Here is a 143,313-nt window from a genome sequence, read left to right as displayed (position 1 = left end):
TAATGCTGAAGATTCAGTTGAGACATCTCTCCTGGTGGCTCCAGTCACCTGTCCTGTGCCAAGGCAAGTCCTTCCTGCTGGTATTTTGGATGGTGGTCACCACAGACGCCAGCCTGTCAGTCTGGGGAAGCTCTGTGCCCAGGGGACTTGGGCGTCGGAAGAGTCTTCCTTGCCGATCAATATTCTGGAGCTGAGAGCGATCAAGCTCTGCTTGCTTCACTGGATGAGTCGGCTACACGACTCTCCCTGGTTTCGGGTCCAGTCGCACAATGCCACGGCCGTGGCTTACTTCAATCATCAAGGGGGCACCAGGAGTGCGCTGGCGGCCAAGGAGGTGGCCGAGATTCTGGTATGGGCAGAACACAATGATCCGGCTCATTCCGCATTCCACATCCCGGGTGTGGAGAATTGGCAAGCGGATTACCTGAGTTGTCAGGTGTTGGATCAGGGGGAGTGGTCCCTGCATCCGGAGGTGTTTTATCTCCTGTGTGCCCGGTGGGAGACTCCGGAGGTGGATCTGTTTGCGTCTCACCTCAACAGAAAAGTTCAGATGTTTGTGGCCAGGTCTCGTGACCCTCTAACCGACGTCACAGACGCTCTGGTGGCTCCTTGGAGTCAGTATTGCCTGATATATGCCTTCCCTCCGCTCATTCTCCTGCCAAGGTTCCTTCACAGGGTGACAATGAAAGGCGTTCTGGTCATTCTGGTGGCTCTGGTAAAAATGTCCTTGGATCCTCCATAGTGTCTTCCTCTGCGGGAAGATCTTCTGTCTCAAGGATCGATCTTCCATCCTGCTTTACTGTTGAAAGCAAGGTGTTGTAGGATAGTGGTCTCTCTGATTCGGTAAATCCTACCCTTTTGAAGGCCAGGAAATCTACCTCTAGGAAGATCTATCATCATACGTGGAAATCGTACATTTCATGGTGTGAATCACTGCAGCTGCATCCTCGGTTGTTCTCTATTGCAAGGGTTCTGGCCTTTTCTCAAAAAGGGGTTGAGCAGTGCTTAGCATTGGGGACTATCAAGGGCCAGGTGTCAGCCTTGGCTATTTACTTTCAACGTCCGTTGGCTACTGCTAGTTTGATTCACACATTCATTCCGAGGAGATCCCTGTTACCTCCGTGGGATCTTAATCAGGTTTTGTCTGTTCTTCAAAAGCCTCCTTTTGAGACTACTAGAGCACTGAGTGCCTCTTGGGTTTTCACCATTAGGCTTCTGTTGTACAAGTTTGTAAGGCAGCGACTTGGTCTTCTGTGCACACCTTTACCAAATTTTACAAGGTGGATTTGTTGGCATCTTCGGATGCCTCTTTTGGCTGCAAGGTTTTGCAGGCTGCTGTTTCATATAAGAATGTTTGTACTTCTCTTCGGGGTCTTTTACCTGGGTGAGCTCCTGTTGTTTAGTTGAGCTCCATGTTGCCCGGTTGGCTAAGTTTAGCCTTTTGGATTTTAATGTTACTGTCTGGTTGCGTTTTTCCCACCCCTCGTGCCTATACTGCTTTGGGACGTCCCACTCAGCTCATGGAGATGAGATTGTGTCTGTCGATGGACGATAGAGAAAATAAGATTTTTCTAAGATCTTACTGTAAAATCTTTTTCTCTGATGTCCATCGACAGATGCAGCACCGCCCCTGTGTTAGTTCTGTTGTCTTCACTGCTTTTAAACTAAACTGATGTGCTGGGTTGTTCAGTGGGGGTTTATGCTTGGAGGCACAGCCCCCTGGGCATGTATATTCAAATTTTCCTGCCTAGACTACTCCTGGTAGGAGGAAGCATAAACCCACTCAGCTCATGGAGATGAGGCTGAGTCTGTCGATGGACATTAGAGAAAAAGATTTCACGGTAAGATCTTACAAAAATCGTATTTTTTCACTTTCTGCTATATAACATTTCCAATTAAAAAAAAAATTAAAAATCAATTTTTTTGTATTCTGCTACATATTTTTGTTAAAACAAATGCCAATAAACGTATTTTGAATGGTTTGCGCAAAAGTTATCGCGTCTACAAACTAGGGAAAAGATTTACGTAATTTTTATTATTTTTACTAGTAATGGCGACGATCTGCGATTTTCAGCGGGGTTGCGACATTGCGGCGGACAGATCGGACCCCTAACTGACACTTTTAGGGGGACCAGTGACATTACTACAGTATTCAGTGCTAAAAATATGTACTGTTACTGTAATAATGACATTGGCAGGGAAGAGGTTAACCCAGGGGCGATCAAAGGGTTAAGTGTGAGCTTAGGGGGTGTTTTCTAACTGTATGGGGGAGGGACCTGTGAAATGATCATAGAGACCTGTGATCCTATATAGAAGGATCACCGGCGCTCTGTGATCATTTCAGAGAGAAGAATGGTCAGCTGTGTTTACAACAGCAGACCGTCGTTCTCTCTCAGCAGGGAGCGATCGCGGGAGCCCGGCGGCAATTGCGGCTGCCGGCCCAGTGGATCGACATCCCCGCTGCCTGGGGGGGATGGAAGCACGCTCACCCCCCTGGACCGCTCCCGCGAAACGCCGTACAGTATATCTGCGGCGGGCGGTTGGCAAGTGGTTAAAAAGCTGTAAATGATATGATCTTTTAGCTATGAGGTTCAGGTAAACTCAGGGCCGGCCCTACCATGGGTCCCATTTGTGTCCTTTGGACCCAGGCAGCATTTTGAGAGGGGCAGCAAATTGATGCCCAAGATTTTTTTTTTCCAGCAGTTTTTTGTGCCATCAGTTTGCAGCGCATTATGGGCGGCATTTCCCCATCTCATACTGCCACCCGTAGTGCAAATTGATGAGTATGAGGAGGCGGAGGGTGTGCGCAATGAAGTCAGCCATTCAGAAAAACTAAATAATACTGGAGCTTGTGGTTTGGAATTGAATATAATGGTATGTCATATATGTACCACTGCCCCCTAGAGGACTGCTGAAAATTACACTTTCTGGATTCCCCTGGGTTACCCTTAGCAACAGGTAGCAAAAAATTAGCATTGACAGTCCTTGACTCAGTCAATAATCAATCCAGGGGATGTTTGTTTTTGTGTTTTTATTTGGAACTGGGATAGGAGAAGGGATGAGTGGGATACTCCAACTATGAACTATGTACAATCTTGAGGACAACTAGCTGTAGTGTGCGGCAAGGCCGCTGCTTCACCTTGCCACTGAAGTGAAGATAGATAATGTGTTCCTGCTTGAATTACTATTCAGGGTTCTAACTTGGCACCCCCTTTTTCACTTGCTGTGTGTGCTGACACCTGTCCACTGACACTCCACTGGAGTGGTCCCCTTCCTGGGCCGACCCCCGGCAAGCTTCCCTGTACTCACAGACACTGTTTTCCCCAAGGTTGCTCTGCCTCCAACTCCACCAGTCAGCTTTCCTGGACCTCCTGGCTCAGCTCCACACTCTTGGCTCACTAGGCTGACCGCCTGTGACCACCATCCACAGCAGCAGGAGAGACAAATGTCACCCTCCTTCTGGGACCTGGCTTCCCGCCCAAAGACACCCTGTCACATGTGCCCTTGGCTTTTATAACATATCCCAGGATGCACCACTGTTTGTGCCAACCCACTGGGACAGTTACAAAAGCCTGTGTGTCACTGGCTGGGTTTCCTCCACTGTCCAACAGGCTCTCCTTTTGGATACAGTGGGGACACTCCCTCAGCCCAGATGAATCACACCCTGGACACATGCAACAGGCATAACTATTAATTAGGCTCCCCTGATAAGCAGATGGAGACACTAGGCTTTACCTGCCTAGCACCTACCTAGGAGGGTGCTACATATAATTGGGCATGTAGTTATATGCAAAGTGCTGTTGCATATAAATCTGACTTCCTGATAAATTTATTTTTAGTTTTAATTATCAAGATATAAAATTAAATTTTGTGGGCCTTTTGGTGGGCGTGATTTTTTTTTTGGGGGGGGGCAGCATTTCATTTTTGGACCCAAGCAGCACAATGTCTTAGGGTAGCCCTGGGTAAACTTTTGCCATTTTTGCACTTTTTCTTCTTTGCAATTTTCCTTTTATAAAAAAATAGAAACTTTGGGCATTATAAAGTTGTTTTACCGTAGAAGTCATTTTTATACTGGCTCATATGCCATGGAACCAGCATGTATACAGTAGCCAACATTTTATACATGGGGTGGTCTCGGTTCTGAGTCTGAGCTGTGTCGGGTAGCTCGGTGTTCATGTGCAGGGTCCACTTTAGTAAAATGAGATGCCATCACTACCTGAACACGGTCCTGTCCGCCGAGTCTTCCCAGTGATTTAAGCCCGCTGCACCATATGTAGATGAGTATTAAATCATACACAGAGTTACTGCATTTCTAACGGTGATTTCCCCTGAGTAGATGGGCTCTCCATCAGGGACCAATATGCTTTATTAAATGAATAGGAGGAGACGGGGCGTGGGGAGAACAGACTATGACATTCCAGCAGGACAATCCATATACAAATACAGCAGTTGGGTGTTCAGAGCCCTCTGACCGTCCTACAGATGGAGGGAACTGGAGATGTTTGTCCACCTACATAACAGAATGTGAAACTTCACTACTGTGCCATTTAAGTTAGTCATATTGAACCCAAAAGCAAGCATTTTTTTATATTGGAGGTTACCAATCATTAGATGTGATGGCTCCATTATTTTTATTTTTTTAGGCTTTCTTTCTTCTTTTCTATTTTCATCTGGTGATCCTGTCAGTATGTCTGTTGTTTTTCAAAAGAACAAGCTCACTTTCAGATGTACTGTATCAGTTTACAGGGATGAGAGAACCCATTTAACACTGACAGGGGTGCAAAAGACATTAGCCAAAAGTCTCAGTGTACTGTCACAATAATAAACTCAAGCGCAGCTCAGCCATCAGTGGCGGCTGGTGCTCCATGGGCCGGGGGGGGGGGGGGTGCGGCAGACGGACCACACCATACAACCCCTCCCCCCCGAGCGTCATGGAGGGCACATGTGGAGGGCAGGCAGCAGTGGCGGCTGCTTCCCCCTCAGTCTCCTTCGTGGGTCGGGCTTCCCCTGCGTCTCCTCCCTTCTCCTTGGGCAATGGCATGGCTTCTACTTTCGGCCAATCGGGAAAGGGGTCTCAGGTTTCCTGATTGGCCAGGAGGAGAATCCGTGTGACAATAGCGAATATTCATTCCTTATTGTCACACAACTGTGTGGGCTCAGGGCGCAGTGTTCTGCGCCCGAGCCCACCCTTTTTTGAAGCCTATTAGAGCCTCTGGCTCTAATCACGTGTTTCAAAAAAAAAAAAAAAACCCCATTGAAATCCATGCGTCCGGCGCCCTGCATGTAGATTAGGGGGGCGGACGCATTGATGGGGGGGGGGCGGCGCCCCTGCACTGCCAATGGACGGGCCGCCACTGTCAGCCATAGTTGAGGTAATACAGTGCCTTGAAAAAGTATTTGTACCCCTTAAAATTTTACACATTTTGTCATGTTACAACCAAAAACCTAAATGTATTTTATTGGGCTTTTATGTGATAGACCGACACAAAGTGGCAAATAATTGTGAAGTGGAAGGAAAATTATAAATGGTTTTCAACATTTATTACAAATAAATATGTGAAAAGTGTGGTGTGCATTTGTATTCACCCCCCTGAGTCAATACTTTGTAGAACCGCCTTTCCCTGCAATTACAGCTGGAAATCCTTTTGGGGATGTCTCTACCAGCTTTGCCAAAAATAAATCCAATATCCCTGTATGTTGACCATTCTTCTCTCTGCAATGATCACAGAGAGCCTGTGATCCTTCTATATAGGAACAGAGGTCTCTTTGATTATTTCACAAGCCACGCCCCCCCACAGTTAGAAACACGCCCCTAGGCACACATTTAACCCCTTGATCACCCACACTGTTAACCCCTTCCCTGCCAGTGTCATTATTATAGTAACAGTGCATATTTTTAGCAGTGATTACTGTAGTAATGTCACTGCCCCCCCCCCCCCCAAAAGTGGCAAAAATGTCAGTCAGGGGTCCGATCTGTCCGCCGCAATGTCGCAGTCCCGCAAAAAATTGTAGATTGCCGCCAATACTAGTAAAAAAACAAAAAACAATAAAAATGACATAAATCTTTCCCGTAGTTTGTAGGCACAATAACTTTTGCGCAAACCAATCAAAATACGCTTATTGCAATTTTTTTTACCAAAAATATGTAGCAGAAAACAAATTGGCCTAAAATGTTAAGAAATTTTAATTTTAGATTTTCAAAATTTTTTTGGGGAATGTTCTAAAGCAGAATGTGAAAAAACGATATATATATATTTTTTTTCAGAATTGTCTCTCTTTTTTTGCTTATAGCGCAAAAAATAAAAATCGCACAGGTGATCAAATACCACCAAAATAAAGCTCTATTTGTGGGAAAAAAAGGACATCAATTTTATTAAGGTACATCGTTGCACGACCGCGCAATTGTCCGTTAAATTAACGCAGTGCCGAATCGCAAAATAAATGGCCTGGTCATTAAGGGGGCAAATCCTTCTGGTCCAGAAGTGGTTAAAAAAAAAAACAATATTTTTTACTTTCTGCTGTAAAACATATCCAATAAAAGAATTTTAAGGATCACAGGGGACAATCTAACTGACACTTTGTGGGAACTGGCTAACTGCCACTGACATCTCCAGTGACACTAATACAGTGATGAGTGCTAATAATATACACTAACACTGTACTAATGACACTGGTTGAGAAGGGGATAACATCTGGGGCAATTAAAGGGTTTACTGTGTGCCTAACAAGTATAAAGCGTGAAGTGAGGTGCTTTTACTAAGGGATGTGCTAGTTTTATCCCCTGCTTTGCAGAGAAACAGAAACCAGCACATCGCCGCTGTCAGTAGAGAGCTCTGTGTTGTTTACCTACACAGAGCTCTACCTTGTCACTCACTCCGCCGATTGGCAGGTCGGCATGTGCTGGAGCCAGTTACAGAAAAGCCAGGTGGGCGGGCGCAAATCCCCTACCCAGAAATGCATGCAAAATCATGTATACACACGTGATTCTGCGCAGCCGGCCCACACTGTATCAGTAAAACTACAGTGTGCGATTTGCAAGTGGTTAACCTCCCTGGCCGTATGATTCTTTTGGATTTTAGGTGCTAAAAGCGGTACCATTATTTTGCACGTAATTCTTGTGAATGAGCAGCCCAAACCAACTGTATACATTTATTATTTATAATATATATATATATATATATATATATATATATATATATATATATATATATATGTATACATATATTATGTATACATATATTATATATATATATATATATACATATACATATGCATATATATATATATATATATATATATATATATATATAATGTATACAGTTGGTTTGGGCTACTCATTCACAAGAATTACATATATATATATACATACATATATATATATATATATATATATATATATATGTATATGTATATATATATATATACATATATTTACATAAAAAGTACAGTAAAACTGCAGGAAAGGGCACTGGGGGGCAATGTAATGTGATTTTATTTTATTTTGAATGGTATCAGTGTGTTTGGTGTGTTTTACATTTGAAATTGCCGCCGGTTCCACCCCCCGGCGGACGTCACGTCGCCGGAGACGGAAGCCGGGGCTCGCAGACGATCGGGAGGAAGCTCCGCCGCAGCATACCGCCCGCATTCTTCGCTGGATCCCGGAGAAAAGGTAAGTAAAACCTCTTCCAGGATCCAGCGATCTTCCTAGCGGTACCCCGAGTGTGGCTCGGGGTTACCGCTTTTGGCTCTAAAATCTAACCCCGAGTCACGCTCGGGAATACCGCTAGGAAGGTTAAAGGGTAAATTTACCTTTACACAAAAAATAAACGTTTTGGGGCATTTTGGGGAGTTTTTCTGCTCTAGGATCAGCTCTCAAAACGCCCAACAAGACAAATCCTATTCATTTCAATGGCCCCTGTTCACATCTGAGCGTTTTGACGCTGTGAGCAAAACGCCCAACGCTCAAAAAAGTACTTGAGCTTCTTTTTGGGCAGATTACAGGCGTTTTCCATTGGTCTCTATTCAATCTAAAAACGGCTGCACAAAAAACGCCTGTAAAAACGCCTGTAAATCGCGGTAAAAAAACGCGCGAAAACGCTACGCTCAGGTGTGAATGTAGCCAAATATAACAAGTGAGAATCAAAACATATTCTCTGTGAAAATAAACAAGTCCAAAGTAAAGTCCAGAAATTGGTGCAAATGAATTCTTGATATACAGGTCCTTCTCAAAAAATTAGCATATTGTGATAAAGTTCATTATTTTCTGTAATGTACTGATAAACATTAGACTTTCATATATTTTAGATTCATTACACACAACTGAAGTAGTGCAAGCCTTTTATTGTTTTAATATTGATGATTTTGGCATACAGCTCATGAAAACCAAAATTCCTATCTCAAAAAATTAGCATATTTCATCCGACCAATAAAAAAAAGTGTTTTTAATCCAAAAAAAGTTAACCTGCAAATAATTATGTTCAGTTAGGCACTCAATACTTGGTCGGGAATCCTTTTGCAGAAATGACTGCTTCAATGCGGCGTGGCATGGAGGCAATCAGCCTGTGGCACTGCTGAGGTGTTATGGAAGCCCAGGATGCTTCGATAGCGGCCTTGAGCTCATCCAGAGTGTTGGGTCTTGCGTCTCTCAACTTTCTCTTCACAACATCCCACAGATTCTCTATGGGGTTCAGGTCAGGAGAGTTGGCAGGCCAATCGAGCACAGTAATACCATGGTCAGTAAACCATTTACCAGTGGTTTTGGCACTGTGAGCGGGTGCCAGGTCATGCTGAAAAATGAAATCTTCATCTCCATAAAGCTTTTCAGCAGATGGAAGCATGAAGTGCTCCAAAATCTCCTGATAGCTAGCTGCATTGACCCTGCCCTTGATAAAACACAGTGGACCAACCCCAGCAGCTGACATGGCACCCCAGACCATCACTGACACTGGACTTCAGGCATTTTGGCATTTCCCTCTCCCCAGTCTTCCTCCAGACTCTGGCACCTTGATTTCCGAATGACATGCAAAATTTGCTTTCATCCGAAAAAAGTACTTTGGACCACTGAGCAACAGTCCAGTGCTGCTTCTCTGTAGCCCAGGTCAGGCGCTTCTGCCGCTGTTTCTGGTTCAAAAGTGGCTTAACCTGGGGAATGCGGCACCTGTAGCCCATTTCCTGCACACGCCTGTACACGGTGGCTCTAGATGTTTCTACTCCAGACTCAGTCCACTGCTTCCGCAGGTCCCCCAAGGTCTGGAATCGGTCCTTCTCCACAATCTTCCTCAGGGTCCGGTCACCTCTTCTCGTTGTGCAGCGTTTTCTGCCACACTTTTTCCTTCTCACAGACTTCCCACTGAGGTGCCTTGATACAGCACTCTGGGAACAGCCTATTCGTTCAGAAGTTTCTTTCTGTGTCTTACCCTCTTGCTTGAGGGTGTCAATGATGGCCTTCTGGACAGCAGTCAGGTCGGCAGTCTTACCCATGATTGCGGTTTTGAGTAATGAACCAGGCTGGGAGTTTTTAAAAGCCTCAGGAATCTTTTGCAGGTGTTTAGAGTTAATTAGTTGATTCAGATGATTAGGTTAATAGCTCGTTTAGAGAACCTTTTCAGGATATGCTAATTTTTTGAGATAGGAATTTTGGTTTTTCATGAGCTGTATGCCAAAATCATCAATATTAAAACAATAAAAGGCTTGCACTACTTCAGTTGTGTGTAATGAATCTAAAATATATGAAAGTCTAATGTTTATCAGTACATTACAGAAAATAATGAACTTTATCACAATATGCTAATTTTTTGAGAAGGACCTGTATATAGTGCTGATTAACCAAGGTGCAGAATGGAGAACACTGATCCACCACAGAACCACTTGTGGAAGAGGAAAAGGTACCCTTACCGGTAAATAGACATGCACTTGAAATGGAATAACTCGTTGAACACAAGAAAAGATCTTCCAACTAAACCATCCTTCACCACGTGGAAAAGTAAGTATAGACACTTACCAGATGACAAATGATAAATGATCAAAGAAAGGATTTAGAAGTGGATATCTGGCTTCCCTGCTGTTCAACATGGATGTTCCTTAAATAATCTTGCCCTTGCTCCTTATCAATAGGAAAGCTCAATTTTTTCGGAATGGTCACCTCCAAAGATAGCCACAACATGGCTCTCCATGAAACAAAAGTAAAGGCGGGCAATAGTGCATTATCCTTTAAATGGAATATTTATTTAACCACTTAAGCCCCGGAAGATTTTACCCCCTTCCTGACTAGGGCCTATTTTGCGATTCGGCACTGCGTGACTTTAACGGACAATTGCACGATCGTGCGACGCTGTACCCAAATGAAATTGATGTCCTTTTTTTCCCACAAACAGAGCTTTCTTTTGGTGGTATTTGATCACCTGTGCGATTTTTTGATCATGCGCTATAAACAAAAAAATAGAGACAATTTTGCAAAAATAACAATATTTTTCAAATTTTTTTATATGAAATTCCCCACAAAAAAAATGTAAAAATCAAAATTTTTTAACATTTTAGGCCAATTTGTTTTCTGCTACATATGCTTGGTAAAAAAAATTGCAAAAAGCGTATTTTGATTGGTTTGCGCAAAAGTTATTGCGTTTACTAACTAAGGGAAAGATGTTTGTAATTTTTATTGTTTTTTTTTTTAACGAGTAATGGCGGCGATCTGCGATTTTTTTTTGCGGGACTGCGACATTGCGGCGGACAGATCGGACCCTTGACTGACATTTTTGACACTTTTGGGGGTACCAGTGACGTTACTACAGTAATCAGTGCTATACATATGCACTGTTACTGTAAAAATGACACTGGGAGGGAAAGGGTTATCTTTATTGGAGAGGGAGGGGTTAAGTGTGTCCCTAGGGGCGCGCTTCTAACTGTGATTGGATGTGGCTGTGTGTGTAATAGCACAGATCAACGGTCCTACATAGCAGAACCGTATGATCTGTGCTTTTACACAGGGGAGAGTGACAGGCGGCTGTGTTTACATTAGCCGCCTGCCTTTCTCCCTCTCCACCCAACGATCGCGAGTGACCGGCGGACATCGGGTCGGGGGGTGCTTAGGGAATGAGCAGGGGCGGGAGCGCTCGCCCCCTATTGGCTCCCAGGCTAGTGACGTACCGGTACGTCACTTTGCCTGGGAGGGGCTGACCGCCGTCGTATATAGTCGGGCGGCGGTCGGCAAGTGGTTAAAGAAACACACTTACATTTAGTAGAACAAAAACGAACAAGTTGCATCAGATGTTCGCGGCCGTTCTGCAGCACGGACCGCGAGGAGTGACTACGAGGCGTCCTCTGGGAATGGTCTCGGGATACATTCAGGGAATATAGCGGCTCTATGGTGTCAGCTGACAGCGGATTTTAGTCTGCTGTTGGCTAATTTTGGGTCACAGGGGTGCAAAAGTAAGTACATTCCTGTGACCCATATGAAAAGTATGATCACACAAGCTTTGACCATACTTCTCTTTTAGTTGGGTGGTGTGCTGGCAATAAGGAAGAAAGGAGTGGGTAGGAGCACAGATGTTTTCTCGGGAATAGAGAATAGATATTTATTTATTTCATTTGTATGTCATAAGCGACATTCCTACTGTACTGTGTCAATATTTATCACGTTAAGTCACTTTCCCAGGAATCTTAGTATGATTTTCAATCTGTTTATAGAGCTCACTCCTTAAGTTTACAATGTCTGTTCCAGCTACTATAAACCCATTACTGAAAAATGAATAAATAAAGGCGTACTAACAATGTCTACATACATGAGTCTTCTGCTCAGGGATATCACAAAGGCTTGCATAGCACAGATGACATGGATGGAAGATAAATACCTGTATTTCACACAAGTTCCAATAATTCTTAAAAAAGAGTTTGATTTAAAGTGGAACTCTGGCAAAATTTAAAATGAGATATATGATGCAGTCTGTCACTAGCATTAAAGCAGAACTAAAGGCTCATATACTTAAAGTGGTGGAAAACTTGGGCATGTTTAACCACTTCAATACCGGGCACTTTCACCCCCTTCCTGCCCAGGCCAATTTTCCCCTTTTAGCGCTGTTGCATTTTGAATGACAATTGCGCGGTCATGCAACACTGTATCTACACCAAATTTATGTCATTTTTTCCCCACAAATAGAGCTTTCTTTTGGTGGTATTTGATCACCTCTGGGTTTTTTCCTTTTTGCTAAACAAATAAAAAAAGACCGAAAAGTTTGAAAAAAAGTTTTTTTTGTTTATGTTATACAATTTTGTAAATAAATAAGTTTTTTCCTGCACTGATGAGACTGCACTGACAGGCACTGATGAGGAGGCACTGATAGGCGGCACTGATAGGCACTGATTTGTGGCACTGATAGTTAGCACTGATATGCAGCATTGGTGGGCACTGATAGGCGGCACTGCTGGGCACTGATAGGCGGCATTTATGAGCACTGATAGGTGGCACTGATAGGTGGAGCTGATGGGCACTAATGGGCACTGATAGGAGACACTGGTGGGCACTGATAGGCGGCACTGACGGGCAGCACTGGTGGGCACTAATGGGCACTGATAGGGGGCACTGGTGGGCAATAATGGGCACTGGTGGGCGACACTGATAGATGGCAATGATGGGCACTGGTGGGCAGCACTGATAGGTAGGGCACTGGCAGGCAGCACTGATGGGGAGGGCAATGAAGGGCTCCCTGAGCCCTCATTGCCATCCCTGGTGGCCATAGTGGGCATCCCTGGGGTCATGGTGGGCATCCCTGGGGTCATGGGTGGTCATCCCTGGTGGTTCTAGTGGCACCCCCGCCACCCCGAGGGTCTGCACTGGTAATCAATGATCTGATTACCAGTGCCGATCCCCCCCCCCTGTCAGGGGAGCCGCCGATCAGCGCTCCTTTACTCGTGCCTGTCAGGCACTTCCTGTTTACTATGTGACCAGCCGTGATTGGACACGGCTGGTCACATGGTAAAGAGCCTACGTCAGTAGGCTCTTTACCGAGATCGGAGATGCAGGGTGTCAGGCTGACACCTCGCATCACCGATTGCCGCTCTGTGCGCCCCCGGGGGGCGCACAGAGCTGTATTGTCCTGCCGCCGTCATATGACGTCCGGTCAGGATAATACAACCACAATCCCGCCGTCAATTTGCTATAGGGCGGGTGGGATGTGGTTAACCACTTCTGGACTGGAAGGATTTGCCCCCTTTGAGACCAGGCCATTTTTTGAGACTCGGCACTGCGTTCTGCTGCAAAGACCCTTGTTCTGTCACTTCCTGTTATAGGGTGACTACTGCCTCCTAAGTGAACTTTTATGTTGTCACTCTGTCACTTGTGCCTCTGGTGCGCAGCTCAGTGTCCCAGATGGACAGGCAAATAGGAAACTTTATTGCAGAAGAGACATGGTAAGTCCCTTCTGCATTAAACTCCTGCAAGTTCACCATGTTTTGGCAAAATGTTCCACTTTAACCACTTCTGGACCGGAAGGATTTGTCCCCTTATTGACCAGGTCATTTTTTACGATTAGGAAGCGGGGAAGCCGATCCACGGGACTGGCGGCCGCGTTTGCCGCTGGGCACCCGTGATCGCTCCCTGCTGAGAGAGAACGATGGTCTGCTGTTGTAAACACAGCTGACCGTTCTTCTCTCTGGAATGAACACAGAGCGCCTGTGATCCTTCTATTTAGGATCACAGGTCTCTGTGTTGTTTCCACAAGCCCATCCCCCATACAGTTAGAAAACACCCCCTAGGCTCACATTTAACCCTTTGATCACCCCTGGGTTAACCCCTTCCCTGCCAGTGTCATTATTACAGTAGTAGTGCACATTTTTAGCACTGATTACTGTAGTAATGTCACTGGTCCCCCCAAAAGTGTCAAAAATGTCAGTTAGGGGTCTGATCTGTCCACCGCAATGTCGCAATCCCGCTAAAAATAAATAAATAAAGATGACATAAATCTTTCCCCTAATTTGTAGACGCAATAACTTTTGCGCAAACCAATAAAAATACGCTTATTGGGATTTTTTTAACCAAAAATATGTAGCAGAATACAAATTGACCTAAACTGTCCTAAAAGGATGAAAACATTTTTTTTTTTGGGAATGTTATATAGCAGAATGTGAAAAATATGTTTTTTTTTTTTTTTTTCAAAATTGTCGCTCTTTTTTTGTTTATAGCACAAAAAATAAAAATTGCACAGGTGATCAAATACCACCAAAATAAAGCTCTATTTGTGGGAAAAAAAGGACATCAATGTTATTTTGGTACAGTGTCGCACGACCGCACAATTTTCAGTTAAAGTAACGCAGTGCCGAATTGCAAAAAATGGCCTGGTGCAAATCCTTCCGGTCCAGAAGTGGTTAAAAAAAGAGTAATTACATAGCAATCCACCAAAATGTTTCCACCAAGTTCTGTCATTTTTTGTTTTTTAGTCTAACAGCTGTTCTGTAAAATAGCACTGAACCTGGAGGAGGGAAACCCTTTTGCAACAAATTGCCTTCATTTGTAAGACAAAAGGAATAAAAAAATAAATAAATTCAGAAGGACAACATTGCGGTTGCTACAGGAGGCGGACTTTTGTTTGAAGGAGGCATGTTTTGTGATGTTTTGTGGACATTTTTTCATGACCGACAATAGACCCGTCTGCAGATGTATGGGCAAAATTAGGTAAAGAAACAACAGGGCTTTGTGTCTTTCCATGAGGATGTGTAATGTTCTCCTGCAGTAGTGAATATTAACTGACAGCAAATGTTGGGTGACAAATAGCGGTGTGCACGTTGTATTAAATAATTCTGTTAACGATTAACATTTAAAAATATTTAACCTGGCTAAGCTTGAGAAGAAAATAATTTCATGGTAATACATTGTGCATTACTATTGTTGTATTTTATATTAATTTTATTTTGATATAATTTTATTTGTATATTGCATCATTGTGTCACATGCCTAATTCCATTTGCTATTCTATTTATTTATATTCATTTATTAAAGCGGAGTTCCGGGCACAAAATCGATATTTTTTTTGTTGTGCCCGTCCGCTAGTTCTGCATCACCTGAAAAGGAATTGGATAGTTAGGTTCTTTTTTTTTTTTTACTCACCTTGTAATTGAAGATCGAAAATACTCACCTCAGGGTACTTCCTCCCTCAGCGCCGCGGCTCCGCCGTCACTTCCTGTCTCGCGATGATTCCTGGGAGCTGAACGTCATCGATCCCAGGAATCAATGCGACGGCACCGGCCCCGCTCGTCACTTCCGGGCGACGCCGCATTCCCCTGCTAAACAGCTTCTGGGTATGCCCAGAAGCTGTGGAGGAATGCACCGGAAGTGACGAGAGGGGCCGGTGCAGGCGCATTCTGGGAGAAGAGGACGCGGAAGAAGACGCAGCAGAGGACCGCGCCGGCTTCAGCTGCACACAAGAGAGATGGCAACGCTGTGGAAGAAATTTTATAAGTAAGTATTTCATCTTGCAGGTAAGTGCGAACCGGGACAGATCAGAGGCTAGCCATTGTGGAATGTACTAGTCCTGACTGTCCCGGGGGTATGTTTATTGAAAAATGGTTTCTGTGCCCGGAACTCCGCTTTAAGACCCCGTTCACATTAGGTCGCTCCGACTTAGGGGGCGACCTGTGAAGTCACGTGCTGCGCGACTTCGGCGCAACTTGCACGGACTTCACATAATGGAAGTCTATGCAGGTCGCCTCCAGGTCGCCCCCCAAGTAGTACAGGAACTATTTTCTAAGTCGGAGCGACTTGTGTCACTCCGAATTAGAACGGCTACTGTACTGCACAGTGGGAGCGACGGTGCGCGACTTGTCAGGCTGACCAAGTCGCCTGACAAGTTGTACCAGTGTGAATGGACACTAAAGGTGCTTATAAAGTGCTGTCAATTTACGCAGCACTTTACACTCATTCCCTGCCCTCAAGGAGCTTACAATCTAAGGTCCCTAACTCACATTCATATATACACATACCAGGGCCAATTCAAAAAGGAGCCAAAAAACCTCCCAGCATGTCTTTGGAGTGTCGGAGGAAACGAGAGTGCCCGGAAGAAACCCACCCAGGCACAGGGAGAACATGCAAACTCCAGGCAGGTAATACCATGTTTGGAATTCTGGTGGATTTCATACTATTGCTGAGGAAGATGTCAGTAATATATTAGTATTTCTATTATAATTTCTTTACAATGATGAATAACACAACAAGTATTGTAAAAACAAATAAAATAAAATAAATAAATAATAAAAATAAACAAATAAAACCATAATATATATATATATATATATATATATCATATATATATACATATATATATATATATATATATATATATATATATATATATATCATAAATATATATATCATATATATATATATATATATATATATATATATATATATATATATATATATATATATATATATATATATATATATATATCATATATATATATATATATATATATTTTTTTTTTTTTTTCATGTTTTTATCTTTATTTATTTATTATTATTTGTTTTTACAATGCTTGTTGTGTTATTCATCATTGTGAATATATATATATATATATATATATATATATATATATATATATATATATATATATAGTACCATGGCTGGGATTCTGGTGGATTTCATACCAACCATTGCTGAGGAAGATGTCAGTAATATATTATTATTTCTATTATATTTTCTTTACAATGATGAATAACACAACAAGCATTGTAAAAAACAAATAAAATAAATAAATAAATAATAATAATAATAATAATAAAAAATAAATAAAGACAAAATCATTAATATAAAAAAACATGTGTGTGTATATATATATATATATATATACATATATATATATATATATATATATATATATATATATATATATTTTACATGAAAAAAATAAACAATTAAAAAGAAATACAATTTAAAAATAAACAAATACAAATAAATACATAAATTAAAAAAATTATATATATATATATATATATATATATATATATATATATATATATATAAAAAATACCAGGGTATGGTGCCTGTACAAAGGGGTCAAACATCTCTGGTGAGTGCACATTCACACTTTGGGCACAAGCGGTGAAGATTTCAGGAATTTGATGCTGAAAGCAACATTGGTGTAGGGATTTGTCACATTGGACTTTATAATTTATTTACTCATTTTTTTTTATATGTTTTTAATTGACATATGTTTATTTGTTTATCCACTTATGAGAGCACCACTCTTTCGTTATATTTGTTCAAATAAAAAGACAGACTGTACCCGAATATTTGGATTTTTTGATCGCATATGATTGGGATGACTGAAATAATTGAATGTTCACTTAGCTTAGTAAATGAGGCCAACCATCTACAAATTTAAGAAAAAAAAAAAAAACTATGCCTAAACAGTCACAACACATAGAAAGAAAAATACTCAGAGCCAATTTAAAGCCATCAAAAGCCCAAAACAACTTTAGACCAACACCATGTTGTCCTCCCCATTACCAGGAGTAAAAAATGTTCACTTTGTGAATTTTTACTTATCTTAGTGAAACTAATTAGAAATTCATAATATATAAGATTGTACAACGAATTTTTTTTAAAAAAAATAGGATTTTTGCTTGCATATGATTGAATGAATGAAGCCATCCCAAACGTCATCTCATTTAAGAACTTGCATGAAGCCCACGTTCACATGGGTCCCATTTGACATGTCAAACTGCATGTCAAATCTGAGGCAATTGCCGGCAATGGCAATGTCCGAATCGGTGCAATGCTGACTTTGAGGCGCCGCACCGATTCCTAAAAATTGTTTCTGTACTACTTTTGCCAATTTAGGGGGACATTTCCATAGACATTTGTGCAGGAACCCACCCCGAAGTCGAACTGAAATGCCGGCCTGAAATCGTGCGAGAAAACTGCCCCAGTGTGAACCCGGGTGAATTTTCTCTTTGTAAAATAAATATTCACTTAAGGCAAAGCTAAGCCTTCTTCAATCACCCAATAATATGCTACCAAAAATCCTTTTTTTTTTTTTTTTTAATTTTCTTTACACATGGCTGGTTGTTCATTTAGCTAATCATTTTTTTGTATGCCTCTGTACTCATTGCTGCTTTAATGATCTTTACAGTGTGCAAGAGGTCATAGACAACAATGTATATTATTAGAGATCAGTAAAAAAATGTATTGTTTTTTACTCCCATGTGCAAGGGGTCTAACTTTGTTTGCACATGATTGAAAATTCTTTGCAAACTGAATTTTTAAGTTGTATCACTTCATTCTCTAATATAAGAGAACATTCACTTTGAAAGTGCTCTTAGCCTAGGTTCACACTAAATGCGGGTTTGAAATTGTGCGAGTTCAGCTGAACTTGCACGATTTCAAACCTGCATGTCAGTCCGACATCAGGGGCGATTTCACAGACATCTGTGTGGGGTCCTGCACAGATGTCTATTAAAATCGCCCCCCCCCCCCTCCCCGAAGTCGCCAAAAGTAGTGCAGAAACTACTTTTGGGAATCGGTGCGGCGCCGCAAAGTCAGCATCGCACTGATTCAGACACAGCCATTGCCAGCAAAAAGCTCTTATTTGACAAGTCAAATCGCATGTCAAATTGTCCCAATGTGAACGGGGTCTTAACCTCCCTGGCGGTATGATTCTGTCAGGAATTCTGTTCCAAAAGCGGTACAATTCTTTTCATGGAAATTTGGCGTTATGTATTATAGGCCTACAATTCTTAGTAATTACTGACTTAAACCTGACCAAAACAAGTCTCTAGTAGACATCCCAGATGTGATAAATTTGAAACACAAACAAGTGAATTATAATCGAATCAATAATATTATTTTATTATTTAATATATAATATATATAATAAAATTATATTATTGATTAGATTATAATTCATGCGTTATATATTATATATATATGTGTGTATATAGATATATATATATATATATATATATATATATATATATATATGTGTGTGTGTGTATATATATATATATATATATATATAACGCATGAATTATAATCTAATCAATAATATAATTTTATATATATATATATATATATATATATATATATATATATATATATATGTGTGTGTGTGTATATAGGTATATATATATATATATATATATATATATATATATATACATATATATATATATATATATATATACATATATACATATATATATATGCATATATATATATATATATATATATATATATATATATATATATATATATATATATATATATATATATATATATATATATGCATATATATATATATATATATATATATGCATATATATATATATATGCATATATATATGCATATATATATATGCATATATATAATATAAAATGTGTTATGTGTTTTGTGCAACGTTTTTTTTTTTTTTTTTTGAATTTCCCTCCCTAGTTCCGCTCCCATGCAGCATTGCTGCTGCAGGGAACGGAACTAGGAAGTCCTCCTTCCGACAGACGAGCGGCGGAGATCTCGGCTGGCGGTCACAGCAATGAGAGCTCATCGCTGGATCGCCAGGATAAGGTAAGAGAAGCTCCGCTGCGCTGTCTGCACGCTCTGCCCATTGACCCCGAGCGTGACTCGGGGATACCGCTAATAGCAGAAAATTCCTACCCCGAGTCACGCTCGGGAATACCGCTAAGGCGGTTAAAGAGGAAGTAAACCCTCCTCTGCAAGTTGTACCTATAGGTAAGCCTATGATAAGGCTTACCTATAGGTACTGTAAATATCTCCTAAACTTGTACCGTTTAGGAGATATTTACCTTCGATGCATCCAGTGACGTCACTGGCGCATGCGCTATGAAGGAACGGCCGCTGGTGCCGTTCCTTCAGAGCCCCGTGCCGTGACTGTCGGCTCCCGCGCGCATGCGCGGGAGTGACGTCACCGCGGCTCCGGCCAATCAGATGGCCGGATGCCGCGATCCCGGAAGACGGGCGACTAGACATGTCGCCCGTCATAGAGGTGAGCGGACGGCACGGCGGGGGCTCGTTCTAAGGTAAGTATTTCATAATGAGCTAGTATGCGATGCATACTAGCTCATTATGTATTTCTCTTTCAGGTTGTAAAAAAAAATAACATTTTTTTACCGAGTTTAAAACCTCTTTAAAGCTGGTCATAGACGAATCTATTTTTTTTTTGGTTCAGCAGGGACTAGCTGAATTTCAATTCATGTGTGGCTGTGCCTGTTCAGCAGAAGACTTTGGGAATTTTTTTTCCCCAATCAGCCTGCTGCAGCCAATCAATGTATTCTGAGTTTTTTTAGACATTAGGAAAAAAACAGTTTAGGCCCCTTTCACACGGGCTTTCTGATCCGTCAGTATTTCAGGCAGACCGGATCGGATGCTCCATGCACCCCCATAGAGCAGCGAATGTCAGTGAAGACATCTCCGCTGACACCCACTGCTCTCCGATCCGATCCTGTCCGTGAAATTTGTATGGATGGAAACCCTATTTTCCATCCGTCTGGAGGATTGGATCAGATAAGATTGGATGAAAAAGGACAGGCGGTCCGTTCTCATCCGATCTCCCATAGAGGACAGCGGGGATCTGACAGCTTCGTCTCTGCACACAGAGTGGAGACAGAGCTGTCATCTGCCTGCTCAGCTAGGATTGGCGGATCGATCCCCGCTGAGCAAAGTGGAGTTCGCAGGACGCACCGCCCCGGTGAAAGGGGCCTTAAACGGCAGCTTGCATCATTTTTAGACAATGTAGAACATTTTTTTTTCTTTCTTTTTTACATTTTCTTTGTTTGGCTACTTTTCAATTTAAAAAAAAAAAAAATAACAATTAAATATAACATAAATATAAAATAAAAAGGGGTATTGCCTACTTGTTTTAATTATGTTACTTTTCAAAAAGTACTTTTTGAAGTACTTTTTATTGGTACTTATGTACGCAGCGCTTTACACACACACACATATATATATATATCTATATATATAGATATATATAGAACATTCTAGTGATCGACCGATTATCGGCAAAGCCGATATATCGAGAGCCGATCTGCACTTACCCAGATATATCGGAATTAGCCACCAAAGTGACCCATATTGCCGATATTTCGGAAAGTGCTGTACCGGAGTGATGTCTGCAGCTAGAGGCATCACCCCGGTACCGGCGTCCATAGCCGATGGTCAGCTGTCTTGTAATGACAACAGATGCGGCTGAGAAGCTGCTCGAGTGTCATTACAAGGAACGGGAGGGGACGTCTCCCCCCCAACCCCCCCCCGCGCCCTTCCTCGTCTCGCCCGGTTCTCCCGTCCCACCGGGAGACCCGGGCAACCATCCTGCACGGCCGCCGAAGACCCGATCAAAGCTCTTGTTCGGGTCTCCATGTAAAAACCTGGAAGTGATGTCATAACATTACTTCCGGGGTACTCGGCGCCAGATTAAAAAATTTGACAGCATTCAAAACAGTCAAACTTGGCGTTTTGAATGCTTTTAAGTGCAGAGGAGGGGTTTGGGGTCTTTTAGACCCCCCAGATCCCTCCACAAGAGTACCTGTCATGTTCTAAAAATAAAAAAATACGGAAATATCGGCCAATATCGGCCGCTACCGATATGCATTGGCCAAAATATCGGCATCGGTATCGGCAACGAAAAACCGATATCAGTCAATCGCTATTACATTCACATCCCTGCCCTCAAGGAGCTTACAATCTAAGGTCCCTAACTCACATTCATATATATACATACTATGGCCAATTTGAGCTCCATGCACACTGGGCTTAAAAAATCTTTAGTTCCTTTGTCAGAAAAGAACGCTTATATAGAGTGTATTTGTACACAGTTTAAGTGAGTTTAGAAGAGTTTAGCATTTTTTTTTGCAAGAAAGCTCCAATCAGAAATGCAAACCAGAAGGTTTTTTTTTCCTGCCTCTAAACATTGAGCTCAAAATATGCCTCTAATCGTCCTAATGTGCATGGACACATGGGATAACATTGAGCTGCTTCTACAGGCAAAACACAATACTCCTGTAGAAGCTTTGTTTTTTAAGCCCAGTGTTCATGGACCCTTAGACAGGAGCCAATTAATCTACCAGCATGTCTTTACCAGGAACCTGGAGTACCCAGAGGAAACCCACGCCATCAAAGGGAGAACATGCAAACTTCAGGCAGGTAGTGCCATGGTTGGGATTTGCCCTAGTACTACTAGGTGAAAGTGCTAACCACTTAGCCACTGTGCTGGCTGCCCTACAGGGGAGGAGTGGGCCAGGGGGCAGGGGTCAATTGCCCCCTGGGCTGCTCTTATACCTCGTAAAAAGGCTGCACCACTTCTACCACAGACATGCCTAAAGGATTCCTGGTGAAGAGAAGTAAAAAGTCCCCACCACTGACCGACTGTGTGCGGGATAAAGACAAGGACAGAGTGAAGACCCCCCCAGCATGGATGGTGTAAACTGTGTCTGAGCAGAGGCCGGTTCCATGCCCCACTGGAGACTCTTCTGCTATGGCCATCCCCAACTGAGCTGTCCCAGCTCCCCCCATCCTCCTCCTGATGGCCAGGTCAGGAACCCAGATTTAGCCAGTAAGTAGAGAGTACCTGGAGCAGAGCTTCAGCTTGGAAGGGGGGCCGAGTCGCTGCACCATGAGCCTCTGGTTTGTACTTGCCCCCTGGGCCACAAGTTGCCAGTCTGCCCCTGCTGCCCTATATAAATAAATAAAAATATGTGAATGCCGATACTGATGTGAATGTACAATATATGTAAAGCACTGTATAATCTGTCAGTACTATATAAATACCTGTTAAAATAATAAAAAAAATGATATACTGCATCCGCATTCCCTCTGTGTATGACGATGAATCACGAGGAAAATAGAGTCAGACTGTGCCCTTCCCAGCCATTGGGATGAATGATCGGGCGGTCTATTATATATATTGAATAGAATTTTACCCTTCTGTCTTTCTACTGTTCTCAGTGTTATCAGATACTAACTGTATCAGTAGAGCCATCTTCTTCAAGGCTGGGTTGCTATAAACAGGAATTGATCTGTAATCGGTGGTAAATTGTAATGACAGCTAATTAGTTTTGGAGAGGTGTTTAATCTGCCTGGATGAACTGCTTACATTTCCAGGGTTGTAAAGAAACCGTTTAATGACAGCGGTCTGATAAGAGGGTTGAGGGTGGCGGCTCTATGAAGTCATATCAGGATATGACAAGTCACCTGCACACCAACAATATATTCTTTGTGTCATAAATGGGGAGATTAATTGTCACATCTCCAATCAGAGATTTCACTGACACAGGTCCTGGGCTCACCAGCTGCGGGCCTTATCCACAGCACCATAAAACTATTAAAAGAACATTTACTAAAGGTTGCAATTTCCCAGTAACCGGTGTCACATCGGACGGAGAGAGGAACAGAGAGAAGACTTATTAAACAGAGATCGATATGTTCATTTCTGCTCTGATAATGCTACAAAAGAAGAATAGCAGTTGGTTAATTGTGGGCTATAAAGTGAGGATTATAATAAAACAACAGCAGCACAAGTAACACATAAACAACACTATAAATCATAAGGGGACACAATATAACAAATATGTACTAACCGTTCATACTATAATAAACATCTTGTGGCTTCTGGTTCTGTATTGTGTAACTACATCTATAGGTACATAGAATGATGACATTTAAATGAAAAAGGAGAGATAGATAGATAGATAGATAGATAGATAGATAGATAGATAGATAGATAGATAGATAGATAGATAGATAGATAGATAGATAGATAGATAGATAGATAGATAGATAGATAGATAGATAGATAGATAGATAGATAACATAAATATAATTCATAAAATAGATGTAGATAGATATTGTGAGATATTGTGCATACAATATCAAATATCCTATTGATTCTGGTTTGCTATTGTATATATCTGCAACCTTGTTATATAAAAGATATAAGAAAATTAATCCTTAATTAGAAAGATAGAACAAATGTATAAGATAGATAGATAGATAGATAGATAGATAGATAGATAGATAGATAGATAGATAGATAGATAGATAGATAGATAGATAGATAGATAGATAGATAGATAGATAGATAGATAGATAGATAGAATTCATAAATAGATGTGGATTGAGAAATAGTTAGGTGGATGGATTGATCGATAGATCAATAGATAGATACAATTAGAAAGATAGATAGATAGATAGATAGATAGATAGATAGATAGATAGATAGATAGATAGATAGATAGATAGATAGATAGATAGATAGATAGATAGATAGATAGATAGATAGATAGAAAAAAATTAAAGATAGATAGATAGATAGATAGATAGATAGATAGATAGATAGATAGATAGATAGATAGATAGATAGATAGATAGATAGATAGATAGATAGATAGATAGATAGATAGATAGATAGATAGATAGATAGATAGAAAAAAAATTAAAGATATATAGATAGATAGATAGATAGATAGATAGATAGATAGATAGATAGATAGATAGATAGATAGATAGATAGAATAAATACAATACATAAAATAGATGTCGATTGAGAAATAGTTAAGTGGATGAATAGATAGATAAAATTAGAAAGATAGAATGATAGATAGATAGATAGATAGATAGATAGATAGATAGATAGATAGATAGATAGATAGATAGATAGATAGATAGATAGATAGATAGATAGATAGATAGATATTAATAGATATATTGATAACTAAAAATAGATAAATAAGAGAGATACATATATTATATTAGATAACACTAGAAAAGAAAAGCAGACAATTTTGTTTGAATGCATTCCAAATTACATTTGTTTTTTCATAAAATTCAGCGTAAAATAAACATTTTACTGTTCATAAATGTATATTTCCTTCATAAACAGAACACATCCGCATAATACATGGATACGCTTGTGACATCATTCATCATTATTTGTCAGAATAACACAAAGCCCATTCAAGTATGTCCTATCTATTGTCACATAACATTTCATTGTGAGATCAGGTATGTATGTTACTACAGCAACACCCCAAAAACCTCTGGCGAAAATATTTATATTATAAAAAAAAAAACACATTTTTATATATTTTACATATGTGCACTTATTATTGTGAGGTATAAAAAAGAGGGAGAGAAAGAGAGAGTGAAAAAGGAAAGAAAGAGGAAAAATAAAAAATGAGAATAAAAAAAGGGAGAAAAAAAAGGGAGAAGGGGAGAGTGATTGAGAGAAATGGAGGGAGAGAGGGTGGGATGGAGAGAAAGAGAGATTGAAGGTAGACAGATATATAAAAAGAGAGTGAGTGAGAGAGAGGGAGAGGGAAAGGAAGAAAGAAAGAAAGAAAGAAAGAAAGAAAGAAAGAAAGAAAGAAAGAAAGAAAGAAAGAAAGAAAGAAAGAAAGAAAGAAAGAAAGAAAGAAAGAAAGAAAGAAAGAAAGAAAGAGAAAGAAAGAAAGAAAGAAAAAAAAAAGGAAGGTAGGAAGGAAGGAAGAATAAGAGAGAGAAAGGGAGAGAGAGAAAGAAAGAAAGAAAGAAAGAAAGAAAGAAAGAAAGAAAGAAAGAAAGAAAGAAAGAAAGAAAGAAAGAAAGAAAGAAAGAAAGAGAAAAAAAGGAAGGAAGGAAGAATAAGAGAGAGAAAGGGAGAGAGAGAGAAAAAAAGAAAGAAAGAAAGAAAGAAAGAAAGAAAGAAAGAAAGAAAGAAAGAAAGAAAGAAAAAGACAGAGAGAGAGAGAGAAAGAAAGAAAGAAAGAAAGAAAGAAAGAAAGAAAGAAAGAAAGAAAGAAAGAAAGAAAGAAAGAAAGAAAGAAAGAAAGAAAGAAAGAAAGAAAGAGAAAGAAAGAAAGAAAGAAAGAAGGAAAAAAAAGGAAGGAAGAAAGAATAAGAGAGAGAAAGGGGAGAGAGAAAGAAAGAAAGAAAGAAAGAAAGAAAGAAAGAAAAGACAGAGAGAGAAAGAAAGAAAGAAAGACAGAAAGGGAGAGAGAGAGAGAAGGAAAGAAAGAAAGAAAAGACAGAGAGAAAGAGAAAGAAAGAAAGAAAGAAAGAAAGAAAGAAAGAAAGAAAGAAAGAAAGAAAGAAAGAAAGAGAAAGAAAGAAAGAAAGAGAAAGGGAGAGAGAGAAAGAAAGAAAGAAAGAAAGAAAGAAAGAAAGAAAGAAAGAAAGAAAGAAAGAAAGAAAGAAAGAAAGAAAGAAAGAGAAAAAAAGGAAGGAAGGAAGAATAAGAGAGAGAAAGGGAGAGAGAGAAAGAAAGAAAGAAAGAAAGAAAGAAAGAAAGAAAGAAAGAAAGAAAGAAAGAAAGAAAGAAAGAAAGAAAGAAAGAAAGAAAGAAAGAAAGAAAAGACAGAGAGAGAAAGAAAGAAAGACAGAAAGGGAGAGAGAGAGAGAAGGAAAGAAAGAAAGAAAAGACAGAGAGAAAGAGAAAGAAAGAAAGAAAGAAAGAAAGAAAGAAAGAAAGAAAGAAAGAAAGAAAGAAAGAAAGAAAGAAAGAAAGAAAGAAAGAAAGAAAGAAAGAAAGAGAAAGGGAAAGAAAGAAAGAAAGAAAGAAAGAAAGAAAGAAAGAAAGAAAGAAAGAAAGAAAGAAAGAAAGAAAGAAAGAAAGAAAGAAAGAAGGAAGGAAAAAAAAAAGAAAGGAAGGAAGAAAGAATAAGAGAGAGGAAGGGAGAGAGATAATGAAAGAAAGAAAGAAAAAAGAAAGAAAGAAAGAAAGGGAGAGAGAGAAGTAAAGAAAGAAAGAAAGAAAAGACAGAGAGAGAGAAAGAAAGAAAGAAAGAAAGAAAGAAAGAAAGAAAGAAAGAAAGAAAGAAAGAAAGAAAGAAGGAAGGAAAAAAAAGAAAGGAAGGAAGAAAGAATAAGAGAGAGGAAGGGAGAGAGATAATGAAAGAAAGAAAGAAAAAAGAAAGAAAGAAAGAAAGAAAGAAAGAAAGAAAGAAAGAAAGAAAGAAAGAAAGAAAGAAAGAAAAGACAGAGAGAGAGAAAGAAAGAAAGAAAGAAAGAAAGAAAGAAAGAAAGAAAGAAAGAAAGAAAGAAAGAAAGAAAGAAGGAAGGAAAAAAAAGAAAGGAAGGAAGAAAGAATAAGAGAGAGGAAGGGAGAGAGATAATGAAAGAAAGAAAGAAAAAAGAAAGAAAGGGAGAGAGAGAAGTAAAGAAAGAAAGAAAGAAAGAAAGAAAGAAAGAAAGAAAGAAAAGACAGAGAGAGAGAAAGAAAGAAAGAAAGAAAGGAAGGAAGAAAGAAAGAAAGAAAGAAAGAAAGAAAGAAAGAAAGAAAGAAAGAAAGAAAGAAAGAAAGAAAGAAAGAAAGAAAGAAAGAAAGAAAGAAGGAAGGAAAAAAAAAGAAAGGAAGGAAGAAAGAATAAGAGAGAGGAAGGGAGAGAGATAATGAAAGAAAGAAAGAAAAAAGAAAGAAAGAAAGAAAGGGAGAGAGAGAAGTAAAGAAAGAAAGAAAGAAAAGACAGAGAGAGAGAAAGGAAGGAAGGAAGAAAGAAAGAAAGAAAGAAAGAAAGAAAGAAAGAAAGAAAGAAAGAAAGAAAGGACAGAGAGTTGAAGAAAGAAAGAAAGAAGGAAAGAGAGTGAGATAGAGTGATAATAAGAATGGGAGTGAAAGAGAGGGAAAGAAATGGGGAAGAAAGAAAGAAATAAAAAAGAGAGAGAGAGATTTGTTCAGTTTATTTGAGAACATAGAGTATCTGGTTTTTACAATAAGTTTTTCCTAGCCAGTTCCTGTGGAACTACAGATGCCAGCCAGCCTGGCAGAGTGGTGCCCATTGGGACATCTGTCCGGTTACAGGTTGCCTGGCCTTGCCTCCTGGCACATTCCCCCAGAGGGAAGAGGTGACAAGTTCAATGCAATCCATTTCCATGAAAGAAGGGTTTTGTGTTGCAGGCTCCCTGCTGCTGTGACCTCCCTCCCTCCCTCATTCATGGTGCAATGCTCAGTACACACAGAAGGAAAGAAATATTTAAATGACTTTGTGGAGGGCGGGGCTTCAAATGAGTGGCTAATTAGATCATTAGTGAACTGTCACACTTCCACTTAACTTTAGTAGGGAAGGAGGGGGAGGGGGGGGGGGGGTTAGACAACTGTCTGAGCACCAATCAGAAACTGGGAGTCAGGAGCTGGGTCCAGGACTTGGGAAGTAGATGAAAGAACTGACACAGAGGCTGAACAAGCAGAGGAGGTGACAACAAGGATCAGACGCTGACACAACTGACTACAGCAAAGGAAGGAACTTTTCCTCAATTGGGGGAATTTGGGATAAAGCTGAAGGACTGCATACAAGGAGACACTTACCACCGCACTTACCTTCTGCAGAAATGTATTATTAACTGAAATACTTCCCACAACTCAGCAGTGAGCCAAAGAGCTTGCAATCTTTCTGTAAAGTTGATTGACACCTGCCAGAAGCTGACATCAGGACTTCCAGCCTCCTTCTCCCAGCGATGCAGAAAGGAATGGACAATTCCCAGAAGTTCAGAATTGATGCCCTTCTGGCAGAAGAGCGCCCCCGGCTGGTACCTCACCACCAGGGCAGAGAGACTGCAGTGACCCCATCCACCCCTTTATCTCAAATGTACTCCAAGACAAGTTACCTGCCCTTGCATGGGCTGTACCCAGCACCACTCTACCACCTGCCCACCCTGGGCACGGGGCACCCCCACTTCCCCTATGGTGGCTTCACGGGGATCCCTGCCCCAGAGCACATCAAGGCCGCCTCATTGCCCCTGGAGCACTGGCTGAGAGCCGGACTGCTGCTACACCGGGGACCAGAACTGCACTGTGAGTACCAAAAGGTGGGGAGGGTGTGCCTGCAATGGCATTAGTTGGATTTTCAACCAGTAGTATGCCTGAGGCTGCACATCTGACAGATTCAAGGATAATCCTGACCATACACTATACAATCTGATTTGTATTGCAAGGGCATGCCTGATTTGATATGGATTATTTAGGTGTGCCCTCTTACTAAAAAGATTTGGTAAAACTAAAGGAGATTGTACAATCAGATTGTATAGTGTATAGCTGGCCATAGATGGATTTTTTTGTCTTGAACAAAAAAAAAATCGAGCCGGTCTCTCCATCCACACAATTGAGAAATCCTCCCTGCTGAGATACTGGGGTTGATTTACTAAAGGTAAGTAGGCTGTGCACTTTGCAAGTAAACGAGGTAAAGCTTCACTTTGCAAAGAATATCCAATCGCGTGCAAGGAAAATAAATTTAAAAAACAGCATTGTTGCATGCACATGATTGGATGATAGAAGTCAGCAGAGCTTCTGTTCATTTACTAAGCTCTGGAGCAATTGCGCTTTGCAAAGTGCACAGTCTATTTGCCTTTAGTAAATCAACCCTGATTGTATTCTGTCAGCGGGGACCCTGCAAGAATAAACTGCCAACGTTCCTGTTCAATCGCTCCTGTGGAGCAGACACATATGGATCAAAATTTGGCTGGTCCTTGCTGAACCAGCTGAATTATGATCCATCTATGGCCAACTTTAAGTTGACTGTGTTTGTTGGCACCCTGAACATGAAAGGCAGTGAAATCTTGGCTGGTCATACACTGTAGAATCTAATTGTACAATCTCTGTCCAATCCCCTTTAAGCTCACCACACATTACCATATGATTGTACTTTATCCTTTGGCTCTACCAACAACTAGATAGTGCAAGAACCTGCTGACTGGATACAGATTGATTAGATTGTTTAGGTAGGTTCTCATATGTCCATATGACAGTTTTGATAAATCTAAAGTTGATTGTACAAAGATTGTATAGTCAGATTGTAATGTGTACAGCGACCCTAAAGTTGGCCATACACTATACCAGGGGTCCTCAAACTCTATGAACAGAAGGCCACTTTACTGTCCTTTGAGGGGGCCGGGCTGCGGTCAGTGAGAGTAGAAAACGCCTAGCATCAATGGGAGTAAATAATGCCCCATCATTGGTGTCAGTGGGAGGAATAGTGCCCAATCATTGGTGTCAGTGGGAGGAATAGTGCCCAATCATTGGTGTCAGTGGAGGGAACAGTGCCCAATCATTGGTGTCAGTGGAGGGAACAGTGCCCCATCATTGGTGTCAGTGGGAGGAATTGTGCCCAATCAGTAGTTTAGGGGAAAGAATAGTGCCCAATCATTGGTGTCAGTGGGAGGAATAGTGCCCCATCATTGGTGTCAGTGGAGGGAATAGTGCCCCATCATTGGTATCAGTGGGAGGAATAGTGCCCCATCATTGGTGTCAGTGGAAGGAGTAGTGCCCCATCATTGGTATCAGTGGAAGGAATAGTGCCCAATCATTGGTGTCAGTGGGAGAAATAGTGCCCAATCATTGATGTCAGTGGGTGGAATAGTGCCCCATCATTGGTATCAGTGGGAGAAATAGTGCCCAATCATTGGTGTCAGTGGGAGAAATAGTGCCCAATCATTGGTGTCAGTGGGAGGAATAGTGCCCCATTATTGGTGTCAGTGGGAGGAATAGTGCCCCATCATTGGTGTCAGTGGGAGGAATAGTGCCCCATCATTGGTGTCAGTGGGAAGCATAGTGCCCCATCATTGGTATCAGTGGGAGGAATTGTGCCCCATCATTGGTATCAGTGGGAGAAATAGTGCCCAATCATTGGTGTCAGTGGGAGAGATAGTGCCCAATCATTGGTGTCAGTGGGAGGAATAGTGCCCCATTATTGGTGTCAGTGGGAGGAATAGTGCCCCATCATTGGTGTCAGTGGGAAGCATAGTGCCCCATCATTGGTATCAGTGGGAAGCATAGTGCCCCATCATTGGTATCAGTGGGAGGAATAGTGCCCCATCATTGGTGTCAGTGGGAGGAATAGTGCCCCATTATTGGTATTAGTGGGAAAAAAAAGTGCCCAATTATTGGTGTCAGTGGGAGGAATAGTGCCCCGTCATTGGTATCAGTGGGAAGCATAATGCATAGGTCTAAACATAGCACCAGTAAACTGGTCCTTTATTTAGAAAGTTTGGAGACCCCTAGTATAGAGCAGTGGTTGTGAATTTATGAGCTAAAAGGAGACCCCTGACATCACCAAAGGGCCACACATAATGTTCAGTATATGTAATGGTTGAGAGAACTGTCAGAGACTGCAGACCTAATAGAGGAAATGAGGGTCAGAGAGTGAGGACAGGATACATGGTTGGGTGGGAATATGCTGCGGAAGACAATAGGAAACTGGGAAGATGTTACATGAGGATAGTAGAGATCAATACTATCACCCTAATTAATGTTTCCCCTAAAGGCTGCTGAGGGCCGAGGGCCGCATATCATTTACCAAAGGGACTCATGCAACCCTGGGGCGGCAGATTGGGCACTAGGGGTATAGTGTAAAGTCAACCCTACAATCATTTTCAAATAAAATTCAAGTTTCTGCAAAGAAAAAAAGCTTAAACACATCACACACGTTACTCTCTGCCTGTACAATCTCCTTTTAGGTCTACCTGTACTGCAAGTATGTAGTACAAGGGCTTTCTTAAAGATCTATAAATCGATCAGAAGGCCAGGTTAACACTTTGTCTCAAGGGCGCCTCTTATATAGGTGGTTAGTGGGAAGAATGCTCCTTACATTGGTGATCAGTGGAAAGAATGTCCCTTACATTGGTGATCAGTGGGTGGAATGTCCCTTACACTGGTGGTCAGTGGGAAGAATGACCCTTACATTGGTGGTCAGTGGGAAGAATGCTTCTTACATTGGTGGTCAGTGGGAAGAATGTCCCTTACATTGGTGGTCAGTGGGAAGAATGCTTCTTACATTGGTGGTCAATGGGAAGAATGTCCCTTACATTGGTGGTCAGTGGGAAGAATGTCCCTTACATTGGTGGTCAGTGGGAAGAATGCTTCTTACATTGGTGGTCAATGGGAAGAATGTCCCTTACATTGGTGGTCAGTGGGAAGAATGTCCCTTACATTGGTGGTCAGTGGGAAAAGTACTCCTTACTTTAGTGGTCAGTAGCATAAATTTCCCATGCATTGATTGTTAATTGGAAGAATGCTTCTTACTATGGTGGTCATTGGGAATGATTTCCCCTGATAGATAACTAAAAAAATAATGGGCTTACCTGACAGTCACAAAGTGCTTATTACTCAAGGAACCCCAGGCAACCTCTAGAGCGGGGGTCTCCAGACTTTAGTCCAGGTTACTGCCCTTAAGACCTTACGAGGGCTGGACTTTGGCCAGTGGAAGAAAATGCCCTGAAGTAAGTGGGAGTAAACAATGCCTCAGGTTTCATTGTCAGTGGAAGTAAATAAATTATATAGTGACTTTGGTCAGTAGGAGATGAAATAGTGTCCCATCATTGGTATTGTTGGGAAAAATCGTACCAGTTGTAGGTATTAGTGGGAGGAATAATGCCCCATCATTGGTGTCAGTGGGAGGAATAGTGCCCCATCATTGGTGTCAGTGGGAGGAATAGTGCCCCATCATTGGTATCAGTGGGAGGAATAGTGCCCCATCGTTGGTGTCAGTGAGAGGAATAGTGCCCCATCATTGGTGTCAGTGGGAGGAATAGTGCCCCATCGTTGGTGTCAGTGGGAGGAATAGTGCCCCATCATTGGTGTCAGTGGGAGGAATAGTGCCCCATCGTTGGTGTCAGTGGGAGGAATAGTGCCCCATCATTGGTGTCAGTGGGAGGAACAGTGCCCCATTGTTGGTGTCAGTGGGCGGAATAGTGCCCCATCATTGGTATCAGTGGGAGGAATAGTGCCCCATCGTTGGTGTCAGTGGGAGGAATAGTGCCCCATCATTGGTGTCAGTGGGAGGAACAGTGCCCCATTGTTGGTGTCAGTGGGCGGAATAGTGCCCCATCATTGGTGTCAGTGGGAGGAACAGTGCCCCATTGTTGGTGTCAGTGGGAGGAACAGTGCCCCATCATTGGTGTCAATCCGAGAAATTGTCGGATAAAGGCAAGCAAAGGGCTACATTCAGCCCGCGGGCCACAGTTTGGAGACCACTGCTCTAGTGAAATCCTGGAGAACCCTGGTTGAGAAAGACTGAGACAGACTTTAAAATATGAATGTGGGGCTAAAAATAACTTAAGGTATCTCAGCAATATTTAAACAAAACTTCAAAAACTCTTTATTTCTCCTATTAAAAATCCTTATTCTAATAGGTGAAGTTGAGCACTTTAACCGTTTGCCGACCAGCCGCTGTAGTTTTACGGCTACCTGTATGTCGCTTTGTGGGACCGCTAACGGGGGGCGCACGCGCGCCCATTCACCACAGGGGGAGCTAATTTGCGGGTCCGGAGACCGCAATTGCCACCGGGCACCCGCGCTCGCTCCCCGTGGAGACAGAACGGCGGTCTGCCGTTTTAAATGCGGCAGACCGCTGTTCTGTCAGTTATGAAAACAGGGATCCTGTGTTCCTCTTATTTAGGAACACAGGTCTCTGTGTTCATGCAGAAAGCCCATCACCCACACAGTCAGAAAGCACCCCCTAGGGACACATTTAACCCTTTGATCGCCCCTGGTTTCAACCCCTTCCCTTCCAGTGTCATTATTACAGTAACAGTGCATATTTTTAGCACTGATTACTATAGTAATGTCGCTGGTCCCCCCAAAAGTGTAAAAAATGTCAGCTAGGGGTCCGATCTGTCCCCCGCAATGTTGCAGTCCCGCAAAAATCGCTGATCTCTGCCATTACTAGTAAAAGAATAAATAAAAATGACATAAATCTTTCCTCTAGTTTGTAGACGCGATAACTTTTGTGCAAACCAATTAAAATATGCCTTTTTTTTTTTTTACCAAAAATATGTAGCAGAATACAAATTTGCCTAAAATGATGAAAAAAATCTGATTTTTAATTTTTTTTTATTGGGAATGTTTTATAGCAGAAAGTAAAAAATATAGTTTTTTTTTTTTTTCAGAATTATCGATATTTTTGTTCATAGCACAAAAAAAAAAAAAAAAAAAAAAAAATCACACAGGTGATCAAATACCACCAAAAGAGAAAGCTATATTTGTGGGGAAAAAAGGACATCAATTTTTTTTAGGTACAGCATCGCACGACCGCGCAATTGTCAGTTAAAATAACGCAGTGCCAAATCGCAAAAAATGGCCTGGTCATTAAGGGGGTAAATCCTTCTGGTCCAGAAGTTGTTAAATAAAAAAAAAATAACAAAAAAAAAAATGATAGCCATTAGTATATTCAGGGTAGTTCACGTTTGGAGGATAGCACCCAAAATATCTCTATTATCTATCTATTATATATCAGGAAGATGTTCCCAAGCAAACAAAGGTAAGTTCAAATAAGTGTAAGGTTCTTCTCTTCGGAATTTCCAAAGAATTTGAATTATTGCCAATTGTGTTATCAGAAAGTAAATATATAATGGCGGTATCTGATGGAACAGAGCCAAGATTTAACATATGTGACCTATAGCAGAATCCATTATATGTAATATCAGTGTGTATCGCAGCGATTCATAATTGGACATAAAGTTGGAAACATTGTATAAGTGAATCCTCAGTTTTATATATCTAATAAAAGGTGATGTTTAATTAAATGCTCCAGGCGTGTTTATAGCCATGCTCAAGATAGCAGTCACAGTATAAGGCTACGTTTGCTGTCACTGTCACTAGTGGCTGTCACTGCTCTGCCTCTGAAAAGTGATCCACAGTTGGAATTCTTTTAAGAGGCAATTGACAGCTGGTGAGGAAGCAATAGGTCAACGTCTTCACCCCCTGTTTTATCGCTGTAAATGCTGCACCACTACGCCACAACCGCATTACACAAGGTGGGTACGGCGCAGCCCTATTCACTTGAATGGGTCATGTTCGGTCGCAGTACTGCCTACCAAACATAACAGGGAGGATCATTTTTCTTTTGTCTGTGAAGCATCGAGGCGCGACATGTGTTCACCCTCAGCTATTGCCTGTGAAGTTTAAAGTAGAGAAATGTATGTTTCACAATACAAATACCCCTAGAATACTCATGCCTCGTGCAGTGCAATAAAGTTATGCTGTAATTTACACCCAGTATTGTATTTGTGCAGCATGTTTTTCTTACTGTGAGTAGTTCTTCCACACAGCGGCCATCTCCAGTGTGGGCATCTGAAGCCGCTGTGTCCCTCTTCCTGTATTCCGTGCAAGCTGGCTACCCAGAATGCACCTGGCAATCTCGCGCATGCGCGGTGTATTGTGATCGGCGCGATAGCTTGTTTGATAATAACGCGATGCTATGAGCCAGTGATGCCCATTGCCTCCTGCGATTGACGACACATCTTCCAGGAGCCAATGCAAAACCGGAAATCACGTACGGCGCCGCGGCCTCTGAAGGAGGAAGTCTTCTTAAATAGATGTCTAAATAAGGTTGGTGAACAGAAAAAAAAAAAAATTGCCAATTCATTGTAAGGAGATAAAGTAGTGCTTCAATCTGAAGAGTGAAAAATGTGGGTGGAACTCCGCTTTAAATTGGAGTGCTAGTACCCTGAGTCAAATTTTTTTTTTTTAAGGGTCCTTTCACACGGTTCGTTCAGTTTTTTCCTCCGCTCAGTGATTTTTTTTTTTTTTTTAAAAGGACATCGATGCACTTTTAGAGGGTCCGTTCCGTTTGTCTGTTTATCATCCCATCCGTTTGCGGATGATAAACGGACATAATGTATGTCTATGGGATTGCGGATGTCACCGCTGACATCCGTTTTTGCGTCTGTTCCGTTTTTAAACGGAAGAAAAATAGGGTTCTCTTCCGTTCCAAAAAAACGGAACTGAACGGAAAGGACGCAAATCGGATGTCAGCAGATGGTCATCCTCTGACATCCACAATCCCATTGACATGCATTATGTCCGTTTATCATCTGCAAACGGATAGGAGGAAAAATGGACATAGCACCACCCGTGTGAAAGGACCCTAATACTTCGCTGTAATTTTGTCCACTTTATCTGCAACATTTAGATAGTATCTATTATGTAGTCCTTTTAATATATGTATAAATAAAATAAAACTACCTGGATCTCAAAAGCTGGCAGGGTCCATGTCCACTGTGGGCATCTGAAGCTCTCTTGTATCTATTTCTGGGATTCGGTGCAGCTGGCTACCCAGCATGCACCTCCCGATCTCGGGCCTGCGCAGTAATGCCACCGCGCAGCGCTCCTTCTTCCTGACACACTGCCACAGCAACAGTCTGGAAATAACGCGAGATTTCGTCACTAGGCGATTCACAAGGACTCCTGGGATACATGACGCTGCTATCCAGGGAGCCCTTGCAATTCGCCTAGTGACGTAATCGCCTAGGTAGCTGCAGCCCGCAGTGCTGCCGAAAAAAGGAAAAAACAGGTACTGTATCTACTTGCAAAAAAAAAAAAAGTTGCCATTTGTAAAAGCATTTGCAATGCTTTTACCATACGTTGCAACAATAAAAGTGGGTGGGACTCCGCTTTAAGGGGGGGGGGGTGATATAAAAACAGCTTAACCACATGTTTTTACCTCCCCAACCAAGTAGCACAGATATCTGGCCAAGAATTCTCTCTTTCGGTTTAAAATATAAATGAAAGGAAAAACATTTTTATATAGATATAAAAATACATTATAAATACTTTTTTTCCCCTTTTTTAAAAGTGATCACATTCCCTCTGTTCTCAGCAGCATAAAAGATGGGGGGAGGAGAAGCAGCAACATATCGTCCCAGTAAATGGCAGTGCACTGGGGGGTGTGTCAGGATAAGTCTGATCATTGGAGGAGAGCACACTGAGTTCCCAGCATAGCTAGAGAACTGGCCATGCTGTGCTCTCCTGCTTAGTGTTGTCAGTTTTTATTAGGAAAGCAAAGAAACTGGCAGGAACACCAGGGATTTTACACAAAGGAAGCAATACAAAGAGAACAGGAGACTTTCTCATACAAGCACATGGTACAGCAGATACATATCAGGATTCAGGAATGTGGAGTGTTGGCGGTAACAAATAGTTTAAGTATATCAGATGTAAAACAACAGGTACCCTAAACACTGTAAAATGTCACACAGCAGATTGAAGCCTCAGAGTCAGACTCATCAGGTTTATTTAAAGAGAATATACAGGTGCATCTCATAAAATGAGAATATCATCAAAAAGTTCGTTTATTTCAGTAATTCAATTCAAAAAATGAAACTCATATTTTATATAGATGTGTTACACACAGAGTGATATATTTCCAGCATTTCTTTCTTTTAGTTTTGATGATTATGGCTCACAGCGAGTGAGACCCCAAAATTCAGTATCTCAGAAAATTAGAATATTACATAAGACAGAGAGGAAAAGGATTTTTAATACAGAAATGTTGGCTTAGTGAAAAGTCTGTCCATGTACAGTATAGGATGCACTCAATACTTGGTCAGGGCTCCTTTTGCATGAATTACTGCATCAATGCGGCGTGGCATGGAGGCGATCAGCCTGTGGCACTGCTGAGGTGTTATGGAAGCCCAGGTTGCTTTGATAGCGGCCTTCAGCTCGTCTGTATTTTTGGGACTGGTGTCTCTCATCTTCCTCTTGACTAAGGTGACCAGATTTTTAAAATGAAATCCAGGGACCTTTTTTCAAATGATATATGCAGTGTATGTGGTATGTGATTATGGAATGATCGTATGATATATACGTTATTTCTCACATCCGTCCATGAGATAAAAAAAAAAAATACTTCTTAGAATTTTTTGAGATATGACTAGCAAATGTTATGAAGATAAGATAGAGAAAAAACAGAGTGCAGAGTTCAGGAGTGTGTTACATAAAGAATGCAGTGCTAAGGGGCATGCTACATAAGGAATGCAGGGCTAAGTAGTGCTCAGGAGAGTGCTATGTAAATGATGCAGGGCTCAGGAGTGCACTACATAAAGAATGCAGGGCTCAGGAGTGCGCTTCATAAAGAATGCAGGGCTCAGGAGTGTGCTTCATAAAGAATGCAGGGCTCAGGAGTGCGCTTCATAAAGAATGCAGGGCTCAGGAGTGTGCTTCATAAAGAATGCAGGGCTCAGGAGTGCACTACATAGAGAATGCAGGGCTCAGGAGTGCGCTTCATAAAGAATGCAGGGCTCAGGAGTGAGCTTCATAAAGAATGCAGGGCTCAGGAGTGCGCTTCATAAAGAATGCAGGGCTCAGGAGTGCGCTTCATAAAGAATGCAGGGCTCAGGAGTGCGCTTCATAAAGAATTTAGGGCTCAGGAGTGCGCTTCATAAAGAATGCAGGGCTCAGGAGTGCGCTTCATAAAGCATGCAGGGCTCAGGAGTGCGCTTCATAAAGAATGCAGGGCTCAGGAGTGCACTACATAAATAATGCAGGGCTCAGGAGTGCGCTTCATAAAGAATGCAGGGGTCAGGAGTGCGTTACATAAAGAATTCAGGGCTCAGGAGTGCGCTTCATAAAGAATGCACTGCTCAGGAGTGCGCTTCATAAAGAATGCAGGGCTCAGAAGTGTGCTACATAAAGAATGCAGGGCTCAGGAGTGCGCTTCATAAAGAATGCAGGGCTCAGGAGTCCGCTTCATAAAGAATGCAGTGCTCAGGAGTGCGCTTCATAAAGAATGCAGGCCTCAGGAGTGTGCTTCATAAAGAATGGAGGGCTCAGGAGTGTGCTTCATAAAGAATGAAGGGCTCAGGAGTGCGCTACATAACGAATGCAGGGCTCAGGAGAGTGCTTCATAAAGAATGGAGGGTTTAGGAGTGCGGTACATAAAGAATGCAGGGCTTAGGAGTGCGCTTCATAAAAAATGCAGGGCTCAGGAGTGCGCTTCATAAAGAATGCAGGGCTCAGGAGTGCGCTACATAAAGAAAGCAGGGCTTATGGGTTGCGCTTCATAAAGAATGCAGGGCTCAGGAGTGCGCTACATAAAGAATGCAGGGCTCAGGAGTGGGTTTCATAAAGAATGCAGGGCTCAGGAGTACGCCTCATAAAGAATGCAGGGCTCAGGAGTGCACTACATAAAGAATGCAGGGCTCAGGAGTGGGTTTCATAAAGAATGCAGGGCTCAGGAGTGCACTACATAAAGAATGCAGGGCTCAGGAGTGCGCTTCATAAAGAATGCAGGGCTCAGGAGTGCGCTACATAAAGAATGCAGGGCTCAGGAGTGCGCTACATAAAGAATGCAGGGCTCAGGAGTGGGTTTCATAAAGAATGCAGGGCTCAGGAGTACGCTTCATAAAGAATGCAGGGCTCAGGAGTGCACTACATAAAGAATGCAGGGCTCAGGAGTGCGCTTCATAAAGAATGCAGGGCTCAGGAGTGCGCTTCATAAAGAATGGAGAATTAATTAAAAACGAATTTTATCAGATGCACCTGTATTGTATTATTTTTTTTTCTAATTATTACACTTTGTAGAAGATATTATTTACATTCCATGATAAGATTGTCAGAAAGGGAAGTGAGCTGAAATATTCTCCCTGGGAGGGTTTTGTTTGCCTTCCTCTGGATCAAAACAGCAGTTGTGTTGGTTATTTTTCATAGCTATGGTTTATTATTTATTTTATTTATTTCAGTTACTCATATTGCGCCATCAATTTACGCTACATTTTTCGTATATATTGTACATTCACATCAGTCCCTGCCCTCAAGGAGCTTATATGGTTCTTTTTTAAACCCATTAAGTGACCTAACTATACGACCAATCAGAAATCCGCTTTCTGTGATCTGACCTCAAGAAACCAAAAACTGATTGGTTGCTGCAGGCTAGCACTGGCTGCATGTAAAGTGGACCTTCACTCAGAAGAGAAAGTACTGTTTATCCTCTTCCTCCTCTCCACTTTTTTTTTTTTTTTTTATTTATGACTTTTGTAACAGAACAAACAAAACAAACATAGAAAAAGAGTCAAAGCACCTTCCACCCACCCTCTTGGTAGTGCAGTGATTCTTGGCATGTAACACGTTTACCGAAAGAAGAATAAAGGAATACCCCCTCTGAGTGCGTACTAGTAATCAGGAGTGGCGTAGGAACCAGTCAGTTCGTCAAACCATCAAATGGACAGGGTCTAGGCCAGACTCCTCAAGTCTCAAGTGCGGTAATCACTCAAAAATACATCAATTAAAATAAAAAAATAAAATAATAAAAAATAATAATAAATAAATAATAAAAATAATATTAAAATAAATAAAAATAATATAAAATAAATAATAATAAATAAAAATAATAATAAATAAATAATAAAAATAATAATAAAATAACGAAAAAAATATAAAATAAATAATAATAATAATAATAAATAAAAAAAATAATAAAAAATAAAAATACATCAAAAATACACATGATAAGAAAATCTGAAGGGAAATTTCATCCGACGAGCGATCTGCCGATTTTCGGATTATTAGTATGGTGCTTTCGACAGCCGATTACGGATTTTCGGACGACAAAAACTGGATGTGCAGGCTATAAAATTTTTTTCGTTTACTTAGTATAGTTTTCGTCTGAAAAAAATCTTAAGAGCAAGACTAGGCATGCTCAGAGATCAAAGAACACATACAAAACAATCCAACACATGACATCACTTCTGAAGTTGAATTCTGTCGTAAGGGAAAATTCGTATGAAAATAACCTCTTCGTTTTCGACATGAGACTAGCATGCAACAAAAAATGGACGACAGATCGTTCGATAATCTGATCGTGTGTACGGGGCTTTAGAGTCTCTGACGTAGCCAACCAGCATTGCCAAATCTTCTAAAACTTATGGGGACATCCCCTGCTCAGGTAGGTAGCCTTATACAATGGGAGCACTTTGTTGACCAAGTCTTTCCAAAAGGACAGGGAAGGAGCAGCTTGCTTTTTCCAATACAAAAGAATAGCTTTGCGTGCATAAAAGAGGGCGACCGAGAGCAGAGTCCTTTGATGTCGTCGTGGTGCTATGCTCTCCACCGGGCCCAATAGGCACACCGAAACAGATAGGGGGACCGCAAGTGTTGTGAGATCACTAAGGAATCCCTTGACACCCTTCCAGAAGTCTTGTATCAATGGGCAGAGCCCTCCTCTCCACCTTTAACAAATTTGCTATTTTATTTAATTTTTTTTTTTTTTTTAGAGGACAGGTACATTTTTGTCACAGTTAGCTGCTCCCAATTACTCCTAGGTGAGAATTAGGTCAGCCTGTGTAGCAGGCAGGAGCCTCTAAACTAAGAGTGCTCAACCTTTTCAAGAGTGAGGACCACTTGAGTGATTTGGTAACCGGTTTCGGGCCACAATGAAATTAAATGGTTCAGATATTCGCATTTTTTTTATTTTGAATAGCATAATTCAGATTTTAAACAACAATAAGGATCCTCATTTTCCATGGAACCATTCACATTTGGATGTTTACCCAGTGTTACATCTTGCAGTTGCAAGCCGTATTTGCAGTGCCATTATTTCTTAATATTTTCTTAATGGCATCATAAACACAGTGCAATTTTGCTGCGATTGTAGTGTGACAAAACGCATGAAAATTGCGGCAAAATAACGCAACACAAAACGCACCTGGCTCTGTGCCAAAATTTGGTACATGAGCTTCTTTGGTGTGTTTTTGGAACTTAGGTAGGCCCATTCAAATGAATGGTGCCGCTCCAAAAAGTGACACAAAAATGTGCAAAAAAAGTTACAAAAAACTGCAGGTGACGCTGCAGTACGCTCAGGTGTGAATGTAGCCTTATAAATAACATGCCCATTGCAAAAATGATGTGATTTTTAATAAACTGACCTTTTTGTCTTTCAGCTTCTGCTGACATCACTAGGCTGTTAGAAAGGTCCCTGTCCCAGATGGAGTAATACCAAATGCACTTCACCTGGGACAGGAGCCGGTACTACAGAATGTGGCTCCTGCTCCCTTCACAGCCGCTGGCTTCCCCTGTTGCCAGCTCCATCCACTCCCATGCTCTGGGATAGCGGGTCGGTCACCCGCTATCTGGGCTTGCCAACCTGCCACCCCAGAGCATGAGGTCGCGGGCCACATCGGAGGGCTCCGCAGGCCAAAGGTTGAGCACCTCTGCTCTAAACACTGTGTAGCAACAGGGGCTTCTAAACACTGTGTAGCAGGTAGGAGCCTTTGCATCCTGTAGCAGGTAGGAGCCTCTGCATCCTGTCGCAGGTAAGAGCCTCTGTATCCTGTAGCAGGTAGGAGCCTCTGCATCCTGTAGCAGGTAGGAGCCTCTGCATCATGTCGCAGATAGGAGCCTCTGCATCCTGTCGCAGGTAAGAGCCTCTGCATCTTGTAGCAGGTAGGAGCCTTTGCATCCTATAGCAGGTAGGAGACTCTGCATCCTGTCGCAGGTAAGAGCCTCTGCATCCTGTAGCAGGTAGGAGCCTCTGCATCCTGTCGCAGGTAGGAGCCTCTGCATCCTGTAGCAGGTAGGAGCCTCAGCATCCTGTAGCAGATAGGAGCCTCTGCATCCTGTCGCAGGTAGGAGCCTCTGCATCCTGTAGCAGGTAGGAGCCTCTGCATACTGTAGCAGGGAGGAGCCTCTGCATCCTGTAGCAGGTAGGAGCCTCTGCATACTGTAGCAGGTAGGAGCCTCTGCATCCTGTAGCAGGTAGGAGCCTCTGCATCCTGTAGCAGGTAGGAGCCTCTGCATCCTGTAGAAGGTAGGAGCCTCTGCATCCTGTAGCAGGTAGGGGCCTCTGCATCCTGTAGCAGGTAGGAGCCTTTGCATCCTGTAGCAGGTAGGAGCCTCTGCATCCTGTAGAAGGTAGGAGCCTCTGCATCCTGTCGCAGGTAAGAGCCTCTGCATCCTGTAGCAGGTAGGAGCCTTTGCATCCTGTAGCAGGTAGGGGCCTCTGCATCCTGTAGCAGGTAGGAGCCTCTGCACACTGTAGCAGGTAGGAGCCTCTGCATACTGTAGCAGGTAGGAGCCTTTGCATCCTGTAGCAGGTAGGGGCCTCTGCATCCTGTAGCAGGTAGGAGCCTCTGCATACTGTCGCAGGTAGGAGCCTCTGCATACTGTAGCAGGTAGGAGCCTCTGCATCCTGTAGCAGGTAGGAGCCTCTGCATCCTGTCACAGGTAGGAGCCTCTGCACACTGTAGCAGGTAGGAGCCTCTGCATCCTGTAGCAGGTAGGAGCCTCTGCATCCTGTCGCAGGTAGGAGCCTCTGCACACTGTAGCAGGTAGGAGCCTCTGCATCCTGTCGCAGGTAGGAGCCTCTGAACACTGGGGGCGGGTGGGGGGGTTGATTTACTAAAGGCAAATAGACTGTGCAGTTCCTCCTAAGCTTAGTAAATGAGCAGAAGCTCTGCTGACTTCCATCATCCAATCACGTGCAAGCAAAAATGCTGTTTCTTTAGATTTTCTTTGTATATGATTAGGTATTCCTTGCACAGTGAAGCTTTACTTCATTTACTAAGCGCTGGAGCACCTGTACTCACAGAGTGCACAGTCTATTTGCCTTTAGTAAAATAATCCCTGTGCAGCAAGTAGCTCACTCCGAAAGTCCTGGTTCACACTAATGCGGTGCAGGATTCACAGCGATTTCTGTGCATTTCCCACGCCCCATTACAGTTGCACTCTGTTCATGCGGACCGCTGTGGGTTTCAATGTTAAGGGAACGGACATCCCAAAAACAGTTTGCAAAACACAGTGTGATGGGCTGAATCGGATCGCATGAGTGTTCACAACCATGCAATCCGATTCCAGTGCAGCAAAAAAAAAAAAAAAACTGCATGCCCCTTTTTCGTGTGGGTGCGGTGCGATTTGGGTCATACAAAATGAATGGACTCAAATTGCACTTCAAAGAATTGCATGTGATTTGAGGTGTGATTCCTGTCTGAATCACATGCAGTTTCCTGCACCACATCAGTGTAAACAGGGCAAACACTGTGAATCAGTGCTCCGCTGTGCTGTGACGGGTGAGGAGGTTGCCGAGCATTGTTAGAATTTATCTCTGATTCAAGTTAATGGCTCTCCAGGGAGCCAACAATGAGCAGTCCTTGTTCCTCAGCTGATAATCAATTCAGACAAATGTCAACATTTTAATTCAGAGTCCCTGAGGAGGTCAGGGGGGAGCAGCAGAGGTCAGGAGACACTCTACATCCTCTGTTCTTTGCATATAGAGGAATGTCAGGAACAGAAGTAGCACCACACTACATGTGGAACATACCACCTATGTATTACCTTAACTTCTATACACCGGGCCAGGGCTGTCTTCTGTTTCTGACTCTTCCTGTATGAATTTCAGTTTTTAAATTTCGATGCGTGTTCAGGCTCTGGGCCCTCAATGACAGCCTTATTTTGGTAGAAGCAACTACAATTGGCAAAAAACGTCCAACCCAGCCAATCTATTGCGATCTGAAAAGCGTTTGTATGTCGCTTAGGGTTGATGGAAGGGGAATGTGCAGATAGTGTATCCATGGCTGCTGCTAGAGTGCGGGCAGGGGATGGAGCCTGTCCTGACTCCTGTAATAGCTTGAGGAAAGAAGAAGGGTGACCCCTGGAAGCTGAACATCTAAGGTATCCTACTGAAATGAGTAGAGTGGCACTGGCAACCTCAGCCTGGACTCTGACTAGGTCAATGCATTTTGCTCTGCCCCCCCCCCCCCCGGGCTTAGAGTCATAGGTATCATGACTAAGCTATGGGGGAGAAGCAAAATGCGTTAGCGGTGTGGCCTGGTCGGAGATTGCCACTCTACTCATTTCAGTAGGTCACCCTTCTTTCCTCCAACCTATCTATTGTTCTAAAAGTGGTCATGGCCTACGAAGATTATGAGACCAACAGGCCCTGTTGGGGTTAAGAACTGATGATGAGTGTTTGGGTGTGTTGCAAGCACTTTTTGCTTTTGGGATTTTCAAATACTTGTGCAAGTGGGCATAACTGATGTCCATGCCCATGAAGAAAAAATTGAAACAGTATTGCCTCCATAACTTGATGGACCGCATCAGGGATAGGATCAAGGGAGGTCTCAATACTGCTCTGACATGACAGAAGATGGGCAGATGCCTGCTGTCTTTGGTGAGGCATGAGCTCCTCTATGACTAGCCATAGACCGTAAAGGAGATGTGTGGGGAAAGCTCGCTTGGCTGCGCATCTCCTATGGATCACTGGAGTCCAGTACGTTCTGCACTCCTGTGATTTGTTCTCAGCAGAGAGTGGGCTAAGGCCTGCTCTCTGCTGATGTCACAGAAGTCAGTCCAGGCACCGCGTCATCACGACAATGGAAGTCGGGATCGGCCAGGTGCCTGGACCAACACCCGGGCCAACTTCTCAGTCAGCCGCTGAGAGGCGGAGCCAGTTGCTCTGCCCCCTGCACAGCCCAGGGCTTCAATGAGCGAGGAGGGGGCAGAGCAGAGAGCTGCTGACTGACAGATACTCTATAAAGTTACTAGTAGTGTGTTTCTTTTTTTTTTTTATTAATGGCTCGTTTACTATACTATTTGCTAAAATGCCTGTGCTCTGGTGTACAATGTGTTGGAACGGTGCAACATGTTGTTTTAATGCAGGGGTGGGGAACCTTTTTTCTGCCAAGGGCCATTTGGATTTTTGTAACATCATTCGGGGGCCGTACAAAATAATCAACTTAAAAATGAGCCTGTTATATTTGACCACAGCGTGCCCCCTTTCAATGCAGAGAGGCCACAGCGTGCCCCCTTTCAATACAGAGAGACCACAGCGTGCCCCCTTTCAATGCAGAGAGACCACAGCGTGCCCCCTTACAATGCAGAGAGACCACAGCGTGCCCCCTTTCAATGCAGAGAGACCACAGCGTGCCCCCTTACAATGCAGACTGACCAAAGCGTGCCCCCTTACAATGCAGACTGACCACTGTGTGCCCCCTTACAATGCAGAATGACCACAGCGTGCCCGTTACAATGCAGAATGACCACAGCGTGCCCCCTTACAATGCAGACTGACCACAGCGTGCCCCCTTACAAACGCAGACTGACCACAGCGTGCCCCCTTACAATGCAGACTGACCAAAGCGTGCCCCCTTCAATGCAGACTGACCACAATGCAGAGTGAACAGCATGCCCCCTTAAAATGCAGAGTGAAAAACGTGCCCCCTTACAATGCAGAGTGAACAGCGTGCCCCCTTAAAATGCAGAGTGAACAGCGTGCCCCCTTACAATGCAGAGTGAACAGCCTGCCCCCTTAAAATGCAGAGTGCACAGTGTGCCCCCTTAAAATGCAGAGTGAACAGCGTGCCCCCTAACTATGCAGAGTGAACAGCATGCCAAGCCCCCCAGACCAATGCACTTGACTTACCTGTTGTAGCGGCGGCTTCCTCTCTTCAGCCCCCGTGTCTCTTCGAGTCTTCCCGCGTCCCACCTCATCCTCGGCAATGGCATTGGCCGAGGAGGAGGAGGATCCGTGAGACAATAGCGAATTTTCATTCGCTATTGTCACACAAATGGGCGGGCTCGAGGCGCACTGCTCTGCGCCTCAGGTCCACCCTTTTCGGAGACTCAGTGTCAGGACGGAGCCATCGGCTCCTTCTGACACAGCGGCACGGGGAGGGGGGCGGATGTCACGATCGTGCGGGCCGCAGGTTCCCCACCCCTGTTTTAATGCATTGCACCTTTAACATTTTCCTTTTCTTTTAACTCTATTAAAGAGTCACAAAATAGCACTACATTTAACTCTGTCTACTGCAGAATATTAACCTCTTGCCACCTACATGATGCATTTCAGTGGTGGCAAAGAGGGTGGGCATTAACACCCACATATGTGTCTATGTGCAACAGAGGTTTCTGTGCTAAGAGCACGCTCACTGTGCGCTCCTAGTACAAGTACAGAGACCAAGCTGTGAAAGACAGCTCTTGGTCTGTACTAATGATTGGGAACTGGCAGGACCGACTCCCGATCACGTGACCCCTGTGACAGCCAATCACCAGCAAGCATAACGAAAAAACTGGACCAATTCCCCCATCCACACATGCAAGGTGAATAGAGGAATCCTCCCTGCTGCATTATTGTATTCTGATAGAGGGGGAGTTTCACCAGAATGCACAGAAAAGTGCTGCAGCCTATTGTCTGCAGTGCTGATTTAAGTGACTTTATCTGACAGGGCAGTCAAACAGAAGTCAATCAGTAGATCGACTTCTGTTCAACCGCAATGACCACACATGAATTGAAATTTAGCCGATCCCTGCTGAACCAGACAGATTTCCATCCATCGATGGTCGGCTTAAAGTGGTTGTGAAATCAGAAGGTTTTTTTTTCTTAATGCATTCTCAGCTACCCCTAATACTTACCTTATCCAGCGATGTCCACGAATGCTTAGGTCATCCGGGACTCTCCCTTCTGATTGGCTGAGACACAGAAGCGGCGCCTTTAGCTCCCACTGCTGTCAATCAAACTCAGTTAGCCAGAGAGGAGAGAGAGGGGCCGGGGCTGAACTGCAGCTCCATGTCTGAATGGATACACAGAGCTGAGGCTTGGCTCGGGTGCCCCCATAGCAAGCTGCTTGCTGTGGGGGCACTCAACAGGAGGGAGGGGCCAGGAGCTCCAGCAAGGGACCCGAGAAGAGGAGGATCTGGGCTGCTTTGTGAAAAATTACCCAGAGGAGGTAAGTATAACATGTTTATTATTTTAATAGAAAAACAAGACTTTACAATCACTTTAAGAATGGAACAATTATTTAAATATCCCAAAAAAATGTTACCACTAAATATACATTATCCACCTTTGCTATGTGTCCATATAATACATCAAGACGTTGCCAATTCACCATAGAAGAGTACTTTCCTCTATCAGACAGATATCTTCACCTTCACGTGAAGCAACCTTTATATGCTGTATATCCTGCGATACAGACTGTGCAGCCGTGCATTCCTCCATCATCCACTGATAAATGTGGCAAGTCTAGCGGCTGCACTTTTTGTAAAAGAAGATCTTTCTATTTTATTGTTAGATTTTTATTAGTCATGTTTATTTAGATATAATCAAGGCTGGTCTTGATAAATATATTGTAAATAAATATAGTTTGGAAAATATATAAATACTACAGTACATATAAATATATTATATATATATTTACAAAAAATATATTGTAAATATATATATATATATATATATATATATATATATCTATATCTATCTATCTATATATATATATATATATATATATATCTATATCTATATAGATGTAGATGTAGATATCTATCTATCTATCTATCTATCTATCTATCTATCTATCTATCTATCTATCTATCTATCTATCTATCTATCTATCTATCTATCTATATATATTGGAAAACAAATCCTTTAATTTCTTAAAGTTTGTTTATTTGTGGGGGTGATTTAATGGCTGATTTTCCTTTGCTTTGTTTTAGAACATTAATGTTTTTATATCCCTTTGACAGTGTTGGGCAATAGATTTTTATATGGTTTGACTAAACAGTCCCTTAATGAATAACTCCCTTGACAGCGATAGATTGGATCAATCACGTTATCACTTTATTGTTTAGATAAATTATAAATCCAATTTGAATGAATGAATCGCTTTGCTGCCAGTATGTCCGCACCCCTTATGTACGGGTAATTCAAAGGTTGACTGTTTACTTGACATGGCTAAATTTGATTCTTTGTGTTATGGAGAACGGTGTGTGTGTGTGTGGGGTGTGTGTGTGTGTGTGTGGGGTGTGTGTGTGTGTGTGTGTGTGGGGGGTGTGTGTGTGTGTGTGTGGGGTGTGTGTGTGTGTGGGGGGGGGGGGGTGTGTGTGTGGGGGGGGGGTGTGTGTGTGTGTGTGTGTGCGTGTGTGTGTGGGGTGTGTGTGTGTGTGTGTGTGTGTGTGGGGGGTGTGTGTGTGTGTGTGTGGGGTGTGTGTGTGTGTGGGGGGGGGGGGTGTGTGTGTGTGGGGGGGGGGGGTGTGTGTGTGTGGGGGGGGTGTGTGTGTGTGTGTGTGTGCGTGTGTGTGTGGGGGGTGTGTGTGTGGGGTGTGTGTGTGTGTGTGTGTGTGTGTGTGTGGGGTGTGTGTGTGTGTGTGTGTGTGGGGTGTGTGTGTGTGTGTGGGGGGGGGGTGTGTGCGTGTGGGGGGTGTGTGTGTGTGTGTGTGTGTGTGTGTGGGGGGGGTGTGTGTGTGGGGTGTGTGTGTGTGGGGTGTGTGTGTGTGTGTGGGGTGTGTGTGTGTGTGTGAGTGTGGGGTGTGTGTGTGTGTGGGGGGTGTGTGTGTGGGGTGTGTGTGTGTGTGTGTGGGGGGGGGGGGTGTGTGTGGGGTGTGTGTGTGTGTGTGTGTGTGTGTGGGGGGGGTGTGTGTGGGGTGGGCGTGGGGGTGGGATGGGGGCTTTGGTTTATATAGTAATATAGAGTTGTTTCCTGTAACATATATTTGGACTTTTGCACCCAAATTGGGATAATACTTACTGTAAAATTGTTATATGTTATCATTCACATAGCATAACATAAAAAAAAAAAAATTGCTGCTTATCTTTTTACTTGCTTAAAAAGCTTACCAAATCCCCATCTATGTAAAGTTAGGAAGGGGGCTGGGGACAGAGTGGGACAAGGGGTGGGCAGGAGGAGCGGCTGCACTGGGCGCAATGGGTTGTGGCAGGGATGGGGGGCGCCCTAACCCTACATTAAGGGGGGGGGGCACATTTTAGCATATTTGCCATGGGCGCTGAATGACCTTGTCCCGACACTGGCTGGGGAGATATGTAGGAGACAGATAAGGTGTTGGTTACAATTGTATATATTATTATATAGATGTTTCCTGTAAAGTGTATTTTTACTTTTGCAGACAAATTGGGATAACACCTACTTTATATTTGTTACATATTCCCCATTCCTATAGCAAAACTTGAATGAAAAAAAAAAAAAAAAATGAAAAATGATGTTTACCTTTTTACTTGCCCCTTAGTGACTGAGGGTAAAACAAATGGTAATGCCTAAGCAAAATGTTGCAATGTTGACATGTGTAAGGCCTCTTGCACACGATACTCCTGTTTGAGCATCTCCTTTTTCAGCCGTAATTTTTGTCTCATTGAAATGCACGCATTTTCGCGCAAATTCGCGCATATACATTCGCGCCTCTGAATATGCAAATTTTTTTTCAGATCAACAGTATGGGATCGTGTGCGTTCATTTGCACGTATTCGCGCGTATTTGCGCGTAAATGCACGCATTAGACCCGGTTCACACTGATGCGAGTGCCGGGTTCGCATGTAATGTCGGAGCGCACTGCTCCGACATTACATGCGATCAGCTGTGCGGTGCGAGTTTAGCCATACAGTTTGTATGGCTAAATTTGCATCGCACCCGGTGCAAACACGCACAGGAGGCATTTTTGCAGCCGCATCAGGATCGGATCGCACAGCGGTTCACACTTGTGCGATCCCATCCTGTGCGAACTGCACGATCGCACTGCGATATGCGATCAAACTGGGGGTGTCGTTAAGATTACATTGACACCTCCAGCGTATCGCATATGGCAGTGTGAACTGCCGGGGGTGCGTGTGCGATGCGGGAAAAGGCTGCGAATTCGCAGCCTTCCCGCATCGCAATAGTGTGACCCGAGCCTTAGGCGTAAATTACTGTTCCAAAATGCAGATTTTTATATTTTGTTCTTACTGAAGAAGACGCGGCACTCATTTACGCGGCTGTGTGCATAGGCACATTAGAATGAATGGGCTCTATTTTAGCTCAGAAAAAAAAAAAGCTGTACTGAGCGTTTTTAAGCTGCAGCGTGCAAGGGACCTAAAACTGTAAATATCATCACAACTACTTTGTGTATCCAGGTGGATTATGCTGTGCTTTTTTTTTTCCAGGACAAATTGGGCTTTCTTTAGGTAGTAAATGGCAATGGATATCTCCTAACTTTTTTTTTTATCATTGGAAAACTGGCCAAAATAGTAAAAAAAAACAAACAAATTCATAAAATAAAACAAAAATGTAGCTGTATATTTCCTGCTATTACCATAATTTACCAGCAAAGAACAACCCAAAATAAATTCCCATGCTCCGGTTGATCGCAGTGATACCACATATGTGTGTTGTGTGTACCCGTAGTACGGCCCAGACACAATAGTTTGCATTTTGCACTTTTTTTTCCTACCTAAAACACATACTCACTGATACTAATTTAACATTTTAACATTTTTTTTTTTTTAAATTCTACCCAAAGTATACTGGATATGACCTTTGACCCCTACCTTGACCCTAACACTAACCTTGGCAACCCTTGATCTAGTTTTGTTTTTCTTTATTTTTTCTTTAAAGATGAAGTAAACCCTCCTCTGCAAGTTGTACCTATAGGTAAGGCTATGATAAGGCTCACCTATAGGTACTGTAAATATCTCCTAAACATGCACCATTTAGGAGATATTTACCTTACATGCAGCCAGTGACGCCACTGGCGCATTCGCTCTGAACGAACGGCCGTTCCTTCAGAGCCCTGTGCCGTGACCGTCGGCTCCCGCGCGCTTGCGCGGGAGTGACGTCACCGCGGCTCCAGCCAAACAGCAGTGTGGTCTGCATTTGTATTTAGTCCCCTTTACTCTGATACCCCTAACTAAAGTCTAGTGGAAGCAAGTGCCTTTAGAAGTCACCTAATGAGTAAATTGAGCCTACCTGTGTGTAATGTAATCTCAGTATAAATACAGCTGTTCTGTGAAGCCCTCAGAGGTTTGTTAGAGAATTTTAGTGAACAAACAGGCCAAGGCCAAGGAACACACCAGACAGGTCAGGGATAAAGTTGTGGAAAAGTTTAAGGTGTATGTTTAATAAACTGAGAAGTTTTCTTTCAGTTCACTTCACGGCAGTTCTCAGAGAAAAAATATCTCCTCTGGCACCCAGTTTAGGAGGCCGAGAACTTCACTTCTCACAGGGTGATCAGAGGAGAATTTTTTCCTCTAAAAACGTCCGAGATCCGTGTATAACTGGGTGGACTGCCTGTAATCTCATGAGATATTGTGAGATTACAGTGCCGCCAAGTTTAAAAAGTGAAACCAAAGTTTAAAAGAACACGTAATGACATGTTCTGACACATGAAAACTAACTGAATATCTATCTATCTATACACACACACACACACACATATACAGTATATATATACAGTATATGAACACATATATATATACACACACACACATACATATATACATACATACCAGTACATACAGTATATATATATATATATATATATATATATATATATATATATAAAGATATATATATATATATATATACACACACACCAGTATATATATACAAACTATATATATATATATATATATATATATATATATATATATATATACATACATACATACATACATACATACAATATATTTTTTATTATTAATTTTGAACCCCCTGGTGCTGATATATAGGAAGAAAGAAGTCTTCTTCCTCTGATCACACAGCTTCTCCCCCTGATTCTCCACCTCTGAGCTGGAGAATCTGGAATGGAGATATTTCAGAGTAACGGCTGTGAGATCTTCAGATCTCACTTTTCTAAACTGGGCGTTTGTGACAGAACGGTCATGTACTGTGATGAGAAGCGAAGAACATGTTCTCTGCTCCTCATCTCAGCTAACTAAACCGGTACACACCAGAGATCAGTCGTGATCCTGAGGATCACGGCTTTTCTCTGTTTATTAAAAGTACACCTAAAGCAGGGTTAGGTTATAAAAAAATATCCCAAGCTTTGAACATCTCATGGAGCTCTGTTCAATCCATCATCCGAAAATGGAAAGAGTATGATACAACTGCAAACCTACCAAGACATGGCCGTCCACCTAAACTGACCAGCCGGGCAAGGAGAGCATTCATCAGAGAAGCAGCCAAGAGGCCCATGGTAACTCTGGAGGAGCTGCAGAGATCCACAGCTCAGGTGGGAGAATCTGTCCACAGGACAACTATTAGTCGGCAATACACAAATCTGCCCTTTATGGAAGAGTGGCAAGAAGAAAGCCATTGGTGAAAGAAAGACATAAGAAGTCCTGTTTGCAGTTTGCGAGAAGTCATGTGGGGGACACAGCAAACATGTGGAAGAAGGTGATCTGAACATTTTGGCCTAAAAGCAAATTGCTATGTGTGGCGGAAAACTAACACTGCACGTCACCCTGAACACACCATCCCCACCGTGAAACATGGTGGTGGCAGGATCATGTTGTGGGGATGCTTTTCTTCAGCAGGGACAGGGAAGCTGGTCAGAGTTGATGGGAAGATGGATGGAGCCAAATACAGGGCAATCTTAGAAGAAAACCTGTTAGAGTCTGCAAAAGAATTGAGACTGGGATGGAGGTTCACCTTTCAGGACAACGACCCGAAACATACAGCCAGAGCTACAATGGAATGGTTTAGATCGAAGCATATTCATATGTTTGAGCCAAAGTCCAGACCTAAATCCAATTGGGAATCTGTGGCAAGACTTGAAAATTGCTGTTCACAGATGCTCTCCATCCAATCTGACAGAGCTTGAGCGATTTTGCAAAGAAGAATGGGCAAAAATGTCCTTCTCTAGATGTGCAAAGCTGGTAGAGACTTCCCCAAAAAGACTTGCAGCTGTAATTGCAGAGAAAGGATTCTACAAAGTATTGAATACAAACGCACCCCACACTTTTCAGATAATTATTTGTAAATAATTTTGAAAAACATTTATAATTTTCCTTCCACTTAACAAATATTTGCCACTTTGTGTTGGTCTATCACATAAAATCCCAATAAAATAAATGTGGAAAATTTCAAGGGGTATGAATACTTTTTCAAGGCACTGTATAACAGCTTCAACTCTTCTGGGAAGGCTGTCCACAAGGTTTAGTAGTGTGTCTATGGGAATGTTTGACCATTCTTCCAGAAGCGCATTTGTGAGGTCAGGCACTGATGTTGGACAAGAAGGCCTGGCTCGCAGTCTTCGCCCTCTATCATCCCAAGGTGTTCTATCGGGTTGAGGTCAGGACTCTGTGCAGGCCAGTCAAGTTCTCAAACTCGCTCATTCATGTTTTAACCACTTAAGCCCCAGAAGATTTTGCCCCCTTCCTGACCAGGGCCTATTTTGCGATTCGGCACTGCGTGACTTTAAAGGACAATTGCGCAGTCGTGCGATGCCGTACCTAAACAAATTTGACGTCCTTTTTTTCCCCACAAACAGAGCTTTCTTTTGGTGGTATTTGATCACCTGTGTGATTTTTTGATCATGCGCTATAAACAAAAAAGTGTGTCAATTTTGCAAAAATAACAATATTTCTCACATTTTTTTTATATAAAATTCCCCCCAAAAAAATGTAAAAATCAAAAATTTTTAACATTTTCGGCCAATTTGTTTTATGCTACATATTTTTGGTAAAAAAATTGCAAAAAGCGTATTTTGATTGGTTTGCGCAAAAGTTATCGTGTTTACTAACAAAGGGAAAGATTTTTGTCATTTTTGTTGTTTTTTTTTAAACGCGTAATGGCGGCGATCTGCGATTTTTTTGCGGTAGTGCAACATTGCGGCGGACAGATCGGACCCTTGACTGACATTTTTGACACTTTTGGGGTTACCAGTGACATTTCTACAGTAATCAGTGCTATAAATATGCACTGTTACTGTAAAATTACACTGGCAGTGAAGGGGTTAACTTAATTTGAGAGGGAGGGGTTATGTGTGTCCCTAGGGGCGTGATTCTAACTGTGATTGGCTGTGGCTTGAGCTGTAGAAACAATGATCAACGGTCCTAAATAGTAGAACCGTATGATCAGTGTTTCTACACAGGGGAGAATGACAGGCGGCTTGTTTACACTAGCCGCCTGACTTTCTCCCTCTCCCCCGACGATCGCAGAGTGACCGGCGGACATCGGGTCACACGCGCGGGGGGGTCCGTGACCGCGCGGGAGCGTGCCTCCGGCGGCGCTCGCTCGCTCCCCAGAGCCTCACAGGCTAGTGATGTTTATATACGTTTAATACCTAGCGGTATTCCCGAGCGTGACTCGGGGTTAGATTTTAGAGCCAAAAGCGGTAACCCCGAGCCACACTCGGGGTAGCGCTAGGAAGATCGCTGGATCCTGGTAGAGGTTTTACTTACCTTTTCTCCGGGATCCAGCGAAGAATGCGAGCGGTATGCGGCGGCGGAGTTTCCTCCCGATCGTCTGCGACCCCCGGCTTCCGTCTCCGGCGACGTGACGTCCGCCGGGGGGTGGAACCGGCAGCAAATTCAAATGTGAAATACACCAAACACACTGATACCATTCAAAATAAAATAAATTCACATTACATTGCCCCCCAGTGCCCTTTCCTGCAGTTTTACTGTACTTTTTATGTATATATATACATATATATACATATACATATATATATATATATATATATACATATACATATATATATATATATATATATATATATATATATATGTATATATATATATACATATATATATATATATATATATATATATATATATATACATAATTCTTGTGAATGAGCAGCCCAAACCAACTGTATACATTATATATATATATATATATATATACACGTATATATATATATATATACATAATATATGTATACATATATATATATATAATATATATAATAAATGTATACAGTTGGTTTGGGCTGCTCATTCACAAGAATTACATGCAAAATAATGGTACCGCTTTCAGCACCTAAAATCCAAAAGAATCATACCGCCAGGGAGGTTAATGTCCGAAAATATAGGCCAATATCGGCCAATACCGATATTCGATGACCAAAATATCGGTATCGGCGGTAAAAAAACGATATAGATCGATCAATAATCAGAGGGTTTATGGCCACCATTAGGCTCATTCAGGGTTCACATATGTCAGAGCCCTACGTTTTAACGTGTCCCACTATATACAGAAAACTCAGGTACTCTATGACCATAATATCCTCCGTATCGCATCATCCTTTAGAAGTGTAAGACCTGGGGGCAAGATCCAACCGTATTTTGTGTGCAGCGGTGATAAGACTAACATCATAAAGTGATGAAATCGCCCACATGGGACAATGATTTATATGTGTGATAAGATAATAGAAACACTATCATGGCTGGTAATAATTGGAAAAGAACAGGACAAACCCCATTCATGATCAACCTTTCCCCTATATGTGTGCTAGGTCGGCTTTTTCTGTCCATACTGCATACAAACAACTGTCATGTATACCTAGTAACGGTGTCTACTTCAGTGATTTCCAAGGGCATTGGCCAGGTATGTCATATGCATAGTTACATTGGTCCAAGCTGGATCAATGAAACTATATATACAGTAACATGCCGGTGCCTGAAAATATAAAAAAATATATAAATATTGGAAAAAAAAAAATCACCACCCAGGAAATAATTCTCGGGTGGTTCATACCTATGCATTTTTGGTGCTTTATGCTTTATGCTTTATGCAGAAACGGACTGCAGTCCACGGTTTCGTATGGGACAAGTTCACATCTATGTTTTTTTAGCCACTGCATTTTTGGAAAGGTTCAGGGACTTTTTTAAACACCAAATAGTGTCTTTTTGGTTCAATAGACCTTAAAGAGGAAGTAAACCCTCCTCTGACACTTGTACCTATAGGTGATCCTATATTAAGGCTTACCTATAGGTACTGTAAATATCTCCTAAACATGTACCGTTTAGGAGATATTTACCTTACATGCCGTCAGTGAAGTCACTGGCGCATGCGCTCTGAAGGAACGGCCGCTGGTGCAGTTTCTTCAGAGCCCCGTGCCGTGACTGTCGGCTCCCGCGCGCGTGAGTGACGTCACCGCGGCTCCGGCCAATCAGATGGCCGGATGCCGCGATCCCAGAAGACGGGCGACTGGACATGTCGCCCGTCATACAGGTAAGCGGGCGGCACGGCGGGGGCTCATTCTTAGGTAAGTATTTCATAATGAGCTAGTATGCGATGCATACTAGCTCGTTATGGGTTTCTCTTTCAGGTTGCAGCACAAAAAAAAAAAAGTGTCATGGGTTTACAACCTCTTTAATAGAGACACTGCAGAAAAGCATGTAGTGCGTTTTTGACACATTTTGCTTTTTTTAATCTGCTTAAAGCCCCAAAAAAACAAAAAAATAAGCATTAAAAATGCATGTGCAAAACACGTGTGCAAAAACATACCACAAAAAGCACTGCAGAAACAGATCAAAAGAAAACTGCATAGTTGTGAACCAGGCCCAAACTTTCTATTGTTGAATGAACACTAAAGAATTATGAAAGAAGCAGAAAACTTCTTTATCCAAAGGGAATGTTCAGCCTGTGTTCACTTAAATCATCCAATCACGAGCAAGCAAAATTTCTCTTTTTTATATTCTTTGCTCATGATTGGGTATTCAAAGTGGGATTCGCCTTATCCTTACCTATAGCTAATCTAGTAAGCTAAGTACACATTCTCTGGTACATTAGTTAACTGACCCCAGAAATTAAAGGATATGTACACCCAACATTTCATATTCCTGATACAGGCTTGCCTTAATAGCATCATGGGCCCCTGGGCAAAGTAATGCACGGGGGCCCCTACCAGCCTGCCCCAATTTATGCATCTACTCTCAAGAATAAAAAACAGCAGCAGTAATCACATGCTCTGCAGTGGCGTAGCGTGGGTTGTCAGCACCCGGGGCAAGGCAAGTAATTTGCGCCCCCTATCCCGTGGGATTTTGGCACTCGAGTCTCTTCCACTAGATTAGTTAAAGAAACCCTTTCAATGCAGAGAGACCAGCGTGCCCCCTTTCAATGCAGAGAGACCAGCGTGCCCCCTTTCAATGCAGAGAGACCAGCATGCCCCCTTTCAATGCAGAGTGACCAGCGTGTCCCCTTTCAATGCAGAGTGACCAGCGTGCCCCCTTTCAATGCAGAATGACCAGCGTGCCCCCTTTTTAATGCAGAATGCCCAGCGTGCCCCCTTTCAATGCAGAAGGACCTGCATGCCCCCTTTCAATGCAGAGAGAGACCAGCATGCCCCCTTTCAATGCAGAATTACCAGCGTGCCCCTTTTCAATGCAGAATGACCAGCATGCCCCCTTTCAATGCAGAATGATCAGCGTGCTTTCTTTCAATGCAGAGAGACCAGCATGCCCCCTTTCAATACAGAATGACCAGCGTGCCCCCTTTCAATGCAGAATGACCAGCGTGCCCCCATTCATTGCAGAGAGACCAGCGCGCCCCCATTCAATGCAGAATGACCAGCGTGCCCCCATTCAATGCAGAGAGACCAGCGTGCCCCCTTTCAATGCAGAGAAACCAGCGTGCCCCCTTTCAATGCAGAGAGACCAGCGTGCCCCCTTTCAATGCAGAGAGACCAGCGTGCCCCCATTCAATGCAGAGAGACCAGCGTGCCCCCTTTCAATGCAGAGAGACCAGCGTGCCCCCTTTCAATGCAGAGAGACCAGCGTGCCCCCTTTCAATGCAGAATGACCAGCGTGCCCCCTTTCAATGCAGACAGACCAGCGTGCCCCCTTTCAATGCAGAATGACCAGCGTGCCCCCATTGAATGCAGAATAACCAGCGTGCCCCCTTTCAATGCAGAATGACCAGCGTGCCGTGCCCCCCTTCAATGCAGAGAGATAATTGTGCCCCCTTTCAATGCAGAGAGACCAGCGTGCCTCCTTCAATGCAGAGAGACTTACCTGCAGTGGCGGCTTCTCCTCAGTTCCCCGCGTCTCCTCGAGTCCTCCTGCCTCCTCCTCAGCCAATGGCATTAATTCGCCTTTCGGCCAATCAGGAAGTGGGTCTCGGACCCGCTTCCTGATTGGCCAGGAGGAGGATCCGTGTGACAATAGCGAATTTTCATTCGCTATTGTCACACAATGGGTGGGCTCGGGGCGCACTTCTCTGCTCCCCGGGTCCACCCTTTTCTGAAGCCTTTTAGAGCCTCTGGCTCTAATCAGGTGATTAAAAAAAAAAAACCCACTCTGTGACAGCGCCAGGCTGCTGACTCACTCGCTGCTAAACTGACTGAGCAGTGCAGAGAGGCAGCATAGGCGGGGCTTGGCTTGCAGCGCCACCCCACCCTACAACAATGGACAGGTGAGGCACAGTCCAGCCCCGACCCGCCATTTTCAGCCATAGGGTAGCCGTGCTGGACATCTCCCAGCCTAAAGATGGAGGCAGCCGCAGACAGTGTGTGAACTGTGTATGTCAGAATCAGACAGACAGAGTGACACTGCGGATGCGCCCCCCCCAGATGTTGCGCCCGGTGCGGCCGGCCCCCCCTGCACCCCCCACGCACACGCCACTGCCTCGGGGATTCTTTCTTCACCTCTGCAGAAGCCTGGAAGAACACTGAAAATAGCAGAGGAAATGTAGGGGGGGGGGGGGGCGGAGAGAAATGTAATTCCAATTGTAGATTTAGCCCTGTAATGGACTGCTGCTGTACCCACAACCCAGATTCCAGGACGCTGCCCGGGACACGGGCATCATGGGATAGCTTAGTAAAAAGCGTGACTGCCCCGGGTTGGCAAGAATGATTCAATGCAAGATTATCATGGGGACCTTTGCTTTCCTTTTAAAATCTGACCACATGAGAGCACAGTGCGGTCAGTTTTCTGGCTGTGCTGGGAACTCAGCCTGCTCTCTTCCAATTAGTGATCGAACGATATCGTTTTTTATAGTGCCGATACCGATATTTTGGTCATCGGATATCGGTATCAGCCAATATTGACCGATATTTTCGGACATTTAAAAAAAAAATTTCTTTTTTTTTATTTGTCACATGTACTTTTATGGAGGGATCTGGTGGTCTAAAAGACCCCAAACCCCTCCTCTGCAAGTTTGGCTGTTTTGAATGCTGTCATTTTTTTAATTTGGCGCCGAGTACCCGGAAGTAATGTCATGATATCACTTCTGGGTTTTCGCATGGAGACCCGATTAGAGCCGAATGCGGCAGCCGTGGAGGTAGGATGCCTGGGTCTCCCGGTGGGACAGGAGACCCGAGCGAGTCGCGGAAGGTGGCGGGAGGGGGGGGGGGGATGTCCCCTCCCGCTCCTTGTAATGACAGCCGAGTGGCTTTTCAGCCGCATTGGTTGTCATTACAAGACAGCGGACCGTCGGCTATGGACGCCGGTACCGGGGTGATGCCTCTAGCTGCAGGCATCACTCCGGTACAGCACTTTCCCGAAATATCGGCAATATCGGTAACCTCAGGGGCCGATTCTGATATATCGGGGGAAAGTGCATACTGCCCCCCGATATATCAGCTTTGCCAATAATCGGTCGATCCGTACTTTCAAAAAATGTTTGTTATATAAATACAAATGTTTTTTCCTTTCATTTCTATTTTAAACTGAATGGGTTTACCAAGGTGAGGGTTTACATATAATTTAACCTTGATCCTTATAGATAGGCCTCCAAGAAAATAATTTTCAGTTTACATTCAGTGATAAATGCAGGGCAACTAAAACAAAAAGCACTTCTTTTTTTAACCTGTTCTTTTGTGTATACATCCTCGTTTAGTGAAGATGTATTTGCTGAGTGCAATCACTGGAACTAAGTGTCATTTCAGTGTGAGCTTCTGACGGCAGGGTCAGATCTCCCAGTAATGAGAAGGGGCAGGGAAGCTGTTTGATTTGGATTATGGCAGTTCATTTGTCACCCTTTGATGCGTGGGATGAGAAGAGGAAGTGCAAATCAGAATTTTTTTCATCCAGGTAATTAGGTGTGGAGACCATAATTGTCCTGAGAGACAGTTCTCTGCTGCCAAAACAATTAGGGCCCATTCACCCTAGGTGGCATTACCTGCATTTGTTCCTCATGGATAAACACAGGTAACCACATTTTCGTCCGCTTTTTTCGGAAATGCACGAAAAATGTGGCAAACCATTTATCTCACTTTTGATGCTGTTATTTCTTAAAGTGGTAGTATATTCCGCTTTTTAAATTTTACCTATAGGTAAGCCTATAATAAGGCCTATAATAAGGCTTACCTGTAGGTAAAATTAATATCTCCTAAATGTGCACGGTTTAAGAGATATTCACCCTGCATGCAGCGGCTGACACCAGCGGCACATGCGCTCTGAAGGTTTGGCGGACCTTCAGAGCTATTTGCCGGAAAGTGAACTCCCGCGCGCATGCGGATCCGGCCACTCACTGTGCCAGAGCCGCCAAACCCGGAAGAGACGCCAAGGGAACATGACAGCTCCCTTAGCGGTGTTCGGGCGACCGCGTGGGAGCTTCTTTCTAAGGTAAGTATTTCATAATGTGCTATTATGCGATGCATATTAGCACATTATGCCATTGTCTTGCAGGGTTTTTTTTTCGTACTCAAGGGATACTACCGCTTAATGGCAAACCAAAAGTTAAAATGTGCTTTGCAAAACATGCTTGGCTCACTTCCAAAACAAGGTGCGGGAGCTACTTTGGCACATTTGATGTGTGTAGGGTAGCCCATTTAACCACTTAAGCCCCGGAGGATTTTCCTGCTAAAAGACCAGGGGGTATTTTGCGATTCGGCACTGCGTGACTTTAACGGACAATTGCGCGGTCGTGCGACGCTGTACCTAAACGAATTTGACGTCCTTTTTTTCCCACAAACAGAGCTTTCTTTTGGTGGTATTTGATCACCTGTGCGATTTTTTGATCACGCGCTATAAACAAAAAAAGAGCGACAATTTTGCAAAAATAGCAATATTTTTCACATTTTTTTATATGAAATTCCCCCAAAAAAAATGTAAAAATCAAAATTTTTTAACATTTTTGGCCAATTTGTTTTATCCTACCTATGTTTGGTAAAAAAAATCGCAAAAAGCGTATTTTGATTGGTTTGCGCAAAAGTTATCGCGTTTACTAACAAAGGGAAAGATTTTTGTCATTTTTGTTGTTTTTTTTTTTAACGCGTAATGGCGGCGATCTGCGATTTTTTTTGCGGTACTGCGACATTGCGGCGGACAGATCGGACCCTTGACTGACATTTTTGACACTTTTGGGGTTACCAGTGACATTTCTACAGTAATCAGTGCTATACATATGCACTGTTACTGTAAAAATACACTGGCAGTGAAGGGGTTAACTTTATTTGGGAGGGAGGGGCTGTGTGTGTCCCTAGGGGCGTGATTCTTACTGTGATTGGCTGTGGCTCTAGCTGTAAGGACACTGATCAACGGATCTACATACTAGATCCGTGTAATCAGTGTCTTTACAGCGAGGAGAATGACAGGCAGCTTGTTTACACAAGCTGCCTGACATTCTCCCTCTTCCCCCGACGATCGCCGAGTGGCCGGCGGACATCGGGTCCGCTGGTCACACGCGCGGGGGGGTGCGTGACCGCGCGGGAGCGGGAGCGCGCCTCCGCGGGCGCGCGCTCGCTCCTCAGACCCTCCCAGGCTAGTGACGTTAATTAACGTCACTCTGCCTGGCAGGGGCTGACCGCCGCAGTAAATCTACTTGCGGCGGTCGGCAAGCAGTTAAATGAATGGGCTGCCCCATGCTTTCGAGCAACAAACATGCAGAATAAGGTGCCAAAAAAACTGCAACACGTCACTTAGGTGTGAATGCATCTTAACCGTTCCCATAGCTCCCAACTGTCCCTAATTTCGAGGGACTGTCCCTGATTTGGAACAAAGTCCCTCTGTCCCTCTTTCTTCCTCATTTGTCCCTCATTTTTGTCTGATCTATATAGTTGTATATAAAATGCACTATTTATCTTTCAAAAAATGTTTCCCAGTGCTAAACCTTTCATCCAGTTTCCAAATTGCTGGATTTGTAAACTTCAAAAGCCAATATAAAGGAATAGTAATGGTAAAAAAAAACACCTGTGGGTTTAACTAATCTTTTTTTTTTGTATATTTCTCCTTTAACCTCCCTGGCGGTATTCCCGAGTGTGGCTCGGGGTAGAATTTCAGTGCCATTAGCCGTAACCCCGAGCCACACACGGGGTACCGCCAGGGAGCATCGTTGGATCCTTGTAGAGGGTTACTTACCTTGTTGTCCCTGGGATCCCACAATGTATTCCGACAGCCGGATCTTCCGCCTGATGCTGTGAACCCCCGGCTTCCGTCTCCTGCGAGCGTCACAGGGGGGTGGAACCGGCGGCAAATTCAAAAAGTAAAACACACAAACACACTGATATATTGTAATCCTATTGAATTACATTACTAAAAAAAAAAGTAATGTAGTAAAAGTAATGCAGAAAAGGGCACTTGCCCCCAGTGCCCTTTCCTGCAGTTTTACTGTACTTTATATATATATATATATATATATATATATATATATATGTGTGTGTGTGTGTGTGTGTGTGTGTATATATATATATCCACATTGTAAAGCGTTGCGCAAATTGTTGGCGCTATATAAATCCTGTATAATAATAATAATAATATATATATACACACTTTAACTTATTTATAGTTATTTATTATATTATAATTTATGATTTTGTGTTTCAAACTTTATCATACCCGAGATGTTATAAAGAAGAACGCACAGTAAAAAAAAAAATCATATGTAAATAGTTGGTTTGGGCTTCTCCTCCTTAAAAATTACATGCAAAATAATTGTACCGCTTTCAGCACCTAAAATCGGAAACAATCAAACCGCCAGGGAGGTTAAAGGGGCATGGCAGGGGGCGTGTCTTATGTCTACATACTTTTGCCAATAGGTGTCCCTCATTCCCATTTCAAAAAGTTGGGAGGTATGCGTTCCCCACTCCATCTGTAGCTACAAAATAAAGATTTTGACTGGAGTTCTGCTGCATGCAACAGGTTGTTTTAATGCAGGCAAAACTGTATCATGACCATAAAAACCTTTGAGCGTCCCTGTTTGGAGAGGCGCATTCAGCATCTTGTCATCGGCAGCACATTGTAAACTGATATTCCTACAGTGCTGTAAATTGTGAGATCAATTAAAACTGTGAACCTCAGAATAGGAAAACTTTGTCCTTGTAATCACCAGCACTGACCGAGAGGCCCAATCAATGCAGCCATCCTATCCCAAAGAGCTGACATTTACCACAGCGTAATTCCATCTGCTGGCTTCCCAAGGACGTTTCAATAAATTAGGAGTGAGTGGGCCTGGCAGCCATAAATTGCGGCGTAAGTGACGGCTTTGTGTAAGCCGGTGACAAGCAGTAAACTTCTCTTGCTTTGTCTTATTGCACTGTGAAGGCTCTAAATAATTATAGCGAGTAACACTTACCCCTGCTAAGCTGCAGACTGAATACAGATGAATGAAGGTTTGCCAAATCCAGATGCAAATTTTAAATTTTATTTTTATTTATTTATTTATTTATTTACCTATTTATATTATATTATATATAAATATATATATATAATATAATATAATAAAAAAAGTAAATAAATAAATAAAAATAAATAAATAAAAATAAAATTTTAAATTATATTATATTATATATTTATATATAATACAATATAAATTATATTATATATATTATATTATATATTAATATATATAATATATATTATATATATATATATATATATATATAATATAATATATATATATATATATATATATATATATATATATATATATATATATATATATATAATATATATTATATATATATATATATATATATATATATATATATATATATATATATATATATATTTATAATATATATATATTATATATTTATTTATTTTATTTATTTATTTATTTATTTATTTATTTATTATTTAAATTTTAATTTATTTTAAATTATAAGAATATTTATTCAGCGTAAAAAACAGCGCAGCCATAGGTTGCATGAACACCTACGCCGGGGCCATGGTGTGCCTGCATTTTTGCCTGTTTAGGGCAGCCAGTTCATGTTATTACGCTGCCCTACCTGCGACAACTGCACAAAAGAAGTGCAAACACCTTTTTTAACAGGTAGTCTGGAAATTTTTTTTTTTTTTTTTACAAACCATTGCACTACAACGCATGCCAATAATTATCTTAGTGCATGTGTTTGGGCTGATGCATTTAGAATGCTATTAAAAACTGAAGTGTTCCTGGCAGAACATAACACGTTTTCATGCACTGAGAAACTGCGTGTAACTTTGCACGCCTTTCTGCGCTGCATTGGGGCCTAATGCATGCAACAATATTAGACTGTATGTAGAAAGATGATCCGCACACCAGTAATTGCTTTTAAAGACATCAACTGATCCCATCAACAGACATCAACTGATCTTATCAGCAGTTGTGTTCTGTGGTTCCTGAATAAAGATGAAGATATTTTAAGAGCAACTAACGGTGTGCGGATCATCTTTCTACATATGTACTCAGTTAACCACTTCCCGGCCCCCCTGCGCAAACCGACGTAGGTATACGTCGGTCACGCACCTGCTGCTAGGGGGCGAGCGCCGCCGGTAGCGCTACCGCCCCCACTCGGCAGCGGGAATGCCGAGGCATGGGGCAGGCGGCTCCCATTGCCGCCTGACACCCGCAATCGCTCCCCGCTGAGAGCGAAGAAGGGTCAGCTGTTGTAAACACATCTGACCGTTCTTCTCTCTGGAATGATCACAGAGCGCCTGTGATCCTTCTATATAGGATTGCAGGTCTCTGTGATCATTTCACAAGCCCCTAGTATCAAAGTAGCAAGGAAAATGCACTGAAACAAATCTCAGAGAGGATCATCTTCCCTAGAAGGGTACTGTTGTCAAAATAGGCACAACTATAAGGATTAGGGAAAACAAGATCAAACTGTTAGGGTAATTACACTGAAAAAATAAATAATAATTAAAAAAGAGAAATAAAAAAAACAGAAACAATGTCCTTAGGGTGCACTTTGCAGGGAATTATCCACAGAGTTTAAAGAATGAGGTGAAGCTCCGCTGACCTCCATCATCCAATCATGTGCAAGCAAAATGCTGCTTTTTTTTGTTTACCTTGCACATGATTGGGTATTCTATGCAAAGTGAAATTTCACCACATTTACTAAGTTCTGAGCAATATTCCCATGCAAAGTGCAACTTCCCTTGCAAAGTGAACAGCTTACTTGTCTTTAGCAAATCCACCTACAAGGAGCCCTTCAGATGTTTTATAGATCAGTATCATTACTAAAAGCCGGAAGACCCAGGTATAAAATTCCCCTTTTTTGGTTGAATATATTTTTATTAACAAATTTCAAAGAATACAAAGATAGTCCACCTGGGTGTATAAAGTAGAACATGCATGAAATATATTATCGAAGGAGAAAGGGAAATGCACTGAAATAATTTTCAGAGAGGATCATCTTCCCTAGGAGGGTAATGTCAAAATATGCACAATTATAAGGATTATGGAAAACAAGATCAAACTGTTAGGGTCCTTTCACACGGCCGCTCCGCTTGTCCGCAAATCATCCCATCCGTTTGCGGATGATTTGCGGATATAATGTAAGTGAATGGCACTGCGGGTGTCAGCGGAATACCATCCGCTGACACCTGATTTTCCTCCTTTCAGTTCTGTTCCGTTTTTACGAATGGAACAGAACCCTATTCTTTCTTTCGTGTAAAAAACGGAAAGGAAGGAAAATCGGATGTCAGCGGTGTCATCCGCTGACATCCGCAGTGCCATATACTTACATTATGTCCGCATATCATCCGCAAACGGATGGGATGATATGCGGGCACACGGAGCGGATGACAGAAATGTCATCCGTTCCGTGGAAAAAAAAAAAAAAAAGTCCCGCAGCGGACCTTTCACACGGAGCGGCCATGTGAAAGGACCCTAAGGGATAATTACACTGAAAAAAGAAATAATAATAAAAAAAGAGAAAAACCCCCCCCCCCCCAAAAAACCCAGAAACAATGCCCTTAGGGTGCTTTTTGAAGGGGAATTATCCACAGAGTTTATAGAATGAGGTGAAGCTCCATTGACTTCCATCATCCAATCATGTGCATGCAAAATGCTGCTTTTTTTTTATTTTTTACCTTGCACATGATTGGGTATTCTATGCAAAGTGAAATGTCACCACATTTACTAAGTTCTGAGCAATATTCCCATGCAAAGTGCAACTTCCCTTGCAAAGTGAGCCTCGGTTCACACTAGGGCGACCTGTGAGGCGACCTGGTCGCCTCACAGGTCGCCGCAGGTCGCCTCCCATAGGGAAGCTGCGGACCCGTTCTAATAGGAGTGACACAAGTCGCTCCGACTTAGAAAATGGGTCCGGAGCTTCTTTGGGGCGACCAGGAGGCGACCGCCATAGACTTCAATGTTATGAAGTCCGTGTCGGCCGCTCCGAGGTCACGGCGCGCTGCTCGCACCGCGACCTCGGAGGTCGCCACCCGAAGTAGCGTCGCGGTAGTGTGAACCGGCGCTGAACAGTTTATTTGTCTTTAAAATAATAATAAAAAAAAGAGAAAAAAGAACAAAAAAAAAAAAAAAACAGAAACAATGTCTTTAGGGTGGTCCTTAACCTCCTAGGCGGTAATCCCGAGCGTGACACGGGGTTGGTTTTTCATATCAGGAGCGGTAAACCCGAGTCACGCTCGGGGTGGATTGCAGAGAGCGCAGCGGTGTTCTCTTACCTTATCCTGGCGATCCAGCGATGATCTCTCATTGCATGCATATATATATGCATATATATATATACCGGTATATATATATATATATATGCGCATATATATATATATATATATATATATATATATATATATATATATATATATATATATGCATATACATATATATATATGCGCATATACATATGCGCATATATATATATATATATATATATATATACCGGTATATATATATATATATATATATATATATATGCATATATATATATATATATATATATATATATATATATATATATGTATATATATATATGTACATATATATATATATATATATATATATATATATATATGCACACACACACATATATATATATATATATAAAATTATATTATTGATTCAATTATAATTCATGCGTTATATATTATATACATATACATATACACACATATATCTATATATAATATATAATGCATGAATTATAATCTAATCAATAATATAATTTTATTATATATATTATATATTAAATAATAAAATAATATTATTGATTCGATTATAATTCATGTGTTTGTGTTTCAAATTTATCACATCTGGGATGTCTACTAGAGTCTTGTTTTGGTCAGGTTTAAGTCAGTAATTACTAAGAATTGTAGGCCTATAATACATAACGCCAAATTTCCATGAAAAGAATTGTACCGCTTTTGGTATGTAATTCCTGACATAATCATACCGCCAGGGAGGTTAATGCTTATGTAATCAGTGCAATTGCAAATGACCCATAAAGACGGGTGCATAATAATATTCATGGAGAAAAAAGAGACACAAAATAATTAAACAGAGAAAAACGTAGGAACAGAAGAGAAAAGTGAGGAGAAAGAGAGAGTATAAGAAATAGTAGTGGTCTCTTGATATATAAAAAACCACACATTAACAATTTAATTAAACGAATAGTTTAAGCCTGTTACTCAGCATCTCCGAAGGGTAGTGTATCCAGATATACCATAGGGTGGTAAATGTTTTCCACTTTCCACTTTGCATAGAATACCCAATCATGTGCAAGGTAAAAAATAAAAAAAAAGCAGCATTTTGCATGCACATGATTGGATGATGGAAGTCAATGGAGCTTCACCTCATTCTATAAACTCTGTGGATAATTCCCCTTCAAAAAGCACCCTAAGGGCATTGTTTCTGGGTTTTTTACACAATGCAAAATAAAAAAAAATCACATTAGTTTGCCCCCCAGTGCCCTTTCCTGCAGTTTTACTGTACTTTTTATGTAAATATATATATATATATATATACGTAATTCTTGTGAATGAGCAGCCCAAACCAACTGTATACATTATATATATACGTATATATATATATATATATATTATGTATACATATATTATATATATACGTATATATATAATGTATACAGTTGGTTTGGGCTGCTCATTCACAAGAATTACATGCAAAATAATGGTACCGCTTTCAGCACCTAAAATCCAAAAGAATCATACCGCCAGGGAGGTTAAAGAGTCATTGGATGAATATTTTTCTTTTGTTTGTTCACTTTGCCACATTTGAATCATTTGAATCTAAAGTTTTTTATTCAAGGGATTCAAAATTTAAATTTGTCAAAATCTGTAAATTCTAAGAAAATTCGAAAAAGACATAAAACGAATTCCGAATACGAATCCCAAATTAGAATTGAACGAATTAACCGAATTTAACGAAACAAAATAACTGAATTGATGAATCTAAACAAAACGAAAAACAAACTTTTTCGTCATGCACATGTCTAGTTACAGAAGAGCATAAATGAACTTTATCTAAAAGACTATCATTTCATTGCACTTTCTATTGATTTTGTTTCATGTTGCACTTTGCACTTTACCCAATATTAAGTATTGCATTGGTTTTTTACATGGAGACCAGATCAGAGCCGAATGCGGCTTTGATCGGGTCTTCGGCGGTCTTGCAGGATAGTTGCCCGGGTCTCCCGGTGGGATGGGAGACCCGGGCGAGCCACAGAAGGCAGTGGGAGGGGGGGGGGGGTCCCTTCCCGCTCCTTGTAATGACAGCCGAGCGGCTTCTGAGCCGCATCCGTTGTCATTACAAGACAGCCAACCGTTGGCTATGGACGCCGGTACCTGAGTGATGCCTCTAGCTGCAGCCATTACTCCGGTACAGCACTTTCCGAAATATCGGCAATATCGGTAACCTCAAGGACCGATTCCGATATATCGGGGATGCTGGTAGGTTAATTGGATCTTGTATAAAAAAAAAAATTGGCCCTACTGTGTATGTACGTGAGTTAGGGACCTTAGATTATAAGCTCCTTGAGGGCAGGGACTGATGTGAATGTACAATGTATATGTAAAGCGCTGCGTAAATTGACAGCGCTGTATAAGTACCTGAAATAATAATATAAGTGCATATCGGCCCCTGATATATTGGCTTTGCCGATAATCGGTCGATCCCTAATCACAACTAATGACTGGTACGCTGGATTATATTACATTTTTGGTTCTTGACTTTAGATATATAATTAGGCATTTGTAACATCTTTTGTGCTCTGGTGGCCCATCCTACTCAATTGGGCTTTCCGCATCATTAAAGCTTGTTTGCCTTTAGAAACCCTCAAATTAGCTTTATTGGATAACATAAACCCCACACTCCTGATGGAAGGTCATAGTGTTCATGAATTTTGCAATCCATCTGGGGACTGGAGGGCGCAGAGTGGCAGAAGGAGGACAATAGCGGACTAATTGTGTGGAAGGACTCCAAGCGATCCCTATTGTCCTGCATGTGAAAAGGGAATTTGCTAGTTTTGTTAAGAGTCTTGTTAAAGTGGATATAGGGGAGGATTTACTTTCATGCCCCATTAGTCCAGACTAAGAGCTCTTAACTTAATTCACAGCTCGGTGACACACAGAAAGCAATCCCTTCCTCGCTAACCGCAAATTTGTGATCGGGGCGTGTGATTGAGGACAATGGATTAGAAGTCAGTTTAACTACAGGGCGTGCATTGTGTGCTCACAGCGATCTCAGAGCCGGGGTGTTATTTGTTCCCAATTTATTATTTGTCCGAAATGATTCTTCCCTTATATATGTGTGTTTATCGCTAATGTGTATTCATACAAGGATTTGATTGCTTTATATTATCATTTACATTCTACGGTTGCTTTGAGAAAGACACCACACTTGATAAAGATGTAAAGTGATAAGTAAACTTAATGAAGTTTAAAGGGTAACTCCATTTTCATGGGAAAAAAATAGCAAAAAAAAAAAAATAGCAAATAAAAAAAGGCCAAAAATAAAAAAATAAAAAAGTTTTCATAGTTTGTTATAACATATTGCAAACAAGTAATTTTTTTCCTTCACTGATGTTCGCTGATGAGGCTGCATTGATGGGCATGGAGAGGCTGCACTGATGAGCACTGATGAGGCTGCACTGATGGGCACTGATAAGACGGCACTGATGAGGCTGCACTGATAGGCAGCACTGATAGACACTGATTGGTGGCAGTTATAAGCGGCTCTGATGGACACTGGTAGTTGGCACTGATGAGGAAGCACTGATGGGCACTGATTGGCTGCAATGATGGGCACTGATTGGCAGCACTGGTGGGCACTGTTGGGACTGCCCTGATAATCAGGGTAGATGTCCCTTTCACACTTAACGGCTCTCCTCTCCTGACACTGTAAGGGCTCTTTCACACGGGCGTTCCTATCAGATCAGCCTGTCAGTTTTTTTGGCGGATCTGATCGGATGCCCAATTCAGCCCTATGGAGCAGCAGATTTCAGCAGTGACATGTCCGCTGACACCCGCTGACACCCGCTGACACCCGCTGCCATCCGCATCCGATCCTGTCCCTGAAATCCGGACGGATTTAAACCCTATTTTCCATCCGTCCTGGGGATCGGATCGGATGAGAGCGGACAGGCAGTCCGCTCTCATCCGATTCCCCATAGAGTATAGTTTTTGGCTCTGTCTGCCTATCAGAGGAGCCGCAGGTAAATTCTATATTGCACTCTGACATGTTGGGTATTTATTTACTCGGCGTAACATTATCTTTCACATTATAGAAAAAAATTGGACTAACTTTACTGTTTTCTTATTTTTTAATTTAACCTTCCTAGCGGTATTCCCGAGTGTGGCTCGGGGTTAAATTTCAGAGCCAAAAGCGGTAACCCCGAGCCACACTCGGGGTACCGCCAGAAGCATCGCTGGATCCTATAAGCAGGGTTACTTACCTTGTCACCGGGATCCAGCGGTGTCTAGCGGCGGTTCTTCCTCCCGATCGTCTCCCGGCTTCCGTCTCCTGCGACGTGACGTTCGCAGGGTGTGGAACCGGCAGCAAATTCAAATGTAAAACACACCAAACACACTGATACTATTCAAAATAAAAAGAAAATCACATTAGATTGTCCTCCAGTGCCCTTTCCTGCAGTTTTACTGCACTTTTTATGTATATATATATATATATATATATATATATATATATACACACATACATACATATATATATACGTATATATATATATGTATATATATATATATACATACATATATATATATATATATATATATATATATATATATATACATAGATATATATATATACATACAGTATATAATATATGTATATATATATATATATATATATATATATATATATATATATATATATATATATATATAAATAAATGTATACAGTTGGTTTGGGCTGCTCATTCACAAGAATTACATGCAAAATAATGGTACCGCTTTCAGCACATAAAATCCAAAAGAATCATACCGCCAGGGAGGTTAAAAAAAGTGTATTTTTTTCCAAAAAAATTGCGTTCATAAGACTGCTGCGCAAATACAGTGTGATAAAAAATATTGCAACGATCTCCATGTTATTCTCTAGGGTGTCTGCTAAAAAAAAATATACAGTATCTCACAAAAGTGAGTACACCCCACACATTTTTGTAAATATTTTATTATATCTTTTCATGTGACAACACTGAAAAAATGACACTTTGCTACAATGTAAAGTAGTGAGTGTACAGCTTGTGTAACAATGGAAATTTGCTGTTCCCTCAAAATAACTCAACACACAGCCATTAATGTCTGGCAACAAAAGTGAGTACACCCCTTAGTCAAAATGTCCAAATTGGGGCCAAAGTGTCAATATTTTTTGTGGCCACTTTTATTTTCCAGCACTGCCTTAACCCTCTTGGGCATGGAGTTCACCAGAGCTTCACAGGTTGCCACTGGAGTCCTCTTCCACTCCTCCATGATGACATCACAGAGCTGGTGGATGTTAGAAACCTTGTGCTCCTCCACCTTCTGTTTAAAGATGCCCCTCAGATGCTCAATAGGGTTTAGGTCTGGAGACATGCTGGGCCAGTCCATCACCTTTACCCTCAGCTTCTTTAGCAAGGCAGTGGTCAGCTTGGAGGTGTGTTTGGGGTTGTTAACATGTTGAAAAACTGCCCTGTGGCCCAGTCTCCCAAGGGAGGGGATCATGCTCTGCTTCAGTATGTCACAGTACATGTTGGCATTCATGGATCCCTCAATGAACTGTAGCTCCTCAGTGCCGGCAGCACTCATGCAGCCCCAGACCATGACACTCCCACCACCATGCTTGACTGTAGGGAAGACACACTTGTCTTTGTACTCCTCACCTGGTTGCCGCCACACACGCTTGACACCATCTGAACCAAATAAGTTTATCTTGGTCTCAGACCACAGGACATGGTTCCAGTAATCCATGTCCCTAGTCTGCTTGTCTTCAGCAAACTGTTTGCGGGCTTTCTTGTGCATCATCTTTAGAAGAGGCTTCCTTCTGGGACAACAGCCATGGAGACCAATTTGATGCAGTGTGTGGCGTATGGTCTGAGCACTGACAGGCTGACCCTCCACCCCTTCAACCTCTGCAGCAATGCTGGCAGCACTCATACATCTATTCCCCAAAGACAACCTCTGGATATGACGCTGAGCACGTGCACTCAACTTCTTTGGCGAGACCCGTTCTGAGAGGAACCTGTCCTGTTAAACCACTGTATGGTCTTGGCCACCATGCTGCAGCTCAGTTTCAGGGTCTTGGCAATCTTCTTATAGCCTAGGCCATCTTTATGAAGAGCAACAATTATTTTTTTCAGATCCTCAGAGAGTTCTTTGCCATGAGGTACTGTGTTGAATTTCCAGTGATCAGTATGAGAGAGTGAGAGCGATAACACCAAATTTAACACACCTGCTCCCCATTCACACCTGAGACCTTGTAACACTAATGAGTCACATGACACCGGGGAGGTAAAATGGCTAATTGGACCCAATTTGGACATTTTTACTTAGGGGTGTACTCACTTTTGTTGCCAGTGGTTTAGACATTAATGGCTGTGTGTTGAGTTATTTTGAGGGGACAGCAAATTTACACTGTCATACAAGCTGTACACTCACTACTTTACATTGTAGCAAAGTGTCATTTCTTCAGTGTTGTCACATGAAAAGATAAAATAAAATATTTACAAAAACGTGAGGTGTGTACTCACTTTTGTGAGATACTGTATAATGTTTGGTGGTTCTAAGTAATTTTCTAGCAAAAAAAAAAAATGATTTTAATTTGTAAACAACAAGTGTCAGAAAAAGGCCCGGTCCAGAAGTGGTTAATTATGTCCAATCTGACAGGTCTACTTTTATTTGTGTGTGTTAGCCAAACAATAAATTGCTGCCTGTAATTTTGTGACCCAAAGCTTATAGTCTCTAAAATGATACCGTATGTTTGATAAGAAAAAACGTCTGTATTGCATCTATAAAATGATCGATGTAACAGCGAGCACGTGTTAGACACACAGACGCGGTCCTTATTTCACTGCAATAACCCATCTGTTCACCTGCATGATCCACAGCTAAGCTGTCCTCTGCTCAGGCAGGATGACACCAGGGCACAGCTTTGTTGCATCATGTCTTGCATTAATAATAAAGCCAACTGATGCAATAGCACTAACAGGAGACAACGTATAGATCTACAAGTTTGCAAAGTTCATGAAGTGCAATCTAGAGGAAAAAAAAAAGCAATACGAGTTCATTAAGTTCAATCTCAAAAAAAAAAAATACACGTCCATTAAGTTCTAAATCTAAAAAAAAAAAACACTTTCCTCCTCAAAAACGCTAGGAGACCCAATGGAACGAAAAAATGTAAAGGACCAAATAACCTGAAAGAGTATATAAACTACCGATCTGCACTTTCCCCCGATATATCGGAATCGGCCCCGGAGGTTACCGATATTGCCGATATTTTGGGAAAGTGCTGTACCGGAGTGATGTCTGCAGCTAGAAGCATCACCCCGGTACCGGCGTCCATAGCTGATGGTCGGCTGTCTTGTAATGACAACCGATGCGGCTGAGAAGCCGCTCAGCTGTCATTACAAGGATCAAGAGGGGACGTCCCCCCGTCCCCCCACCGCTTGCCCAGGTCTCCTGTCCCACTGGGAGACCCAGGCAACCAGCCTGTATGGCTGCCGAAGACCCGATCAAAGCCGCATTCGGCTCTGATCGGGTCTCCATGTAAAAAACCCGGAAGTAATGTCATGACATCACTTCCGGGTACTCAGCGGCAAATTCAAAAAAATGCGAGCATTCAAAATAGCCAAACTTGGCGTTTTGAATGCTTTTAAGTGCAGAGGAGGGGTTTGGGGTCTTTTAGACCCCCAGATCCCTCCACCAGATTACCTGTGAAAAAAAAAAATATTTAAATGTCCGAAAATATCGGCCGATACCGATATCCGATGACCAAAATATCGGTATCAGTATCGGCAATAAAAAAACAATATCGGTCAATCACTAATATAAACCCTGACAATGACCTTCTTTTATTTGCTCCCATTAGATTTATAAAGCGGTAATAAACCCAAAAAACAAACATTTATTATATTGCAACTTACCGATTCTCACATATGATGGCTTAATTTGTTTTGTTAGGCTTTCTTTCTTCTATTTTCACCTGGTGATCTAGCCAGAACAAGCTGCCCTGCAGATGTAGAAGTTGGAGGGTGGAGACACCCTATTTTAACATTGATAAACTGCAATATCTTACATTTTTGGTTTTGGGATTCAGCTGATCTGAACTTCCTGTGATCTCTGTGCTGCAATTTTATCAGGTAGCATTGTTAGCAGTTATCGCTGAGGACTACAGACCCCCACCCCCCATAGTATGGAGATGAGGAGAGGGTAAAATTGTGCTGTAGTCCTGACACACTTCCTATCCAAGTGTCAGAAGGCGAGATACAGTATAGTGAGCGTTGTCACCCTAGGAAGGTTAGTGATCTGACAACATGTCTGTGGCGTCCGCCAGAGGATCCCATGACCGAGTCACAAACCTCTGCACCTTTCTGTTAAGCCGAGACACAAACAGATCCACCTTGGAGATGCCCCGCCGGAGACAAAATTAATGAAATACGTCTGGATGAAGGGAACACCCTCCTTGGTCCAATGCCTGCTGATTGAGGTAATCCGCCTGCCAGTTTTCCACCCCTGGAATGTGTATAGCTGAGAGGGCTGGAATGAACCGTTCTGCCCACCTTAGAATGCTGGCAACCTCCAGAGCCGCCAGGACACTTTTGATTGACATAAACCACGGCCGTGGCATTGTCCGATTGAATGCGCATGGGACATTCCTGAATACGATCCGTCCAATGGTCTAGGCACAGTCTGATCGCTCGGAGTTCCAAGACACTGATCGGTAGTCCGGACTTTTCCAGAGATTCCCTGAGCACAGAGACTGCGGAGCTTTGTCCCATTTGCCCAGAATCTCCCTTGGCAGGGACCTCGTATGGAACTGTGCAAACCGAACCACCTCGAAGGTAGACACCATCAATCCATCCTCACTATCTGAGGATTCCAGGCGCGTGGTTGCAGGCCCAGCAGGGTGACCCACGTCCGTGGCGGCCAAATCAGATTCAGGATCTGATGTGACAGATAAGGCAGGGGAAGGCTAGGGCGCCTTTTGCTAGCCCGTCGCCTGAAAGCCACCTCCTCCCAGGCAGTGTTGGTCATCTTACTTTAAAAAAGTAATTAGTTACAGTTACAAATTACTTTTCCCAAAAAGTAATTGAGTTACTGACTCAGTTACCACATTGAAAAAGTAATTAGTTACTCAGCAAAGTAACTGCGACTTTTTTTTACTATTCTATAATGCAATTACGTTCTATGAGATCTTTAATAGTGGTGGCGGTGTGGCACACTGTAGGGGTCTGAGTCCTGAGTCCTCCTGACTGTGAGTAACTGTATTTTGTTTTGATTTTTGGTACCTGCTGCCTGGAGTGGCTGGCTGTTGGTGGTGTGGCACGTGAGTGGTGGCAGTGTGGCACACTGGTGGTGGTGGCGGTGTGGCACACTGGTGGTGGTGGCGGTGTGGAACACTGGTGGTGGTGGCGGTGTGGAACACTGGTGGTGGTGGCGGTGTGGAACACTGGTGGTGGCGGTGTGGCACACTGGTGGTGTGGCACGCTGCTGGTGGTGGTGTGGTGGCTGGTGGGGGTCTGAGACCTGAATCCTGACTGTCTGTGACTGACTGAGTTTTTTTTTTTTTTTTGTTGGTACCTGCTGTGCTGGGCTTGCTGGTGGTGGTGTGGCCTCTGGCCTGGCAGGCACACTGTTGTCCGGGTCCCTCTGGCTCAGTCCTCCTGCAGGCCTCAGGCCTGCCTGTCTGTGCCTCTCTCCTCTTCTGGGCTGGCTGTGTGCGTTGGACCATTGGTGGACTGGTGGTGGTGGACTTCCTGCTGCCCAGTGCCCTGTGGTGGTGGGGGAGTCTCCTGGACTATATCGTTTTGTAAGTAACTGCCACTGGTTGTTTTATATATATTTTGCCAGTCTGGCAAAAGTAAGGTCCCCCATAGATCCCCCTTCAGTGCAGGCCAGGGCAGGTCTCCCGTAGATCCCCTTTAGTGCAGGCCAGGGCAGGTCCCCCATAGATCCCCATTTAGTGCAGGCCAGGGCAGGTCCCCCCATAAATCCCCACTTTAGCGCAGGCAGGTCCCCCATAGATCCCCCTTTAGTGCAGGCCAGGGCAGGTCCCCCCATAAATCCCCACTTTAGCACAGGCAGGTCCCCCATAGATCCCCCTTTAGTGCAGGCCAGGGCAGGTCTCCCGTAAATCCCCCTTTAGTGCAGGCAGGTCCCCATAGATCCCGCTGTAATGCAGGTAGGTCCCCCATAGATCCCCCTTTAGAGCAGGCCTGACCAAGGTGAGGGTCCTCCATATTTATGCATCCCCCTTTAGAGCAGGCAAGGGAGGCAGGTCCCCCATAGATCTCCCTTTAGAGCAGGCCAGGGCGAGGGTGCCCCATATTTATACATCACCCTTTAGAGCAGGCAAGGGCAGGCAGGTCCCCCATAGATCCCCTTTTAGAACAGACAAGGGCAGGCAGGTCAACCATCCCCCATAGATCCCCCTTTAGTGCAGGCAGGTCCCCCATAGGACTCCCTTGCCTGCTCTAAAGGGGGATGTATAAATATGGGGGACCCTTACCCTGGCCTGCTCTAAAGGGGGATCTGTGGGGAACCTGGGATGGCTGACCTGCCTGCTCTAAAGGGGTATTTATAAATATGGGGGTCCCTCACCCTGGCCTAGGCCTGCTCTAAAGGGGGATCTAGGGGGGACCTGGGATGGCTGACCTGCCTGCCATTGTCTGCTCTAAAGGGGTATTTATAAATATGGGGGACCCTCACCCTGGCCTGCTCTAAAGGGGGATCTAGGGGGGACCCCCTAGATCCCCCTTTAGAGCAGGCCTAGGCCAGGGTGAAGGTCCCCCATATTTGTAAATACCCCTTTAGAGCAGGCAACCCCCTAGATCCCCAATTAGAGCAGGCTTAGGACAGGGTGAGGGTCCCCCATATTTATAAATACCCCTTTAGAACCCCCTAGATCCCCCTTTAGAGCAGGCCTAGGACAGGGTGAGGGTCCCCCATATTTATAAATACCCCTTTGTTAGAGCAGGCAAGAGCAGACAGGTCAGCCATCCCAGGTCCCCCCTAGATCCCCCTTACAGCAGGTCAGGGTGACATTCCCCCTTAAAGCAGTCCAAGCAGGGTTCCCAGGCCTCCAGTCCAGTGAGTCCACCACAACCTTACCTACCGTTACAATCTTCCTGTTCTTCTCCCGCGCCGGACAGTCAAACAGTCACAGAGAGATCACTGCGCAGCCGTGCACGCAGGTCTCTCTCCAGTCTCCACTTTGTGGGCGGTGCCACTGCCCAGAGCTAGAGCCGAACAGGAGCCGGGAGCGGACAACCCGAGGGAGGCCTGAGGCTCCGCCCCCGAGCGATCGCATCAGCAGACGGGCAGAGTGAGTCTACTAGCTTTGGCGCGGCGGACACTGCAAGGACCGCTCACGGACACCAGTGTCCGTGTGCAGACACCTTGCCGACCCTGAATACAATTACATCTACTGCCATCTAGTGGCGGTAGATGTAATTGCAGTAACGCAGCCGAAAGTAGCGGCAGCGGCGTTACAGGGACAAAATGAGTAATCTGATAGATTACTCGTTACCCTCAAAAGTAACGGCGTTAAGTAACGCCGTTTACTTAAACGCAGTTACTACCAACACTGCTCCCAGGACACAAAGGACTCCAGAACCGCCGCCAGTGCATCAATGGATGGTTGGGACCCGGAGGGCCCCGCATCCTCAGAGAGGGGGTCAGGTGGGGAGATGTGCTCCAAAGACTCCATGAGTCACCAGGGGGACCCCACAAAAAGTGTAAAACACTGCAAAGGGACAACCCCTACCGCGCTAGCAGCACCACCCTGTCGCCAGGCACAAAGCACCAAGCGATCCTCAGCAGAGAGGGAGAGAACCCCACCAGACTCACCATTCAGCAGGAAAAAGGCACCTGCAGCCATCAGGATAATCTGCACTCCACGATCGGCGATCAGGAAGTGAAAAGATTCAGGAGTCAGCACCAGGGGATGAGGAGGGGCTCCCACCACTGAAATCGCCGCCCACAGGGCTCCACTGTCATAACTGCCGCTATTTTCAATGGCAAACCACCGCAAAATGGCCACCAGGCTACAAAAACATGGCCGCTGTGCATAGACACACACAGGCTACAGCAAAATGGCAGCACGAGGCTCCCAGGGAGGGGTCCCTTGACCTCATGGACAGGCCCGGCCAGGAAGAGGGGCACTGGCAGGAGCCCCCACCAGGTACAACTCCCCCCGCACAGCTGATCATCCGGTCACCGGCGGTGTACCCCCTCGGCCACCATCACCAGCATAGCACCCTGCCCCCACCCCAGGAGGGGGACCAGACCACCCACACAGCCCCAGCATAAGTGGAGGGGGGGAGGGTGGGGGACAGATAAAAGGGGGGTGCCTGACAGGAAGAAGGGGAACCCGGGGGTCTGACCATCCCAAGGAGGGGCCCACGTCCACCTCAAAACCCTCCAGGGGGAGAGGGGGGCAGCTATTCACCATACCAGGAACCAGGCGGACACCGCTCCAGACAGAACCCCTCGCCATCTAAATAGGGGGCTGTCGGCCAGGAGGAACGCTGGGACTCGGGCCGAGACCTGGTCCTATGTGACCTCGCGAGACGTTTAACTCGCAGGGCAGCCCTGATCCAGTGGGGCTATGCTGTGGCCGACCTAGCACGGAGCTGAGGTCTCCATGCTCGCTGGCCAGACTGGGGTGACCACTGGATCTAGATTATCCAGCCATCGCCTAGTCTGGCAGTTGATTGTAGATCTCACAGGAAAAAAAAATGAAAATTTGGGAAAAACAGGACCAGAGATCCCAGCAAGGAACTAGGTCCTTACTCTTGACTAGGCAGAAAAAAAAACTATAATACCTATAGCAGAGAGAGGGAGTATACCCCCTGGGACTGCCCATGGGTGTAGCAAGATTATTTTTCTGCCTAGTGTCTTACTGCTGTAAGGGGCAGTATAACCAATGGATATGAAGATCAGGAGCTGTGTCCATCAATGAACGAAAGAGAAAATAAAATGTAGAGATTGTTGGAGGAAATCGCACTGTTGCTGTATATTTTGACATATGAGGAATTTATTCATGCAGGCTTTAAAAGTTACTGAAAAGTCCACTTTGAGTGCCGGTTCACACATATGGGATGTCAGACATCGTATGTGATTTGCACCGCACTGCTATGCAAATCACATGCGATGTCTGTACGTTGCGAATTCAGCCATACAGATTGTATGGCTGAAAACACATCGCATTCGGACCAAAGTCGCACAGGACCCTTTTTTTGTTCCGCACCAAAATCGGATCACATGGGTGTTCACACATATGCGATCTGATTCAAGTCCAAATTGACAGTTCGCACTGCGATATGCGAACTGATCTGGGGGTATCGACCGTTAACTTTGTATTGACACCCCCAGCAGTGTGAACTGCCTGCGAGTCGAGTGCGAACCGGGAACCCACAGTGGATTCGCAGGGTTCCCACATCGCATATGTGCGAACCGGCACTTATATCTGTCCTCAATATGGCAGCCCCCTCTGCCACTAGAAAGCCAGGACACTCATAAAAGGCCTCTTTAACAACAGGGTTATATACACGGCTAATTTTAGCAGAGCCAAACTGGCTGGCTTAATGATTAAAATATTCTTTGAACAAAGGAGCTCAGTCCTTCCACAGTCTGCCTGCAGAGCGACATGTACAATTAACACTAGCAATTAATTCACTCATTACTTTTACTCTGTATGTTTTGTCTACAAGCAGATAAGACGCCTCTGTTTTATCCTTTAATGAAATCATCCCCCTCCTTTTTTTTTTTAGAACACAAATTTGTATTTATAGATTGATTTTGTATTTATTGGTTGCTTCTGCCAAGTCAGGGTATTGTGTAATTTTAGAGGTTAAAGCTATAATCTGGACAGAAAGTGTGTGTATATATATATATATATATATATATATATATATATACGAAAAAAATATATAGAAGAATCTGCGCTCAGACAGCTAGATCAAGAACATTGAAGTCCAAACAAAGCAATAAGTGTAGGCAGCCAACTAAATAGCAGATTACAGGCTAAAATAGGCATAGAATAAAAATGTAGTAGCGCCAAAACACTATAAAAATGTAAAACATTCACATAAAGTCCCAAAAGTCCATAAAGAGTGGAGGAGATAGTGTAGACCAGTTCACAAACTCCAACTGTGCAGAAATGGAAAGCCGACACCCAGACGTGGAATCACACCAGCTGCTTACCAGATAATAAGTAATCATGAGCGATGGATAGGACACAAATACGGCATCAATCAAAAGATCAATCTCGCCTTATGGTCACATCAGCCCCATTCAAATAAACAGCCACAATGTTGGGGTAACGGTATGGGTAGGGTCAAACCACCAGATGGAGTATATGGTCACATCAACTCCGATTAACCTCGATAAAAAAAGGCAGGACGATAGTGCAGACCGTATGGATAGTTTATTCATTCATAAAATAAAATAATACTCACATTGAAGTGGATAAGTAAAAGCATATAAATGAACCGCGGTATAGGATGGCGTGCTGCTCGTGTGTCGGGTCGCCTGACGCGTGTCGTCAAAACCATGACATCATCAGAGGCGGACCCGACTCCAGACGGCAGCACGCTTAAAAGTACCTCAGCCGGAAATGGCGTAGGCGGAAACAAGCCGCCGTTTGCGTTCCACTCGATCACAAAGCGGAACCGGAAGTGACGCGGGCGGAACAATCCGTCCCTGCGTCCTATCAGGCCCCATGTTAAAACCGGAAGAAGCACAGAGGAGACTTAATAGGTCGTAACTATCCGAAAGGTAGTTAGTTAGTCTCCTCCGGCAAAAGCAACTGATAGACTCAGATCGCTATTCAACCGATAATCATAAGATAACATACCAAGAACGAGTGGAATGCAAATAAAACATAATATTCATGCTAAAAAACATAATATCAATGTGATGTTAACTAAGGCTACAAATTTAACCACTTAAGGTCAAAGAGGAGCCCATACACAATTAGACAATTAAAACAAAAAAACAAAAACAAGACAAGTGTTAATGATGCCACAATTGACGGAAAAATTGTGTACACATCATACACACAAGTCCTCTTGATAATGCACTCTGAAACCATTATAGAAACATATTCCATATGACATAAAAAGGAATATAAAAAATATGATACAAAAAATGTAGAATAAAAGCCTGCTTTAGCTATTGTTGATGTAACAGTTCACATCCCACTCGACGTTCAACCCCCATGGGGCATAGGTTTTCATATTAAAAATCCAACGAGTTTCCAAACGGGAAATCTCCCGATGGATATGACTGCCCCTCCAATGGGGGGTGAATTTATCGATCCCCCAAATTTTTGTGCCCTTAGGATTTTTATCGTGACAACTAGCATAGTGTCTAGAGACACTATGATTAGGAAAAGCCTTCCTAATATTTTTTATGTGCTCCCTCACCCTCACTGTCAAAGTCCTTTTAGTGCGGCCTATATATTGTAGGCCACACGGACATTGCAGGAGATAGACAACATTGGTGGAGGAGCATCCAATAAAGGGCTTAATAGGATGTATCCTGGAGGTGGCTGTAGATGTAACCTCGCAGAATTTCCTGCCTACAAGGGAGTTGACCTTACAAACCGAACACCTTCTACACGGATAATATCCGGTTAGGGTGTGAAAGAAGGGCAATTGTTCCGGTTTATCCAAAACGTTCGGAGCAATCTGAAGACGTAACGGCTCCACACCCCTGAACACTACCGGTGGAACTTCAGGGAGTTGGGGGCCCAGCACCTTATCATTTTGGAGGATATTCCAATGTTTTTTAAAAATGCGTTTAACATCCCTGTACTGCTTCGAATAAGTAGTGATAAAGGAGAAACCAAAACGATTCGAATCATCTTGTTCTTTGGGCTGCTTCTGTAGCAAGATAGACCTATCAATGTTCTCCACTTCCTGCAACACCATATTCAGGTCAACCTCATGATACCCTTTGTCAAGGAATTTATCTTTCAAGATCAGAGCCTGGTTGTGATAAGTATCTGTACTGGTACAGTTGCGACGTAGACGTAAGAACTGGCTCCTGGGTACAGAGCGCAGCCAGGAAGGGTGGTGACAACTTCCCTGCTCGATGTACCCATTCCGATCAGTCGGTTTAAAAAATGTACTAGTCACAACTGCACCATCCTTGATCTCTATGGTTAGGTCAAGGAAGTTGATCTTATTCTCACTAACCTCATGCTGAAGTACAATTCCCAGCATGTTGGAATTGAGTTCGTTGATAAAACTATCCAAAGACCCTCTATCGCCATCCCATAGGAGGAGGACGTCATCGATATAACGCCTCCAGAGAACCAATTGGGGTCTCGGTCGGCCATAGATGACGTCCTCCTCCCACTTGGCCATAAAAAGATTCGCCATGGACGGTGCATATTTGGCACCCATGGCGACTCCCCTCTTTTGCAAGAAAAAGGAGCCGCCAAACCAAAAGTAGTTATGTTGCATGGCGAAACTGAGTAATGAAAGGATGAACTCCCTTTGTGATGAAATCAGGGAGTCATCTCTTTCCAAAAAGGTCTGAACAGCTTGATGGCCATGTTCATGGGAGATGATAGTGTAGAGGGAGGTGACGTCCGCTGTGGCCAGCAGATATCCCTCCCTCCATTCAACCCGTTCCAAAATATTCAAAACTTGAGTGGAATCTCTTAAGTAAGAGGGGGTATTGGTAACAATCGGCTGTAGGTACCCGTCTATATACCTCCCAACCCTACTAGTGACGGAGTCTATTCCGCTCACTATAGGGCGTCCAGGCGGATTGAGGGCGTTCTTATGCACCTTTGGGAGGTAATATAGAACGGGCACCCTCGGAGCCACAGGTACCAAAAACGACCTCTCTTTTTTGTTGATAATATTGTCCTGATACCCCTGATCAATAAGAGTTGATAAATCCTTTTTGTACCGGTTTGTAGGATTAAACAGGAGTGGACTATAAGTGTCCGTATCAGAGAGTAACCTATTCATTTCTGCATAATAGGAGGATTTGTCCAGAACGACAATACCCCCCCCTTTGTCAGCAGGCCTGACAACGATGTCATTTCTTTTCTTGAGGGATTTGAGACCTTCATTGAACCGAAATTCATTCCTGTCTTTCCTAATTTGTAAAGCCTCTACATCCTTAAGGACCAAGTCCTTAAACACCCCTATAGATGGAGTTCATCCTTTCATTACTCAGTTTCGCCATGCAACATAACTACTTTTGGTTTGGCGGCTCCTTTTTCTTGCAAAAGAGGGGAGTCGCCATGGGTGCCAAATATGCACCGTCCATGGCGAATCTTTTTATGGCCAAGTGGGAGGAGGACGTCATCTATGGCCGACCGAGACCCCAATTGGTTCTCTGGAGGCGTTATATCGATGACGTCCTCCTCCTATGGGATGGCGATAGAGGGTCTTTGGATAGTTTTATCAACGAACTCAATTCCAACATGCTGGGAATTGTACTTCAGCATGAGGTTAGTGAGAATAAGATCAACTTCCTTGACCTAACCATAGAGATCAAGGATGGTGCAGTTGTGACTAGTACATTTTTTAAACCGACTGATCGGAATGGGTACATCGAGCAGGGAAGTTGTCACCACCCTTCCTGGCTGCGCTCTGTACCCAGGAGCCAGTTCTTACGTCTACGTCGCAACTGTACCAGTACAGATACTTATCACAACCAGGCTCTGATCTTGAAAGATAAATTCCTTGACAAAGGGTATCATGAGGTTGACCTGAATATGGTGTTGCAGGAAGTGGAGAACATTGATAGGTCTATCTTGCTACAGAAGCAGCCCAAAGAACAAGATGATTCGAATCGTTTTGGTTTCTCCTTTATCACTACTTATTCGAAGCAGTACAGGGATGTTAAACGCATTTTTAAAAAACATTGGAATATCCTCCAAAATGATAAGGTGCTGGGCCCCCAACTCCCTGAAGTTCCACCGGTAGTGTTCAGGGGTGTGGAGCCGTTACGTCTTCAGATTGCTCCGAACGTTTTGGATAAACCGGAACAATTGCCCTTCTTTCACACCCTAACCGGATATTATCCGTGTAGAAGGTGTTCGGTTTGTAAGGTCAACTCCCTTGTAGGCAGGAAATTCTGCGAGGTTACATCTACAGCCACCTCCAGGATACATCCTATTAAGCCCTTTATTGGATGCTCCTCCACCAATGTTGTCTATCTCCTGCAATGTCCGTGTGGCCTACAATATATAGGCCGCACTAAAAGGACTTTGACAGTGAGGGTGAGGGAGCACATAAAAAATATTAGGAAGGCTTTTCCTAATCATAGTGTCTCTAGACACTATGCTAGTTGTCACGATAAAAATCCTAAGGGCACAAAAATTTGGGGGATCGATAAATTCACCCCCCATTGGAGGGGCAGTCATATCCATCGGGAGATTTCCCGTTTGGAAACTCGTTGGATTTTTAATATGAAAACCTATGCCCCATGGGGGTTGAACGTCGAGTGGGATGTGAACTGTTACATCAACAATAGCTAAAGCAGGCTTTTATTCTACATTTTTTGTATCATATTTTTTATATTCCTTTTTATGTCATATGGAATATGTTTCTATAATGGTTTCAGAGTGCATTATCAAGAGGACTTGTGTGTATGATGTGTACACAATTTTTCCGTCAATTGTGGCATCATTAACACTTGTCTTGTTTTTGTTTTTTTGTTTTAATTGTCTAATTGTGTATGGGCTCCTCTTTGACCTTAAGTGGTTAAATTTGTAGCCTTAGTTAACATCACATTGATATTATGTTTTTTAGCATGAATATTATGTTTTATTTGCATTCCACTCGTTCTTGGTATGTTATCTTATGATTATCGGTTGAATAGCGATCTGAGTCTATCAGTTGCTTTTGCCGGAGGAGACTAACTAACTACCTTTCGGATAGTTACGACCTATTAAGTCTCCTCTGTGCTTCTTCCGGTTTTAACATGGGGCCTGATAGGACGCAGGGACGGATTGTTCCGCCCGCGTCACTTCCGGTTCCGCTTTGTGATCGAGTGGAACGCAAACGGCGGCTTGTTTCCGCCTACGCCATTTCCGGCTGAGGTACTTTTAAGCGTGCTGCCGTCTGGAGTCGGGTCCGCCTCTGATGATGTCATGGTTTTGACGACACGCGTCAGGCGACCCGACACACGAGCAGCACGCCATCCTATACCGCGGTTCATTTATATGCTTTTACTTATCCACTTCAATGTGAGTATTATTTTATTTTATGAATGAATAAACTATCCATACGGTCTGCACTATCGTCCTGCCTTTTTTTATCGAGGTTAATCGGAGTTGATGTGACCATATACTCCATCTGGTGGTTTGACCCTACCCATACCGTTACCCCAACATTGTGGCTGTTTATTTGAATGGGGCTGATGTGACCATAAGGCGAGATTGATCTTTTGATTGATGCCGTATTTGTGTCCTATCCATCGCTCATGATTACTTATTATCTGGTAAGCAGCTGGTGTGATTCCACGTCTGGGTGTCGGCTTTCCATTTCTGCACAGTTGGAGTTTGTGAACTGGTCTACACTATCTCCTCCACTCTTTATGGACTTTTGGGACTTTATGTGAATGTTTTACATTTTTATAGTGTTTTGGCGCTACTACATTTTTATTCTATGCCTATTTTAGCCTGTAATCTGCTATTTAGTTGGCTGCCTACACTTATTGCTTTGTTTGGACTTCAATGTTCTTGATCTAGCTGTCTGAGCGCAGATTCTTCTATATATTTTTTTCGTATTGTTATCTGATTACCCAATTATTTGCAGCTGGACGGCAATATGGATATTTTCACATTTAGAAGTAAATGTGTTGTTGATGCCAGTGATGTCTTCAATGATTTGGAGGAACCCTCTGTGACGGATTTAGGGGGGTCCTTCCTTAGATTGAAGAACATCATGATTTCCGAAATACACACAAAATGGGATATAGCCCTTCTTGACAAATATCTAGAATTGGGCATGGTCCCGCGTAGCCTCAGGTGGGAGGTCAGCCCACAGGAGGATGAAAAAGATACAATGGTTTGGGCTAAGTATTTCAATGACGCTGGATTGAACATGCTTAGGTTCTTAGTCAGCAGAAAAAAGGTTAAACTGGTCAGATTGGATGAGGAAATCCTGGCCTTGAAAACTTCTATGGCCTCTTCCATCGAAAGTTTGGAATTTGTCAACAGATCCAACGCCCTGAAAAAGGTTCTTGAAAAGGAAGAATCTGACCAGAAAACCAAAAAGAAAAAGAAGTACCTTAGGGACTTAGGTGATTATAAGTCCAATGTAATCTTCAAATGGCAGAAAAAACAGGAGGAGATGCAGGCTGAGGCAGCGAGTCAACCCACTGCATCATTGCCTGTTCCCCTCTCTCAAACAGTTTTTCCCACAGTAGCATCACCGCGTACACCCCTGACGCCTACACGACGTGAATGGGTGCAAATCCCAGGAAGGGGTAGAGGACGTGGTAAAAATAAGAGGGGCAAAGGTGCCAGACCCCCAAACAATTCCCAAGTGACGGAGTACCAACGCGATGGTTATTACCATGAACAGAATGATTATCGCCAGAGTCACACTTATTATGGTTCACCACGTAGAGATGATAGGGCATCATATAATCGTTTCGCTCCATTGGATCAAGGAGACGATTATTATGATGATAGGTACATCACTAATCATCCACAACATCAGTGGAATGGTGGTGGACGTGGGGCACAACAACAAAGACCACAGGGGGATTTTCACAATCCCAGTCAATACAGACAACAGGACGGAAAACAAAGAGAGGGACCAGAGGGGGGAGGCGGACCAGGCAAAAAAAGAAAAATGCATTGAGGGATGCAGGGATTTTTAACCTGAGTTCTGCTGACCTCTCCGATAATGAAAAATTGGTTCTTGGACACGGCCTGAAGTATGCTCCTACCAAACCTTTAGATAGGTTTGGACTTTTTATGGATGTACATAAGTACATCCGTAAAATGAACATTAAAAGGTATGTCATGTCTAAGCCTATCAGAGATAATAGACTTGTCAACGGGGGGATTAGACACTCAGGACTTTCCAATGCCTCACTCTTTAACCCCCCTGGTTTCATGGCTCCCTCTATAGGGGTGTTTAAGGACTTGGTCCTTAAGGATGTAGAGGCTTTACAAATTAGGAAAGACAGGAATGAATTTCGGTTCAATGAAGGTCTCAAATCCCTCAAGAAAAGAAATGACATCGTTGTCAGGCCTGCTGACAAAGGGGGGGGTATTGTCGTTCTGGACAAATCCTCCTATTATGCAGAAATGAATAGGTTACTCTCTGATACGGACACTTATAGTCCACTCCTGTTTAATCCTACAAACCGGTACAAAAAGGATTTATCAACTCTTATTGATCAGGGGTATCAGGACAATATTATCAACAAAAAAGAGAGGTCGTTTTTGGTACCTGTGGCTCCGAGGGTGCCCGTTCTATATTACCTCCCAAAGGTGCATAAGAACGCCCTCAATCCGCCTGGACGCCCTATAGTGAGCGGAATAGACTCCGTCACTAGTAGGGTTGGGAGGTATATAGACGGGTACCTACAGCCGATTGTTACCAATACCCCCTCTTACTTAAGAGATTCCACTCAAGTTTTGAATATTTTGGAACGGGTTGAATGGAGGGAGGGATATCTGCTGGCCACAGCGGACGTCACCTCCCTCTACACTATCATCTCCCATGAACATGGCCATCAAGCTGTTCAGACCTTTTTGGAAAGAGATGACTCCCTGATTTCATCACAAAGGGAGTTCATCCTTTCATTACTCAGTTTCGCCATGCAACATAACTACTTTTGGTTTGGCGGCTCCTTTTTCTTGCAAAAGAGGGGAGTCGCCATGGGTGCCAAATATGCACCGTCCATGGCGAATCTTTTTATGGCCAAGTGGGAGGAGGACGTCATCTATGGCCGACCGAGACCCCAATTGGTTCTCTGGAGGCGTTATATCGATGACGTCCTCCTCCTATGGGATGGCGATAGAGGGTCTTTGGATAGTTTTATCAACGAACTCAATTCCAACATGCTGGGAATTGTACTTCAGCATGAGGTTAGTGAGAATAAGATCAACTTCCTTGACCTAACCATAGAGATCAAGGATGGTGCAGTTGTGACTAGTACATTTTTTAAACCGACTGATCGGAATGGGTACATCGAGCAGGGAAGTTGTCACCACCCTTCCTGGCTGCGCTCTGTACCCAGGAGCCAGTTCTTACGTCTACGTCGCAACTGTACCAGTACAGATACTTATCACAACCAGGCTCTGATCTTGAAAGATAAATTCCTTGACAAAGGGTATCATGAGGTTGACCTGAATATGGTGTTGCAGGAAGTGGAGAACATTGATAGGTCTATCTTGCTACAGAAGCAGCCCAAAGAACAAGATGATTCGAATCGTTTTGGTTTCTCCTTTATCACTACTTATTCGAAGCAGTACAGGGATGTTAAACGCATTTTTAAAAAACATTGGAATATCCTCCAAAATGATAAGGTGCTGGGCCCCCAACTCCCTGAAGTTCCACCGGTAGTGTTCAGGGGTGTGGAGCCGTTACGTCTTCAGATTGCTCCGAACGTTTTGGATAAACCGGAACAATTGCCCTTCTTTCACACCCTAACCGGATATTATCCGTGTAGAAGGTGTTCGGTTTGTAAGGTCAACTCCCTTGTAGGCAGGAAATTCTGCGAGGTTACATCTACAGCCACCTCCAGGATACATCCTATTAAGCCCTTTATTGGATGCTCCTCCACCAATGTTGTCTATCTCCTGCAATGTCCGTGTGGCCTACAATATATAGGCCGCACTAAAAGGACTTTGACAGTGAGGGTGAGGGAGCACATAAAAAATATTAGGAAGGCTTTTCCTAATCATAGTGTCTCTAGACACTATGCTAGTTGTCACGATAAAAATCCTAAGGGCACAAAAATTTGGGGGATCGATAAATTCACCCCCCATTGGAGGGGCAGTCATATCCATCGGGAGATTTCCCGTTTGGAAACTCGTTGGATTTTTAATATGAAAACCTATGCCCCATGGGGGTTGAACGTCGAGTGGGATGTGAACTGTTACATCAACAATAGCTAAAGCAGGCTTTTATTCTACATTTTTTGTATCATATTTTTTATATTCCTTTTTATGTCATATGGAATATGTTTCTATAATGGTTTCAGAGTGCATTATCAAGAGGACTTGTGTGTATGATGTGTACACAATTTTTCCGTCAATTGTGGCATCATTAACACTTGTCTTGTTTTTGTTTTTTTGTTTTAATTGTCTAATTGTGTATGGGCTCCTCTTTGACCTTAAGTGGTTAAATTTGTAGCCTTAGTTAACATCACATTGATATTATGTTTTTTAGCATGAATATTATGTTTTATTTGCATTCCACTCGTTCTTGGTATGTTATCTTATGATTATCGGTTGAATAGCGATCTGAGTCTATCAGTTGCTTTTGCCGGAGGAGACTAACTAACTACCTTTCGGATAGTTACGACCTATTAAGTCTCCTCTGTGCTTCTTCCGGTTTTAACATGGGGCCTGATAGGACGCAGGGACGGATTGTTCCGCCCGCGTCACTTCCGGTTCCGCTTTGTGATCGAGTGGAACGCAAACGGCGGCTTGTTTCCGCCTACGCCATTTCCGGCTGAGGTACTTTTAAGCGTGCTGCCGTCTGGAGTCGGGTCCGCCTCTGATGATGTCATGGTTTTGACGACACGCATCAGGCGACCCGACACACGAGCAGCACGCCATCCTATACCGCGGTTCATTTATATGCTTTTACTTATCCACTTCAATGTGAGTATTATTTTATTTTATGAATGAATAAACTATCCATACGGTCTGCACTATCGTCCTGCCTTTTTTTATCGAGGTTAATCGGAGTTGATGTGACCATATACTCCATCTGGTGGTTTGACCCTACCCATACCGTTACCCCAACATTGTGGCTGTTTATTTGAATGGGGCTGATGTGACCATAAGGCGAGATTGATCTTTTGATTGATGCCGTATTTGTGTCCTATCCATCGCTCATGATTACTTATTATCTGGTAAGCAGCTGGTGTGATTCCACGTCTGGGTGTCGGCTTTTCATTTCTGCACAGTTGGAGTTTGTGAACTGGTCTACACTATCTCCTCCACTCTTTATGGACTTTTGGGACTTTATGTGAATGTTTTACATTTTTATAGTGTTTTGGCGCTACTACATTTTTATTCTATATATATATATATATATTAGGGCTGTAATGATGCGTCGATGTAGTCGACTACGAAAAATCGTTGACGTGCGTGAAAGGCGTCAACGCGTCAACACTTGACATCACACGCCCCCTGGCCCGACTCGCCTACCGGGATACGTCACTTCCGCCGCGAGTACAATACTTCCAATAAGACTTCCAATGCAATGCCCTCGATGCCCGTGCACAGTGGAGAACACTGCACGAGAGTTGGATTTTTCGGTAAGATGTTTCCGCAGCGCCGCTTTAAGCATTGCCGGCCTGGCCGCTGCATTGATTGGGGCCGCTGCAGGCTGATCCCTCCCACTGTCCCACATAGACAAGATGTCACGCGCCACTCCAGCAGCAGCATATGATCGCAGGTGAGCCTGAGGGGTCTGCACTGGGAGGGGGGCTTACTAAGTGGTCTGTACTAGGTGGGAGGGCTTACTGTGGGGTCTGTACTGGGAGGGGGCTTACTGAGGGCTCTGTACTGAGAGGGGGCTTACTGAGGGGTCTGTGCTGGAAGGGGGCTTACTGAGGGGTCTGTACTGGGAGGGGGGCTAACTGAGGGGTCTGTACTGGAAGGGGGGCTTACTGAGGGGTCTGTACTGGGAGGGGGGCTTACTGAGGGGTCTGTACTGGGAGGGGGGCTTACTGAGGGGTCTGTACTGGGAGGGAAGCTTACTGAGGGGTCTGTACTTGGAGGCGGGCTTACTGAGGGGTCTGTACTGGGAGGGGGGCTTACTGAGGGGTCTGTACTGGGAGGGGGGCTTACTGAGGGGTCTGCACTGAGAGGGGGGCTAACTGAGGGGTCTGTACTGGGAGGGGGGCTTACTGAGGAGTCTTTTCCTTGGAGGGAGGCTTACTGAGGGGTCTGTACTAGGTGGGGGGCTTACTGAGGGATTTGTACTGGGAGGGGGGCTTACTGAGGGGTCTGTACTGAGAGGGGGGCTTACTGAGGGGTCTGTATTAATTACAGGATTAATTAGCTAATCAAAAAAACACTCAATTAAGCAAAAAAAATAAAATAAAAATAATCGTTAGATTAGTCGACAGACAAATTAATCGTTAGTTGCAGCCCTTTGCTACAATGTAAAGTAGTGAGTGTACAGCTTGTATAACAGTGTAAATTTGCTTTCCCCTCAAAATAACTCAACACACAGCCATTAATGTCTAAACCGCTGGCAACAAAAGTGAGTACACCCCTAAGTGAAAATGTCCAAATTGGGTCCAATTAGCCATTTTTCCTTCCCGGTGTCATGTGACTCGTTAGTGTTACAAGGTCTCAGGTGTGAATGGGGAGCAGGTGTGGTAAATTTGGTGTTATCGCTCTCACTCTCTAATACTGGTCACTGGAAGTTCAACATGGCACCTCATAGCAAAGAACTCTCTGATGATCTGAAAAAAGAATTGTTGCTCTACATAAAGATGGCCTAGGCTATAAGAAGATTGGCAAGACCCTGAAAATGAGCTGCAGCACGGTGGCCAAGACCATACAGTGGTTTAACAGGACAGGTTCCACTCAGAACAGGCCTCGCCATCGTCGATCAAAGAGGTTGAGAGCACATGCTCAGCGTCATATCCAGAAGTTGTCTTTGGGAAATAGACGTATGAGTGCTGCCAGCATTGCTGTAGAGGTTGAAGGGGTGGGGGGTCGGCCTGTCAGAGCTCAGACCATATGCCGCACACTGCATCAAATTGGTCTGCATGGCTGTCGTCCCAGAAGGAAGCCTCTTCTAAAAATGATGCACAAGAAAGCCGCAAACAGTTTGCTGAAGACAAGCAGACTAAGGATGGATTACTGGAACCATGTCCTGTGGTCTGATGAGACCAAGATAAACGTATTTAGTTTAGATGGTGTCAAGCGTGTGTGGAGGCAACCAGGTGAGGAGTACAAAGACAAGTGTGTTTTGCCTACAGTCAAGCATGGTGGTGGGAGTGTCATGGTCTTGGGCTGCATGAGTGCTGCCAGCACTGGGGAGCTACAGTTCATTGAGGGATCCATGAATGCCAACATGTACTGTGACATACTGAAGCAGAGCATGATCCCCTCCCTTGGGAGACTGAGCCGCAGGGCAGTTTTTCAACATGATAACGACCCCAAACTCACCTCCAAGATGACCACTGCCTTGCTAAAGAAGCTGAGGTTAAAGGTGATGGACTGGCCAAGCATGTCTCCAGACCTAAACCCTATTGAGCATCTGAGGGTTATCCTCAAACAGAAGGTAGAGGAGCGCAAGGTCTCTAACATCTACCAGCTCTGTGATGTCGTCATGAAGGAGTGGAAGAGGATTCCAGTGGCAACCTGTGAAGCCCAAGAGGGTTAAGGCAGTGCTGGAAAATAATGGTGGTCACACAAAATATTGACACTTTGGGCCCAATTTGGACATTTTCAGTTCGGGTTGTACTCACTTTTGTTGCCAGCGGTTTAGACATTAATGGCTGTGTGTTGAGTTATTTTGAGGGGACAGCAAATTTACACTGTTATACAAGCTGTACACTCACTACTTTACATTGTAGCAAAGTGTCATTTCTTCAGTGTTGTCAAGATGAAAAGATATAATAAACTATTTGCGAAAATGTAAGGGGTATATATATATATATATATATATATGTATGTATATATATATATATATATATATATATATGTGTGTATATATATATATATATATATATATATATATATATATATATATATATGTATATATATATATAGGGAACATGGGGGAACGCAGGTCCCAGGTCCGGCACCTCCAACACTGAATGTATGTAATGGCAAGGGGTGCTGGAGGGTTGATGATGGCTGCTGGGGGATCTATTGTCACTGGTGGGAATGTATTTTTGCATGGGGGTCTATTGTTGCTGTGGGGTCTTATGTTGCTGGGGGCTCAGTTGTTGCTGTTAGGGATCTACTGTTAAGGGGGGGGGTCTACTGTTGCTGGTTGCTGGGAGATCTGTTGCTGCTACTGGGGATCTATGGTTGCTGGGGTGCATCTATTATTGATGGGGGGGGGTATATTGTTGTGTGGGGGGGATCTACTGCTGCTAGCTGCAGGGGACCTTTTTTTTTTTTGCTTTTCTTGTTATCATTAACTGCTTGCCGACCGCCGCAAGTAGATTTACTGCGGCGGTCAGCCCCTGCCAGGCAGAGTGACGTTAATTAACGTCACTAGCCTGGGAGGGTCTGGGGAGCGAGCGCGCGCCCGCGGAGGCGCGCTCCCGCTCCCGCGCGGTCACGCACCCCCCCGCGCGTGTGACCAGCGGACCCGATGTCCGCCGGCCACTCGGCGATCGTCGGGGGAAGAGGGAGAATGTCAGGCAGCTTGTGTAAACAAGCTGCCTGTCATTCTCATCGCTGTAAAGACACTGATTACTCGGATCTAGTATGTAGATCCGTTGATCAGTGTCCTTACAGCTAGAGCCACAGCCAATCACAGTAAGAATCACGCCCCTAGGGACACACACAGCCCCTCCCTCCCAAATAAAGTTAACCCCTTCACTGCCAGTGTATTTTTACAGTAACAGTGCATATGTATAGCACTGATTACTGTAGAAATGTCACTGGTAACCCCAAAAGTGTCAAAAATGTCAGTCAAGGGTCCGATCTGTCCGCCGCAATGTCGCAGTACCGCAAAAAAAATCGCAGATCGCCGCCATTACGCGTTAAAAAAAAAAACAACAAAAATCTTTCCCTTTGTTAGTAAACGCGATAACTTTTGCGCAAACCAATCAAAATACGCTTTTTGCGATTTTTTTTACCAAACATAGGTAGGATAAAACAAATTGGCCAAAAATGTTAAAAAATTTTGATTTTTACATTTTTTTTGGGGGGAATTTCATATAAAAAAATGTGAAAAATATTGCTATTTTTGCAAAATTGTCGCTCTTTTTTTGTTTATAGCGCGTGATCAAAAAATCGCACAGGTGATCAAATACCACCAAAAGAAAGCTCTGTTTGTGGGAAAAAAAGGACGTCAAATTCGTTTAGGTACAGCGTCGCACGACCGCGCAATTGTCCGTTAAAGTCACGCAGTGCCGAATCGCAAAATACCCCCTGGTCTTTTAGCAGGAAAATCCTCCGGGGCTTAAGTGGTTAACACATTCCATACAAATTACGTAGCATCACAAAATGATACTTTCATGTTCTGTATTCTCTCAAAGGGACGGTACTGAGAGGTGGGTAGGGGGTGGAATCAAGGGACAGTGCTTGGAGGTAGGTAGGGGCAGAGACAAGGTGTCACTCAAAAGGTGGGAAGTTCCTGCAGCTATTCTCTGAGAAAAAAAAGCCCTGTATATACACAGTATATTAGTTAATTTGAAAAAGTAAAGGTACATAAGGAACATCCGGAGGGGAGAGAGCCAACAGTGGAACAGACGGCGGTGGATTACACAGCGCCAAACCCTGCTAAATTAATAAACGCTTTGGAGCTGGCAATCAATGGAGACGAGCTGCCTTTATCTGCTCCCTAATAACTAATGATTGGTCTACAAACACAGATAGTCACCCAGTTTATATAACTGTTTACACAGTGTTATCTGGATCAGTGCGTGCAGGCGGGTCATAGTGCAGTACCAGTGGAGGGGAAATTTGCTGCCCGAGTCAATATTATTGTTAGGTGTGAGTCTAACCGGCATAAAAAGGAGCCACACAAGCTCAGCTCCGGCCATTGTGTGCGCTCGCTGTGGAGAAATGAGGATTCGGGCTTTGTGTTTACTCGACATAAATTCGACAAATATTTTGCTAGATCTTTTTTGACTTCGACCAACTCTCCTGTCTCTCACGGGAACATATGAGTGTGTGTGTACAGTCACCTGTTCTGTCAATAAATGATTAAAGTGGACCTGTTATCCTAGACAAGGGAAGCAGCCATGTTGTGGCACTTCAGGCAACAATGAAAAGATCGAGTTATAAATTTAGCAAGAATATATTTTTGATACAGCTAGTAAAAAATAGTTGGATCTGTCTTTAAATTAGCTCCATATAATCATTTGTACAACACTGAGCCCGGTGAAGGAAGGTCTGCAGTGTGAGCCAATCAGAGATCTATTGTTTGCACAGTACTGTCATAATCACATTGGGAAAACAGTTAACCCGGAGAACCTGGGACCGTGGTAAGTGGCCAGGCTGGCTTCCTACTGAGGAGATGGAGAAACATCCATTCCCCCATCTCCTCTGTGAGAAAGGAACCCAAGATCAATGATAATTTCCTCACTTCTGGTTTCAGAGCTGTCATCCCCTGACTGTTACAGCCAATCTGTGCTTGGTTAGTTGCTTTGGAGGGCAGGGGAAACATCTGGGGTCTGATAAACCCATGATTTTTTCATAAAGAGGACCTGTCACTACCCAAAGCTATCACAAGGGGCTTGTTAGCCCCTTTGTTATAGCAATAAAGTTCAATGAACTTAAAAAAAAAATACACTATATTACCAAATATATTTGGACGCCTGCACATGAACTTACACATGATTTTACACACACATGAACTTTAATGGCATCCCAGTCTTAGTCCTTAGGGTTCAACTCTTCTGGGGAGGCTGTCCACAAGGTTTAGGAGTGTGTCTATGGGAATGTTTGACAATTCTTCCAGAAGCGCATATGTGAGGTCAGGCACTGATGTTGACGAGAAGGCCTGGCTCACAGTCTCCACTCTAATTCATCCTAAAGGTGTTCTATCAGGTTGAGGTCAGGACTCTGTGCAGGCCAGTCAAGTTCCCCCACCCCAAATTCACTCATCCATGTCTTTATGGACCTTGCTTTGTGCACTGGTCCAAATCATTTGGAGGGGGGGGGGGGGGGGGATATAGTGTGGGGTTGTTCTTCAGGGGTTGGGCCCCTTAGTTCCAGTAAAGGGAACTCTTAAGGCGTCAGCATACCAAGACATTTTGGACAATTTAATGCTCCCAACTTTGTGGGAACAATTTGGGGATGGCCCCTTCCTGTTCCAACATGACTGCTCACCAGTGCACAAAGCAAGGTCCATAAAGACATGCGAATTTGGGGTGGAGAAACTTGTCTGGATTACACAGAGTCCTGACCTCAACCCAGTCAAACATTCCCATAGACACACTCCTAAACCTTGTGGACAGCCTCCCCAGAAGAGTTGAAGCTGTTATAGCTGCAAAGGGTGGGCCAACTCAATATTGAACCCTACGGACTACGACTCCATGTGCGTGTAAAGGCAGGTGTCCCAATACTTTTGCTAATATAGTGTATGTAAACAGTGATTGCACCATACATGTGAGGTATCGCCATGATTTTTGAAGTGAGAGCAATAATTCTAGAGCCATAACTCACAACTAAATCTTAAATGATAACCTAAAGGCTTTTAAAGCATCACATATGGAGAAATCTAGGTACTGTATTTTGTAGCCATTTCTCGGGCTAGTGCAATTTTAAATCTTGACATGCATTATACTGCGTTTGTGTCCACTAAAGTTCATTTTAGTGTATGTTTTTCTGAAAATTTGCGTATGATAAATGGTTGTGCAAATATTGTGTGGCATTAAAATTGCAACAGCTTCCATTTTATTCTACAAGGCCTCTGCTTTCAGTAATTTTCTAGCAACAAATGCAATAAATGAAATAATTGGCCCAGACAGCAAGTATCTAGCCATCACCGTTGTGAACTGGTACATTGTGGATCTGTATAGTAATGCTGACATTTCTTGTCCTGCAGCATCTAACCAGCCTGGTCTTATGGGGAAATGCAGACGGCCTCGTACAGCCTTCACTAGTCAGCAGCTGCTGGAGCTGGAGAACCAATTCAAGCTCAACAAATATCTGTCACGACCAAAGCGCTTCGAGGTGGCCACGTCCCTTATGCTGACAGAGACACAGGTGGGTGACACATGCAGATTCATGCAGTAAAGCGGACCTGTCATGAATGACAGGTTAAAATTCAACTACAGTATAATGTTATTTTATAATTCAAGTTTATGAAACTGGTTATGAAACAGATGAACATTTTACATTCATAATGGAAATATGGCTTCGCCTTGGTTTCCCATGGTCGCATAGTAGGGGATTTTCTAGGACTGGTGTTTAGGCAGAGCTGGACCATCAGCAGCTTTGCCTAAAAAGTCTCCTGAAATCAATCCCTAGATATTCCTTACTATGTAGCTAAAGAATGTCTGGGCTGGAATCTGAATGATTAGTCCTAAATTATTTTAACCCACTAAAAAAAAGAAACAGCAGGTTGGTGGACATTAGGCAGTGCAGATCACACTCATAAAATACAGAGCCAACCAGAGTGGCTCTGTGCCTTGTGATTGCTGTGAACCAGTCTCAGTGATCACCAGTATAAACAGAAAATGTAAACAAGCCCTCCCCTTACACCTCTGCCAGCAATTGCTCCTCTTCTGTTAGACCCCTTTCACACAGGCTTTCCGATCGGGTCTGCCTGTCACCTTTTTCAGGCAGCTTGCTTTTATTACATAGGAATATATTTATGAAGAAACTTTCAATACCCCAAGGCCCGTACACACGAAAAGAAAATCGTACAAAAATTTCCGTATGAAGAACGATTTGTCGATTATCTGTTTGTTAGTATAGTGCTTTCAACAACTGAATCCGACTGTTCGAATAAAAAAAATTTGAAGGTGCAATCTAGAATATTTTTAACGTACATGAACACAACATCCAATTTTTTCTCAATGTTTACAGTAACCGTACGAATATAATCAAACATATTTGGTGGACGTGGCTGCAAGGGTCACGTACACTATAACACTTCCTCTGCTACTACAGTACTACGTAGCTACATTTTCCTACATTTGCCTTTTTTGGTCGAGAATTCTCGTTCAAGTTAACCACTTGACCTACAAAAGATTTATCCCCCTTTATGACCAGGCCATTTTTTTGAGATACGGCACTGCGTTACTTTAACCACTTAACCACTTTACCACCGGAGGATTTTTCTGTCTTCCGTCCAGGCCACTTTTTGCGATTCGGCGCTGTGCGACTTTAACTAACAATTGCGCGGTCGTGCGACGCCGTACCCAAACGATATTTACGTCCTTTTTTTCCCACAAACAGAGCTTTCTTTTGGTGGTATTTGATCACCTGTGCGATTTTTACTTTTTGCGCTATAAACAAAAAAAGAGCATTTATTTTGAAAAAATAACAATATTTTTCACATTTTTTTATATGAAATTCCCCCCCAAAAAAATGTAAAAATCAAATTTTTTTTAAATTTTTGGCCAATTTGTTTTCTGCTACCTATGTTTAGTAAAAAAAAATCGCAATAAGCGTATTTTGATTGGTTTGCGCAAAAGTTATTGCTAACTAAGGGAAAGATTTCTGTCATTTTTGGTGTTTTTTTTTTAACGCGTAATGGCGGCGATCTGCAATTTTTTTTGCGGGACTGTGACATTGCGGCGGACAGATCGGACCCTTGACTGACATTTTTGACACTTTTGGGGGTACCAGTGACATTTCTACAGTAATCAGTGCTATATATATATATGCACTGTTACTGTAAAAATGACACTGGCAGGGAAGGGGTTAATTTTATTGGAGAGGGAGGGGTTAATGTATGCCTGGTGCTTACTGATGTGTGGGGGGGAGGGAGGTGACTGTGTGACAGAAGGACAGATCGGATGTCCAGCTATGCTGAACAGTCCGATCTGTCACTCCCTGTCACTATGGAGATCCGCCCGCTGTGTTTACACACAGCGGGCGGATCTCCAGACTCGATCCCCGACGATCGGGGCAGAGCAGCGGCAATCGCCGCTGCTCCTCCCCTGGCCCGACTCCCGCTGTGAATGAACAAAGCGGGAGCGAGCCTCCGGCGTCGCACGAGCGCCGCCCACAAGGGGCGGAGTCCAGCGACGTAGGTCTACGTCGCTGGACGGGATCGCGGCACTTTGCCGCAGTAGCCTTGAGCGGGGCTAAAGTGGTTAAGGACCGCTTGCCAAAGTTATACTGCAGCAGGCAGCCCCTCCTGCACAAACTGAGGTAGGAATATGTAGGTCACGCACCTGCAGCTAGGGGGCCACCGGCAGCGTGCTACCGCCCCACTCGGCAGCGGAGACTCCGATGCACGGGACAGGCGACTCCGATTGCCGCCTGACACCCGCGATCGTTCCCCGCTGAGACAGAAGGACGGGTAGCTGTTGTAAACACATCCGACCGTTCTTCTCTCTGGAATGATCACAGAGTGCATGAGATCATTCTATATAGGAACACAGGTCTCAGTGCATATTTTTAGCACTGATTAATGTAGTAATGTCACTGGACCCCCCAAAAGTGTCAAAAATGTCAGTTAGGGGTCCGATCTGTCCGCCGCAATGTCACAGTTCCGCTAAAAATTGCAGATTGCTCCCCATAACTTTTGCACAAACCAATCAAAATACGCTTATTGCGATTTTTTTTTTTTTTTTACCAAAAATATGTAGCAGAAAACAAATTGGCCTAAAATGTTAAAAAAATTAGATTTTTTAATTTTTTTTATGGGAATATTATATAGCAGAATGTGAAAAATATTGTTTTCTTTCAGAATTGTCGCTCTTTTTTTGTTTATAGAGCAAAAAATAAAAATCGCAGAGGTGATCAAATACCACCAAAAAAAAAGCTCTATTTGTGGGAAAAAAAGGACATCAATTTTATTTGGGTACAGCGTCACACGACCGCCCAATTGTTCGTTAAAGTAAAGCAGTGCCAAATCGCAAAAACTGGCCTGATCATTAAGGGGGCAAATCCTTCCGGTCCAGAAGTGGTTAACTGACAATTGCGTGGTCATGCAACGCTGTACACAAAGAGAGAGAGAAAAACAATATTTTTTACTTTATGCTATAAAACAAATCCAATAAAGAAATTGAAAAAAATCTAATTTCTTTATAAATTTAGGCCAATATGTAACCTGCTACATATTTTTGGTAAAAAAAAATCCCAATAAGTGTATACTGATTGGTTTGCGCAAAAGTTATAGTGTCTACAAACTGGGAAATATATTGGAATTTTTATTTACTTGTGATTCTGGACAGGAGGGCCGCCCTGTAGCAGTATATCTGCTATGGGGCGGTCCTTAAGTGGTTAATATCCTTCTCATTTACATCATGATACGCACCTTTGTGGAAAACCGGATGATTTTAGTCCGATTTTCTCATAGTGGGGTGGATTTACTAAAACTGGAGCACTAAGGATCTGATGCAGCTGTGCATGGTAGTCAATCAGCATCTTGCCGGTTCACACTAATCCGACTTGGTCGCCTGACAATTAGCTCCCGTTGCTGTGCAATGGAACCGTTCTAATCAGAGCGACTCAAGTCACTCCGACTTAGAAAAAGGTTCCTGCACTATTTTTTGGCTGCGACTTGCATTGACTTCTATGATGAGAATTCATTTGCAAGCCGTTCTGAAGTCGCGCTGCACGCGCGACTTCAAAGTCGCCCGAAGTCGGGGCGACTTTCAAAGTCGCCCGAAGTCGGGGCGACTTTGAGTCAGATTAGTGTGAACCAACTCTAACTTCAGCTTGTTCAAATAATCTTTGGTAATACAACCTGGAAGCTGATTGGTTACTATGCACAGTTGCACAAGAACTTGCACTCTACAGTTTTAGTAAATAACCCCCACTGGATACTAGGCTTTACAGTTCAAAAGTTGGTACTAAGGCCCCTTTTACACTTATGCGACCTAAAAGTTGTGCGATTTTACTGCGATTCGTACGTGATTTTGACTGGACTTGAAGCAATGCCTATGACTATGGACCTCAAAACGCAATAAAATCGGCCCAAAGTTGTGCAGGGACAACTTTGAAGTCGTTGCGACTTGAAGTCGTACAGATACGAACGATACTCATTGGAAATCATGAAGTACGACTTGTCATGTGACTTTGCAGTCCCAAATCACAGGACAAGTCACACAAGTGTTAAAGGGACCTTGGACCGACTTTTATCCTATCCAGAGGCACGTGTGCCCTCTTGTGGCCGATACTGAAAATTCTATTACACAAACAATGTTCTAAACATGCCAAATAAAAAAAAGTTTTTCTTGGCTTTTCAAACAGTGCTTGATGAAAATGTTTTTGAATTGTGGAGGACTGTATTGTTGGCTTTCTAACATTTATCTGATTTCTGTACCCAGGTAAAGATCTGGTTTCAGAACCGCAGAATGAAGTGGAAGAGGAGTCGTAAGGGGAAAGAACAGGGGATGTCCAACCACAGCGACAGGAAGAGGTCAGAGAGCATAGCAACCAGCAATGATGCCCAGGATGACGAGGAGGAGGAGGAAGAGGAAGAGGAGGAAGAAGATGTGGACTTCCAAGGATCAGAGAGAGACACAGACATCTTACGGCACAACGGCCAGCTCCGCTACAGCCCGGAGTCCTTTTGTTCCGAGGAAGAGAGTGGGGCTCTGCCCTCCCCATAAGATACAGACTGAGGGACTGTGGGCAATATGCAGCCCAAAGTTTATTTATTTATCATGGACCGTAATATTCCACAGAGATGTGGAGACCGGAGATAATAATTTATATGTATTTAACTAATTATTGGTAGGGGTCTCGGTGGGAAGGGGTGGGGATGGGTTATAAGTGGGTTCATGGGGTACTGGAAATAAAATGAAATAACCTGGTTTGACCTTCTGAAAATAAAGTCTGTTGGGTTTCGGCATTCTGTCCACCAACTGATGCTTTTTTTATCAATAAGCAAGTGAACTAACCTGTGCAAGCCCGTAAATTGTTTTAAATAGTTCTTCTGGCTCTTCTTTGTTGCTGTGGGCCACTATGCATGGATTGTGTAATTGTTGCTTACATTGTGATGTGATGATTGATGAGGTTCCAATATAATGTCCAGGATATACTGTATAGAAGGACAAGAGCCCCATATATCAAAAATAAGTCCACTAAAAAAGTTTATTTCTACAACAAAAAGTTCAGAAGATAAAGCCAATGAGTTTCGGGTGCTTGCACATCCCCCTTCATAAGGGCTTGTATATTGGCATTGTTTTATAACAGGGATAGACCAATATGTTTTTTTCAGGGCCGATACCAATATTTTGGTCACTGGGTATCGGTATCAGCCGATAAGGGCCGATATTTTGAACATTTAAAGTTTTGAAAATTAAAGACAATTTTTGACACAAACCTGGTACTGAACATGTGGGGTAGGTCTTTTAGCTGTAATGTGAGGTCTTCCCTTCCCTCCCTGCCTGCCAGGAATCCCGTGGGAACCTAGTTTAGTGTCATTAAAATCCTAGAATCCACTTTATTAGTGTTTTATATAATGTCCAGTGTGTGTTTTTGAAATCGACTAGTGGGAAATACCTTCATTACATCACTGCTCCGGGCTCTCCTCGCTAATCTCCCTCTCTGCCGTTTTCTCCTCTCATAGCTGTCAGAAGAGGATCTCAGCCCCTCCCCTCTGCAGTGTACACAGAAGCACTGGGTATTAGATTAGAATAGTGTGAAATACCTTTGTTACATCGCTACTCCTGGCTCTCCTCACTAATCTCCCTGTCTGCCGTTTTCTCCTATCTGTCAGAGGAGGATCTCAGCCCCTCCCCTCTGCAGTGTACACAGAAGCACCGGGGTATTAGATTAGAATAGTGTGAAATACCTTCATTACATCGCTGCTCCGGGCTCTCCTCACTAATCTCCCTGTCTGCCGTTTTCTCCTATCTGTCAGAGGAGGATCTCAGCCCCTCCCCTCTGCAGTGTACACAGAAGCACCGGGGTATTAGATTAGAATAGTGTGAAATACCTTCATTACATCGCTGCTCCGGGCTCTCCTCACTAATCTCCCTGTCTGCCGTTTTCTCCTATCTGTCAGAGGAGGATCTCAGCCCCTCCCCTCTGCAGTGTACACAGAAGCGCCGGTTATTAGATTAGAATAGTGTGAAATACCATTGGTTACATAACGCTCCGGGCTCAGCTAATCTCCCGCTCTGCTGTTTTCTCCTCTCATAGCTGTCAGAGGGGGATCTTAGCCCCTCCACTCTGCAGTGCACACAGAAGCAGCAGGTATTAGATTAGAATAGTGTGAAATACCATTCGTTACATCAAAGCTCCGGGCTCAGCTAATCTCCCATTCTGCTGTCCTTCTCTCCTCCCCCCACTCTCCTCCCCTCTGCAGTGTACACAGAAGCACCGGGGTATTAGATTAGAATAGTGTGAAATACCTTCATTACATCGCTGCTCCGGGCTCTCCTCACTAATCTCCCTCTCTGCCATTTTCTCCTATCTGTCAGAGGAGGATCTCAGCCCCTCCCCTCTGCAGTGTACACAGAAGCGCCGGTTATTAGATTAGAATAGTGTGAAATATCATTGGTTACATGACGCTCCGGGCTCAGCTAATCTCCCGCTCTGCCGTTTTCTCCTCTCATAGCTGTCAGAGGGGGATCTCAGCGTACACAGCAGCAGTGGGTATTAGATTAGAATAGTGTGAAATACCATTTGTTACATCAAAGCTCCGGGCTCAGCTAATCTCCCATTCTGCTGTCCTTCTCTCCTCCCCCACTGACAGCTGGGGGTCACGGAAGGGCCAAGTGGCAATGTAATGAAGGTATTTCACACCATTCGATTATAAAAACACACACTGGATATTATATAAAACATTAATAAAGTGGATGCTAGGATTTTACATACACTAATATTACATACACTAATATCAGTAATATCGGCCAGTTCCAGGGTCGATACCAATATATCTGTACAAGTGAATATTGGCCCTCCGATAATCGGCTTTGCTGATAATCTGTCGATCCCTATTTTATAATACTGGATCACTGAAGATTTATAATAACACATGGGTTGCCTATTAATGCAAATCATTAGTTGTCCAGCCTTATCAAACTTTTCCAACACACAATCCCTGATGAAGGGGATGTGTGAACCTCGAAACGTGTTGGCTTCACCTTCTGAAAGTTTTTGTCGTGAGAAATACAGTTTTTCCTGGACTTATTTTTGATTTTCTGTGCTTTTATCCTTCTGTATATCCTTTGAACTGCCCCAGGGACTGCAGGAACACCTTGACTGACAAAAAACAGCCTCGAAGAGCTTAATTGAAAATATGATTTCATTGACTTTTGGGTCCAGCGTCCTAAAAACACTTTTTTTTTCTCCAGCAAATATAATGTCCAGGAGCACTGGATTATCCAACTCCCTTGTGCACAACACTATCGAGTGCCTGATTGGGACACATTTTGCAGTCCAGTTATTTCACCATTGTAAAATCTATATAGTAAGAGGGCCTACTTTAAGGGTTAGTTCACCTTTACAAAAAAAAAATTGTGCAACTTTGACCAAAGTTGGATAATGCCCTTGTAACGTTAAAAAACCATACCCCGTGGAGAAACCATACCCTCGTCACTTCCGGGCTGAAACAGCTGAGCAGCGCAGCAGTGCGCATGCTCAGAGCCCCGGATACGTGATTGAACATTAAAGAATTAGACAAGTGCGCATGCTCGGTGGGCATGAAATTCTCACGGCACTGTGTCTAATGTAAAACTTGCGGCGCTTACATTAAAACAGCTCATCTGAAACGTAAATCATCTCCGCTCTTCGCCCTGTCACTGCCCTCATCTCCGGTAATAAATATAAAAGCGGTGACGGGTGTATGTGATGTAAATGTGACGGCGATCGTGGCTCCGTGATCCGCTTTTATATTTATTACCGGAGATGAGGGCAGTGACAGGGCGAAGAGCGGAGATGATTTACGTTTCAGATGAGCTGTTTTAATGTAAGCGCAGCAAGTATAACTACCGTGAGAAATCCATACCCTCCGTAGCGGAACCGGAAGTGACGAGGGTATGGTTTTCTCACGGGTATGGATTTTTCACGGAACACCCTTGCTACAGGTGTAGACCATTTACATGTGGAACCTCCTTGATGTCTGGAAGAAAAACTCCCAGAAATAGCGTCATCCCATCCTACCTTGTTGCTAAGATGTTGCTAAGGCACTCCCAGCTGTTACTGTTCACCCCCACCATCACAGGAGTGGGCTCACAAACGCTAAGCTCAGAGCTACTGCTCCGAGGGAGAGAAAGCAGCTGCAGGAGAGCTCCAGCCCTCTTCTGGTCCTCCTCCAGACTCTGTACTTTTTGCTTTTCTGCAATGCCTACAGCTTCTTCCCAGCAGCAGCACAAGATAAGGGGGTGCACAGTGATGTAAGGGAGGGTGGCGGACTCAATTTCTGATGGTGGGGAGGCTCTTGACGTCTTATGTAAGAGTCGGGGATACTCTGGACATCTAGCCTTACCGGCCCTTTTGAGGGCAATAATAATGCTGATGTGGCCCGCGATTAAATTGAGGTTGACACCCCTGGCCTACATCTATAGCAAAGGCATTATTCAACTTTGGTCAAAGCTGCAGTTTGTTTTTATCTACAGATGCCCCTTACCTACAGTTTTTTTAGAAAGGTGAACTAACCCTTTAAACAATTAGGCCCCTTTCACACAGGCTTTCCGCCCGGCGGACTCCGCCGGGCGTATGACAAGTCCGTCTCCGCTTACTTTGCAGAGACAGACCTGTCACATCCCAGCTCTCCTCTATCGAAGATCTGATGAAAATGGGCCACCTGTCCATTTTCATCCAATCCAATCCTCCAAACAGATGGTAAATAGAGTTTCCATCCATCTGGATTTCACCGACAGGATCGGATAGCAGCGGCTGTCAGCGGTGATGTCACCGCTGACATCGGCTGCTCCATAGGAGGTACATGGAGCATCCCATCAGGTCCTGAGAGGCGGACCTGATCGGAAAGCCCGTGTGAAAGGGGCCTAATGCCTCGTACACACGCAACGATTATCGGCCGACCGATCGTCTGACTTTTGTCCAGAGTGGTGTTTTGTTGGTTGGAATGTGCTCTAGACTGCACACAAATTTTCTCGGCCAACAAAAATCTACTTCAGAAGTGATGTCATGTGATGGTTTACTTTCCGTGTGTTTTTTCTTCTCTGAGCATGCCCAGTCTTACTCATCAGATTTTTGTCTGCCGAAATCTGTACTGACTGACGGAAAATCGGCCGTTGTGTTGACGGCCAACAAAAATTTTATAGCCTGCACACCAGATTTTTTTCGGCCGAAAAGTTGGAGTCGGTTGTCGGAAGCATCATACTAACAAGCCGAAAATCGGCCGATCGGACGTTGGCTGAAAATTCAAGGCCAATTATCGACGCGTGTGTACGGGGCTTGAGTTTACATAGATACATACAGTACATAGTAGGTGAGGTTGAATAAAGACAATAGTCCATCCAGTTCAACCTATGTAGGTGTACGTGTATCAGTGTTGATATTTAATTTCTATCCTGCCAGGTAGACTTCCCCACTACATACTTGTTGGTAGCAGATTGATTTGTACAATCAGATTGTAACATCTGTGGCCAGTTTCAGCTACTTTTTGAACTTTAAAAGCTTGCTTTATGAATGGTAAAGAGCCAGTTCATCCGGTACTGAAATTCTATTTTTCGATACTGAAATGCTAAACCACTAAGTAACTGGGTTTTTACTCTCAGCCTGCACCTCTTGCTTGTCCTCCACCCAGTAAACAAAGTACATAACTGGATTATTAATCAGCACAACTTCAGCATGTTTGGGGCAGCACAAGGTGTCCAGAGTTTTATTGCCAGTCATACTTTTGGATTTTTAAAGTGTGTTTTGATGTACTAAAGTTTGTTATAATGCATGCAAAAAAAAAAAAAAACACATTAAAACAGACCTACAGTAGTAAAAGTGAGTACACCCCTCACATTTTTTCAAATATTTGATTATATCTTTTCATGTGACAACACTGAAGAAATGACACTTTGCTACAATGTAAAGTAGTGAGTGTACAGCTTGTATAACAGTGTAAATTTGCTGTTCCCTCAAAATTACTCAACTCACAGCCATTAATGTCTAAACCGCTGGCAACAAAAGTGAGTACACCCCTATGTGAAAACGTCCAAAGTGGGCCCAAAGTGCCAATATTTTCTGTGGCCACCATTATTTTCCAGCACTGCCTTAGCCCTCTTGGGCATGGAGTTCACCAGAGTTTCACAGGTTGCCACTGGAGTTCTCTTCCACTCCTCCATCACGACATCACGGGGCTGGTGGATGTTAGAGATGTTGCGCTCCTCCACCTTCCGTTTGAGGATGCCCCACAGATGCTCAATAGGGTTTAGGTCTGGAGAGATGCTTGGCCAGTCCATCACCTTTACCCTCAGCTTCTTTAGCAAGGCAGTGGTTGTCTTGGAAGTGTGTTTGGGGTCGTTATGATGTTGGAATACTGCCCTGTGGCCCAGTCTCCGAGGGGGGGGGGATCATGATCTGCTTCAGTATGTCACAGTACATGTTCGCATTCATGGTTCCCTCAATGAACTGTAGCTACCCAGTGCCGGCAGCACTCATGCAGCCCCAGACCATGACACTCCCACCACCATGCTTGACTGTAGGCAGTACACACTTGTCTTTGTACTCCTCATCTGGTTGCCGCCACACACGCTTGATAGTTGACACCATCTGAACCAAATAAGTTTATCTTTCTTTCATCAGACCACAGGACATGGTTCCAGCAATCCATGTCCTTAGTCTGCTTGTCTTCAGCAAACTGTGGGCTTACTTGTGCATCGTCTTTAGAAGAGGCTTCCTTCTGGGAAGACAGCCATGCAAACCAATTTGATGCAGTGTGCGGCATATGGTTTGAGCACTGACAGGCTGACCCCCCACCCCTTCAACCTGGCAGCTGGCAGCACTCATACGTCTATTTCCAAAAGACAACCTCTGGAAATGACAATGAACATGTGCACTCAACTTCTATGGTCGACCATGGCGAAGCCTGTTCTGAGTGGAACCTGTCCTGTTAAACCACTGTATGGTCTTGGCCACCGTGCTGCAGCTCAGTTTCAGGGTCTTGGCAATCTACTTATAGCCTAGGCCATCTTCGTGTAGAGCAACAATTCTTTTTTCAGATCATCAGAGAGTTCCTTGCCATGAGGTGTCATGTTGAGCTTCCAGGGACCAGTATGAAAGAGTGAGATCGATAACACCAAATTTAACACACCTGCTCCCCATTTGAGACCTTGTAACACTAACGAATCACATGACACCGGGGAGGGCAAATGGCTAATTGGGCCCAATTTGGACATTTTCACTTAGGGGTGTACTCGCTTTTGTTGCCAGCGGTTTAGACATTAATGGCTGTGTGTTGAGTTATTTTGAGGGGAAAGCAAATTTACACTGTTATACAAGCTGTACACTCACTACTTTACATTGTAGCAAAGTGTCATTTCTTCAGTGTTGTCACATGAAAAGATATAATAAAATATTTACAAAAATGTGAGGGGTGTACTCACTTTTGGGAGATACTGTATAAGCACATGAATTGGGTCTGGAAATCTGAACTGTGAAAGTTGTGCCCAGAAAAGGAAGGCAGAGGTAAAAGGTAGGGCTTTCCTCATGTCAAGGCTGCTCTCCTAACGAATGGTGGTCTGATGACTGGTGGGGTAATGATCAAGAAGCAGTAGTCTGGGTGTAGGAAGCCCAGATCCGCAGAATGGATGAAGCAGAAGCAGGGATATCCTTGTTCTGCTGGTCCCCAGTTACAGCTTCCTCTCCAGCCAGGAGAACAGAGTGCAGCCCAGCAGTGACATCTTTACATCAGAGACCCCCTTCCATTGAAGGTCCCCATATACATCAGAAACCCCCATCACAGAGTCAGAGGCCCCCATCACATCAGAGCACCCCATGACAGATTCTCCCCATAACATCAGAGTACCACCCCCTTCCCAGGAGTCTACCCATGGATAACAGAGTCCTCTCATACATCTCTGATCCAGGGAAAACTTGGTCTTGTGCTTGCGGCACCCCCCGAGGGAACCCTAAGGGTCTTAGATGATCTTACACTGCAGATATATGACTATGGGGTTGTGTGCACACCCACAAGCTGGCAAGAGCTTTCTGTTTTTCCAGGACTAAAAAATGGGGTACCGTTTCAGGGTACTGCTTTGCAACTATTCACATTTCTAGATGTCACCTGTAACATAGTAAATCCTCATTTTTGGGTTCAGCAGCACTTCAAGGTTCAACACCAGTGTAAATTATTTTCATTACCCTCTCTGCTACCCAGCAGCATTCCCCAGCTTCCTTCTTGGTCCAGCACTGGCAGTTTACACATTTCCCTGATGGCGAACCTTGTCACCCCAGATGTTTTGGAACTACATTTCCCATGATGCTCATCTACACTGCAGTGTGGCTGAGCATCATGGGAAATATAGTTACAAAACATCTGGGGTGCCAAGGTTCACCATCACTACCCTAGAGTGTGGGCTCACTTTATGATGATTGATGGCGATCACAGATCATTCCGCGAGCACCGCCCAGTCCAGGAAGAATGACCAGAAGAAGCTGCTGTGACATCACCAGGCCTGCTAAAAGACCACAAAAAAAAAGGTATTTTTAAATACTGTGCCACGCTAGCATCTTCTTAAATGGCTATTCATTGAACGTACATGAACCTCTATTCACCTCTAAATGTGAACAAATTGTATCCAAAAAACATACACACATACGGCTGTATAAAGTATATTATGCCTCGTTTCCACTGAGCGGAGCGGTTTGGGTCGGTACAGTTTGGAAGGGTTAGAATGGTCCGGTCTATTCAGGTGAGCGTTTCCACTGCAAGTCGGGCCACCAGGGACCATGCAGGGTTCACACCAAACGTGGTGTTTGTTTTGTTCTTTTATTTGACGTGAGCATTGAAGTTTTCCTGTCCGCCAATCAGTGGAATCTATCGTGTGACGCCAGTAGCTCCGCCCTAACCGTACCGTACCATTTCCTATGGCCCTACATCTGAAGCAGGACCAGGAATGGTGCGGTTTGGTTCAGTTGTATGGGCCACTTTCATAATGGAAACACTCAAATTAGCGTACCGTACCGAACCGAACCGATCCGCTCAGTGGAAACGAGGCATATGTGTCCTCAAGCCAAAACCAAATACCCAAAACAGTCCTTTGTACATCCTTAAAGTATAACTAAAGGCAAAACTTTGTAAACATATGAGATCATCTCTCATTGCCAGCGCTCCTTCCTCACACAGAGACTGCAGTGTGAGGAAGGAGGAGAGCCGATCAGCCATTCGGGGACACAGAGGAATGTAATCAGGGCACTGATCACCAGTGCCCTGATTACAACAGAGGTAAATAAAATACAATGTGCCCACCATCAGTGCCCACAGTGCCCTCTATCAGTGCCCCCCATCAGTGCCCACAATCAGTGCCCATAGTGCTGCCAGTCAGTGCCCATCAGTGCCTGCTCATCTAGGCACTGATGAGCACTGACTGGCAGCACTATGGGCACTGATGGTGCTGCCCATCAGTGCCGCCCATCAGTGCTCATCAGTGCCACCCGTCAGTGTCCATCAGTGCCGCCTCTCAGTGCCCGTCAGTGCCGCCTCTCAGTGCCCAGCAGTGCCACCTCTCAGTGCCCAGCAGTGCCACCTATCAGTGCTCATCAGTGCCGCCTATCAGTGCCGCCTATCAGTGCCACCTATCAGTGCTCATCAGTGCGGCATATTAGTACCTCCTCATCAGTGCCACCTCATCAGTGCCCATAAGTGCCACCTCATCAGTGCCCATCAGTGCAGCCTATCAGTGCCCATCAGTGCCGCCTCATCAGCGCACATCAGTGAAGGAGAAAAATGTATTTATTTTCAAAATTTACTCGCAGAAAATAAGAAAAACCTTTTTTTTTTTTCAAAATTTTCTGTCTTTTTTCTTTTTTTTTGTAAGAAATAAAAAACCCAGAGATGATTAAATACCACCAAAAGAAAGCTCTATTTGTGTGAATGGAAAAATGATAAAAATTTCATATGGGTACAGTGTAGCATGACCGCGCAATTGTCATTCAAAGCGTGAGAGTGCTGAAAGCTAAAAATTGGCCAGGGCAGGAAGGGGGTGAAAGTGCCCGGTAGGCAAGTGGTTAATACATGCTGTGCTCAAAAACCACCACTAGGTGTAATCTCACCTCAATGCTTTGACCTCACATGTTACTGCTCGGTCAAATCCCGCTTGTGTCCCTTAGATGAGACTATGATCTGTCCTCCTCGTTGTACTGAGTGGCAGTTTTCCTCAATTTCGTGCTTTCCTTCTCCTTTATCTCCGCACACAATCATGTAAACAAAATAGTTTAAGATAGTGCTTTATCCTTAGTAGTTACTGATTTTTAAATGCACATAAAATACGCTCACATTCTGTGGGTGCTCAATCGCACCAGATATATCCAGTCTTTCTATTAGGTATAGTGATACAGTGCAATATTGCTTTAACGAGAAGCCGCACTTGTCGTACAGGATCGAGCATTGTGACGCCATCCAAAGGCATGTCCCATAAAAAAAAAAAAAAGAGGTATATATGGACTTTAAACCTTCAAGTTGCAAACTTTTAAAGATACGAACATGCGTTCTCATGTCCAATCACATAAGTTAGTTCATGTGCCTGGCGTACATTGTCACCTGCGGGCGTCCTCTACAAGGGGTTGTGCTTTTATGTACTTTCTTGTACAGTACTGTATAGAGTACAGTTGTAGAGGATCATTATTAGTTTGAAAAGTACTGCATTATATACCTATTAGAGTACAGTACTTTATAGCCGATTTTGTTAGTTGGGTCCCCAGGCTAACTTACGTAAGAATTGGACTTACGAACGCTCTCTTGGAACAGAACTCGTTCATGTGTAGGGGGCTTACTGTATAGGACAAAGGATAAATTAAAAGATCACCCCTTCCCTCCTTACAGCCTTCCTATGTGCACCTTCCTTGCTCAGTGCCATCTTATGAGCAATAAAGGCCCCCGGGCAATGCAGTGCACTGGGGCCCTTCCTACACAATCACCCACGAGAATAAATATGCAAATTATCGAAAAAGGCGATATTTATTGGTACAGCAGTGCCAGGCTTTCAAGTTCGGTGGCTGGGTCAGTGAACACACACACACGGATGGGAGTCAGACCCGACTGTCCTGTGTGTGCCTGTTCCCGTGGAGGCGGACAGGCATTCCTGCAGTTGTGGGCTCCCCCTCCATGGCCCAAGTGGCCTGACAGCAGGGCATGGCCGACAGGTGCTTGCCCCTTGCTAAGTTCGGCAGCTGGATGCACAAGGAAATCTGGACTAATGCTTGGCTGGGGCTGGGTCGCTGGGCAGGTGGGGCCCCCCGGGCAAGTTGGGCCCCCGGGCAACTGTCCAGCATGCCCATTCAGAAAGATGGCCCTGTCCTTGCTAGTTATAAAATGATAAAAACTGGTTGCCATCTCCTTGATTTTCTTAAGCCGCCCATGGATGGATTGAAATTAAAGTGGTTGTAAAGTCACTAATCACAAATCCTGGAATCCCTTCTCCCCTCTATTACAGAAAGATATACTGTGCAGTTTCTGTATGTAGCACCCTCCTAGGTGGGTGCTAGGAAAAAGCATTTATTTGGCCTTGTCTGCTTATCAGATGGGCCTTGATTGTTCAGCAGGCTGTCATGTGTTACCAGGTGTGCCTGTTGAGCTTGGGGAGTCTCACCACTGTGTCCAATGGGGGCTCTCATTGGACAGTGGAGGAAACCTGACCAATAGCACACCAGGGCTTTTATCTATCCCAGAGGGCAGAATCTGCCGCAATGCATCCTGGGAGGGGATATAAGTCTGAGAGGAGCACATGACAGGGTGTCTTTGGCGGGAAGCAGAGTCCCAGGAGGGGGGTGACTGCTGTCTCTCCTCCTGTCAGTGTGAGGAAAGGTGTCCTTGGCGGTCGGCCTAGAGGACAGAAGGTTGAGCTGCAGAGAGGGATCCAGTGTGCTGAGGACCGTGTGGAGCTGCTGGGGCAGGAGTTTCCAGGAAAGCAGTGTCTTGAGTACTGTAAACTGCCCAGGGGTCTGCCTAGGATAAGGGACCACTCCAGAAGGTCGGAGTTAGTCGACCGGGAGAGAGGGCTTAGAGAAGGGGGTGCCAGAGTCTAAGCCCTGAAGAGAAGTCTGTGAGAAAGGGTGCCAGTGTTTGGGCCCTAAAGTGTTAAGAGTTGCAGCAGTGTTTACAAGTAGCTACCTCAGCCAGGAGGGCTAAAGGCAGCAGTACAAAGGACTTTGTGCCAACGGGGAGTGACAAAGTCAGTTCGGAGTTAATGGACAGCAAGTCAGCATTACCCAGCGCCAACCGGCGTCGACCAGCATTCAACCAGCATCAAGTCAGCGTCCATAGGCATTTTTCTCAGTTGACCCATTACCTTGTGAATAGTTGAGCCAGAGGAGTATCCCACTCATTCCTTTCTCCCATCCAAGTTCCTAAATAAATACAAAACCCAAAGATGCTGGACTGTTTCTTGTCTCAGTGCTCACACTAGGAGAACATGCTTAAATGTGCTGTTGTTGCTAGCGGTAACCCTGGCAGACTTACATCCAGCACAATGGCTGGGAATCCTGCTACATGTGTTTTTTTTTAAATTATGCAGCAAAATATCTTGTTCCAGAGCACCACTGCGCGGCATGTGACCTCCCGATGCTCTCCTTTCCCAATCTGAGGACTACAGTGGGAGGGACCGAGATTCCCCTCTGACCTCAGGCGGGAGGAGAGGATGAAAGCAGTGGGAGGTCATGCCAGAGCACAGCGGCACTCTGTAATAAGCTACTTTGCTGCATAATTTTTTAAAAAACAGACATTGCGCAGTATATTTTGCTGCAACAGAGGGGATTCCAGGATCTGTGATTAGTGATTTTACAGCCGCAGCAGAATAGCGGAAGGAGAGGAGGGGCGGGGAGGAGATGGCTTACAAACACAGACTCTTGAGCTGACAGATAGGGAGGGAGGGGGAGAGGGAGAGCAGCAGAATGACGGAGGCACATAAACTGACCACAGTACCATGGATCAGCAGCCACGATTACCATGGTCAGCAGACAGGGGGGACACAGAAACAAGCAGGATCAACCAGGTATTTTACAGTGTAGCGAGGGACAAATGACACAGCACAAGCACTATGCTTTATATCCTGCTTTAAAGGAACAGGGTCTTTTTTTGTTGGGGTTACAACCACTTTAGGCTAGGTCAGCAGGGACTGGCTAAATTTCGATCCATCTATGGGCAGGCTGATACTTACGTCTATCTATATAGATACTTACGTCTATCTCTCGGGCGACTTCTGTACAACCAGCCTGTCTGTTTTTTTTTTTTTTTCCATCGATCAGTGCTACAACACCGATCGCTGCAACACTGATCGCGGTATTCTGACAGCGGGGAATTCTCCATGCTTTCAGAATACAATAGCTTCACAGGACGAATTCCCCCATCAAGACCAAGTGTGACAAAGAGGGAATCAAATAATTTCTTTTTTTGTTCAACCCGCTGGTTGAATAAACAAAAATGCATCACCTATGGCCTGCCTTAGAAAAATCTAGGCCCCTAGAGCTATAAATGAATGATTAGGCCTCAGTGACAGTTGCCATGCTGGGACTTGTAGTTCCTAGATAGCGGGGGCATGGAACATTGGCGTAGATGTATGATAGGCGGCAGGTTACTACTAGCACTCCCACGATAAATACTTGTATAATCAAAAGAGAAAAATGTATTGTGAGAGAGGGAAGAAGCGTGTCAAGAAAGGGAAGAATAGAACTGAAGGACGTCAAGGGTTTAAATTGTCCTCCGGACTGGGCGATGACGGCTTTAATTTGCAAAGTACAAGCATTAAAGTGATGGATGCCTTGCCGTAATTCCTGCAGTGACTGCTGGGCGTCAGGTGCCTTTTGGCGGCCTGGCAGGGGCTGTTCTCTTATTTATGGCTCTTCTTGGGGGAGATGGGCAGAGGGCCCAGTTCTGCTTTTTTTCACTCTGCGAGCTCTGATTTATGGGCCTCATGGAGTATGACTCACCGTGTATACACAGACTGATCCCATTAATGCGACATTAATCCCACTTATCCATAAGATTTCCGCACAGTTCCCTCTCTGCCGCTAAGAAATACACCTGCAGCCTTCACGACATACATTGAAGCTGCATGAGAGAGGAAGGGGCAAAGTGCTTGATACTGGGGACCCCCAATTATTAAATGATAGAGGACCACTGTCAGCGAGAATATATGGACTTCCAATATAGCAGAGCATATTTTGCTGGTATTTAAAAGGAAACACCGGAGCTTGCAGAAGAAGCATAGTGCATTATCATTAACAGATTTTAAAGGAGAACTACACCCAAAGCTCTTTTGGCTGCAATTCTCCTGTGAATCGCAGAAGTGCAGTTCATCCTGCGCTCCTGTAATAGTCATGTCCACAATCTCTGACCCCATCTCTTGTAGTAGGTCTGCAGTCTCTGGTATCATGTCCACAGTCTCTGACCACCTCCTGTATCATTGCCTCTCGGGGGATCAGGAAGGAATTTTTTCCCCTGCTGGAGAAAATTGGATCATGCTTTGCTGGGGTTTATTTTCGCCTTCCTCTGGATCAACTTTGGGTATAGGATTGTGTATATGGGATTGTATGGTCTTGTTTTCTTTACTGTTTTTTATTGGTTGAGCCAGATGGACTTGTGTCTTTTTTCAACCTGAATAACTATGTAACTATCATGTCGGCAGTCTCTGACCATCTCTTGTAGCATGTCTGCAGTCGTTGACTATCTCTTGTATCATGTCCGCAATCTCTGCCTGTCTCCTGTATCTTGTCCACACAGTCTCCCCCCATACACAGAACACTGAACATATTCATGACCTGTGTGAAAAGCCTCTGCTGTCACCTGCATCCTTAGTCTCCTACCATCTCTATCATGTCTACAATCTCTGACCCCATCTCTTGTGGTAGGTCTGCTGTCTCTAGTATCATGTCCACAGTCTCAGACCATCTCTTGTATCATGTCTGCAGTCTCTGGTTATCTCCTGTGTCATGTCTGCACAGTATCTGGCCATCTCTTGTATTACATCTTCAGTCTCTGACCATACCCGGTATCATGTCCACAGTCACTGACCATCTCTTGTATCATGTCTGCAGTCTCTGACCATCTCTTTTATCATGTCTGCAGTCTCTGACCATCTCCTGTATCATGTCTGCAGTCTCTTACCCTCTCTTGTATCATGTCTGCAGTCTCTGGTAATCTCCTGTATCATGTCTGCAGTCTCTGACCATCGCCTGTATCATGTCTGCACAGTCTCTGACCATCTTCTGTATCTTGTCTGCACAATCTCTGACCATCTCCTGCATCATGTTTGCAGTCTCTGACCATCTCCTGTATCATATCTGCAGTCCCTGACCATCTACTTTATCATGTCCGCACAATCTCTGACCATCTCCTGTATCATATCTACAGACTCTGACCATCTCCTGTATCATGTCCACACAGTCATTGAAAATCTTTATCATGTCAACAATCTCTGACCCCCATCTCTTGCAGTAGGTATGTAGTCTCTGGTATCATATCTGCAGTCTCTGACCAACTCCTGTTTAATGACTGCAGTCTCTGACCATCTCCTGTATCACGTCTGCAGAGTCTCTGACCATCTCTTGTATCATGTCCGCAATCTCTGACCGGCTCCTGTTCTATGTCTGCAGTTTCTGACCATCTCTTGTATCATGTCTGCAGTCTCTGACCATCTCTTGTTTCATGTCTGCAGTCTTGGCCATCTCTTGTATTGCGTCTTCAGTCTCTGACAATCTCCTGTATCCTGTCTGCAGTCTCTGACCATCTCTTGTATCACGTCTGCAGTCTCTGACCATCTCTTGTATTACGTCTGCAGTCTCTGACCATCTCTTGTATCACGTCTACAGTCTCTGACCAGCAGTCTCTGGTCTGAAGTCTCTGACTATCTCCTGTATCCTGTCTGCAGTCTCTGACCATCTCCTGTATCCTGTCTGCAGTCTCTGACCATCTCCTATATCTGTTTGTTGGGACCTGCCTGGGGGGATGGTGTTTGGAGTATCTTTATCTGCTGATTATTAAACTTTCTGTAATGCACATATTGCTATTGTGGTGTAGGATCTTGGCCTGCTGTCCCTCCATCCCTCTTTCTTTCCCTCTCTTGCCTTCCCTCCCTTTCTCTCTTTTTCTTTCTTCCTCTCTCCCTTTATCCATCTTTCTCCCTTTCTTTCTCTCTCCCTCTTTATTTCTCTCTTCCTTTCTCTCTCCATCCATTCCTCTCTTCCTTCTCCCTCCATCCCTGTTTCTCTCTCCCTCCATCCCTCTTTCTTTCTTTCTTTCTTTCTCTCTCCCTCTTTCTCCCCCTCTTTCTTTCTCTCTCTCTCTTTCTTTCTCTCTGCCTCTTTCTTTCTTTCTTTCTTTCTTTCTTTCTTTCTTTCTTTCTTTCTTTCTTTCTTTCTTTCTTTCTCCCTCCATCCCTCTCTTCCTTCTTCCTCCATCCCTCTTTCTCTATTCCTCTTTCCCTCCCTCTTTCTCTTTCTGTTTCCCTCTTTCTTTCTCTCTCCCTCTTTCTTTATCTCTCCCTGTTTCTCTCTTTCTTTCTCTTTCCCTCCATCCCTCTCTTCCTTCTCCCCCCGTCCCTCTTTTTCTCTTCCTTGATATCTCTTATAACTCAGACTCTATTTACCCATACCTCTTTAAGCCACGACCAATATTTAGCATAGTTTAAACCACGCCCATTTTCCCCCACTGCTTCGCACATTTTTTTGCTCCTACTAGACCACACCTACAATTGAATGCTCCGCCCCAAGGCTCCAGCTCTGCACTGTCACTGCTCCCTGTGCTTCCATCTTCACCCGGTCTTCCTTCCAGGTTCATGCTCTCTGGCTGTTGGAATGGTCAGGCCCCGATGATGTCCCTTCTGCACATGGGCACAGGAAACACGATTGCAGCACAGCGTTCTCTGCATTGATGGCACACTCAGTGTGCCCTGAATGTAGAGCTACTGTGCATTCGCCGGTGACATCACCAACTGCAACTGCTGTGATTAACTTTTAAACAGTGCAGGTTTAGAAGATATTCACAGTATCTACAGGTAAACCTATATATAAGCTTACCTGTGGGTACAAGCATAAACAAAACTTTACTACCACTTTACATGGGTTGAGCTCGACAGGCGTTACTGGGGGAGGGGTAAAATCACGCTGCATCTACCAAGTAAAGCATCCCAATCACGGCATGTGTGCACCCTCAGCCGCTGACTCTACAGCAAAAGGAGGAACAGCGGAAGGGCAGTAAAAACACAGCTCAACAGCAGGGTTTTACCACCCCCTCAATCGCAAGTGTAAAAGAACCCTTAGTGACAGTGTTAGGGTCAGTGACGAGTGTGTTTTATGTAGGTTAAAAAAATGTACCTACCTGTATTCAAGGATGCCCCTACGTGGTGCAGGCAACAGGTTTCATGATTCTCTCCCACATTCACAGATCATGTTAGAGGCATGGAAAGCAATGAAAGAACATTTCTCAATGGAGAAGTGGAAAACTTTTTTCACAGCAGTTTGGATCCAGGGGATATTAACCCCTGCGTGCCAGGACTTAAGCAGTAAGAAGAGGACGGGGCATCCCTGCAGGAAAGATTTCTGTCTGCACAACATGGAACATCTATGAAGAAAAAATGTAAAAGATGAATTATAAATGTATTTATTTTTATTTTTTTATAATGATTGAGCTGAATGACATTTGCGTTTATATGCGTCAAATGTTCATAGAAAATAATGCAAAATCTTTTGAATTTTCTGAGACCCCGAATCTGCAAAAAGCAGCTGTTGTGATATTTTGTGTCCTCGCCAACCTGACCTAATCTTATCATTTCTAAGGGCCCCTTTCACACTTACAGCCCTGAGGGGCAGTGTGCGATCTTCCACTAGTCAGGCTGCATTGGATGGGCAGTGGTCAGGGTGCATTGCTAGGCACTGGTCAGGCTGCATTGGATGGGCACTGGTCAGGCTGCAATGGATGGGCACTGGTCAGGCTGCATTGGATGGACACTGATCAGGCTGCATAGATGGGAACTGGTCAGGCTGCAAAGATGGGCACTGGGCTTTATTGCTGGGCACTGGTCAGGCTGCATTGCTGGGCACTGGTCAGGCTGCATTGTATTGGCACTGGTCAGGCTGAATTGCTGGGCACTGGTCAGGCTGCATTGGATGGGCACTGGTCAGCCTGCATTACTGGGCACTGGTCAGGCTGCATTGCTGGGCACTAGTCAGGCTACATTTCTGCTCACCAGTCAGGCTGCATTGTATTGGCACTGGTCAGGCTGAATTGCTGGGCACTGGTCAGGCTGCATTGGATGGGCACTGATCAGGCTGCATTATTGGGCACTGGTCAGGCTGCATTGCTGGACACTGGTCAGGCTGCATTGCTGAGCACTGGTCAGGCTGCATTATTGGGCACTGGTCAGGCTGCATTGCTGAGCACTGGTCAGGCTGCATTGCTGAGCACTGGTCAGGCTGCATTATTGGGCACTGGTCAGGCTGCATTGCTGAGCACTGGTCAGGCTGCATTGCTAAGCACTGGTCAGGCTGCATTGGGTAGGCACTGGTCAGGCTGCATTACATGGGCTCTGGTCAGGCTGCATTGGATGGGCTCTGGTCAGGCTGCATTGGATGGGCTCTGGTCAGGCTGCATTGGATGGGCTCTGGTCAGGCTGCATTGGATGGGCTCTGGTCAGGCTGCATTGGATGGGCTCTGGTCAGGCAGCATTGCTGGGCACTGGTTAGGCTGCATTGCTTGGCACTGGTCAGGATGCCTAGGTTGGCGCTGGTCAGGCTGCATTGGATGGGCACTGGTCAGGCTGCATTGCTTGCCACTGGTGAGGCTGCATTTCTGGCCACTGGTGAAGCTGCATTGATGGCCACTTGTGAGGCTGCATTGCTGGGCTCTGGTCAGTCTGCAGTGCTGGGCACTGGTGAGGCTTCATAGATGGGCACTGGTGAGGCTGCATTGCTGGGCACTGGTGAGGCTGCATTGCTGGGCACTGGTCAGGCTGCATAGATGGGCACAGCTGAGCCCTGCATTCTTTATGTACTGCACTACTTAGCCCTGCATTCTTTATGTAGCGCACTCCTAAGCCCTGCATTCTTTATGTAGCAGGCTCCTGAGCGCTACTGAGCCCTGTATTCTTTATGAAGCGCACTCCTGAGCCCTGCATTCTTTATGTAGTGCACTCCTGGGTCCTGCATTCTTTATGTAGTGCACTCATGAGCCCTGCATTATTTATGTAGCGCACTCCTAAGGCCTGCATTCTTTATGTAGTACACTCCTGAGTGCTACTTAGCCCTGCATTCTTTATGTAGCATGCCCCTTAGCCTGGCATTTTTTATGTAACACACTCCTGAACTCTGCACTCTGTAAGTAGTGCACTCCTGAACTCTGCACTCTGTTTTTTCTCTATCTTATCTTCATAACATTTGGTAGTCATATCTCAAATAATTCTAAGAAGTATTTTTTTTTTTTTATCTCATGGACGAAATGTGAGAAATAACGTACTGTACTTATCATGCAATCATTCCATAAACACATACCACATACACTGCATATATAATTTGAGGAAAATATTCTTATAAAATAGCTTACAATTTGCCAATAAAAAAAATAAAATATGTCCCCGGATTTCATTTTAAACATATGCACACCTTAACCACTTGCCGACAGCCGCAAGACTATTTATGGCGGCGGTCAGCCCCTCCTGGGCAAAGTGACGTAGGGGTACGTCACTCGCCCGCGAGCCAATAGGGGGCGAGCGGGCGCCACCGGAGGCGTGCTCCCGCCCCCGCTCGTTCACTGTGTTCCCCGCTCGAGTGACCGGCGGCTCGGATGTTCGCCGGCAACCCGCGATTGTCCGCTGCAGAGAAAGAAAGGCAGGCGGCTAATGTAAACAAAGCCACCTGTCATTCTCCCCTGTGTAACTGCAGAGATCATACAGTCCTGCTATGTAGGATCGTATGTCTCTGTGGTTACATGAACAGCCACACCCCTTTACAGTTAGAAGCACGCCCCTAGGGACACACTTAACCCCTTGATCACTAATAAAGTTAACCCCTTCCCTGCCAGTGTCATTTTTACAGTAACAGTGCACTGATTACTGTAGTAATGTCACTGGTAACCCCAAAAGTGTCAAAAATGTCAGTCAAGGGTCCGATCTGTCCGCCGCAATGTAGCAGTACCGCAAAAAAATTGCAGATCGCCGCCATTACTTGTTAAAAAAAAAACAATAAAAATGACAAAAATCTTTCCCTTAGTTAGTAAACGCAATAACTTTTGCGCAAACCAATCAAAATACGCTTATTGCAATTTTTTTTTACCAAACATATGTAGCAGAAAACAAATTGGCCTAAAATGTTAAAAAATTTCGATTTTTACATTTTTTGGGGGGAATTTCATATAAAAAAATGTGAAAAATATTGTTATTTTTTCTAAATTGTCGCTCTTTTTTTGTTTATAGCGCAAAAAGTAAAAATCGCACAGGTGATCAAATACCACCAAAAGAAAGCTCTGTTTATGGGGAAAAAAGGACTTCAATTTCATTTGGGTACAGCGTTGCACGACCGCGCAATTGTCTGTTAAAGTCACGCAGTGCCGAATCGCAAAATAGGACCTGGTCAGGAAGGGGGTAAAATCTCCGGGGGGCTTAAGTGGTTAATATAGTTGTATATAAAATGTACTAATTACTGTATCTATGAAAAAGTGTTTCCCAGTGCTAAACCTTTCATCCAATTTCTAAATTGCTGCATTTGTAAATGACAAAAGTCAATATAAAGGAATAGTAGAGGTAAAAAGCACTTGTGGGTTTAACTAATCATTTTCTTGTACATATCTCGTTCACGGGGGGGTGTGGCAGGGGGTGTGTCCTATGCCTACATACCTCTACTAATAGGTGTCCCTCGTTCCCATCTCAGCAAGTTGGGAGATATCAAAGCTATCTTATGGGGCTCGCTCTCCCCTTGTGATTGCAATAAAGTTTAATTCAAAATAATTAAATAAAGAAAATGAATAAAATATGTAAATGAAAGCAATAATTCTGGAGCCATGGGTCACAATTACCACAACAATAAACTGATAACCAGTAAAGGCTTTTAACCACTTCAATACCGGGCACTTTTACCCCCTTCCTGCCCAAGCCAATTTTTAGCTTTGAATGACGATTGTGTGGTCATACAACACTGTACCCATATGACATTTTTATCATTTTCTTCAAATAGAGCTTTCTTTTGGTGGTATTTATTTACTGCTGGGTTTTTTATTTTTTGCTAAAAAAACGAAAAAAGACCAAAAATTTTGAAAAAAAAAAGTTGTTTCTGTCAGAAAATTTTGTAAATAAGAGTTTTTCTCCTTCACCGATGTGCGCTGATGAGGCTGCACTGAAGGGCACGGATGAGGAGGTACTAATATGCAGCACTAATAGGCCGCACTGATAGGTGGCACTGATGAGCACTGATAGGTGGCATTAAAGGACAATGATAGGTGGCACTGATGGACAGCACTAATGGGCACTGATAGGTGGCATTTATGGGCAATGATAGGTGGCACTGATGGGTGGCACTGATAGGCGGCACTGATAGGTGGCATTTATGGGAAATGATGGGTGGCACTGATTGGCACTGATGGACAGCACTGATGGCCACTGATAGGCGGCATTTATAGGCAACGATAGGTGGCACTGATGGGCAGCACTGATAGGCAGCATTTATGGACAATGATAGGTGGCACTGATGGACAGCACTAATGGGCACTGATAGGTGGCATTTATGGGCAACGATAGGTGGCACTGATAGGTGGCACTGATAGGCGGCACTGATAGGTGGCATTTATGGGAAATGATGGGTGGCACTGATTGGCACTGATGGACAGCACTGATGGCCACTGATAGGCGGCATTTATAGGCAACGATAGGTGGCACTGATGGGCAGCACTGATAGGCAGCATTTATGGACAATGATAGGTGGCACTGATGGCCACGGATAGGCAGCATTTATGGGCAATGATAGGTGGCACTGATAGGTGGCATTTATGGGCAATGATAGGTGGCACTGATGGACAGCGCTGATGGCCACTGATAGGCGGCATTTATGGGCAATGATAGGTGGCACTGATGGGTGGCACTGATAGGCGGCACTGATAGGTGGCATTTATGGGCAATGATAGGTGGCACTGATTGGCACTAATGGACAGCGCTGATGGCCACTGATAGGCGTACCATGGGTACAATGTAATCTCCCTTCAACAATGTGGTTTTGATCCGGTGGAGACCCCCCAGTTTCTTACACTGATAGGCGACATTTATGGGCAATGATAGGTGGCACTGCTTGGTGGCACTGATGGGCAGTTATGGGCGGCACTGGTGGGCACTAAAAGACAGCACTGATTGGCATAACTGATGTACTCAGACTGGTGTCACTAATGGGCACAGAGTGACATCACTCATTGGGCACTCTTGGGGCTGCATTGTAATCAAGGCACCGATTACCTTTACATGTATTCCCTGTGTCATTGTGAGAGAGGAAAAGCCGATAAACGGCACTTCCTTGTTTACATGTGACCGGCTGTGATTGGACAGAGCTGATCACATGGGTAAAGAGGTGCAGCGGTGGCTCTTTGCCGAGATCAGGGTTGCGCCGTTTCCCAGGAATATGGCGCGCCTGCGATTGCCACCTGCCCCTGGTCTGCGCGATCGCGGCTAAACTGGGTGCCATCATATTATGTCGTCCCAGAACGAGAGTCGCACCGCTCCACCGTCATTTTGCATAAAGCGTCACCTATTCATAATTTTAGTTACCGTAATTTGTCGCCATTTCACAAAAAAAAAAAAAAAAATCAGCTGCTGTTTTATTCTCCAGGTCCTCCAGAAAATATCTCATGTTTGGAGGTTTTAAGTTATTTTCCAGCAAAAAAAAAAAAAATTTTTACCTTAACATTTATGTGAGAAATGTCAGAATTGGACAGACGGCGTGGTTGTGGCGCAGAATGGGCCGTGTTTGGCGGGATCATGTAAAAATAGGCGGCTGAGCCATGTTTTTATTACTGCCGTGAGTGTAAATGAGGCCTTTATTGGGCTGTGCTGCTACCGCCCTGCAAATATGCGCAACACGTGACTCTGGTGCGATTTTTGTGGCCTATTTTAGGGGGGTGGCAGTGAGAGTGAGTTGTGAGGGAGAACATGGCCTGGGGGGACTTCTATGGAGGATTTTTCTAATAACCCCCCCCCTATATATCAGTAGGTGAGGTTCTGTCACACCTCCTGACAGGAATACCCTCCATGGGAGGAAGTATTGATGTCTGTAGATGATAATTACCGGCTTTCATGTTTTATACAGAATGTCTGACCCTCGGGTGAGAGAACACGGACCCGCCCATTCCCGGGCTCGAACCTGCGGGCGGCGCAGCGCTTCGCCTTCTCACTGATCTGCTCCGTCCCGGCCGCCGTGGTTGCTAAGGTAAACATTACACCAGCGCCGCGTCCCGTCACCTAGGAGACGGAAAGATGGCCGCCGCGGATAGAAGAGAACATTGAGAGAGAGAGAGGTGAGTGCGGGGATCCCGAGATGGGGGGATGGGGGCGCGTGATATTCCTTCTTCCTCTTTATTATTATTGTATAATGTGTGTATATATAGTCATGTGACCGGAGCCCAGTCTACATGGGAGGGGGAGGGGTCTTCCTATGTGTTACCGCATCCCTCTGAAGTACCCCCCAGTGTGAGAAACCGGAAATGTCACTGATCAATGGGAGCCCAACCCCCATCCCCATTATATCAGAGTCCCCCCCTATACAGCAGAGCCCCCCCCACCCCACTCCATACATCAGAGTCCCCCTATTGGTCAGAGTCCCCCCTCCCCCATATGTTAGAGTATCTTCCATACATCAGAGTTCCCCCCCCATATCTCAGAGTCCCCCTATACATCATTGTCCCTGTTATTTGTCAGAGCCCCTCAATACATTGGAGTTCTCTCTATATGTCAGAGTCTCCCCCTATACATTGGAGCCCCCCTATTGGTCAGAGTCTCCTCTATACGTCAGAGTCCCCCTATTGGTCAGAGTCTCCCCTATACATCAGAGTCCCCCTATTGGTCAGAGTCTCCCCTATACATTGGAGCCCCCCTATTGGTCAGAGTCTCCTCTATACGTCAGAGTCCCCCTATTGGTCAGAGTCTCCCCTATACATCAGAGTCCCCCTATTGGTCAGAGTCTCCCCTATACATTGGAGCCCCCCTATTGGTCAGAGTCTCCTCTATACGTCAGAGTCCCCCTATTGGTCAGAGTCTCCCCTATACATCAGAGTCCCCCTATTGGTCAGAGTCTCCCCTATACATCAGAGTCCCCCTATTGGTCAGAGTCTCCCCTATACATTGGAGTCCCCCTATTGGTCAGAGTCTCCCCTAAACATTGGAGCCCCCCTATTGGTCAGAGTCTCCCCTATACATTGGAGCCCACCTATTGGTCAGAGTCTCCCCTATACATTGGAGCCCCCCTATTGGTCAGAGTCTCCCCTATACTTCAGAGTCCCCCCCATAGATCACAGTCTCCCCATAAATCAGAGTCTACTTTACTGCTCACCAGAGTCTCCTCCTATACATCAGTGTCTCCCATTTACATCAGAGCCCCCCCCCCCCATCCCATACATTACAGTGCTCCCAATACCTCAGAATCCCCCCCCCCCCCCCGCATCAGTGTCTTCCCTGTATGTCAATGTCCCCCATACAAATTAGAGTCTCCTCCTGTATGTCAAACATATCCCTCATATACATCGAAGTCACCCCCATATACATCTGAGTCCTCCATGTATACATCAGGTTTCTCCCCATGCCTGTGTCTCCCCTATAATCAGAGCCCACTATATTTCAGAGTCTCCCCTATATGTCAGATTCCCCCTTCTTATGTTGCCCCCCTCACCTTTTATGTCAGAGCCCCCCCCCATCACATTAGATTTCCCCCATCACTGAGTCGTCTCATCACATCAGAGTCTCCCATAACAGAGCCCCCCTCTTTACATCAGTACCCCACCAGCAGCGGGGGAGGTGGAGCTGGTTTTGGGAAGTCAGAATTCTGTCCTCTCCTAAGTGCTGGGAGCTCCCCCCCCCCCCCCCAGATCAAGGCCATGAGCTGCCATGATGGGGGGAAGGGGGGCTGCCAATACAACAGGAACAGATGACATGGGGTGTATCTGGGATGATTGCTGCCGGTATCTCCATGAAAGAGATTTCCCCCCACTTCCTGTCTAGGTGACCCTTTTTAAATCTGAACTCCGGGGGAACCTAATAGAAGTGCAGCTTATTTTTTTGCAATATAAATGAAAAAAGACCGAAAATTATGAAAAGTAAAATGACATTTTCTACTTTTTTTTTATAAAAAATATCCAATAAACTCAATTTATGTCATATATTTTGGGCAAAATGTATTTTTTGTCACAGGTGTTTGAAAAATTACAATAAATGTATAAGTTTTTATTTTTTTAACACAAAGTTATCACTAAATGATAAATTGCTCACACATGCCATGGGTATATGTGAAATTACACCCCCAAAATACATTCTACTGCTTCCCCTGAGTACAGGGATGCCACATGTGTGAGACTTTTTGGCAGTCTAGCCGAGTACAGGACCCCGAAAACCAATCACCACCTTCAGAATTTCTAAGAGCAGAAATTGTTGATTTCACTCCTCACTACCTATTACAGTTTTGGAGGCCATAAAATGCCAAGATAGCACAACCCCCCCCCCCCCCCCCCAATGACCCCTTTTCGGAAAGTAGACACCCTGAGCTATTTGCTGAGAGGCATGGTGAGTCCATGGAAAACTTTATATTTTGCCCTAAGTTTTGGGAAAATTACTTTTTTTTTTTTTTTACACAAAGTTGTTACTAAATGATATATTGCTCACGCATGCCATGGGTATATGTGAAATGACACCCCAAAATATATTCTGCTGCTTCCCCTGAGTACAGGGATACCCCATGTGTGAGACTTTTTTGCAGTCTAGCCGAGTACAGGACCCCGAAAACCAATCACCACCTTCAGGCTTTCTAAGGGCAGAAATTGTTGATTTCACTCCTCACTAGCTATCACAGTTTCGGAGGCCATGAAATGCCAAGACAGCACAACCCCCCCCCCCAAATGACCCCTTTTCGAAAAGAAAAGTAGACACCCTGAGCTATTTGCTGAGAGGTATGGGGAGTCCATGGGATACTTTATATTTTGCCCTAAGTTTGGGGAAAATTAAAATTTTTTTTTTTTTTTACACAAAGTAGTCACTAAATGATATATTGCTCACACAGTCACATGCCATGGGTATATGTGAAATGACACCCCCAAAATACATTCTGCTGCTTCTCCTGAGTACAGGGATGCCACATGTGTGAGACTTTTTGGCAGTCTAGCTGTGTACAGGACCCCGAAAACCAATCACCACCTTCAGAATTTCTAAGAGCAGAAATTGTTGATTTCACTCCTCACTACCTATTACAGTTTCGGAGGCCATAAAATGCCAAGATAGCACAACCCCCCCCCCCCAAATGACCCCTTTTCGGAAAGTAGACACCCTGAGCTATTTGCTGAGAGGCATGGGGAGTCCATGGAATACTTTATATTTTGCCCTAAGTTTTGGGAAAATTACAATTTTTTTTTTTTTTTTACACAAAGTTGTTACTAAATGATATATTGCTCACGCATGCCATGGGTATATGTGAAATGACACCCTAAAATACATTCTGTTGCTTCTCCTGAGTACAGGGATACCACATGTGTGAGACTTTTTGGCAGTCTAGCTGTGTACAGGACCCCGAAAACCAATCACCACCTTCAGAATTTCTAAGAGCAGAAATTGTTGATTTCACTCCTCACTACCTATTACAGTTTCGGAGGCCATAAAATGCCAAGATAGCACAACCCCCCCCCCCCCAAAATGACCCCTTTTCGAAAAGTAGACACCCTGAGCTATTTGCTGAGAGGCATGGTGAGTCCATGGAAAACTTTATATTTTGCCCTAAGCTTTGGGAAAATTACAATTTTTTTTTTTTTTTTACACAAAGTTGTTACTAAATGATATATTGCTAAAGCATGCCATGGGTATATGTGAAATGACACCCAAAATATATTCTGCTGCTTCCCCTGAGTACAGGGATACCCCATGTGTGAGACTTTTTTGCAGTCTAGCCGAGTACAGGACCCCGAAAAACAATCACCACCTTCAGGCTTTCCAAGGGCGTAAATTGTTGATTTCACTCCTGACTACCTATTACAGTTTTGGACGCCATGAAATGCCAAGACAGCACAACCCCCCCCCCCCCAAATGACCCCTTTTCGAAAAGAAAAGTAGACACCCTGAGCTATTTGCTGAGAGGCATGGGGAGTCCATGGAATACTTTTATATTTTGCCCTAAGTTTTGGGAAAATTACAATTCTGTTTGTTTTTTTTTTTACACAAAGTAGTCACTAAATGATATATTGCTCACACAGTCACATGCCATGGGTATATGTGAAATGACACCCCAAAATACATTCTGCTGCTTCTCCTGAGTACAGGGATACCACATGTGAGAGACTTTTTTGCAGTCTAGTCGAGTACAGGACCCCGAAAACCAATCACAACCTTCAGGCTTTCTAAGGGCGTAAATTGTTGATTTCACTCCTGACTACCTATCACAGATTCGGAGGCCATGAAATGCCAAGAGATAGCACAAACCCCCCCCCCCCCCCCAAATGACCCCTTTTCGGAAAGTAGACACCCTAAGCTATTTGTTGAGAGGCATTTTAGGTATTTTGAAGATATCACTTTTTGTCACAAAGTTTTGGAAATTGAAAAAATAAAAAAATAAATAAATTTTCCTTTTCTTTCTTCATTTTCCAAAATAATGAGAGATGTAAAATACTCACTGTGCATCTTAGGAAATACCTTGGGGTGTCTACTTTGCGAAAAGGGGTCATTTGGGGAGGGGGAGGGGGTTGTGCTATCTTGGCATTTTAATGGCCTTGGAAACTGTGATAGGTAGTCAAGAGTGAAATCAACAATTTTCGCCCTTAGAAAGCCTGAAAGTGGGGATTGGTTTTCAAGGTCCTGTACGCGGCTAGACTGCCAAAATGTCTCACACATGGGGTATCCCTGTACTCAGGAGAAGCAGCAGAATGTATTTTGGGGTGTCATTCCACATATACCCATGGCATGTGTGAGCAATATATCATTTAGTGACACCTTTGTGTAAAAAAAATAATAATTTTCCCGAAACTTGTGGCAAAATATAAAATATTCCATGGACTCACCATGCCTCTCAGCAAACAGCTTGGGGTGTCTACTTTCCGAAAGGGGGTCAATTGGGGGGGGATTGATATTTCATGGCCTCCAAAACTGTGACAGGTAGTGAGGACGTAAAATAAGCAATTTACACCCTTAGAAAACTTGAAGGTGGGGATTGCATTTCAGGGTCCTGTACGCGGTAGACTGCCAAAAAGTCTCACACATGGGGTATCCCCATACTCCGGAGAAGCAGCAGAATGTATTTTGGGGGGCCATTCAACATATACCCATGGCATGTGTGAGCAATATATCGTTTAGTGACAACTTTGTGTAAAAAAAAAAAATAATAATTTTCCCGAAACTTCTGGCAAAATATAAAATATTCCATGGACTCACCATGCCTCTCAGCAAATAGCTAGAAGTGTCTTCTTTCCAAAAAGAGGTCATTTGGGGGCGGGGGGGGGGGGGGGTTGTGCTATCTTGGCATTTCATGGCCTCCAAAACTGTGATAGGTAGTGAGGACATAAAATAAGCAATGTACGCCCTTAGAAAACCTGATGGTGGTGATTGGTTTTCAGGGTCCCTTACATAGCTAGGCTCCCAAAAAGTCTCACACATGTGGTATCCCTGTACTCAGGAGAAGCAGCAGAATGTATTTTGGGGTGTCATTTCACATATACCCATGGCATGTGTGAGCAATATATAATTTCAATGACAACTTTGTGTAAAAAAAAAACAAAAAAACAATTGTAATTTTCCTGAAACTTGTGGCAAAATATAAAATATTTCATGGACTCAACAAGACTCTCAGCAAACAGCTTGGAGTGTCTTCTTTCAAAAAAGGGGTGTTTGGACTGTCTTGGCATTTTATGCCCAATATTAGAAGCTTATGCCACACATCATCCACTCTTCTAACCACTTGAAGGCCAACCCTTTTCTGACACCTTTTATTTACATGAAAAAATAATTTCTTTTTAATGAGAAAATTACTTTGAACCCCCAAACATTATATATTTTTTTTAAAGCAGAGGCTGTACAGAACAAAATGGTGGGTGTTGCAATTTTTTTTTGTCACACGGTATTTGTGCAGAGATTTTCCAAACGCAATTATTTGGGGAAAAAAAACCCAAAACACTTTTTTTTAAATGTAATACACTATATATTGCCCAATTGTTTGGTAAAATATAAAAGATGATTTTATGCCGAGTACATAGATACCAAACATGACATGCTTTAAAATTGCGCACGCCCATGCAGCGGCAACAAATTACGTACATTTTTAAAAGCCATTACAGGTTACCACTTTAGGTTTACAGAGGAGGTCTACTGCAAGAATTACTGCCCTCGATCTGAGGTTCACGGAGATACCTCACATGCATGCTGCAATTGCTGTTTACATATGACACCAGACTGATGCTTGTGTTTGCCTTTGTCCGCAAACACGGGGGGACAGGGGTGCTTGATTTTTTTTTTTTTATTTTAACACCTTTCCTTTTTTGTTTTTTTTTCATTTTTATTGTTATCACAGGGAATTTAAATATCCCCTATGATAGCAACAAGTAGTGACAGGTACTCTTTATTTAAAAAAATAGGGGTCTTTTGGACTCTAGATCTCTCCTCTGCCCTTAAAGCATCTGTCCATACCAAGATTGGTGTGATAAGATGCTTTTCCATTTTCCCAATGGCGCTGTTTATTTCTGGCAAAACCAAAATCATGAAATGCTCGTAGCTTCCGGTATCTTAGGCCATAGAGATGATTGGAGCTATTCTGATCTTCAGCTTATGGAACCACCGGCGGCAGGCTCTGATTACCCGGTGGGACAGCAGAGCCAGGAAAGACCATGGAAGGCGGTGGGAGGGGGGGGGAGTCCACTCCTACTGCTTGTAAAAGCAGTCTAGTTGCTAATTATTTGCTAGGATTGCTTTTACATGAAAGCTGACCGCTGGCTGTAAAAAACAATACCTGGCGATGTACCAGTACGTTGCTGGTCCTTGTTGGGCATATATTGTAAGGTTCTTTTTTTTATGCAGCCTTTGAGCTGAATGAAAAAAGAGAACCTAACAGATTCCTCCATTCACATCGATCGATGTGGAGGAAGAAATAGCTGCCAGAGAGTGTGTGGTATGCCCACCATTGGACCTCCCCACATCCACACACTTCTAATGATTGGCATACACGCAATGTTTTTTTTTTTTTTTTTTTTCGTTTAGCCCATGGGCTGAATGACAAAAAAGAACATAGGAGATTCCTTCATTCGCATCCATCAATGTGGATGAAGAAATCTCTGCCAAGAAAATTGTTAAAAAATATATGGCAAACCATAAGGAAGATCCGCCCTCGGTGTCCACACCCCATCCCCTATGCTTCGCCATATATGCTCTTCTTTTTAACTGTGGTGGTGAAATCACACCACACCACACCTACAGCGCTGCAATCATTGATTTACGTATATGCTGAGAGCAAACGCTGTCGCTGTCAGAATAAACAAATCAGTGCTGCAGCGGATGGCCGTACCTGCAAAGCAAACAATGTAGAAATGTAGAAAAACTTTAAACGTTTCAGGCTAGGGTCTCTGAAAATTAGATGGCCATCTAACATCATTCGAGACCCCGTTTAAGTGACTGTGCTGTGCTGTACCCTATGCTAACACTCTACTAGTGTGTGTGTGTGATAACACCAAATTTAACACACCTGCTCCCCATTCACACCTGAAACCTTGTAACACGAATGAGTCGCATGACACCGGAGAAGGAAAATGGCTAATTGGGCTCAGTTTGGACATTGTCACTTAGGGGTGTACCCACTTTTTAGCCAGCAGTTTAGACATTAATGGCTGTGTGTTGAGTTATTTTGAGGGGACAGCAAATTTACACTGTTATACAAGCTGTACACTCACTACTTTACATTGTAGAAAAGTGTCATTTCTTCAGTGTTGTCACATGAAAAGATAGAATAAAATATTTACAAAAATGTGAGGGGTGTACTCACTTTTGTGAGATGCTGTATGTTCTTCAGTACAGGTGCCCTTTAATAATGTTTATGTTTTTTCCAATTCCAGAATCAACATGAAAATGCTGGGACCCGTTCATATAAGACCCCTGGACCCCAGTCCTTTCCTGGGTATGAAGCGCAACACTTCAGTTAAACGGGTAAGTTTTTAAATAAATACTAAAGCAACGTTCAGGACATCAATCAATGAGTCAAAGCGCTGGATTAATATTGTTGAAATATGTTTTCATACATTGAGAATGTGTTCATACCCTCAGCCCAGGGTCGGGACAAGGGGTGAGCAGAAGGATCGGATGCCCCGGGCACAGCATGTATTGTAGGGATGGGGGCACCGCAAGTTCCTTCTACTCAAAGGCTGACAGGAGTAGTGACACTACTTCTGTCAGCCCAGCACTGGAAGCAGCGAGGAGAGGAGGAGAGAGCCAGGAGGAGGTGCGGACTGTGCTCTCTCGTCCCCTCCTCCTCAGAAGCTCGCACATAATGAAGGGGAGGGGGGGCGAAATTTGGCATCTTTGCTCTGGGCACTCTATGATCTTATCCCGGCACTGCCTCAGCCCATCCCTATAGCTGCTGCCTACAAGGTAGTGATACATAAGCTTTCTACTGCTTGCAAAAGTGAAAGAACACATCCCTGGGCACCCTTTAGATGTGCATGTATTAATTCCTAAATTCCTACAAGGTGATACTAGGTGATAAATAAGCTTTTTACTGCTTGCAAAGATGAAAGAACACATCCCTGGGCACCCTTTAGATGTGCATGTATTAATTCCTAAATTCCCACAAGGTGATACTAGGTGATATATAAGCTTTTTACTGCTTGCAAAGGTGAAAAAACACATCTCTGGGCACCCTTTAGATGTGCATGTATTGATTCATATTGATTCCTAAAGCTTTAAAGTGTATGTAACCCCATAGCTCTCAACTCTCTGATTCTGAAGGACTGTCCCTGATTTGGAACAATGTCCCTCTGTCCCTCTTTCCTCCTCATTTGTCCCTCATTTTGATCTGATCTATATACCGGTAGTTGTATATAAAATTAACTTTTTATCATTCAGAAAGTGTTTTCCAGTGCTAAACCTTTCATCCAATTTCTAAATTGCTGCATTTGTACATTGCAAAAGCCAATATCCAGGAATAGTAGTGGTAAAGAAAAAGCACTTGTAGGTTTCACTAATCATTTTTTTTGTATGATTCCCCCTTAAGGGGTGTGGCAGGGGTGTGTCCTATACCTACACTTTTTTGCTAGTAGGTGCCCCTCATTTCCAGCTCAGTAACCCCAACATTTTATATTTCTGATATGTGTCTGTGTTACCATGTACTTGTATTAGAAATATCCGGTTCTCTTTGTATTGCTTCTTTTTTGTGAAATACCTGGTGACTCAGGCAGCCCCCCTGCTTTCTTATTCCACACTGACCATGCCAGACATCCTTCCCAGGGCGGTCAGTTTTCTTCTTTCCATTCTACTTAGCAGCACAGCCTGCCTGTACCCCATTGGTCAGACTTGTGTAGATACACCCACCTGCACAGCTCTTCACTGGGAAGATCAGTGTACTGTTGTTTCTCTGCCTCCTGCTGACACACACCCCTGCAGCTTCCATCCCCCACCTCTCTAAACCTCTTATGCAGCTGAGAACAGAGGTCATGTGATCACCTATAAAACAAGGAAAAAAAGTATTTATAATTTTTTTTTTTTTTTATAGCTACACATATGTTTTGCCTTTCATTTCTATAATAAACTGATTGGCTTGTTTTACAAGGTAAATGTTCATATATACCTTAAGGCTGGATTCACATTGGATGTAGTGCAGGAACTACATGCGATTTGGACAGAAATCCTGTTCAAATCACATGTGATTCTGCAGCAGTGCGATTTAGGCCATTCATTTGCATGGCTCAAATCGCACCGCATTCGCACCAAAATTGTGCAGGGCCCTTTTTTTGCCACACCAATCACACCCATGTGATGTGATTCTGCAAATCACACTGCGTTTTGCAAACCAATTTCAGGGTGTGGTTAACTTGACATACACACCCGCAGCGGTTTGCATGAATGGGGCGCGATTTTTGATGTGGTGCGGAAACCGCACAGAATTCCCTGCGAGTTCCGCACTGCATCAATGTGAACTGAGCCTAAAGCGTAACTAACCCCGCCCCCCTATTCTTTTTAGCCAAGGAAGCTGCCATCTTGGCCTCTGTTTGATCTGCAACTGCCATGGTGCTGCTCATGTGATCAGTTATGACTCCAGTCATTGGATGGATTGACAGTTTGGTTTAAAGCACAAGCAAATGTGACCGTTTGCATTTCCTATTCTCTAGGAATGTAACTGCTTTTTTTAAACCGTTTATGGTGGCCATTCACAATACGAAAGATCGCCGTTCGTTTTTGGCCAGTTAATGGGCACAAATCAGTAATCAGTTGTGATGTTTTTGAGCCAAAAAAACTAAGAAAAAGTTTAGAAATTTTCTGCCGAAAAAAAAGCATCAAAACACACTGGATTGCATGGAAAAACGTGGTCAAAAATGCGTATGCAGAAAAGCATCCGGAACACTTCCGGACTGCGTTTCTACGATGTGAACTGGCCCTAAAAAGTCAGCAGCTACAAATGCTGAAGCTGCTGACTTTGATTATAAAGGACACTTACCTGTCCAGGGATCCTGCAATGTCGGCACCCCTAGTTGATCTGGTCATCGGCTCCGGTTGCAGGCGTCGCCATCTTCACTAAGGGAAACAGGAAGTGAAGCCTTGCGGCTTCACAGCCTGTTTCCTACTGCACATTGGGTGGGTCGTGCTGCCATTTTCTAAATGGTCCCGCTGTCTTCTGGGACCTCTGTGTCTCCCAGAAGGCAGCGGGGGGATGGGGGGGGGGAGGGGGGAACTGAAATTGCGTAGATCTCCGTAATAATTTTGTGGCGATCTTACCTGGAAAGTGGGAGCGGGTACCTGGTTTAGACACATATCCGCTCCCCCCCCAAAAGGTGGCAAATGTGGAAGCGGAGCGGGGAGGAAGCAAACGAGCGGAGCTTCCCTTTAGCTGTTGTAAATCTTAAACTTTTTTCACAGATTCAGGTTGGTAATTTCCTTTCAAATCAAATTAGAGAGCAATTTATTAAAAAAAAATCCTTCTAAACACCTACTGTATATGAATAGATTTTGTCCCAGGTATTTTGACCACCTTGATTTTTCTCTGCTCTGATTGGCCTGTGTGGTGGGTAGGCCCAGTCCACCCTGCCATGACTTGGAGGAGCCATACACTCCTGTCTGCCCCACCGGGTTCCTCTGCCCCACTGGGTTCCTTGCTGCCTACATCAACAACAGCCCCACCACCTGGCAGGGGCAGGTATGGCAAAGGTGACATACCAGAAAAGGGGAAATCTAATCAGATTAAAAAAAAAGGGGGGAAGAGATCTGCCAAAAAAAAGTTTAGATGTATGTCTGGTTGCCTCCATCCCTAAATTTGTATTGTAAAAGAAGAAGAAATGCGGGACTTTAAATGAGTTTGCAACCAGGCATATGTGTTTCCAAATGAGTATCATGTAAAAAAACCCCACACAAGGAGGGGGACCCATAAAGAGCTGACATAATTGTACAAATTTATTAAACCATATTTATTAATCACATATACAATTATTGCAAATAAGGATAAATACACTTATTTCATATACAATAAAATCTGTAAAAATAGTAGGTTACATAAGACATCAATTTCTCTACAGATACATGGTCTGGAAACATTAAAACACTTGAATATAGCTGAGTAAATATAGGCTCTACGCGTTTCGTGGACCTCCGTCCACTCATCAGGAGCTTAGAGAAAAAAACAGGGTATCTAAAAATAAATAAAGAATCTCAATTATACCAAAGTAATATTGAAGGAAAAAAGGGGAGAAGGGGAAAAAAGGGGAATAAATTGATAATCAATCAAACCCTTGTGTGGGGGTTTTTTACATGATACTCATTTGGAAACACATATGCCTGGTTGCAAACTCATTTAAAGTCCTGCATTTCTTCTTCTTTTACAATACTAATCAGATTAAACTTCAGCTGTAAATGATGTGCTGTGTTGGTGTAACATATCTTGGCTATGTGTTGCAGAGAAACGTTTCCTCTGAGCTGCAGTCCCGATCCATCTCACGCAGAAAAGGGAAGGAGAAGGACAGCGTCCTGGGGTTCGAGGTCCATCAATGTCTACACTGGCAGAACTGGGAGCTGGGAAAGGAGTACACCAAACACCTCCTTCTTAAGAATGTCCGCCTGAGGACACAGAAGGTGAAGTTCAGGTGAGATCATTTCTTAAAAGTGGATAAAGAAGAAGAGAACTCCTTTTATTTATTGTAATAAAAAATATACCTCTATTACCCGCTTGCTGACTGTATCACTTACATATATGGTGGCAAGGTGGCTCTACCGCGCACGATCACGTACCTAGTACATGATCCAGCACTTCTAGGTTGGGGGCGCGCACACGCGCTGCCGGTGTTCTGCCGAAAACTCCAACTTGCCGAGAACTCCAACGACGTCACTTCCAGGTGAGTGTACAGCAGGAATAATTGGAGATTTCGAGCCCTTGGTGATTTCACAGAACACCAACAGCCTTTACACTCCAGTACACGCTATAATGAGTGTGGACATTGTTAGTCTGCCTAGTTGTTGCCGCCTTGGAGGCGGCCATGTTTTTGGTTACTAGCGGGTGGATAAACAATGTCCACTTATTATAGCGTGTAGCGGAGTGTATAGGCTGCCGCATGTTCTGTGAAAACACCAAGTTGTCGAAATCTCCAATTATTCATAATGTACAGTCTCCGGAAGTGACGTGATTGGAGTTCTCGCAAGGGCGTAACTAGAGGGGTTGCACTTGCAGCCGGGCCACATGCTCCAGGGGGCCTGTGCGGCTCCCTTGTACAACTGGATAGGAGGGGCAGCGGGGGCAGCATGTAGAGAAATCACTGTCCTTCTTTTTTCCTCCAGTTCACTTGTGTTCTGCTGTCTCTGGGCCCCTGTGTGCTCCCCTGGTCCCCCCCCCCCATACCGTGGTGTCCCCCCCCCCCCATACCGTGGTGCCCCCCCACCCCCCCTACACTGTGCTCCCTTCCCTATCCTGCCAGCTGCTGCAGGGGATGTGTCACAATAGAGAACCAGGAAGGGGTCGGTAAATATGTATTTTACCAGCTCCTTCCTTTTCTGAATGGACAGAGTCATAGTCAGTGACATTGTAAAAAAATAAAATGATAAAAAATAATACAATTAAAATACCAAAAAATAAAAACTACTGACACCAGTGGGTGAACTTCCAGGATCGCAAAGGTCACACTTGCAATCGGGCCCTGGCATTCCACCACAGTGGGGAGGCCCCAAGATGGCAAGAAGGGGGGCTACTGCAGAACTTGTGAAAGGGTCCCGATGTGGAAACCATAATAAAGGGCCCCGCAACGAGAGTAAAGGACCCCAGGAACAGTAGGAAGAGCCCCAGGCTTGAAGGGAAGGGCCCCGGCCAGGGGTCCGGGTGGGCCCTTCATGGTTTCTTGCACCGGAGCTCTGAAGGTTCTAGTTACGCCTCTGTTGTTCTCGGCAAGTTGGAGTTTTCAGCAGAACACTGGCAGCCCGCTCCTGCTGTGATTATACACAGTGGGAGCTGATCGGCGGGTACCGTGGGCGATAGTTCATTACACGGGCAGAATGGCAGTCTGCCTATGTAAACAAAGCAAATTGCTGTTCTGTCAGAAGGGAAGGCATTGATCCCTTAGTTAAATCACCTCCTACACTCTAATAAAACACTGGCTTGGAACACATTTAACCCTTTGATCACCCTTGATGTTAACCCCTTCCCAGCAAGTATCATTAGTACAGTGACAGTGCATATTTTTTTAGCACTGATCAGTGTATTAGTGTCACTAGTTCCCAAAATGTGTCAAAAGTGTCAGTTATTGTCTGACAGCTCATCATAGATTGGGGTAAAGGGCCAATCACAGTGACCCTTTACCATGTGATCAGCTGTGTCCAATCACAGCTGATCACAATGTAAACAGACTTGCCGGTTATCAGCTCTCCTTTCTCCCACGCTGTGTCTGTGGGAGGAAAGGAAAGCCGATAACCGCCATGACTGTCAGAACATCGTTTACACTTCTCATCAGCGCCCAGATTATCAATGCAGCCTCATCAGTGCAGCCTATGAGTGCCCATCAGTGCCGTCTGTCAGTGCCTCCTCATCAGTGCCCACCAGTGCTACCTCGTTTGTGCTCATCAGTGCCGCTTCATCAGTGCCCACCAGTGCAGCCTTATCAGAGCACATCAGTGAAGAAGAAAAATTTACACATTTGCAAAATTTTATAACAGAAACTAAGAAAAACCTTCTTCCATTTGTTTAGCAAAAAATAAAAAACCCAGTAGGTATTAACTAGGGACTGACCGATTATCGGCGAAGCCGATATATCGGGGGCCGATATGCACTTTCCACCCGATATATCGGAATTGGACCCTGAGGTTACCGATATTGCCGATATTTCGGGAAAGTGCTTGTACCAGAGTGATGCCTGCAGCTAGAGGCATCCCCCCGGTACCGGCGTCCATAGCCGACGGTCGGCTGTCTTGTAATGACAACTGATGCGGCTGAGAAGCCCGGGTCTCCAATCCCACCGGGAGACCCGGGCAACCAACCTGCACGGCCGTCGAAGACCAGATTAAAGCCACATTTGGCTCTGATCGGGTCTCAATGAAAAAACCCGGAAGTGATGTCATGAGTGACATCACTTCTGGGTACTGGCCCCAGATTAAAAAAAATGACAGCATTCAAAACAGTCAAACTTGGCGTTTTGAATCCTTTTAAGTGCAGAGGAGGGGTTTGGGGTCTTTTAGACCCCCAGATCCCTCCACAAGACAACCTGTCAAAAAAAAAAAAAAATGTCGATACCGATATGCATTGGCCAAAATATTGGTATCGGTATTGACAACGAAAAACCGATATCGGTCACTAGTATTAACCCCTTCATGCCGTCGTAACACAAATATGCGGCCCTCTGCTTCAAGGGGGTTGTACCGGAGTGATGCCTGTAGCTGCGATTGGGAAGCGATTGGGGGGGGCTTTAAAAACACAATTCAACTGTGGGGTTTTACCGCCCTTCAGCCACTAGTGTCTACAAGCCCTTACACTGGTGAGTAATAAAAGAAAGAAGATGACTGGTTGCATCAAATTGAGTTTTACATTCAGAGACTTTCATACATGGGGGTTGATTTACTAAAGCTGGAGGGTGTAAAATCTGGTGTAGATCTGCGTAGAAACCAATCAGCGTCCAGGTTTTTTTTTTGTCAAATTTAATTGAAGAAGCTGACGTTAAAAGCTGATTGGTTACCATGCACAGCTGCACCAGATTTTGCACTCTCCAGGCTTAGTAAAACTCCCCCATAGGCTCATTACTCTGATAATCCCAAATTTTAATAACCAATAATCTTCTGTTTCACAGCCCTCCTGCCACCACCTTCTTCAGTACATTGTTCCCTCAGATGGTCACACTGAGTGCCGGGACTTCATTCTCCCTCCCCATCACCTTCCGAGCCCTGGAGAAGGTACAGTCTTCTGTATAGAACTCATGTATACATGACTGATCTGCGTGTCCTATGATGGCAATTTATAGTCCATTAGGCCCCTTTCACAGTTGTACGACCTGAAAGTTGTGCGACTTTGAAGCAATTCCTGTGTAATCTTGAGGTCTATGGACCTCAAGTCTCATCAAAGTTGGACCAAAGTAGTGCAGGGACTACTTTGAAGTCGCTGTGACTTGAAGTCGCTCATATATGAATGGTACTCATTAGCAGGGCTGGGGCAAGAAGTGGGCAGGAGGGACGGCTGCCCCGGGCACTGTGGTATCATGTGAGGTAGGGGGGGGGGATTCGTGTTGAGAGGTGGAATTTGGGGGGCAGAAGGAGGTAAGAATTGTTCTAGGAGGGGAAATTTGGGGAGGTGTGCTAGGAATGGTGATCTGGTGAGATTTGTGTTAAGAGGAGGAAGAGGATTTGTGTTAGTAGGTATGTTTGGGGGGCATTATTTGGGAGGGGGGCTTTGTGCTAGGATGGAGGAATAGGGGAAGGGGAGTTTATGCTGGGAGGGAAGATTTGGAGTGGGGGGGGGGGGGAGAGGATTTGTGCTCAGAGGGGAAATTTTAGGGGTAAAGGATTTGTGCTAGGAAGGGGGGGACTTTTTTTTGGGGGTAGGGAACTGTGCTGGGAGTATATGCGGAATGAGAGGATTTGAGCTGGGGGGGGGGGGGGCAGATATGTACTGGGAGGAAGGGGAATTTATGCTTAGGGGGTAAGCATGCAGATTAGTGCTTGATTTGTTTTGGGGGGAGGGGATTTTTGCTGACATATAATGCTCTTACATCTTGGGGGGGGGGCACCATTGGCATGTTCGCCCTGGGCTCTGGATGACCTTGTCCCTGCACTGCTCAATAGAGATCATGGGGTACAACTTGTCATGCGACTTTGCAGTCCCAAGTCACAGGACAAGTCACACAAGTGTGAAAGGGGCCTTACACATTATATATAATCTTGGACATTGTATATGTATAAGTCCAAGGAGAACTTGCAAGGAAAAAAAAAGAAGGAAAAGTCAATGTCTACCTACAGTAAAACTAAAGGCAAACATTTTTCTTTTTAGATAAAGGAAGGGTTATAACCCTTGAAGTTTTTTATTTTTTTTTTTACAATCTGTGCCCCATTGGGGAGATTTCCCTTTGCTTCCTGTCCCACAGCCAAAACAGGAAGTGAGAGAAAATCTCTCCAAAGTGAGGGAATCCCTGGTTGTCACCAGAACTAGTGTCCTCTCTGCAAGATTTGCCCCTCTCTTCTTGTTCTGGTGACAACCCAAAATTTGTGATTGACTTTCACTTTGAGTGATAATGGCAAACAGGACAAATAGAAAGGGTGAATCTTCCTAATGGGGGCACAGACTGCGATAAAACCTGACAGGGGTTCTAATCCCTCTCCACTCTATCCAACACTGAAAAAAGGGCTTTGTCTTTAGTTCCACTTTAACTATTTGCCCACCACCCCACATATATGCGGCAGCGCTTCTGCGTGAAATCACGTACAGGACACGGCAGGAGCCAATCGGAGATCTCTGTCTCCCCTGCTAGCAGAACGGCGATCTGCCTTGTTTACATAGACAGACCGCCGTTCTGCCTCTCTCGGGAATGATTAGTGATGTCTGCCAGGACCCGCCGATCATTTACAAGAGAGACAGAACGGCGGCCTGTCTTTATAACCACTTAAGCCCCGAATTATTTGGCTGCTCAAAGACCAGGGCCTATTTTGCGATTCGGCACTGCGTGACTGTAACGGACAATTGCGCGGTCGTGCGACGCTGTACCCAAATGAAATTGACGTACTTTTTTTCCCACAAGCAGAGCTTTCTTTTGGTGGTATTTGATCACCTCTGCGATTTTCACTTTTTGCGCTATAAACAAAAAAAGAGCGATCATTTTGAAAAAATAACAATATTTTTCACATTTTTTTATATGAAATTCTCAAAAAAAAATAAATCAAAATTTTACATATTTTTGGTAAACAAAATTGCAATAAGCGTATTTTGATTGATTTGTGCAAAAGTTATTGCGATTACTAACTACGGGAAAGATTTATGTTATTTTTATTGTTTTTTTTTTTAACTAGTAATGGCGGCGATCTGGGTTTTTTTTTTTTTTTTTTTTTGCGGGACTGCGACATTGCGGCGGACAGATCGGACCCTTGACTGACATTTTTGACACTTTTGGGGATACCAGTGACATTACTACAG

General features: G+C 43.8%; 2 protein-coding genes across 2 annotated transcripts in view; both read left to right on the top strand.

Annotated features, from left to right (window-relative positions):
- The first annotated feature begins 28,262 nt into the window (after nt 1–28,262).
- LOC309557400 (homeobox protein Hox-A4a-like) lies at nt 28,263–102,946 on the top strand. The gene is made up of 3 exons (XM_082260115.1): nt 28,263–28,762; nt 98,135–98,295; nt 102,540–102,946. The coding sequence occupies exons 1-3, from the start codon at nt 28,426–28,428 to the stop codon at nt 102,822–102,824; spliced, it is 783 nt and encodes a 260-aa protein (XP_082116241.1). The 5' UTR covers nt 28,263–28,425; the 3' UTR covers nt 102,825–102,946.
- A 22,813-nt stretch (nt 102,947–125,759) lies between these two features.
- The window catches only part of CFAP65 (cilia and flagella associated protein 65), a 162,307-nt gene continuing 144,753 nt past the window's right edge, over nt 125,760–143,313 (top strand). The window contains exons 1-4 of the mRNA XM_082260096.1: nt 125,760–125,815; nt 133,577–133,667; nt 137,622–137,806; nt 140,984–141,086. Coding sequence (XP_082116222.1) covers nt 133,584–133,667; nt 137,622–137,806; nt 140,984–141,086 — 372 coding nt within the window. The 5' untranslated portion in view covers nt 125,760–125,815; nt 133,577–133,583. The remainder of the gene's footprint in view (nt 125,816–133,576; nt 133,668–137,621; nt 137,807–140,983; nt 141,087–143,313) is intronic.

The sequence above is a fragment of the Pelophylax lessonae genome (genome assembly GCF_965119305.1).
Source record: "Pelophylax lessonae genome assembly, chromosome: 6".
In the NCBI taxonomy this organism is placed as follows: domain Eukaryota; kingdom Metazoa; phylum Chordata; class Amphibia; order Anura; family Ranidae; genus Pelophylax; species Pelophylax lessonae.
This window is presented reverse-complemented; position numbering and strand designations above follow the sequence as displayed.

What these genes read in the sequence shown, in the direction of transcription:
- LOC309557400 (XM_082260115.1), top strand. Translation starts at nt 28,426, where the DNA reads ATGCAGAAAGGAATGGACAATTCCCAGAAGTTCAGAATTGATGCCCTT. An exon ending in CCGGGGACCAGAACTGCACT is followed by an intron (nt 28,763 to 98,134) that starts GTGAGTACCAAA and finishes CTTGTCCTGCAG; the next exon opens with CATCTAACCAGCCTGGTCTT. An exon ending in TTATGCTGACAGAGACACAG is followed by an intron (nt 98,296 to 102,539) that starts GTGGGTGACACA and finishes TTCTGTACCCAG; the next exon opens with GTAAAGATCTGGTTTCAGAA.